The sequence below is a fragment of the Salvia hispanica genome, chromosome 2 (assembly GCF_029641045.1).
Source record: "Salvia hispanica isolate PSC_SH4W2 chromosome 2, Shi_PSC_v1, whole genome shotgun sequence".
Classification (NCBI taxonomy): Eukaryota; Viridiplantae; Streptophyta; class Magnoliopsida; order Lamiales; family Lamiaceae; genus Salvia; species Salvia hispanica.
In genome coordinates this window covers 11,608,153-11,750,220 of record NC_142693.1, presented here as the reverse complement: position 1 = coordinate 11,750,220, position 142,068 = coordinate 11,608,153, and the positions used below count along the sequence as shown (strand labels likewise).

General features: G+C 36.8%; 13 protein-coding genes, 1 long non-coding RNA gene, 1 other non-coding gene and 1 pseudogene across 19 annotated transcripts in view; 9 read left to right on the top strand and 7 right to left on the bottom strand.

Moving 5' to 3' along the window:
* The window catches only part of LOC125201954 (WAT1-related protein At5g64700-like), a 3,121-nt gene extending 3,066 nt beyond the window's left edge, over positions 1-55 (top strand). The window contains exon 7 of the mRNA XM_048100259.2: positions 1-55. This exon is cut by the window's left edge and continues 326 nt beyond it. The gene's annotated coding sequence lies outside the window, so the exon portion shown is untranslated.
* Positions 56-333: 278 nt separating this feature from the next.
* On the top strand, positions 334-3,144 carry LOC125201955 (uncharacterized). Its single transcript, XM_048100261.2, has 2 exons — positions 334-508; positions 2,170-3,144. The coding sequence occupies exons 1-2, from the start codon at positions 398-400 to the stop codon at positions 3,004-3,006; spliced, it is 948 nt and encodes a 315-aa protein (XP_047956218.1). The 5' UTR covers positions 334-397; the 3' UTR covers positions 3,007-3,144.
* Positions 3,145-4,510: 1,366 nt separating this feature from the next.
* On the bottom strand, positions 4,511-9,341 carry LOC125201446 (kinesin-like protein KIN-7E). The gene is made up of 13 exons (XM_048099558.2): positions 8,926-9,341; positions 8,400-8,489; positions 8,198-8,298; positions 8,007-8,120; positions 7,843-7,924; positions 7,701-7,768; positions 7,511-7,573; positions 7,283-7,407; positions 6,869-7,205; positions 6,569-6,670; positions 5,615-6,478; positions 5,206-5,525; positions 4,511-4,977 (listed from the first exon to the last, which is right to left on the bottom strand). The coding sequence occupies exons 1-13, from the start codon at positions 9,131-9,133 to the stop codon at positions 4,662-4,664; spliced, it is 2,790 nt and encodes a 929-aa protein (XP_047955515.1). The 5' UTR covers positions 9,134-9,341; the 3' UTR covers positions 4,511-4,661.
* A 10,246-nt stretch (positions 9,342-19,587) lies between these two features.
* On the top strand, positions 19,588-21,697 carry LOC125206765 (B-box zinc finger protein 19-like). 2 transcript variants are annotated; one of them, XM_048105997.2, is made up of 6 exons: positions 19,588-19,801; positions 19,906-19,999; positions 20,714-20,810; positions 20,887-21,002; positions 21,076-21,306; positions 21,401-21,697. In XM_048105997.2, the coding sequence occupies exons 2-6, from the start codon at positions 19,907-19,909 to the stop codon at positions 21,404-21,406; spliced, it is 543 nt and encodes a 180-aa protein (XP_047961954.1). In that variant the 5' UTR covers positions 19,588-19,801; position 19,906; the 3' UTR covers positions 21,407-21,697. The 2 variants fall into 2 exon arrangements, with proteins under 2 accessions (XP_047961954.1, XP_047961949.1); XM_048105992.2 differs by lacking the exon at positions 19,588-19,801 and having other exon boundaries at positions 19,824-19,999.
* A 4,627-nt stretch (positions 21,698-26,324) lies between these two features.
* LOC125202831 (putative serine protease EDA2) lies at positions 26,325-29,039 on the top strand. 2 transcript variants are annotated; one of them, XM_048101305.2, is made up of 10 exons: positions 26,325-26,640; positions 26,720-27,055; positions 27,155-27,271; positions 27,507-27,560; positions 27,633-27,704; positions 27,844-28,049; positions 28,151-28,248; positions 28,324-28,398; positions 28,584-28,667; positions 28,781-29,039. In XM_048101305.2, exons 2-10 carry the CDS (start codon positions 26,804-26,806, stop codon positions 28,894-28,896), a joined length of 1,074 nt encoding a protein of 357 aa, XP_047957262.1. In that variant the 5' UTR covers positions 26,325-26,640; positions 26,720-26,803; the 3' UTR covers positions 28,897-29,039. The 2 variants fall into 2 exon arrangements, with proteins under 2 accessions (XP_047957262.1, XP_047957261.1); XM_048101304.2 differs by having other exon boundaries at positions 26,706-27,055.
* Positions 29,040-30,465: 1,426 nt separating this feature from the next.
* LOC125202208 (PHAF1 protein At3g51130-like) lies at positions 30,466-36,787 on the bottom strand. 2 transcript variants are annotated; one of them, XM_048100573.2, is made up of 15 exons: positions 36,298-36,787; positions 36,047-36,129; positions 35,646-35,720; positions 35,482-35,549; positions 35,298-35,403; positions 35,177-35,237; positions 34,930-35,096; positions 33,315-33,377; positions 31,783-31,830; positions 31,551-31,664; positions 31,370-31,469; positions 31,207-31,286; positions 30,960-31,064; positions 30,814-30,887; positions 30,466-30,622 (listed from the first exon to the last, which is right to left on the bottom strand). In XM_048100573.2, the coding sequence occupies exons 1-14, from the start codon at positions 36,389-36,391 to the stop codon at positions 30,840-30,842; spliced, it is 1,212 nt and encodes a 403-aa protein (XP_047956530.1). In that variant the 5' UTR covers positions 36,392-36,787; the 3' UTR covers positions 30,466-30,622; positions 30,814-30,839. The 2 variants fall into 2 exon arrangements, with proteins under 2 accessions (XP_047956530.1, XP_047956531.1); XM_048100574.2 differs by having other exon boundaries at positions 30,825-30,887.
* A 1,569-nt stretch (positions 36,788-38,356) lies between these two features.
* Positions 38,357-45,611, top strand: LOC125214268 (zinc finger CCCH domain-containing protein 44-like). The gene is made up of 10 exons (XM_048115214.2): positions 38,357-38,862; positions 39,099-39,178; positions 39,512-39,699; positions 40,204-41,317; positions 41,431-41,558; positions 41,906-41,965; positions 42,048-42,098; positions 42,304-42,374; positions 42,736-42,890; positions 43,093-45,611. The coding sequence occupies exons 1-10, from the start codon at positions 38,567-38,569 to the stop codon at positions 45,363-45,365; spliced, it is 4,416 nt and encodes a 1,471-aa protein (XP_047971171.1). The 5' UTR covers positions 38,357-38,566; the 3' UTR covers positions 45,366-45,611.
* Positions 45,612-53,281: 7,670 nt separating this feature from the next.
* On the bottom strand, positions 53,282-61,249 carry LOC125206710 (zinc finger CCCH domain-containing protein 44-like). Of its 2 annotated transcripts, XM_089064395.1 has the most exons (11): positions 60,724-61,249; positions 60,408-60,487; positions 59,410-59,597; positions 57,980-59,120; positions 57,729-57,856; positions 56,914-56,973; positions 56,785-56,835; positions 56,488-56,558; positions 55,952-56,106; positions 55,839-55,910; positions 53,282-55,754 (listed from the first exon to the last, which is right to left on the bottom strand). In XM_089064395.1, exons 1-11 carry the CDS (start codon positions 61,017-61,019, stop codon positions 53,479-53,481), a joined length of 4,518 nt encoding a protein of 1,505 aa, XP_088920521.1. In that variant the 5' UTR covers positions 61,020-61,249; the 3' UTR covers positions 53,282-53,478. The 2 variants fall into 2 exon arrangements, with proteins under 2 accessions (XP_088920521.1, XP_047961909.1); XM_048105952.2 differs by lacking the exon at positions 55,839-55,910 and having other exon boundaries at positions 60,724-61,248.
* Positions 61,250-70,292: 9,043 nt separating this feature from the next.
* On the top strand, positions 70,293-78,592 carry LOC125221859 (zinc finger CCCH domain-containing protein 44-like). Its single transcript, XM_048124168.2, has 11 exons — positions 70,293-70,818; positions 71,000-71,079; positions 71,363-71,550; positions 72,743-73,973; positions 74,090-74,217; positions 74,516-74,575; positions 74,657-74,707; positions 74,836-74,906; positions 75,091-75,245; positions 75,344-75,412; positions 76,182-78,592. The coding sequence occupies exons 1-11, from the start codon at positions 70,532-70,534 to the stop codon at positions 78,311-78,313; spliced, it is 4,452 nt and encodes a 1,483-aa protein (XP_047980125.1). The 5' UTR covers positions 70,293-70,531; the 3' UTR covers positions 78,314-78,592.
* A 13,608-nt stretch (positions 78,593-92,200) lies between these two features.
* On the bottom strand, positions 92,201-98,171 carry LOC148931573 (uncharacterized). The gene is made up of 2 exons (XR_016135924.1): positions 95,598-98,171; positions 92,201-94,073 (listed from the first exon to the last, which is right to left on the bottom strand). It is a non-coding gene; the product is annotated as an uncharacterized LOC148931573 (long non-coding RNA).
* Positions 98,172-101,709: 3,538 nt separating this feature from the next.
* Positions 101,710-104,496, top strand: LOC125212509 (uncharacterized). Its single transcript, XM_048112705.2, has 5 exons — positions 101,710-101,997; positions 102,393-102,562; positions 102,957-102,993; positions 103,443-103,518; positions 103,972-104,496. The coding sequence occupies exons 1-5, from the start codon at positions 101,805-101,807 to the stop codon at positions 104,090-104,092; spliced, it is 597 nt and encodes a 198-aa protein (XP_047968662.1). The 5' UTR covers positions 101,710-101,804; the 3' UTR covers positions 104,093-104,496.
* Positions 104,497-105,295: 799 nt separating this feature from the next.
* LOC125205137 (uncharacterized) lies at positions 105,296-107,931 on the top strand. The gene is made up of 7 exons (XM_048103958.2): positions 105,296-105,758; positions 106,059-106,190; positions 106,277-106,336; positions 106,831-106,907; positions 107,004-107,060; positions 107,408-107,474; positions 107,565-107,931. The coding sequence occupies exons 1-7, from the start codon at positions 105,630-105,632 to the stop codon at positions 107,682-107,684; spliced, it is 642 nt and encodes a 213-aa protein (XP_047959915.1). The 5' UTR covers positions 105,296-105,629; the 3' UTR covers positions 107,685-107,931.
* A 934-nt stretch (positions 107,932-108,865) lies between these two features.
* Positions 108,866-108,937, top strand: TRNAP-CGG (transfer RNA proline (anticodon CGG)). The gene has a single exon. It is a non-coding gene; the product is annotated as a tRNA-Pro (tRNA).
* Positions 108,938-109,343: 406 nt separating this feature from the next.
* LOC125208079 (RNA polymerase Rpb7 N-terminal domain-containing protein) lies at positions 109,344-113,244 on the bottom strand. The gene is made up of 8 exons (XM_048107637.2): positions 113,108-113,244; positions 112,760-112,975; positions 112,599-112,694; positions 111,941-112,028; positions 110,288-110,372; positions 110,116-110,191; positions 109,945-110,031; positions 109,344-109,657 (listed from the first exon to the last, which is right to left on the bottom strand). Exons 2-8 carry the CDS (start codon positions 112,868-112,870, stop codon positions 109,613-109,615), a joined length of 588 nt encoding a protein of 195 aa, XP_047963594.1. The 5' UTR covers positions 112,871-112,975; positions 113,108-113,244; the 3' UTR covers positions 109,344-109,612.
* Positions 113,245-128,710: 15,466 nt separating this feature from the next.
* LOC125205816 (uncharacterized) lies at positions 128,711-130,269 on the bottom strand. Its single transcript, XM_048104965.2, has one exon. It carries the CDS (start codon positions 130,069-130,071, stop codon positions 128,824-128,826), a length of 1,248 nt encoding a protein of 415 aa, XP_047960922.2. The 5' UTR covers positions 130,072-130,269; the 3' UTR covers positions 128,711-128,823.
* A 2,714-nt stretch (positions 130,270-132,983) lies between these two features.
* On the bottom strand, positions 132,984-136,307 carry LOC125187173 (uncharacterized; annotated as a pseudogene).
* Positions 136,308-142,068: the final 5,761 nt, after the last annotated feature.

Genomic DNA, 142,068 nt, shown 5'->3' with positions numbered 1-142,068 from the left:
GTCAATATCAATTGTAATATTATCTTGTGCTATCAAAATTTCGTATTTTTTCTCTTGCCTTCCCCTCCCTTCCATTAATTTAGTGAGTTTTTTTATTTGTTTTAGGGATATCTCAGTTAATACAGTGGCAAAATATGTTTTATATGTGAGAATAAATAGTAGTGTAACATCTTTATAATTAGTAAATATAACATATAAAAGTGAATGAACGGTCAAATATAAGGAAAGCCTAAAAATATATAGTAGAAATGTCTGAACAAAAATGAAAGCTAGAAACAAGCAATTCCTTCTATAAAAACCACATACCCAATTTTTCCCATTTGCCGTCTCTGATCCAAGCAAACGAGACCTCTTCTCGCTCTCTCCGAAAAACTTGGTTTACAGAGAGAGTGAGAAAATGGGAGGGTGTTCATCCAGGTCAATGCTGGAGACCGTGGATCTCGAGGACGAGCTGGATCCTCTTCCGGCACCGGAGAATCAAGAGACTCCGGTCAACGTGGCTGAGAAGGTTAAACTCTACGCATTGTGTCACATGACCAATTAATATTCTTTTTCCAATATTTGATTTGTATTTTATGGGTCTTGTATTATATATTAGGGGCGATCAACTGCTAAATGGTGCATTTGAAAAATGTCAACGCAAATTTAGTTAGCATATTTATACCTTTATGTTCACATTAAAATATATATACTTTCTATGTCCGTCATTTATAGCCCTATTTTAACTCAATACGGGTTTTATGAAATTGTTTGGCTCTGTGAAGAAAAATATAGAAATGAGCTAATGGAATGTGAGTTTCACTTTTATATATTAATTTTATAATAGAATTGTGAGTGTAATGAGTTAGGTGAATGGTATGGTCCATCTACTTTAGAATGGGAAAAAGTAAATGAGATTTTAAATCACGGACATCCCAAAATGGTAAAATGAGACATTATTTCACGGGCGGATGGGGTATATCTCAACACAAAGATCTAAGTATTTTAACAAGATTTGTGTTGACGTACTAATTTAATCGTGTTGACACTTTTTATATGCAGAGTTGACAAGTTATCGGTCTAATAGGATACTAGGTTTTGCATAATTTTATACTCCCTTCGTCTCATAAAAGATGTCACATTTTCCTTTTTAGTTTGTTCATGTCACATTTACCTCTTTGGAAAAAGTTTTCTCTCACATAAGTATAAAAAATATATTTTTTCTCTCTTCATTTAACACATAAAACAAAACCTTCTAAAATCATGTGCCGTCCTAAAAGTGTGACATCTTTTGTGAGACGGAGATAGTATTAAAATAAATCCTAATTTTACATAAAAATTAGGGCCAAATAAGTACTTTTATCAAAAATAGATGGTGGAGATCTAGGATTTTTGGCTGGTATTAGTTTAATACTATAAATAAGGCGTTAAAGGGTAAAATAGTTCCATTGATAATTTGATATACATACATAATTTAAAACAAACGCACATTTTATAGGCATTATATACATTGCACTTGAATATTAAACCAAGCTACATATTTCATTACACTAAACCTGTTTGCAAATTCAAAAACACATACGATTTTTTAGTATCATGCACATTGGGCATTATGTGCATTGACATGGGATGGGATACTTCGAGAGTTTAGAAATTATATTTTCGTGCAATTCTTTTCACCTGAATGTATGCAATTGAGATTTAGTTAGAATTCTCGTAAAATTACCTTTAATTTGATATTAATTTTACGTGAAAAAATAATTTAAAATTTAAAAAATTATAGTATAAAATTCAATTATTTAGAATTATTTAAAAAAAAATTATGTATTGCCAACTATCATATTGATTCTCATTTATCATATACTCCGCATAACATAATTTAAACGGTTGACCACTCTAATCTAATGGCTCTAGTTTGACTTTAGCCTGATGTAAGAATGTGTTTTGATTAGTATTTTGATTTTGTTTGAAATCACCAGATAAAAAAGTTTTCATTTAATCTTTTATTTTGATACTTATCATAATTGATAGAAATTTATAAGGTTTCATAAAATTAATTAATTAAAAATGGGTGGTCTATAAAACTTAGTGGTTTCACTGAATACCGATATGAAATATTGTTATAGTTATCTTTCTTTCATTTGCAAACAATTATTAACAATATCGTTTTATTTTAATTTCTTCGCGTAGACCGAAGAGGAGACGTGCTCGATCGACCTGGACGTCACACCCGAACTCGATGTCGAACAGATGAAACAAGAAGAGGTGGAGGTCGAGGAAGCTCATGAAGCCGTGAACGTCACACCTGAACCTGAGCTCGAACAAGAAGAGGTGAAGGTCGAGGAAGCTCAAGAGGCTGCGAACGTCACACCCGAACTTGAGGTCGAGCAAGAAGAGGTGGAGGTCGAGGAAGCTCAAGAGGCTGCGAACGTCACACCCGAACTTGAGGTCGAGCAAGAAGAGGTGGAGGTCGAGGAAGCTCAAGAGGCTGCGAACGTCACACCCGAACTTGAGGTCGAGCAAGAAGAGGTGGAGGTCGAGGAAGCTCAAGAGGCTGCGAACGTCACACCCGAACTTGAGGTCGAGCAAGAAGAGGTGGAGGTCGAGGAAGCTCATGAGGCCGCGAACATCACACCCGAACTTGAGGTCGAACAAGAAGAGGTGAAGGTCGAAGAAGCTCATGAAGCAGAGAAGGAAACAGCAACAACCGAAACCACCGCAGAAGAGAACGAAACACCCGAGGCGGAAGCTTCTCAAGCAGAAGAAAGCCGTGAACCCGAGGAGGAGGCCGAGACCATAGAAGTCAAGGCAGATGCAGATGAGGCAACACAAGCCGAAGAGGAACAGATTGATGTTGATGAGTCCGAAACCTTCGAGGAGGTTGAGAATGACCCCGAGGAGGCCGTGGAGGAGGAGGAGCAATTGCCTGAGACTCTGCGGTCGAGGGTTAGGGGGTGGATTCAGGGTTCAATCCACCGTTTTCCTCTTCCTTCACAAATCTCTAATTTCAAAATTCCCTCTTTTTGAAGAATCATAGCTAACTAGCTATTTGCTTCTTATAGTATAAACATTTCAAGATGGTGGTGGGTTGAGCTTTTAAGCTCGTGTGCATCATGTAATTTTGTTGAAGTAACATCTTAATTAATCAATATATAGTTCTAACGAGGAATCTTGTTTTAGGTGCACATATTATATATTATACGTGAGCGTTATTCCTAATTAATTGAGCATTGATCGTGTTTAGTCTATGTTTGCATTTTTTTTTATTTACCTCATAATGTTATTGGCGTCATAAATTTTATAGCTTGTTATTGACTTATTGCCTCACCTCAATTTGGGATAGGTTACCTCAAAATATTCATAATTATGAAGTTATTAAAATTGTTAGGAATCATATTCCTATGATTCATTTTTTCATGCATACATCATTTTACTTGTCGGTTTTACTTTCTCGTGAAACAAACATGGTCTTATTGTTAAGCACAAACACTACTACATTAATTCTAATGACCATTTATATAAATTATCCACTAGATTATTTACCTTGATGAAATTTTAATAAATAAAAATACGAATGTAATCAAATGTAAACTCTATGTCATGTACAAACTCCAAGTTATAATCTAGACCGTTAGATTTCAAGATTTGATGTCAACAGTTGATATTTTTTGTTGACTATATTTGTCATCTGTTGATATCAAATTTTGAAAAATCAAACGGTCCAGATCATAATTTGAAGTTTGTAGGAAATATGTAGTTTGCATTTTATCAATAACCAATAAAAACAAGTATTTCCTTCGTCCCAGCTCAAGTGATTGATTTCTATTTTTGCCGTTGTTTTGCAAAGATGATAGTTAAAGTGGAGAGAAAATAAAGTAAGAAATAGAATAATATAGAATAGAGTCGTATCTACATTATTCTCTTACTTACTCCATTTTAATTTCTATTCAATTTAACTATTTATTATCATTTTCCTCGACGCGTGCCGAAAAACAGTTAATCACTTAAGATGTGACGGGGGGAGTATAAACTATAATCGAACACAATGAAAACATTTAATCAATAACCAATAAAAATAAGTACTCCTCTATAGCAAGAGCAAGAAATGCAATTTTGGCCACATTTTTAGCGGCGAGGCATTGCCCGGAATAGTATCCCTAATATTCCCGCCTCTGTAGCTTTAAAAGTTTTAAGTAGGAACATATTTTTGGTCCGTGCATGAACTTGTAGCATTAAAATATCTGAGTTCCATCAAAATTCGATGTAATATCATTTGAGTTATTTATTGTTTCAAACTCTTTTTTTATTAAAATACCCTTAATCCCATGAAGGCAGTTCAGTCTATTTACTAGATCAATTCAAAATCGGAATTCACTCCTTCCCTTTATTAATTTTTTTAAATATGTGTAATTTTAAATTGCTAGCGACATTTAATACTGCTATATGCGATGCATTCTTCAATGTGCAGACAATCAGTTATCTTTCGTATGCACATGAATCATGATCCTTATGTATCTTAAAAATACTAATATCACAAAAAAAGTAATTGAGCCCTAAAGAGTATAGTATAGTGTATAAGTACACAATTTACAACATTTATACAAAAATAATAGCTCGACATACATAGTTGGCCTCTTTCTATGAGTGAAAATAGTAAGATGCTAACTTTACACCAATTGTAGTCACAGGAACGATATGAGGCTCCGGCGGAAGCTGTTGTGCGATCGCCGTGGTGTGAAGTTGAGCCCGAACATCTCTTTGTGGTGCGTCTGCCCGTGTTCCGTGGAGCTCACCAGCTTCGCCACCAGGAATGCGCTGTCGCTAACGTGCTCCATGTCATCCGTCTTGGTCCATACTCGGTACGCGAGCTGCAGGCGTCTAAGCTTGGTGTCGAGGCCGATGCCCCACTTGAGAAAGAGGCTCTCCCGTTCTTGCTCCGATAGCTTCTTCGACATCCTCTTGCTCAGCATTCGCCTCTCCTCGCGAATCGCCTTCATACTGTTTGTAACATACATACCATCCGATAGTTATACATTTATACTACTTCTGTCCAAAAAAAATAGAACGACACATATTTAAATGCAAAATGGGACATACTTCATTAGAAAGAAAAAAATAACTTACTATAAATAGATAGAGACTAATTCTGGTGGACGGCCAAAATAAATGTAGCAAAACAAACCATTCCTAGTAGAAAATTGACATAAGTTGGGAAAGGGGAGTCACCTTAGAGCCAAGGTTAGACATTGCCCGTTGACGACGGTGTTCTCGCCTCGAGAGAATTTGTCCCTCAGGAACTTCATCCTCCTCATCTCAACCTCCATGTATATAGCGTCCGAAGCATCGCCCCCTTGGAAGAGCACGAAGAAGTAGCTCCGGTGTATCAACGAGACATTGCAAGCGTGCCAGAGCTCGACTATCTCTCGTTGGAGCCTCCTGAACTCAGCAGCCCAGTTCGAAAGACCTCTGCACTCGTCCACGATCGGATCCAAACCCACATCTTTAACATCCCTCTTTGGAGACTCATCATCAACTTCTTCCACACTCTGCATCATTACACAACATCTTATATATACAAAACAAGAAATCTTATGATTCTTGACAAGTTTAAGAAGAAAAAAAGCATGATATTCACCTGACACTTGGTATGTATATCTTGGGATGGATCCATCTCGATATCGAATGTGTGGTCGGGCGAACACCGAGGATCCTTCCTTGATAGATCTCGAACCAAGGGAGTAAAGCTCAATGGGGACTGTTTCTTGTCAAAATCCACATATCCTCGTTCCGATCCCAAAAAAGACGTGATCTCACTAAAATCGAGCCAAGGTGAATTCAAGTCTGCAATCCTTGCTCTGCAGCTTCTGCTCTTACTCAACTTGAAAAAGGTTGCTAAGGGTGTATCTTGATCCAGTCCTTGTGTCGCACGAGACAGGAAATCAGGTGACTGAATCGGGCTAACTTCCCTCGCTTCCTTAGATGGAGGAGACGACGAGCCTTTCTCTTCATGTTCCTTCGACTGTTCCTCCATTGCACAATCATTCTCCTTGATCCCTTCATTGTTTTCGGATGGTGATAACACGGCTTGTACGTGTTCGTATACATATGGAATCACCTCTTCTTGAGGGAATTCAGAGTCCCCTTCTAAACATATGGAATTGTTGTTTGTAGCATCAAGCTCTTCTGTCTCGATGCAACGCACTTCCTTGCATATATCCTCCTCCGACGTTCCATCACTTTGCTTCTCGATCTCCTCCCAACCTTGGTCCGAGTAACTGTCGCTGGAGTTTGAAGCTAAGATTATCGGGGATGCACTACCAAGCACCATGTTCTCGTCGAAATATGGGACTTTCACTATTTGAGCCTCTGAACTCGTCCTGCTGTGTCCCTGTGAGCATGATCTCGCATCACCATCCGAGGAATGTGGCGTCTCCTCTTCTGACATCGTACTGTCGGGTGATCTTTGTACTCGCAGATGAGGATAGTGTCCTGATCCTTCCTAGAGAACGAAATCGAGAAAGAAGTGAACAAACGACAAGGAAGGAACGAAAAAGGCAACGTTAGCAAAGTTTGGTATGAGAATTGCTACCCGTGTCACGGATGCTTCCTTTCCGATTATTTCCAACAAATCTTTCACTTGTGATTGGGCGACGTCTCTTTGCAGAATAACCTCGTTCAACTTCTCCTCAAGCTAGAAGTGAAATCATAAACACTCAGTATTATTAGTGAAACCATAAGATTCACACTATATCTATTTCAAATTTCAGACTAATATATATCTTGATTGCCTCATATGTTCAGCATGTATGTAGTGATCAACGAGATAATAGGTCACGTTGTAACGGTTAAAGACATCAAAATTGGTTGTCAACGCGAAAATGTTTAGTACCTCAGTGATTTGAAGGTCTTTCTCTCTTAGCATCGCAGAGTAATTTGGCATGGACATAGTGGATTGAGAATTTCTAAGCTCACTCTCGAGTCTTGCTATCTCCCGTTGCAAATACTTGACCAGAGCTTTGTCAGACATGACCACGTTAACTTGCGCGTTGGTGGTCACTTCCTTTGCACAGCTCGCAAACAGAAGGGTGTTTCTTGATTGCTCAACGTGGCTGCGTGCAGGGCTCATTGTGCAAATGATGGCGGTTCTAGCATTCCCCCCTAACGACGTTTGCAAGATTCGCGTCAGCTTAGAATCTCTGTAAGGAATGTGTCCGCCTCGTCCCGTGCTGCATCATAATGACACGAATCAAATGACGATAAATGAAAATTGGAAAGAGAGAAAGAAGTACGAAAGTGTGAATACCTTAGCTTGCGAATGACAGTTCCTAATGTCAGCAAACTGCGATTTATGTGACACCCTTCTTTCAATCTCGTCCCAGCTGAATTAGCTTGCGATGCTCGTTCACTTCCAGCAAGATCGACGAAATTCTATTTCACGATGAACCAAAAAAGTCCGATTTCAATGAGAAAAAAAATGCATAGCATTTGGAAACATCGGTTATTCACAACTAGTTCTCCTTTGTTTACATACCACAGCAGCTGCAAGAGCGGCGCTGTCCCTGCCTATAAACTCACGGGGCGAGCTTTCCACCGTCTGCAATAACGTAATTCGTCTCAACAAAACATCGTCTAAAATAAGAGATTTGACCACACAAGATTCATAATGTTTGTTGACATATAAGTTCAAGAAAACACGAGGAAAGTGAAGAAACGGGCATTACCAGTCGAATAATCTGGTGAGATCTGGAGCTGACTTCATTAAGGGATGTCTCTCCGATTTGTCTTTCAGCTGCAAAAGTAACAGAAGATTACACTCAACTTTGGAGTTCGTTGCAAGATTCCAAAATCGACTAAATTTCTTACCTTCGCATATAGACAGCAGCTGAATCACATGATCCCAGTCCCTTAAGGTCTCCTCTGTGAGCTTCTCGACCACCGTCCCTCTCTAGCAAAAGCAAAAATGTCGTCTGTCAGGAGATATTGAATAGATTATCGAAAAATGCAGACCCGGAAAAGGGAATATTCACCTCTGGATCATCCAAGAGCCTAAGAGGAGTGCTGTCTACACTGAGGAGGTCACGGACGGACTCATTATAGATTTCCAAAGCAGAGAACTTCAACACGAAATCTCTCTCCGGATGCTGAAACAACATAGTTAGTCGAAGAATAACACAATTCTCACCAAGAAATAACACTGCATTTGCCATTTTGGCATTACCTTCTGTATATAATCATAAATGTCAGCTATTGCATACTCGGTCACTCCAGTCATTGTGAATGTCTTCCCACTGCTCGTTTGCCCATACGCAAAAACACTTGCTACACGAAAGTTTTTTATCGTAGTTTGGTTCAGATTTGTTCTGAAAGAGAGTATACATGAAGAGGACAAGGCAGGAAAACAAAATGGGGATAAAACTCACAATTCATTCCACTAACAACTGAAATGGCAACATTCTTGGCTGCTCTTTCGTAGACTTCCCTTGTCGAGCAATCGGGCCTAAACACCCTATCTATAAAGGAAAGGGGCACAAAAACACAGCACTTCACAAAGCTATTCTCAAATAGCCACAATATAACAGTAGCATTTCAATGCAACTATTTTCAGCATAACAATTACCTACTAAAACATCATCACCAAATTTAGAACTGAAATCTATAGAGAAAGCAACTTTCCCATTTGCCATAACATATCATGATCAATATTCTTACACAACCTCACTGAATTTAAAAACATCAAAACTAACAGTACACACACAATTCTTGGAAAGTTACAAGAGGACCATAAAAATTTCATCTTTTTACAAAATGTGAACTCATACACACAAAATTCTTGGAAAATTACTAAAAAAATCATCTTTTCACAAACAAGATCAAACCCAAACACACAAAACTATATGAAATACCAAAAAACCATCTCAGAACTATCAAGAAACAGATAAAACTCACCAAATCTATAAGCAGTTGGATACATGGACCTATCAGAAGCAGATACATTAACATTCTTGTAAACAACAGTGTTATCATTGATGCAATCCCAATCTGCAACATCATGTCTCAAGATCTCCTTCCCATTCAAAGGCCTCAAACGCACCGACACATTAATCCTCTCCTCACTGCCTCTCACCAGCTCCTCTTCACCTTCAACACTCCCCATTTCCCACCCCACAACTTGTGGAAATCACACAATCACCCCCCACAAAATGGGGGGGGCAAGAAATAAGCTTTCACAAGGAAAAGAAAAGGATGGGATTTTGTTTTGGAGCAGGCCAATGATGAACATGAGCTGAAAATTTAGCAAGGAGTCAATGGGAATATACTAATCCTTCTCATCAACCATATATGATGTGGGAAACCCCTTTAGTCTCATGCATTAAATTATGGATTTATGCAATTTTTCTTTGGCAAAGGGGTTGTGTGGTCCATATCTACAGACTGTCAAATGTCTCGATTCTCATGAATGTTTCCTAAGTCATTGCCTTCAAAACTTAAAATAATGTATGGATTAGGTTGAATATATGTCATGCTTAAGGATCAAGGATTTCTTTTACCTGAAAATTCGAGTAAAAAGATTTGATTTTTCCCTTTCTTTTTTATTGGGTCTTTGTCAAGGAATGTGTGTTTTTGCAAGAAAATGTGTCCCTTCTCTCTTTACGCAAAAACCCTTCTCTTCACTATTGAAAGGGGCATTCGAGTGAGAGGCTAAAGATTGGATCTTTGAAATGTAGTTTGGTTCTTTTTCTCTTTCAGATTAGAAGTGGCAAAACCATGAAATAGACTGTTAATTTAATTTTAATTTGTGAACTTTTGTTAACGTAAGCAACGGATTATAATAATCTCATCCAACTAATCCTCAATCGAATGTTTCATACTTTCATTTCATTACGTATGTGGAGTTGACTGAGCCTCGTTTTGCAAGTAATAATACTCCATCACTCCAGTTGAATTTGCTTGGATTTTTAGAAATATACTCCGTTCGGTTTCTATTAAATATTATATATTTTCTTATTTGGGTAGTTCGTAATGAATAAATATCTCATTTCACTTATGCTATTTTTAATAAAATGATTTTATATTTTACTAACTCAATTTATTTATAATTATTACTCCATAAAATTAATGGAGTAATAAAAGTAGAGTTGATATTCCATTAACTTTTTATAGTCACTTTCTTTCATAAAATCAAACAATTTCTTAAGATTGAAACTTTTTCCAACCACTTTCTTTCACAAAATCAAATAATTTCATAAGATCCGCACTAGTAAAATATGGGCATATATTAGGGACAGAAGGATTAATAGTGGATAGAAAAAAGTTAAATGTGAATCTGATTTCTATATACTCCATTGCTATGTTATTTAAAGACATTTTGACTTAATGCAAATTTTAAGAAATTTTGATTTTATAGAAAAAATAGGTAAAAGAAGTAGTACTAATATAAGGAGTTTTAAGAAATTTTGATTTTATAGAAAAAATAGGTAAAAGAAGTAGTACTAATATAAGGAGTGTGAGTCCACTTACTAAAAATGGAAAGAAAAAAGAAATGTGAATTTCACATTCCATTAACTTTTTTCTATTACTTTCTTTCACAAAGTCAAACAATTTCTTAAGATCCGCAAGTAAAAAATGAGACATCTATTAGGTTCCGGAAGGATTAATAGAAAGTGAATAGAAAAAAGTTAAATATGAATCTCAATGTACTCCATTTTTATGATATTTAAAGATATTTTAACTTAATGAGTATTTTAAGAAATTGTTTGACTTTATAGAGAAAAAAATACAAGTAAAAGAATTACTACTAGATGTAGATTATGCTATATACTCCTTCTGTCCGCGAATAGGAATCTCGTTTTTTTATTTTAGTTCGTCCGCAAATAGGAGTCCCAATTGATTTTTATTAATGGTAGGGTTCCACATTCCACTAACTAATTCAACTCACATCTCATTTAAAACTAATACATACAAGTACGACTTATATTCCACTAATTTTTTTCCAACCATTTTTCTTAACATTTCTTAAAATCCGGAAGGAGTATAATTTTATAATTAAAATGTAAGGAGTAAAATGTAGAGGAGTGTGTAGACCACTTACCAAAATGAAAAAAAAAATGCAACTGTATCTTTAAATGGCGACGTTTAAAAATGGCAAAACACGTGAGGTTTTGGCAGACGAATGAAATGAGTTAATCAAATGTGATGTATACTTATCATTTATAATAAAGGTAAATTATGAATCATAAACGTGGACTTACCGAAATGACAAATCGAAAATCCTAATCGAAGATGGAGTGAATATATACTTACATGCAGTTGCAAAATTCATTTAAATGATACTAACTCCGTCCTTCACTATATCTGTATGCGTTTTAAGAAATATAAAGAAAAATAGATTAGAAAGAGTTAGTTGAATATATATCTTACTTTTATATATTAATATTATAATAAAATGAATTAGTAAAGTATATTAATATTATAATAAAATGAATTAATAAAATATGAGATATACTATTAAATATTAATATTATAATAAAATAAGTTAGTAATACTATATAAGATCCACCACCAATAATGTGAGAATCTAATAAAGGATAAATTAAAATGAGAAATTGAGACACGACATGTAATGGAGGCGAACGGGAGTGATAAAACTGATAAAAGAAAAAAGAGATAATGAGTTAGGATCTTGGTGTGTCGTTGGTGTGACAGGGATGTCCAAACATGATTTATGATTCAATAAAGTTTAAATTATTATTTTCTCTTCTGACTTTTTTTCACGTATATTTGCTATATTATTATTTTTTTATAATACTTTTCGAGTCTAATTTTTAATGAGCATGATGGACCATCATACCGACTTTTGGGTAAAATCGCCCTTGGGAGTATATTAGTTTATAGCTATATTTAATATTAATTTTAATCTGTTGGTATAGATCTGCTCGAAATAAATTTCAATTTCAAGAATTAATGCGGTCCTGCTTTACTTTTAAATATAGCATAGATTCAAGTTGCATTTCATGAATAATTAATTGGAATGTACACAGTGGCTATCACAATGGTTTACAAAATACATTTCATATACTATTGATGTTATATTATATAGTAGTCACTAAAAAAAAAAAAAAACTTTTAAGGACACTTTTTAATTTAATTAAAAACATTTTTTTGTTTCTAAATAGCTTATCGACATTTCAAAAAATATTCTTAGTGGGAGTGTGCCAAATATAATCAAGGATGCTTTTAAATAGCGTCGGTGAATTCATTAGAGAAGCTTTTGAAATTGCATTATGTTTAATGCGTCTCTGGATCAAGGACACATTTTTTTGTGTCTTAAATTTTATTTATTTTTCAATTTTTTGCAACGCATGTAATTGCGTCTCTAATTTACTTATTTATTGAATATATATATGTTGTAGTGAGTACTTATATGCAGGGGTGGATCTATATTGAAAGAATAAGGGGCAAATGTCCCTCATCAACATATTTTAGTTATACTATTTTATTTTTCAATTCTTTAAATTTTTCAATTTCCTTCATATATACCCTCCTCAAACTCCAAAAATTTCTTTATAGTATATATGTTTTTGTCCCTTCTGAATTCACCCCTGCTTATATGATCTGTTATAGATATAAATATGCATACTGATAAGAAATATGATTATGAAGTATACTACTATTGTATAATTTTATCAATTGACTTATAACATATCATCTTCTTTTATTATTCAAGAACCAATCCCTCCTAAGAATGACTAAGCATAATATGTTTCATACTTTTCTTAGAGGAGTAGTTTATTTATATTCAGCCAACTTTTAATAGAATAATAGTAGTACCAAATTAAGTCCAAAAAATAAAGCGCGACATTACTCATTAGTGATAATTGTCTTTGACATAAATTCTGTGCATGGTTAATTATAGGCTGCACATGGCTTCCTTATAGTTCTTTCATTATAATAATAAAACCGGCCCATGTACTTCAAATTTAATAACGAGTATCATATAATTTAATAATGATGATAAAAAAATTGGTAAAACGCCGAAAAATTACAAAATTTTATTAAATTCTGGTCAATTCTATGATTTTAAAAAATTAATCAATTCAAATTATAATTTTATATTTTCCTAACTGTCTCATTTATTTATATTTGGAGAATATTGTGTATGATTTGAAGCTGGAATCCATGATTTTGATTTTTTCAAATTTGCATCATTTACAAAAGCCATAAATTTTAGTATGAAAAATTCTAGATATAAGGTTAGGGGTGGGTAGGGACGGTATACCTTACCGAAACCACCATATCGTATACCTTACCGTAAATACGGTATGCGAAAAAGCCATACCTTTACCTTACCAAAGTTTTCGGTATACCTTATTTTCGGTATGACAAATTTCCATACTGATACCGTACCTCATTTTCGGTATACCGTACCGAAATTCGGTATACCTTACTTTTGCGGTATACCTGACTTTCAACATCAATTAAAATAGTAGAAAATTAGAGTTTTTAGAATATTATTTATATTTTATAATTTTAAAAACAAATTAAATATAATTTATTCATAATTATATTTATATTTCACAATAGATTTTATAATTTAAAAATATATAAAATATATTTTATATGTAATTGTGTTTATATTTTTGTGGTTTATACCTTAGTTTACGGTATATACCATAATTTACGGTATATATCGAATTTCGGTATGCAGCGGTATACCTCGGTATTTGAAAATTCATACTGTTACCTTACCGGAATCTTTCGGTAAGGTATCATACCATACCGAAAGTTACGGTATACCAAAAATTCGGCATTTTCGATATTTTTTCGATACGATAAGGCCGGTGTTTCGGTATTTTGGTATTTTTCCTCAGCCCTATATAAGGTTAGGCTAACATGATTTGGCTTCCCTCAAATCTAAACTAATAGAAAAATTGAGAAAAAATGTCAAATTTTACTCATTTTTCTCTTTCTGTCTCGAATACTTCTTCTCTTTCTCTTTTATACTTTACTCGTTTTTCTCTTTGTGCCTCCTACTTTACTTATTTTTTTTCTCATTTCTTCTCTTACTTTACCAATTTCTCGTTAAAATCTGTATTGTACATCCATAAGGCCTTTTTTGGTGGATGAATTATTTAATCTCATCCTGATGGTCTCCTTTGAATTTATATGATTTAATTTGATATAAATTTTTATTTATTTCATTTGTACGTGCCAAGTTTTATGATATAGTGTAAGAATTAATGAACGAATAGATATAATTTATCTCACTCTCCTCTATAATTTTTTTCTCTTTTTCTTATTTGTCATTCCTAAACCCCTCATTTAATTAACCATGTTTATTTAAATTTCTTTAATAGTAGATGTTTTATATATTTTCTATATTGTCAATTGCACACATATTATAGTACTGTAGTTTCTTTTTTCAACAATGAGAACATAGTTAATAATACTCAGAAAATTGATAATCGTTTTATTTTCTTACTACAAATATATGCATATCCTACCATTTTAGTCATAACATAATAGATTCTCATTATCTGTTTCTTTTGGATTGAGCTTGCTCTATAAAGCATAGACATCCATAAGACATTTATATACATTGAATACATCATGAATCTTTTACAATAAACGAACGAGCTTTTTCAATACTATTGCTCAAAACCAATTATTCTTGATTCACAACCAATGAAGACTAGCCATGATGCATGTGCTATGTATAACAATAGCTAACATTGTTATGGAATTAATTATCCATTAATCATATATGAATATAAAAAACAACAAAATATAATAACAATAGCTAACATTGATCATGGACTTGTTATGTTCCAAAGAAAAGCTGCTAAAAGAAAAGAGTTGTGTAGTGTGGGGACATAAATTTCTCTTCTTTGACCAAAAAATGGCTTTACCCCATGTGCATGTGCTATGTATACTCCCCAATCATCATTATATAATTCCTAATGTAATTACATGTGGCATTGATAAAAAATATAAATAATACTCTATAAGAAAATAAAATAAATAAAATAGAGTATTAAGATCATATTCTTACACATTATTTATTTCGAGCATACTTGTGGTTTTTAATACTTAAGTAATATAATGTTTTAAATGAAAATTACCAATGGGAGTACTAAGTAATTAAAATTCAATCCATCAATGATTGTGGCATACTAAAATCCAACTGCCGTGTTTGTCCACATTGTATACTGCATTTTTTTCGTATACAAAATAATTTTGGTGGAATTATTCGATGTTCACATGATTTTAAGTAAAGACAAAATTTTGATATAAGTATTAACTCTTCTGTAGACTACTTAAAATGAAAGTGATTAAATTAAACTTAAGTAAATTGGTATTAATTCGTTTTAGTTGCGTAATTTCTGTCTGTCCATATGTTAACGCAGCTTCACGTACAGGCAAGTGGAATATAATTAAATTTCAATCCCAGAAAGTAAGTACACAAATTATTTCCCGACATATATGAAATCATTGTATATTTCGATGTAATGAATTACAAAATAAGGAAATTATTATTAATAATATTACAAGTACTTTTTTATAGGCAAATAAATAAACTTAGATCACGCCACAGTGGACTATAACTCGAAATTTTTGGTCTCGGATATCAACCACTATACTATTAGCCAACTCACGCACAATTATTACAATTACTCAATCACGTGATTGGTAGTAAAAAAAATTTAACAAGTAATTTTTAAACTTTAAGAAGAAGGAAATAAGAGCAAAAGCTGTATAAAAAAGACCAAAGAAGGAAAGTGAATAATAAAGCACGAGAATTTAAAATTTCAAACTCATAAAGTCTGAAAAAGCTATGATTATAAAGTGGCTAAAATAATAATTTTATCACCGTTATTAAATAATCGTACACAGAGTCATATGTATTTGCATGGTAAAATTGGACTACATTATTAATTAGTAGATCTATAAACAGTGAAAATGGAGCTGTCATTTACTCTTTCTAACTTAATACTGTACTACATAGATAAATAAATAAAGAATGTGAGGTAGAAATTTGTAGTAGTTGATGTGATAATAGTTAATTTAATACACCTATCTAAATAGGCTGATGATTGAATGGTCGAAATTCTGTTGAAATTTATGCAAAATGACAACTATAATTTATTGTGGTCACATGACAATGTGTAAAACACTCATTGGCCCATTCCAGATTTAAATTTCATTATATATATCAGGAGTTTGTATGAATTTCCACCCTCGCCATGGTCTGAATATTAAATAAAATGATAAAATTTAATTTTTTCATCAGAAATTTAAGAAAACATTTGATCAAAGATTTATGCTAATCCACGATTAAATAAACTATGATACTAGTATATTAATAATCTAATAAAAACTCTACTAAACCATTCGGCTGTCCAATTTTTTTTATATAATTCTACACATGATAGAATGCGATGGGTTTTCTACTTGAACGGGCCTTACTCTTGCACAAGCTCAAAATATGGCCCATTGGATCATTTAATAGACTGGCCCAAGCCTTTTCTAGTGCATATTAATATTTCCCCTTCAAAGTGACATCTACATGTATACTTTCTCTGTGAGACAATTCGATAGTAACGTAGATTGTAAATACGCAATTAGTAAAATAGTAAAAAGATAAAAAAAAAAAAGTTTATTTAGATTATTGTTGCTGGAGAATAAGGTTCTTATTAAATACTCCCTTCGTTTTGCGATAGTGGATGCGTTTCTTTTAGACACACAATTTAAAGAAAGAATTGAATTAAGTGAGTTAAGTACATGTAAGAATCGAGTCCACATTCAGTCCAAAATTTAAAGATAGAGTGCAGAAGAGAAGAGATAGAAGCAAAAGGAAACTAGCTATTAGAGTTGGTTAGTTAGTTAGGAAATAGCCGTTGGAGGCTCTTGATTCTTGTTTCTTGTTGTGATTCTGTTAGTGGCAGTTACCACTATTGTATCAGATACAAGTAGCTCGATTACTTGTATTTTGTAGAGTAAGAAATCAGTCAATAAAGAGAATCACTTTCTCCAGAAATCCTCTCTTCTTTTCATCATAATTTTGTGTGTGTTCTCTGTGTGTGTGAGTGTTCATATTGTGAGTGTGTGAGACAATCAAAGAATGTAAATCTTACTTGTGTAACAGTAAATGAAGAATAAAAAGAAGGAAATTAAAAAGATAGAGAAAATAAAGTAAGAGAGAAGAAATGTGTTTACTTTTTACTAAAAATGGGAAATGACTTCACCACTATGCAACGTACCGAAATAACAAAATAACTCCACTAATAGAGGGAGTAGAATCTTTCCATGAATGGATGTTGACAAATACTTCCTTCGTGCACAAAAAATAGTCTCATTTGTGGACGGCACGAATTTATCGATGAATTGGTAAAATAAGAGAGGGAGAGAAAAATTAGATCAAGTAATAGAGAGGAGAAAAAGTGAGTAAAATATGAGAGAAAGTTTAACTCCCTCCGTCCCACTTTAGAAGTCCCGGTTGAGTTCGGCACGGGTTTTAAGAAATATAAAGGAAAGTTGGTGAAAAAAGATAGTGGAATGTGAGTATATTAGTTTTATAATAAAATGTGAGTGGAAAAAGGTGAGTGGAATGTGGAGTCTATTACCAATTATGGAATATTCCAACAGGGACTCCTAAAGTGAGACACCCAAAAGTAGTAAACCGGGACTCCTAAAATGGAATTGAGGGAGTAATTTTTATAATATGATTTTTTTGTAGACACCCACCCCAAAATAGTAAAATATGACTATTTTTCATGGACAAGGAGAGTTCATCTTCTATGAGACTAATGAAAGTGAAGATAATAGTACTATATCTATTTTTATGGAACGTGGGTGGTATTATAAATGGTTAATTGCCAATCACAAAGTTTGAATAAATTTTGATTTATTCCATATCTTTCCATATTTGAATGACAATCATGATAAATGTCCCATTTGATCAAATTTATGCTATCTTCTAGTTTCTTAAAGGTTAAAATTACATCTTTTAGTAGTTTACATCGTCACAATAATACACATTTAAGTCACCGTAACAATGCCAAAATTTTACACGTATAGCATCGAATTTTACTCCAAAAATTTATCATGGAATCACTGAGAAAATTTTGAGACTTCATAATTTATTATATTCAAATTTTAAAATGTGCAAATTCAATTAGAAGTTGATCAAGTGATTTTATAAACAATCAACCGTTTTATAAAAAACATTTATATGCTGGCTATATATTTTATTAGAGTATATGTGCATACTACTATTCTAGATTAGGTTAGACTATTATTATTATTATTATTATTATTATTATTATTATTATTATTATTATTATTATTATTATTATTATATTCATAACTTTAGTGTTTGAAGAAGGCAAAACACATCCTTAAATCCTTGTACTTTGATTGTTTATTTCAATAGATCCTTATACAATTTTTTTGTTTTAATAAGTCCTTGTACTTTTATATTTGATATATTCAAATCCTTATTTAACGAAACCGTTAACTTTTCCGTTATAAAATGACACATCATATATTAATTATTTAAAATATTCCACCTAATATCCAAAAATATAACATAACATAAAGAAAGAGGTAAAACAAGAGGAGTAGCACGCCGGCCTAGTGGTTAGAAGGAGCGGAGTTCACGGCGTCGCGGACTCTCCGAGCTGCTGACGCTAGGTATCCGATTAAACTCGACCGGCGGCGGTGGCGGAGGCATTAATTGACGGATGATTTTCTTGGCGGAGTGAAAGGCGAGGGGTTTTGGGGGTCGAGGCGATGGAGGAGGCACCAGTTGACGATCGTGGATCTGAGGGCGAGATTGGGGATGATGGTGGAGAAATCTGTGGCGGTGCCGGTGAGAGTAGAGTGGAAGGAGAAGGAGACGCAGCTGCGCTCGAATGTGTGGCCGGAGGAGACGATTACAGGATCCGCCATGAGAGCGCCGGAGAGAGGGCAGAGGAACTCGGCCGGAATTTGGACCTGCTTGAGCGCAGCGATGAGGAGGATTTGTGGTAGGAGATTTTCCAGCGCTGCTTGCCGCTCCCCATTGCTACAAAAAAATGGCGCTAACGGAGTGGGAGATTAATGCAGAGAGAGATTGAGGGAGATGGATGAAAAAGTGATCGAATTATTGTTTTACCACTTTTTTTTTTTATATTTTCCAACTAGGATATTAGGTGGAATATTTTAAATAATTATGATATGTCATATTTTTAACGGAAAAGTTAACGGTTCCGTTAAATAAGATTTGAATATATCAAATATAAAAGTACAAGGACTTATTAAAACAGAAAAATTGTATAAGGATCTACTGAAATAAACAATCAAAGTACAAGGACTTAAGGATGTGTTTTGCCTTTGAAGAACTACTATAAGTATATAATGATATGATTATAGTTTGTCTCTGCAATGACACACAACCCACATTAGGCTGAACATTTCGAATTAATTAGAGCAAGATTTTATCGAGGGCCCCCATCTTCCTCCTATGGAAAAGTTGGCAACCAATAAGAGAGAGACAAAAACCTGATCAATCAAAGGGACACAAATAAAAGGTGTGGTGAATTGGTGATCTGAGATATTCAACTAGTGGGCACGAATCAAAGTTTCACCTCCAAATCACCAACCCCACATGCTCAAAATTCCAATTTGTGGCTCAACATCTTCTGTTTCAATACATTTCTTCTTCTCTCTCTCCTCATGTCCCACCAACTTGTTTCTTAGTAGTCAATCACTGTTTGTTCCAATTGCTAGCAACTCTCCTACCAAACAATTAAACAAATTTGTCCGGCAATTCATCTGTTTTTGTGTTAGTGGGATACTATTTATCTTCATTCTTGATTTTTTTTTTTTTTTTTTTGTGTGTGTGTGTTGAGAAATTTTAATGGTTGTTGTTTGGTGGGAGTAATGAAGTATGAGGACGCTTTGTGACGTTTGTGAGGGCGCTGCTGCTGTGCTTTTCTGTGCTGCTGATGAGGCTGCTCTTTGTCGTGCCTGCGATGATAAGGCATGCTTGAATCATTTGTGTGTGTGTGTGTTTTGGACGTTTAATGTTGTAAAGGTTGAATCTTTTTTAGGTAGGGTTGCTGAATTTTGAATAATTTGTGCCTCTTTGGTGTTTTCTTGATTTTAATTTGTTGTAAAGATTGAATCTTTTTTAGTTGGGCTTGCTCAAATTTGGATGCAAAGTGCTGTTTTTGTGCTAGCTTTGGATGATTTATGTGTAATTAATGTTTTCTTGACCTAATTTAGACATGAATTTCCCAATTTGATGATGATGATATGTTAGGCCAGGAGAAATTGTTGGTTCATTTCAGATGTTGTGACTATCTGGCTCGATTTTAAAGATTCACACAAGATCCTAGATTTTAAATCGTTTTCCACATGTTAACTTATCCCTATGTTAACAATGTTATTGGATAAGGAGCTGTTTAGTTTCATTGTGTGTCTCTCTATAAATTTAGCAAATTCTTCATTGTGTGTTTGATGTCTTTTTTATTTGGCTGCTCTAATGTAGACATGAATAACCTAGGTTTTACACTCAATTAGGCCAGGAGAAGATTGTTGGTTTATTTTAGTTGTTACTATTTTCCCAGTTAATCAGCTAGCTCGATTTAATGATCTTCAACGAGATCCTCAATTACGTTGTCATATACTAGTATATATTTCTTATACATACATACATATATATGATATAGGAGATTCTTGAAAATTTATGTAGGTTCACATGTGCAACAAGCTTGCTAGTAGGCATGCAAGAGTTGGTCTAGCTAGCCCCAGCGACGTTCCACGCTGTGATATATGTGAAAATGCTCCTGGTATGCATGTGTTCCCCCTTGTACTACGCGTGATGTTTCTTGAAATTCATGCTGAGAGTCTAGCATGTTTTTTCAGCCTTCTTTTACTGTGAAGTGGATGGCAGCTCCCTCTGTTTGCAGTGTGACATGATCGTGCACGTTGGTGGTAAACGAACACATAGGAGATTCCTCTTGCTCAGACAGAGAGTTGAGGTTTGTTTGATCATACTAAAATCTATCTGTGTCGAACGAGTTGCTCTAATTAAATCTTCGTGTTGATGCATAGTTTCCGGGAGATAAGCCTGGTCTGACTGGCGAGCCCGTTGTACAAGGCGTGGACAAGAGAGATAACAACCACAACCACTCGCGGAGATTGATGGATGAAGATGATCAGCAAATTTCTCCTTCTGCAGACTTGGATGCCGGTGCTGCTGATAGAGAAGCTAAGAACGGTGCAGGAATGATTGATTTGAATATGCAGCCTCATCGTCTCCACGGCCACGCTGAAAACAATCAGGCAACCTAACCTAAACCCAAACAAAGAATGGGATTTGACTTGTATTTCAAGAATTGACAGTGAGGATTGATTTCTAAATATGGTTGCTTTGTAGGGGTGATGCTTTGAGAAGGGACTTGCATCGCTTGAGATGGGTTTGCTTTTGGATCACAGGGAAGATGAAGATGCAGCATTGTTTCTCTGAATAGGTTTGTGGAGAATGATATTCTTTGAGCAGTGAGGGTAGTTGTATAGCTAGAAGAATGTGGTCGAGCAACGAGCAACAGCAACGGTTGCTTTTGTTGCTAACTGTGTAGAACTAGCTAGCTAGCTAGCTTTGTTGGGAGCAACTTGCTCTTTGGAAACATGTCAAGTTTGAAAATTGAAACCATGGAGTATGTGTTTTTTGGCATGAGATTTGTGTTTATTGATTGCTGCAACTGTTAAGTTTCTTGCTTTGAGATTTACTAGTTTGTTTCTCTCAAAAATAGCAGAATATAGCCATATATGGGGTGTGGTTGCTAAGGTCTGATGTAGCCTCTTGCCCTGGAATAGGAGGACTTGTTCTGATCGAGGACCCCGTGCTTGACTCGAGGCCTCATCTTTAAGAGTAAAGTTGTATGAAGTCTTTGGCATTTCAAATCGGGCTAATGGCCAAAAGAATAGCAAAGTTTGGTCAAATTCTGATCAATCACACAACTTTAAAAAATGGCTAAGTAAAATATACCATAACTTTGATATTTTCTTAATTGTCCCATAGTCTATATGATTTTGGGGGGAAATTATGTATGTTTTTTGCAAAGGAAAAATATCATGCGAGTGAAACATTTGAAAAAATTAAACAACGTCACTTGATGAATTGTGTCAATTATGTCTTTAATTTTTACATATGTATGCATTATGTTGATAAATTCAGAAATGTAGCATGATAAAAAAATAAAAAAGTTATGATATAATTGGTTATTTTTTAAAAATATTCTATACACAGTAACATATTATCAAGTAAATAACTTGGCCACTAGCATAAAAAGTATGCACATGCTTAGCTTTGTTCATGGTACATGTTATAGGTTTAGATTATAACTTAACATCTAAAATCCTAAATTTAAGATTATATACACAATATACGAGCTTTGCTAGTGTGCCACGTGTAGACATAGTTATCAAAAGTGGTCCCAAGGTAGATGCTTTATTAGTGAGTTCACACCATAGAAAATGCTTACAATATGACAGCCTTTAGATTTATCAATGGGAAATTGGTCAGCAAATTATCAACTTTCAAAGTAGTATTTTCTATAGTATTTAAAAGTGATCTTAAAAATTTACTAATTTTTAGAATTATGTGGATTTCTCGTACTAAAGGTTTTTTTGTCATTCCACGTAACAAAATTTATGCCGAAAATACGAAAGTTCATGTTTTCATACCTAAAAATTTAAAATGTTCAAACTGTGACACAGTTGATTCTTATCTTAGTGTGCACCAATTTGAAGCAAAGAAGCTAAGACGATGAAGTTGGCGATAGCGATTTTAGCTTTGGTTTTGGCGGTTGGCTCTGCCAGCAGCAGCAGCTATTTGACCAAGGAAGAGCACTGGATTAATCAAACTATTGATCACTTCTCTCCCTACGTAACAACCATCTCCCTATCTCTCTCACTTCACCTCAGTTTTTGTTCAACTTCAATACTACTCAATTAGTTTTTTGGCAACATTTGTTACTAAGCTTCTTTCTTTGCAGGATCGCACCCAATTTCCTCAACGCTATTATGAATATCTTGATTATTTCCGGTCTCCTCATGCTCCAATATTTCTTATCATCTGTGGTGAATCTTCTTGCAATGGGATTACTAATGATTATTTAGGGGTAATAATGTGAATCTTCTAAATTGAAGACTCATGAACTTGCCCCGAACTTGTTCTTGTAAATAAACCCAACGAACAAACAAGATAAACCAAGAAATGGAACAAGAAAAATGGATAAAAGGATAGAGGATGGATTAGTGTTATGATTTAGGTGAAGAACAAGAAAGAAATCCCAAAGGCACTTTCACATACAAACACCTAATGGCTCCACAAACTAGCAACACAAGAACTAGCAAGCATACCTTTACAATCAACCTTAGCCCGGCAAAAGATCGAATGCAACCCGAAGGAATTTGATAAGTCTTCAAAAGAAGAAGAAGGTGAGCTCTCAAATATGGAGAAGTTGTCTCTTACAAATATTCAAAAGCTGAGAATGAAAACCCTACAAAAGAGTATTTATACTAAAACAAAAGTAATAGGGAAAATAGTCTTTAAAATCTTAAAAAATGCATTTTCGGGCAAAACGCCCGGCCCGGGCGTTTTGGGGCTTGCCCGGGCGTTTTCTCTGTGGCCGGGCATTTTTGGCAGCTCTGCGCGACTTTCGTCAAACGGCCATAACTTCCTCATTCGAGCTCCGATTGAGGCGTGTAAGGTACTCACGCGAAGCTCTTTTGACGATGAAGATAATGGTGGTCTTAGAACAGCATTTGGACATCATTTTGATAGGCAAATTCTGGTTTGAGTCAGACCATCGAATCCGGCTTGGCTCCTTGTCATATCTCCACCTTCTTTTCGGACCCCAATCAACCCATGGCCCTCGATGTCGTTGCATCCTATGATTGTGAATACCCGGATTCACATCATCCTCTCCTTCTTTGTGAAAGGATTTGTCCTCAAATCCGGTTCTTCGATTATTCTCTAGGACACCCGGATTCACATCATCCCCTCCTTCTTTTGAAGGATTTGTCCTCAAATCCCGATCAAGTTCACCTTGGGAAAGAGGTGATTCAACTTGACCTTGCGTCCATGAGTTCATCACCGGTAAGAAGTTACTCGGTGCATCCACGACTCGAGGCTCACATTCCAATCCTTCCAATTCCTGTCTCAAAATGTCATCCAAGAGAAAAGACAAGTAGTAAGAGTTAGTGAAATAAAGGTCATTCTCCTCACCAAGGGCAAAAATGATAGGGTGGTTTAGAGCCCTCCCATGGGTGATCTTAGAATCTAACAAGCAACCTTTTTTTCTCACATGCTTGTGGTTTTTCTCTCTTGAAAGTGTTGATTCACACTCACCCCCACCACTCTCTCTTGGCTTTTGCATCTCACATTTTTGCCTTTTCTCACGCTCTATTTGCTTTTGAAGCATGCTCTCATTTTCTAGCTTTTGCTCTTTCTCTCGATTCCCTCTCAAGTGCTTATTCCCATTATCAACCTCATGTGGCTTTGGTTCGTTGTCTAGACATGCCATTGAAAGTTGGGCGAGCATTTTCTCCCTGTACGGCCGTGGAAGACTCTTCATCATCATCGGCAACAAAATCCACTCTATGCTTGACATGCTCTTTAACAAAGTGGTTAACATCGCCACACTTATTTTGATACAAGCTCTTTGAAGGAGTGAAGTTAGATGACAACCACGATGAAACCTTCGTGTGATGGCTAGGATGAGATCGGTCCACCTTCTTTGGTGGGATGCTTCTTCGGCTTGTGTCATCACCATAATTTCGAGGGCTTGAGCTCTCCCTTGATTTACTTGAGACTTCCTCCCCTATTAACCACTCATGCACCTTAAGATGACCATGATCATTCATCCTCTTAGAGTTAGACTCTCCATGGAACTTTGGTACTTGTTCCCTTCTACTCCCTCTATCAAGTCCATCATCGTGATACCTTGACTTGTAGTCACTCCTATCATGTCTCTCTCGGTCACTAGGTGCTATGGAATGGTTATGCCTAACTCGATCTCTTATGAGAGATATATTCTCATGGTATGCCGTAAATCCCTCTTGCATAGAATTCATGATTCCCCGCGCATCGCGCATCTCCTTCATGATTGAGGAAAACATCTCTTTGAGGGTGTCGTTGGATGTGGACGCGATGTCGTCCCCATCCTCCCTTCTAGGCGAATTGTGCTTAGAAATCCTCGTACGTGGTGGCATTTTCGGTACCTACAAAGAAGATAAAGAGGACTAGGGACACATCCCTTTTGTTAATAACACAAACAACGCACACACCCAAGAATGGAGACTTTAGTGAGGAGCTCACTTCCCAACCCACAAAGTATGTCCCCAATTCCCCAAACTCACACCCAATGTCTCTCGGAAGGTTTAGAGATTTAGTGGCTAGATACTCTCCCTCACTTGCTCTCGATGATGTAATCCCAATGGTTGCACAAATAGCACAAACAAGATACACAACTAGGCAAGTGAAAACTAGTCCAAGAAGCCACAAGATTAGTGAAAGTAGAGAGCTAAGCCAATGGGACAAATTAACAAATACTTTGTGTGCACAATTTCAACCATCAACAATAGACCAAACAATTGATGAAATTTTGGCCTACAACTTTTAGACAATCAAATTGACATACCCAAGAACGCATATATCAATTTATAGCTAAAGCCCATGGATAGGATTTGAGATCTCTCTTTTTTTTTGACAAATTTCTAACAATTTTCACCCTTTGAGGAATTTATCCTTTTTTTTTTCTTTTTTTTTTTGCTTACAAGAACAAGAACCAATGGCTCTTGATACCAAATAATGTGAATCTTCTAGATTGAAGACTCATGAACTTGCCCCGGACTTGTTCTTGTAAATAAACCCAACGAACAAACAAGATAAACCAAGAAATGGAACAAGAAAAATGGATAAAAGGATAGAGGATGGATTAGTGTTATGATTTAGGTGAAGAACAAGAAAGAAATCCCAAAGGCACTTTCACATACAAACACCTAATGGCTCCACAAACTAGCAACACAAGAACTAGCAAGCATACCTTTACAATCAACCTTAGCTCGGCAAAAGATCGAATGCAACCCGAAGGAATTTGATAAGTCTTCAAAAGATGAAGAAGGTGAGCTCTCAAATATGGAGAAGTTGTCTCTTACAAATATTCAAAAGCTGAGAATGAAAATCCTACAAAAGAGTATTTATACTAAAACAAAAGTAATAGGGAAAATAGTCTTTAAAATCTTAAAAAATGCATTTTCGGGCAAAACGCCCGGCCCGGGCGTTTTGGGGCTTGCCCGGGCGTTTTCTCTGTGGCCGGGCATTTTTGGCAGCTCTGCGCGACTTTCGTCAAACGGCCATAACTTCCTCATTCGAGCTCCGATTGAGGCGTGTAAGGTACTCACGCGAAGCTCTTTTGACGATGAAGATAATGGTGGTCTTAGAACAGCATTTGGACATCATTTTGATAGGCAAATTCCGGTTTGAGTCAGACCATCGAATCCGGCTTGGCTCCTTGTCATATCTCCACCTTCTTTTCTTCGGACCCCAATCAACCCATGGCCCTCGATGTCGTTGCATCCTATGATTGTAAATACCCGGATTCACGTCAGGTAAGATTGAAATATATATTTCTCAGCTAAGAATCTGTTTACAACTTTTAACATATGATCAAAAGTGGAAGCTTGATAGGTTCTAGCAAACACGTTTGGAGCAGCTGTGGTTTCTCTTGAGCATCGTTAATACGGGAAGAGCTACCCTTTTGGATCATTCAGCATGGACAATCTGAGATATCTTTCGTCGAAACAAGCGCTCTTTGATTTGGCTGTTTTCAGGCAGTATTATCAGGAATCCTTAAATGCAAAGCTCAACAAATCAACACATAACCCATGGTTTGTCTTTGGCATCTCATACGCGGGAGCCCTAAGTGCGTGGTTCCGCCTCAAGTTCCCGCATCTTACCTGCGGAAGTCTTGCTAGCTCAGCCGTTGTTCTTGCTGTTTACAACTTCACAAAGTTTGATCAGCAGGTCAAGGAAAACTCATTAGATCACTTTAGTATCTGATTTGTTACTTTGCTTTAGAGTTGTATACGTTCCGTTTCTTGATCTGGCGATGTTTTTATGCAGGTTGGTGAATCCGCTGGTCCAGAATGTAAAGCTGTGTTGCAAGAAATTACCAATCTTGTCGAGCAGAGACTTGAATCTGACCAGAAGGAGCTAAAGAAATTATTTAACGCGTCCAAGGTAGAAAAAACATGTTTATCCTTCTTTACTTTTCGGGTCCTATTCCGTTATTGTTGTAAGTTTTGCCAGAAAAGATTTTGTAAGTTTATGACATACTTTGATATTGTTGCAATCTTTATTTTAACTACCTTGTTACATTTTCTGACTGATGTCAAGTTTTATTGGTTTTGTTCTAAGCTTGAGTTATTCTCGGATCGTATTATGGAGTTCAATGATGACTTGATTTGTATTACAGCTATCGGACGATGGCAACTTCTTGTATTTTCTGGCAGATGCAGCAGCCACAGCGGTACGTGAATATACAGCATTGTACAATAGAAACTTTTTGTTTACCAGTTTTAGCATGAATTGCGGTTTTCAGATTCAATATGGTGATCCAGATGAACTGTGCAATCCTCTTACTGAAGCAAAGAAAGCTGGCGAAGATTTAGTGGTAAGCCGTTCTTATTTCTTTAGTAGTACCTACAACTGATTATATTTTCCTAGAAAGCAAGTTTGCGCGGTTGTGGTTTGGTTCTCTTCTTACTCTATCGCAGAAGCACCATTTGTGCTGCTGATATTTTCTTGTTCAGGAAGCATATGCCAAATATGTGAAGGAGTATTACATAGACTATATTGGTGCCGATGTTGAGGCCTACGGGCAACAGCAGTTGAAGAAAGCCAAAATAAGCGATAGCAGTTCTGCTCGGTTGTGGTGGTTCCAAGTGTGTACAGAAGTTGCATATTTTCAAGTTGCACCAGCAAATGATAGCATCCGTTCGTCAAAAGTCGACACTAGGCAAGTCTGCACGTTTTCCTTTTCTTCCCGGTGTTTCATTAACCCAACTACCAAGATGATATAATGAATTAAATCGAGTAGCATTTTTTTTTTTTTTGCAGATACCGTTTGGATCTCTGCAAAAAGGTCTTTGGGAATAATATGCCTGGCCCTGATGTTAACGCGACAAACCTATTTTATGGAGGCAAAGATATTGCTGGTAACATCGTTTAACTGTTTCTCTTATCAAACAAGCTCATCGTGGACTGATTCGTTTTCTTTTTCATCAAATCAGGTTCAAAAATAATCTTCACGAATGGTTCACAAGACCCTTGGCGGCATGCATCTAAACAGACATCTTCACGCGGCAGTGAGTCCAAACACCGTGTTTATCTTACTCTTGTAACTTGATAACTTTTCCACACTCTATACATAATTCTCTCTATTTAAAGTATGCTTTAATAGGAAGATTTGATTCAACAATGTCGGCACTTGGCAGAGTTGTTTCACCATTGTTGTGTGCTTTATCAACACCTTTTCCTCTTCGCTTTTCAGTGCCTGCATACATCATCAAGTGTCACAACTGTGGCCATGGAGCGGACATGCGTGGCTGTCCTCAGTCTCGCTTGGTTCCCAAGGGTATGTTGTGTGGTTTAGGCTCTCGTATTTGGTCGTGCTCGTCAACTGCCATTTCACCTTTTCACACGTTTTTTCACATTCGAAAGTTCTTCCTGTCGTGTTCCGTGTTTCAGGCGATGCAAAGAACTGTTCATCCCCAGACGCGGTCAATAAAGTAAGACAGGATATCGTCACCCATATTTATCAGTGGCTATCGGAATGTCAGTTTTTGGGTGTAAGCGCCATGTAAAATATAGTGTATAAAATGAGAACTTCAGGCCATGTTAATTCTGTATGTATTAGACTTCACTAGTTATGTATAGTTATCTTTTATTGTAAGAGACATTGAAACAGAGAAGAGATAAATAAAGAGCATTCTCGCCTGTTTCATTATTTCTCAGTCCTCAGATTAATTCATACTATAAAAAGAGTTGTTAGTGTCAAACATTTGATGATACTTTTCCCATAGTCTTGATCAAGACATTCACCACACGGCTTAGTAACTGTATCACTTAACGAACAATTTCGTCTTGGCCTCCTCGGACTCGCCCTGTCCAGTGTACTTTCCGAGCTGGGCAAGCGAGTTTGACTTTGCTCTGAGGAGGAGTGCGTCTTGAGCGGCCTTCACGTTCTTAGGCCTTTCCTCTCACGTCTTCAGGCATGTGTGCATATGAGAAGGACACGTGCCACAGGTTTGGGGCCTGGTCATTGCGTTCAAGTTGCGTGTGGCCTCAACCTCGATGATCAAGGACAAACTAGGGTTCTGGTTTTTCTTGGCTCAATTTTCAAAAAAATATATACTCCCTCCGTCCCATAAAAAGAGAAACTCTTTCCATTTTCGTCTATCCCATAAAAAATACTAGCACACTTTTATTTTTGGTTACTTATTTCTCTCATTACTATACTAATTGTACAGTAATACATGTATCATCCTAAAAGTTTCTATTACTATTGGAGGGGGGGGGGGGGGGTTAGAAAGCTCATTGTACCATGATGCCGGGGACAGTCAGTCGGTGGGATTATCTTGAGGAGATTGAGAGTGGCGTCGGCTACCTTCTCCGGTTGGCCTTGTGTTTCCTTTTATTAATGAGGAATAAGTTAATTTTTTATCTGAGTTGCCTTTCATATTCTATTGATTATATTATTTACAAACAAGTGTAGTGAATCCAAGGACTAAGATAACATAAATCACTCAGTTTGTTCCTTATATAAAAGAAACTTCACAATCCACGTACATATCATTCCAATATTCTCCTTATCTTAGCTTACTAATGATATTGGTGTAGTCATAGCACTTCTATGGGGATCACAAAGTTCTTCCTTGATAATTATGATTTTGAAAGAACGATTTCTTTAAGATTGTTATTTCACAATTTTTTAAGAAGATATGAGATTTACATTTCATTAACCTTTTTTTAACTAATTTCTATTTACTTTTTCTAAAATCCATGATGGGTTAAAATGTGACAATTTTTTTTATATGAATATTTTCGATGCTCAAACGTCACCCCCACACATGGAGTGATAACTTTATCATGTGGATTATTGGAAAACAATTTCGACTTATTTCAATAATGATAATTTCCACTAACCAAAATATGAAATAGAATATAATACGTGCATCATTTTCACAACAATAGAACAGTGGTTGTTGTATATATTTGCAATAGTTTCCAAAATACTACTATTTGGCAAAGCTATATAACTAAATACAGGGAAAATAGGAACACACACTGTTTATTATAAATAATTAACAGATGATGTATTTAAAATACTAGATTCATTCTTGATCCGTCACAATCTCACTCTTAGAAAAACGAAAGAGGAAATAAGCAATTAATACCATCTTTCAGAAAGGCAACTATGTTTACACCTGCTAACCATAATATACAAGTTGAATATATGTTCAAATATTGAAAATCATGTACGAAAGTAAGGCACGCCCGATCACCGTTCCACTGTACAGCACCATGTTCCTGCAAAAATGTCACCGCGTGTTTCGACAGTGAGTTGACAAACAGCACCAGCGGCTCACAAAAAGCATTGAAGCGATCAAAGGTTCATATCGGATTGTGTTGATTCAGTCTTAAAGATGCTATTGCAGTTCAATAATAATGAACTGTAATTATTATAATACTGAAATATAAGCACTGAGGAGAAAGCTCACACAATGTACACCTGCTTGACGGAACTCTAAGACTGGAAGAGAGTTACAGTTGCAATGTAACCATTTTTCATGACCTGTTGGAACAAATAGCAGTAGACTCAAGATATGAGTTATGAATGAAACAAATGAGTGTGAAAATGTTGTACCTCGAAGGCAACATTTGGGTATCCATATACAAATGTAGATCCAAAAAGGTTGCTGGTGGACCCTTGTGTTTGGATGGCAGCTCGTCCGCTGTCACCCAGGATTTTCTGCAGAGTGATGTATCTGTTATTCCTTTGAAACTCTAGTGGAAAGACAAAAATACAGAAAGTACTTGATATTGACACTCTGCTAAAAGACTACATGTTTGACATATAGAAGTCGATGTCTAATAACTCAGATAGCAAACACCTTAACTTGCTCCCACTTTGTGCTAGGCGTAATGACACATTTAGAGGTGCTATTCACATCCTGATGAAATGACCCATCATCTGGCATTTTAAAAAAAAATAAAAACAAATGAAAAAAATACTCAGTTTAGAGTCGATAACAAGAGATAATGCAGACTACTTACATCCAGAATTATGTATCACGAAGTTGCACTTCATGTATGAATTGAAATCGGAGTGCCCAGGATAGTTGGTATGCAGAACAAACTTTTTAATTTCATAAGTCTGCAGATCCATCAAAATTGTCATATCAATGAACTCAAGCAGTCAGATTGAATGGTGTTAATGCAAGATATGAGACAAGACCTGTCCATCGAATAAAATGTCCAAGCCACGTGTAAAGTAATTGTAGAAGTAATAACCACAGAGGGTGGTTCTTGGTTTCGGATCAGGCGCAGAATGGATTACCATTTGGTCCACCTATGTAGCTCAAAATCATCAGCCCCATCTTATGAGAACCAGAAAGCCAAAGAAACTACATATTGGCAAATGACCTCATTAACTGGAAAGAGAGACAAGACTATATACTAGGCAATACCTGTTTTTGATGAATCTCACAGGGCTCCCCCAATTCAGACAACACATCCTACATATTAAATAATCATCAACTGATCTTACATGAAAATCAATTTTATTTGTTAATGATAGGAGTAAAGGCCGGAGACAGATGAGCAAGAACATAAACGAAAAAGAGAATGATGAATATAATTAATTGAACTGGAACAGAAAATAATCCTCATGAATGAGGCCAATCCTCACGCAGGAGGCTACGGTCTACAACCATCCAAATTGGTGATCTCTCCAAAGATGTCTAAACTAATAAAAGACTCCCTATTTATAGATACTAAGGTGCTGAAATAAAGGTAACAGAAATTTGAAATTGAAATGCAAGTTTGACCAAGTCTACCGCAATCCTTCAACCCTTGCAACTAAATTACTCACTCAGCTCTTCCCCTAAAATCTCTGGTTCAGTTAGTTGCTGCGATATCTCTTCTATCTAATTAGTTGGCCCAACCACTTCCCTATTTTCACTCCTACAATCCGTATTAATTGCCTCACCTTCAAAACAGCCATGTCCTCAAGGCTCAGTTAAAATTCGAAACACATCACTCTGTCCGGGGAGGTTCAAACTCATGCTTTCGGATAGTTGTCATAGCATTGAACCAGAAAAGATTGTCAACTATATGTAGGAACCTCAGCATGACCAGATAGGAGTTGGCAATCTTTTCTAGTTCAATGCAATGACTACTACCCGAAAGCATGAGTTTGAACCTCCCCCGGACAGAGTGATGTGTTTCGAATTTGAACTGAGCCTTGAGGACAAGGCTGTTTTGAGGGTGAGGCAGTTGATACGGATTGGAGGAGTGAAAATAGGGAAGTGGTTGGGCCAACTAATTAGATAGAGGAGATATCGCAGCAGCCAACTGAACCAGAGATTTTAGGGGAAGAGTTGAGCGAGTAAATCAGTTGCAAGGGTTGAAGGATTGCGGCAGACTTAGTCAAACTTGCATTTCAATTTCAAATTTCTGTTACCTTTATTTCAGCACCTTAGTATCTATAAATAGGGAGTCTTTTATTAGTTTAGACATCTTTGGAGAGATCACCAATTTGGACGGTTGTAGACCGTGGCCTCCTGCGTGAGGATTGGCCTCATTCATCAGGATTATTTTCTGTTCCAGTTCAATTAATTATATTCATCATTCCCTTTTTCGTTTATGTTCTTGCTCATCTGTCTCCGGCCTTTACTCCTATCAGTTAATCATAACTATACCCTGTCGACCAAACAAAATGAAAATTTAGAAATAAAATATGAAAAAAGTTTATATTATAATTAGCAATAACATCATACCTCTGCACTTATTTAAATTAAAGGCATCTCTCAGTTAGCTCAATTAACTTAATTTATTGTCAAAGTTCCAGAAATATTAAAAGCTAAAAAAAACATACTGGGGAAAATGCACAGCTTTCATTAAAAGATAAAAGGCATGAACAGGAACATGTATAGTAGCAAATAATAGAGCAGATTCAAACAATAGCAGTATAAGCAAATTCCATGCCTAGTTTCGGTACCTGAGGGGATGCACCAAAAGATATATGCTGACCACCAACTGTAAACCACAATTCTTCCCCTAACTGTTCAACAAAGATGACAGAAAAGGTCAATAATGTGATAAAGTGTGTTACAAATTTCATTTCTAATTGCATGGGAGTGGGACACATGTGGTCCGACACTGGTATTTAAGATGTCAACAATACATAGAAAGATGTGAAAACGAGTGGATTTGTGCAGGACTCGATAGACAATAGCCCTACAGAAAATGCAGGTTTGTGAGTTCAACAAGTACTATCAGCCATAGAATAAAGCAGAAGATGTCAAGCATTAAGGTTCTAGGCACTGTTTGATTTGTTTTTTGTTTTTTTGGGGGTGGGGGGGAAGCATGGCCTATAAAGATAGAAATCACCATAATGATGAATCATAAAGCCACCATCCACTGAATGAAATGATCAGGTTGTGCAAATCCACATTTTCATCCACAGTTGGCTGCTAAGCAATGCTGTATTGTACCATTTGAGTATACCTTTCATGAATACCATATTGAAGTAGCAATCAATTCAAGCGGTCGTAAAACCAATCATTACACAATTTTGGGACAGGAAAAGATGCAGTATATATGGTTTTAGCGGGGACAATACACCAGATGTCACCATGAAGCAACATATATTGTGATAGGAATCGTGGTTTAGTATTTACAAATATTGATTACTGCATTATATTTAATTAGTTATTTTTTTCAGTAAGGAGTCAGTAGTTTTTTAGAGATAGCATTTATCTACTAGAGTTAGAGTTGGAATAGGAGTCTTCATCTGATACGGAATGGCGGGTCTATAAACGGGAAACCGCCAAGTCATGTGGCCAACGAATTTGGAGGGAGTAGAGGAGGAGTAGCAGCGGTCAAAGTGGGGCACAATTCTCTCAGCTAATAGTTAGTTTGTTGCGGATTCTTTATTTGTAATTTGAATTTAGTTTGTTAGTTTGTTGCAGAAATTTCTCATTGTAAGCCTATATATTCAATCTCCACAATGAGAAATTTCAGCAACAAACTAACAAACTAAATTCAAATTACAAATAAAGAATCTGCAATAAACTAACTATCAGCTGAGAGAATTGTGCCCCACTTTGACCGCTGCTACTCCTCCTCTACTTCCTCCAAATTCGTTGGCCACATGACTTGGCGGTTTCCCCGTTTGTAGACCCGCCATTCCGTATCATCATCTGTGTAGGAGTCAGCAGTTATTACAAATAGCTCCTCAACGGAACTTACGGAAGAGCACCGGCTGGGGGATATTGGTTTAGGGACTGTATTTACCATAAGCCTAGTTAGAATACTGCTTTAAGTTCACTCTCTATTCTTTTTTATGTTCAGTTTTCAGTCTAGTTTTTCTTTTATTCCTTTGTTTCTCCATCCTCTTGCCTTTACTCTATCATATTGTCTATAGTTAACACCCTCATGACCTCACCTATGCTCCTATAATGTAAATAGCAACCATATACTAGTTTGAATATTTTAAGCAAGCCCAATTAAATCACTTTCAGGAGCAATAATTTTTCACACATAATAACTAAAAACTAAAAAGTATGGTTATAATTTTTCCACTTTAAATAAAATGAAAGGAAATATATCACCTTCACTGCAACTTCTTCCATGTAGAGGCTGCCAGCTGCTAATGGAGGAACGCATGCCTTCATCATTGAAGATCCTACACCAACCTTACGGTCTGTGGACGAATCATAAACAGAGATACGACAAGCAACTGGGGTTGTTCCGTCGGGAAATTCCAGCGGAACCTCAGCTGTTAAAGACGAAGCAAATGTGCACTAAGATCCATGAAATAAGAAAAAATTATAATATAGAAATAGGATTAACAATAACCTTCACGGTCATGACAGAACTGTGCATACTGTGAGGGCACCGGAAACACAAAGGATAATCCCTACAAAATGCAGTCATCAAAGACTGCCTTGTCATAGTAATATGTGTTGAGCTAACTTACAGGGTAAAATAGAGTGTACACGCCCAGGTCTTTATCATAAATTCCAGGATATGTTGGCCCGAAAAGAGCATATACGGCCACAAAAGTAGCTAGCGTAGACGCTCCCCTACAAGTGAAAACATGTCCCAGTCAGAACTGCAAAAACAGACAATAAAAGTTCAAAATTGGAAGCACACAAACATACCCAATCAATGAAGTGGCATACCGCACTCGAAGCCGCTTGAAATCAAAGATTTCAATAAGACGGAGGCGCTGGAATAGAGGAAATGCGGAAATAAGGATATGACAGTAGCGGACATATTTTTCAAGTAAACATTTATTCACATACCATCTTTAACGAGAAAATACCTGAGACCAAGGATCAAACCTTAGATGAAACCCATGGTCAGGGAAGCTAATAACAATGTCAAATTTCATTGGTTCCTGCACACAAAATAGAAAATAATACAAGTACATGAATAGCTTTCAAGTAAATCGTAGCTTTCTAAATTACTTACTATATATCTCATCGAGCTTGTACGGTAATATCATCCTCCTTACAGTTAGGAACTTTTAAACAATTACACACCAGCAGAAATATCAAGAGTCAAGATATGGATACACTTAACAATGCTACTTACTGCATTATATATAAAAACCTAGAGAGTGCATGCTAACAGCAAACAAAAGGACCACCATAATAACAAACTGCATCTATAATTGGCATAACCAGAAACATAAATTTATACAAAAAACCAAGGAAGACAAACCTCATCATAGGACTTGACATGAACAACATCGTAGATGTTAGGCTGCTGCTGTATCTGAGTAAAAGCTTCTGAGATCGGCATACCTATAAAATCATAAAATCAAATAGAATCTCATAAATACGTCACCTTCAACCCAATTAGCAATAATCTGTGATGACAAATCACCCCATAACCATCAATCAAAGGAACCCCAGGGTGGAAAAACAAACCCCAGTCGTTAACACAAATGCTACACATGTACTGGCGCTTACCGAGAGAGAAGGGGCCGAGTCCGCGGCCGGGCCGGAGAGTGAGGATGGTGGAAGCCATTGCAGTGCTCTCACACCTTGGCCTGTTTCTCTGCATATTCTTCCCCCTTTAATCTAAAATTGATGAATTGAATTCCGCGAATTTAGCATTTACTTAAACTAGTAGTATGAGGAACAAGGAATCTGTCGGCGATATGTTTAACAATCAACAGATATGCTTCTAAATCCCCAAAAATTCGCCATGTATCAAAAAATCTACAAGTAGACCTATTTTAAGCAAATCTTAAAATTGAATTAATACACTATTAGATCAGGTGGTTTATTAAAAAAAAAAAAGTATCCAATTCACCATCATTGTAAACAGAGAAACAAATCTGTCTGTATATGTGGCCGAAAATTAGAACTCTGTGATTCATGATCGGGAGCGGGAGAGAATGGGGGAAGTGATGGAAGAAATGGAGATGAGATGGAGTTGGGGAAGACGATTTCCCTCTACTCCCATAATTTGAAAAATGTCATACTCCCTCCGTTTCCGCGGCAACGGAGATGTTTATTTTCAGCACTTTAGAAAATATTATGTTAAGTGATAACTAAATGAAAAATAAAAGAGAAATGAAAAAAAAATTAAAAAACAAAGAGAAAATAAAATAAAAGAGAGTAAAGTGAATAAATAATTCTATTATTATAAAACATACCATAATCTATAAAAATGGCAAAATAATTTCATTATATAAGTGTATACTCCTTCCACTAGGGGAGTGATCAATTGCTAACTCATCATTTAATTGCTAACTACAACTAATTTAAGGTTATAGGATTTTAGAAAACGTATGATCTATAATTTGCCACGTGTAATTTTCGTTTTTATTAATAAAATAAAAAAAAGATTAAAAAAAACGCCAAATTAGGGTTTTAGATGAAAATGTCAATATAGTGTTTCGAAAATATCAACACAATGCTTTGAGAATGTCAACACGATGCTTTAAGAATGTTAACCCATTGCTTATATTGACATTCTACATGTATTATATTGACATATTTTATATAGTATGTTGACATTTCTGCTTTACGAAAAATTGAAAAAATTTCGATTTTTTTTTCAAATTTTGACGTCGGAACATATGCATATATGATATCGTTGGAATCCTTATAAAATATCTTTAATTTGATATATGTTATATGAATTTAAAGTTTTGGGATTTCTTTAAAAAGTTAGTTATAACTAAACATGTAGTTAATTGACATTAATACCCCTATTGATATTTTATGGAATTAATCATATGGCTTTATTGACGTTTTTTATTGATCGTATTGATATTTCTTGGTTGATGATCTAGGCCCTTAATTTGAATATCCAATGGCTATTATTTAGTTGTAGTTAGCAATTAGGTATTGAGTTAGCAATATAACACTCTCCCCTTCCATTATCGAGTACTTCACTAATTTCTTTTATGGTGTCATGCTTATCAATGTAGTATTTGTGATAATAAATTTTGCATTTCATTAACTTACTTTACTCATATTTTATTTAATTTTTTTTCACTTATTTTTTTTATCCTCCTTCATTTCTTAAAAATAGAAATCCTGTTCTTTTTGGCCGGACTTCTAAAATATAAAAACCTTTTTTTCTAAGAAAAATTTTTCCTCTCTACAAACATATTTTTTTTTATATCTTTTTATACCAGACTAACTTTCCATTAAAATTTATATTATTTTAAAAAATTTTATTTTTAAGAGATGTACTAGGATCATCACTCCAACACTATCTGATCGTCAACTATAACATTCATTAAATGTTATCCATTTTAAAAGGACCTCAAATTTGTTGTTAGAGTGGGAAAGTGTAGAAAAGGGGAGAACATTTTATTCAAACTAAGAAAATGAAGTAGAAAAAAGTAAACTAGAAAAGCCACATATATAAACCTTTGACACCTTTATTTTCCCGGCCCCACAAACGTGACGCGCGGCCGTGCATTGACTATGCTCCGTTTGATCATACACTTGTTGGGTGGAGGGTGGGGGATGGATAGGGAGAGGAAGAGGGGGCTACGCTACTCTATTTCTACTAATTTAATCATTTTCATTTTTCCAAGTTTGGTTTTAACAGCTCCAAAAAGCAAAACATTCATTCCACCCAACCTCCATCTTCAATTTGGTTTCAAATTTAATTATTTTTTTGCTTTTCTGGAACTTGATTGAATTTCATGAGAATTGATACTCATCTCGGGTGGATTGGTTGCTGGAGGAGTTGAGATTTTCTAGGGTTTTGGCTATGGAGAATATAGAGACACTGTTAGCTGCCGTCGCTCAGACCACGGGCTTCGGCGATGAGGACCCGGTGGTTTCTACTCCATCGGTTGTGCATCCTTCACCGGCGGTGGTAGTTCCAGATCTGACTGCTGCTGCTCCGGTTGTCTGTGAGAAGCGTAAGCGAGGACGGCCGCCGAAAGGGCAGCTCACGGCGAAGCCTCCACCGATTAAGAAGGTGAAAGTTGAAGTTGAAGATGAAGATGAGGATGTTTGCTTTATTTGCTTTGATGGAGGCTCTCTGGTACTCTGTGATCGAAAGTGAGTTTGTAGATGATGAGGATTAATTGCTAATTATAATTGCTGTCATCACTTTCTCATCTAGTAGACCAAGTTTTTGTAGAATGTGTGGTTGATTCCGTTGCGTCTCTGTCCCTCCATGTTTTCATATGGCAGATTAATTGTTTGTTGAATGTGTTTATGTTAGTAGAATAAGTAGTGGAGTAGTAATATAGATCCAATTTTGGGATATAATGAGTTTATGTTGTTTTCTTTAGGGGTTGTCCGAAGGCGTACCATCCAGCTTGTATCAAACGCGATGAAGCCTTTTTCAAATCAAAAGCTAAATGGAACTGCGGTAAGTCGCCTTTATTAGTTTCATTTGAAGAACTAAGAATTTCTATATACCTCTAATGTTCTGTACTGCTAACTAATTATACAATTATAACTTTTAGTTGGTCTGTGGTGTTGTGCGATTGACTGAAAAACCCTATGAACTTGCAATGACATTACATGTATGTGGCATGCATTTCTTACACGTTGAAGCCTATTTACTTTTTTGCAACATTGCATATTTTCCTCAAATTTCGCACCCCTCTCCTATTGTAATGCACACTGTTTTCCTATTTTCTGTTTTCATTCCATAAGTCTGTGTTGCTTATCTACATTGCTATGCTGCTATTTCTCACAGGGTGGCACATATGTAGTGGATGCAAGAAGACTTCGCATTATATGTGCTACACTTGCACCTATTCGTGGTGCAAGGGATGCACTAAAGATGCGGATTTCGTGAGTGTGAGAGGAAACATGGGGTTTTGCCCAACATGCATGAAAACTATCATGATGATTGAAAATAAAGACCATGCAACCAATGATTCGGTATGTTGATTTTTCTTTTGCATTTATTAAATTCTAAAAATTGTTTGGCCGAATTGTAGGTTTATTGAGTAAGTTTGTTGATGAGATTTACTTCACAGTGAGGAAGGCTTAATTATTCATTATTTTGGCATCATCGTAGATCTCTCCCTCTGTTATAAACTGATTATGATAATGAGTACTTTCGTTTTGTTCCTAGAAATCTTTTGTGGATTTTTATGTTCCAGCTTAAAAACGGACAAATGAGGAAAGTTAGCGATATTGAGGACTTCAAATTACACATAGATAGTTGTATTTAAGGTCTGCCATTTGGGGCAACATTACTTGTTGAGTCAATACTCCCGTAACATGTCTGAAAGAAGTCTTCAGATTACCGATATAAATAACTTTCTCATGATGTGAACTTATAATCTTAGAATAAAATGGAAGTTGTACCCTGGTGCGATAATTTAATTCTATCCATACTTGTACGATATGTGTTCATTCTACTGGGCTTATCTTGTGCAGATTCAAGTAGATTTTGACGACAAACTTAGCTGGGAGTATCTCTTCAAGATGTATTGGGTAGCCTTAAAAGAGAAATTATCTTTTACACTGAGTGAGCTCACTCAAGCCAAAAGCCCCTGGAAAGGTGTGGCTGCAGTGACGCGTAACCCGCGGTTAAATAATGCAGTCCCCTCTTCAGTTGGCGCAGGCGTTTCTATATCATATAGTGGTACTGGACATTTCGAGTTGAATAAGCCCCGCATCGAGATGAATTTGGTACAAAATGATGGGTTACAAACATCACTTTTGAGTAACGGCAACCATGTCAAAAAATTAAACAATGACACTGGAGAACATGGCCCAACTTACAGCAAAGAGACTGTGAAACCGAAAGTAGAGCCAGACATTAAGGAAGTTGTTTATGAGCCATGCATTAAAAAAGATCTAGATGATCCGTGCAGCGTCAAAAATACTAACAAACCGTGCATCAGCAAGAACACAAGTAGCATAGAGAAAGACAAGCTGGCGGTTGACAGTACTGAATGGGCATCTAAAGACCTCTTGGGTTTTGTTAAACACATGAAGAACGGCGACACATCTGCTTTGTCACAGTTTGATGTTCAAACACTATTGGTTGAATATGTGAAGAGAAACAATCTCTGGGACCCACATCAGAAGAGTCAAATTGTATGTGATCAAAGGCTCAAAAATATATTTGGAAAGCCATATGTTGATCAAACTGAAATGCTGAAGCTCCTTGACTTTCATTTTGTTGTAAAGGAAGATACCCAGAAAAATCGGTTCTTTCCTGCTAGAGCTGTTAGATCTGCTGCAAATAATTTGGATGCCAATAGAAAAATAAATGGGTTGCTACTGCCAGTGCCAAGTAACAGTAGAAAGCGGAAAACACGCAAGAAGAATGAAAACAGAGTAGCCCAGCTTGATCTTGATCTGAATGAATATGCTGCAATTGATGTTCATAATATCAATCTGATCTATTTGCGGCGTGATTTGATGGTGACTCTTGCTGAAAATCGTGAGAGTTTCAATGACAAGGTTATTGGATCTATTGCAAGGATCAAAATATCAGCCAATGATCAGAAACCAGAAGTGCATAGGCTTGTCCAAGTTATAGGTATAGTGCATGTACTTTTGCTTTAGCTGTTTCAATTTTCCTTTTTGCACTGCTTGCTAGGACCTTTGTCCTGACAATTATTTTGTCTTCAATATATTGTATTCATAATTCAGGTACTAGCAAGGTGGCCGAGCCCTATAAAATTGGAAACAAGACAGCAGATGTCATGCTTGAAGTTCTAAATTTGGACAGAAGAGAAGTTGTATCTATCGATTCCATTTCAAATGAAGAGTTTACTGAGGTAACAAAGGATATCTTATCAATGAGTTTCTTACAGATCTCTAATGCTTTAGTTTAATTTTAGATATTTCTGGAGGTTATTTTCATTCATGAAATGTTTGTTTTTTTACACACACACTTCAAAAGCTATGCACTGTAAAGATCATTAAACTTATTTATGAACTATATACGGAGTGTTAAAATAGAATACTTTTTTGAAAAATTATAGAAATAGCAGCCTTATGTCTGGACATGTGGTAGAATTGTGATATAGTATAGTATCAGCATATACTTATGTGGACCCCACAAAATTCTGGCCCAAGTTGACTGCACAACCATGAACGCCCGTATCTTTTTTCCTTTATTCAGGACGAATGCAAATGGCTACGTCAGAGCATTAGATGCGGTCTTGTGAAACAATTTACTGTTGTAAGTCCTCATGTTCAATTGCTTCTTAATCTGGCATATAACTGCAACACTATCATACCATTTATCTGTTTTATATTTGCAGGATGAGGTAAAAAAGAAAGCCTCTGCACTTCAATCAGTTAGAGTCAATGATGTGAGTTTGCTGGTTCTTCTTATCTGTGAATTTAAGTTTTGTGATCAGTTACCACGATATTGTTCTTCCAAAGAACCAGTTCTCTTCTTGTGCCCTTTAAAGAAGCAAGAAAAAACACTACATCTGATCCACAGCTTTTAACCTTTTCTTACGGCTAGGTTTTGTGGCTGTTGTTGGTTCTGATTTTGTAATTTTCTGAACACAGTGGCTTGAGGCGGAAATATTGCGGCTAAGTCATCTTAGAGACCAACCTGGCGGGAAGGGGATTAAGAAACAATATCCTTCATCTATTACAACTGCATTTATTATGTAAATGTAATATTATACCTCCTTAAATTATGGTGCAAAAAAATTTAGTTTTCTAGATTCAAATACCAACTTCTGGAAAATCACTGGCGTCTTCCCAATTTAAATCATTAGATGAAATTCTATCATCTGACGACTTCACCGATGTGCTGCACTTTCAATAGTTCTTGGAGCATATTGACTTAGACCTTGGGTGCTTTTTTATTCCACGTTTGTTATAGACAGTTGGCAAAATAAGATTTGAAATAATTTATTCATAATTTGTTGCTTAATAATTGTCATTTTCATATACCTTTTTATGTGTTCCATTAAGTTCCTTGACTCTCTTCACGCTTAGAAAAAATGCCGAGAGATTACTGTTGCTAAAATCACCTGAGGAGCGCCAACGCAGAATTTCTGAAGTTCTAGAGATACATGCTGATCCGACTATGAACCCAAATTATGAATCTGAAGAAGATATCAGAAGTAGTGACCACAGTAAAAAAGGTACATCACATACTCTTCGGATACTGTTTATTTATTTGCTGCACCCCACACGTTATTATATACTTTATTCTCCATTTCCTGGAACTGATTGTGAGTCCATTTTTTTTAATAAAAGATGTGACATTAAGTTGTAGAAAGGTCAACGAAATGCTCGCTCTTCCTCAATATTAATATGCAGAAATTTGCTATGCATCTTATTCAGGCAAAGAGCATTCTGTAGAGATGCAAGATAGAATCACGGAGAAAACAAATGCTAGTGCATCAAATGATTTGGAGAAACACACAAACCAGATTGATATTGGTTGCTCACCTTCTGGTGCTAGGAATGATCAAGCTATGGAAAGGTCTGGGTCGGAGACATCGACTGCAATTGCCTCCGTCGGAAACTCACAGCCTGCTGACAACATAGAAACTGAGAAACTTTGGCATTATCGTGACCCCAATAGTAAGATTCAAGGACCTTTTTCCATGATGCAGCTGCGGAGATGTAATAGTACTGGACTGTTTCCGCATGATATGCGGATATGGACCAATCACGAGCAATATGACTCGTTACTTCTAACTGATGCTTTGGATGGGAAATTGTATGCAGCACCAAATATGTCACATAAAGCCTCTTCAAGTTCAAAGGAAAACAGGCCCACTGGGGGAGTTATCCCGAGCGAGGGTGTAAATGGGACTACTAAAGATGCTAAACAAACTGAAGTTGATGGGTGTAGCAATTCGGATGTTTTGCCTGACACCGCAGCTGGACCTGTGAAAGTAGACGAGTCTAGCTCCTCTGGCTGGCCTCGATGTTGGGATTTGCTTAAAGATGGCAATCCAATTGCTGATGGTGTCCAATTACATGATCTGCTTCCTCCATCAGGCCCTGGGACGAGAGATGAACCTTTGACTGATCGAGTCCGAGAGAGTGATGAATTAAACCTTAGTTCCCAAAATGGAGAAAAGAATGCAGCTAGGCCGACTCAAAATCCTATACCCTGTGAAGGTGAACTTCGAACTAAACATAAAGATGATGACCGAACAGGCCAATCTTCCGAAGGAAATTTGAGATCCCTGAACATCAACTTGAGCTCAACCATCCCTGAACCTGCACCGGTTTTGACTTCTGTATCAACGTCGCTGGTTTCAAGTAAACAGCCTGAGAATATAGATGTCTTGGATCTTCTTAGTCCCACCTCGAAGACTCAAAACCAGCATTCAGTAGATGCAGATATTCCTGCGCATGGCACGAGTTTTCTGGAGCTGCTGAGTCCTGCACCAAGATCCAACAATGAAGATCTGGCAGCTCAGGAAACTGACACGAAGCCTGGGTGTAAAAATCATCCTATACCTAATTCTGACCCAGGCTGGATCGGTGCATCTAATCTAGGGATTGGTGGCATCCAGCTCCCAGATGTAGCTGATGAATGGTGTGGATATTCCCAGACACAGGCTGCAAGACCACCTATGCAGGAATGGGATTCTGCTGCAGGCCCACCTGAAGTCACCGGGGAAAATGCTGATGCCTCTGCACCCGAAGCCCTCCATCTTTCTCATGCTCCTCCGTCCCATACTCCATCGAATGGACCTAATTGGCTTGCTATAATGAATGAGCCAATTGAGTTTGTTGCTCTAGGTGAGGATTCAGTGTCTGATCTGTTGGCTGAAGTGGATGCTATGGAATCGCGAGGCGCTCTGCCTTCACCTACTTCAGCCATCAAGTTTGCTCGAGAATTGCTTGAAGATTGTAAAGACGATTGCTTTAGTTCAATTGAGGGTTTTAGCCCAACCCCAGAACCTCGAAAAAGTGATGCATTCAGCTCCACCAGCGATGTACATCTGACATCCCAATCCTCTGCCCCATGTAAACCGAATGGAACATCTCCAGTTGACGCCTTCGATTTTTTCCGAAGGTCGAGCGTGAATTCATCTGCAAGCAGTGAGGGTGAAACAAGCGCTGCAGTTCATTCTGGGGATCCCGGTTCGGAATTCCACCACTCTCCTGCACCGAACCAAGAGATGGTCGGTGCTGGTGCTGGACCAGCCATGGCTCCTGGGCTGGGATCCGATGCTACGGATCCCAGTTGGGGACAGATGCCAGGCAACATCAACCTAGTCACAGTGCAAGGTAATGTCAATCTCGTCCTCGGAGGGTCAGCTGCCCAGGGGATGGCGAACCTCCCATGGGGAGCGAACCAGGGCCCCAACTGGGCCAACCCAAACTCGATCCGGAGCCCTAGAAACGGGAATCAGCCATGGGACGGGCAGCGCAAGTTCGGTGGTGATAGGTTCAACTGTCCTAGAGAATGGGGGGGTTATCAAGGTAGTGATCCGGGATTCGGGGGCGGGAGGGGCAGACCGCCGTGGGGCCGTCAGCAGTACAGCAGTGGTGGATATTCGAGGCCTCTTCCAAAGGGGCAGAGGGTGTGCAAATTCTATGAGAGCGGTCGCTGCAAAAAGGGAGCTTTCTGTGATTATCTTCATCCATGATTGTCGTGAGTTTCCATGCACTGTTTTTGGTAACTTCTTGTTGTATAATTAATTGTTAAGAGTAATCTCTCTAGGCCAGATATCTTTTTTGCAAAGTTAATTGTGAGAGTAATCTCCTTATTAACTGTAGATTTGTACTTAGAGCTTCATTTAATAACAATAATATATTATTACTCTAGGATTGAAGCATTTTACTAGCATGTAATCAGTACACATCCAAGTAAATTATGTGTTATGTTTGTATCATGTTTCTGTGTCCCTATATTCTCATTCATCTGTTTTCATTTTTACAAACAATAGGAAATACAAATAAGAAGAGCCAAAATTGATATATTGTTAAAGAAAAGGTTGTCAAGGTGTTTGGTTGACTTGATAGGTTTTCATATAAATTAAAACATGCTTGGTATCCAATAATACGGCTAAATTCTATAAATAGGCCGTTACGGAAAAAAAACGCATTCTTAGAATGCGCAACACCCAGTAATAGAAGCGAAAAAAAAACCTCCTATCGATGGAAGCATTTTTCCAGAATGACCTATTTATAGAATTTAGCCCCAATAATACTACATATTTCTCCCATCTTAAGTTACTTCTACTCCCTTCCCTTCGTCCCACAATAAAAGTCATATTTTGCCATTTCGGCATATTTTATGATGAGTCATATTTCATTTTTACCATAAATGATAAGTAGGTTCCACATTCCACTAACTTTCTTTCCTTATATTTTATTATAAAACTAATATAAAAATGTTGGTTTCATATTTCACTAACTTTTTCAACCTTTTATTCTTTATATTTCTTAAAACTCGTGCTCACATCAAATGTGACTCCTATTGCGGGATGGAGAGAGTATTATACTACCTCCGTCCACAAATAATAGACAAAGTGTGAACGATACGAGTTTTAATGCTTAATTGGTAAAGTAATAGAGAGTGAGAGAAAAGATGGTAAAAGTAGTATCAATGGATTGTGATGTCCAAATTTAGAATGATGTGTATGGTTAGTATTTGTTTAAAAGTCTTCATATTTAGAATTGGCCTAATTTTGATGGACGACCTAAAATGGTAAAATTAGTCTATTTTTTATGGACGGAGGTAGTACATCGTATCAAGTTGGTGATACATGGGTGAATCATATCCCTGCAGACTTGTCAGAAGTGTGGCTTGACTTATGGGACATCATGAGCTGCTTCACCATCTCAACACCATTGCAACATCATTTTTTTATCATTGTTCTTTGATCAAGATCGACATTAAATTCCTGATCTATTTCTTGTCGCAATTCTTTCCACAATTCTTGGTGGAATTTTTGGCGCAATTCTACGCACAATTCCTCTCGCACAGAAGGATCTACGTTGGTTGGGGCTGAGCATTCATTCCTAACGTTCATGCCGAACTACCACCCATGAACATTCTTTTCTTTTTTTTTGCGAGCTTACCTTCAATCCGGTGATGTGTTCGAGAAGACTACCCCTTGTGCATTTGTGTATATTATACCTTGCCCAAGGCAGTGTTGAGAAACATGCTGAAGCGTAGTACGAGTGGCTATCGCTTCGAATACATCGGGAGGCAAAATCCCATACTGACAAGATGAAAACGCATGAAGAAATAAATTGTCATGCGATAGCAATAAAGAACCTGTGACGATGATATTGGACTTTGCGAATGTAGTTGCATCCATGTAAGTTGTAACCCTATTACTCTGGGTTGAACACAATTTCCACTCCATATTGCCTGGTTGCATGCTGATAAGGCTAATTTCATGCATCGGTATGCGCAAAAAAATGTTATAATTTGTTGGGTCTAACACGTTTCCTAAGCCAGGTGTGTGAAGAAAAGCGCTAGATCAAGGAAGTAAGGAAGGAGATGGTCTAGCGAGAGAAAGGAGTGAAAATGAGCAGAATTTACAAAGAAAAGTGGCGTGACAGAGGAGTCTACAGCTGAGGGCAACAAAGTCATTATCAATACCTCGCTGGGCCCACCTAAAATGCCTATATATAGAGAAGAGCATGCAACGCAGAAGAGGGAGTTTTTTAATCTTCTTAGCTCATACATTTACACACACACTTGGGAAAAATTCTGGGATAATCGTGATAGGGGGGGGTACTTTCTAAAGATCTCGAGTTTGGTAACGCCGTCCTAGTGAGGGCGAAGATACAATTGTTTTACTTTCAGCTGTTTTTCTTGCTAGTTTCCACCGTCGAACTTCACTTTTGGGAGTCGACTTTGATGTTGATGATGTTTAACTGCTTATCGCTCATGGATCTGAGTTTAGCTGTTTAATTTCAAGTCATTTTGCTTAGATCTCTCTGCTGTTAGCGTAATTCTTAAAATTGCTATGTCGATCTCTGCTTATTTCGTTATTGAGGTGTTTGATGTGGAATTTGGTGACAGATCTGTGGTTGATTGAGTGTTCGGAGCTTAAATTTGTAAATCTGACGTGATGGAGAATTTCTTCTGTTTGGAGTCCGTGTCGGACGCTTGGATCCGGAGTGGATTTAGCGTCTGAAGTTGGTTTTGGCGTGTGAAAGAAACAGTAGTTGATAGACTTGTTTAATTTCCTTTGTTTTCTATTTCACTTCGTCTAGGTATGCAGATCTGTTAAGTTCTTTGTTATTTATGCTTAGATTTGATTTCAAGTTAGTAGCCCTGTTTTTGATTTGCTTATGTGTTTTCTCAAGAAGTTTTATGCAAATTTGGTTGTAGAAGACGATGTCACTGTCAGTTAGTACGAGAGTTAGTTATTCTGCCACTTTTCAGTCGTACTCTGCTTTTTCTTAGATGTGGTCCCACCGTAGAATTATCTCCTAGGTCTAGCTGTTAGGTTAAGTTTCTTTCTAATATTCCCAAGTCAAGTTAATTTTAATTTTCCTCAACCCAAGAAAATGCGTGGCAGCAGCCAACACCAAAAATACTCCCAAATCCTTGATTACGAGTCTTACGCATCCTTCTCTGTGGGATCGATCCCTACTTCCCTATACTAGGTTTAGTAAAGTAGTTGAGGGTTTTTGAAGCGTGGAAGTACTTGTGTGTCCGACGACCGGGATTCCGCACAACCTACGAGTTCCTAGACCAAGTGATCTAGTGGACTTGCTGGATCTGGGGAACCTGCCTTATTTGAATATCGCAACACTGCACACACACTACACTTGTACTATCACATCCCGAGTTCCTAGAAATGTAAAGGAAAGTTGGTGAAAAAAGATAGTGGAATATGAGTCCTACTTTTTTATATTAATTTTATATTAAAATGTGAGTGGAAAAAGGTTAGTGGAATGTGGGGCCTAATACCATTTATGGAATATTTCAACCGGGACTCCTAAGAGCATCCGCAATGGTGCTTAGGCCAGCCATAGGCCAGCCATTCTCTCCCCTGCCACGTCAGCAACACTAAAAAAACCACCTGCCACGTCAGATTTAGGCCAGCCATAGGCCAGCCGCAATAAAAACAATTCAAAATATACTACATTTACGGAATTAAAATTGCGATATACGGAATTAAATTTACGACACATATACGGGAAAAAGAATCCATTCCATTAAAAAAAAAGTACAAAGATTTAAAAAAAAAAGTACATGATTTTTTTTTTTTAAAAAAGGGCTTCAACACACGAGCCCCGCCACTCTCTACTCCTCATCGCCGTCGCCGTCGTCCTCGTCGTCGCCGCCACCGTCGCCGCCGCCGCTGCCGCCACCCGTGGTATCTGAGCCCACGTCGGAACCCCCCAGCCGTGACCTCGCGATCTCTAAATCAGCACGCATGCTCTCGAGCATCTCGTAAAGAAACCTCTTCTCCGTGGGGTCAGTGGCGTTCTTCCACTCTCGGAAGACCTGTAACATCTGAGCCCACGTTTGGTTACGCGAATGGAGAGTGTACTCGAGTTGGGCGGTTGGGAGGGCGGAGGACTGGACCTCGCGGGGCGATAGGGGGGATCCGCCCCTCGCAGCCCGCTACGCCCGCTTCTGTCCAACCGGGCGGGGGCGACCAGTAAATGAAGGAGGGGATGGAAACTCCTCAGCATCCGGGGGGAGGTCGTAGGATCCGCCGCTGCTGCCGCTGTAGTCGCCGCTATAGTTAAGTCGTTGCTTCTTCGGCCACCCAGCGTCGCACCCCGCCCGGAACTTCTCGGAGTCCTTCAACAACAAGAAGCACTCCCAGAAGGTGAACTCCTTATACTTCCCCTCCAAGGGGAACTGACTCGCGGCGATCCTCCGGGCGTCGTCCTCAGTCTGCCCACTTCTGAGCTGACGGAGGGCGTTGGCGTACAAATTCGCAAAACGGCCCACCGCGGCCCTGGTGCGCTCCCACCCCTTCCGGACCTCCTCGTTGCTGAAGTCCTTCCCGTGCGGGCAGTGGCTCTTATAGGCAGCTCTGATCTTCGCCCACATGTTGACGACCCGCTGGTTGTTCGCAACCAGTGGATCGTCGCACACCTCCAACCACCCCTTGGCCACCCCGGCGTACTCATCCTCCGTCCACTTCCTCCGGCCAGTGGCAGCGGGCTGCGATGACTCGCCGACCGCCTTGCCCTTCCCCTTCCCCCTCGTCTTCTTCTTCGGCGCGGCCGGCGTCGCTGGAACGGGAGTATCATCGTTCCCGAGATCGATCCCCATATCATGCAATGACAGAAGGTCATCGCCAGAGAATTGCGTCTCCACCGGGGTCGACGTGTGAGACGAAGCCGTCAAAAAATCAAGCGAGGGCCGATATACCGCGTCCCCTCCCGGTGACCCCTGCACCCCCCGGCATCCCGGGATGCATACCGTGCGGCATCCCCCCTGCCACATCATCCCCATCATCTGCTGCAGCATCATCTGCTGTTGCATCTGGGGCATACCCCCCCCCCCCCCCCACCCGGGTGCTGACTGCCCGCCGCTCCCCTGCCCGCCGCCCGGCATCCCCCACGGCATTCCCCCCTGGTTCCCCCCCATCGCCCCCCCGGCGCACCCGCCATCATCCCCATCATCTGATTCCAAGGGATGTTAAACCCCGGGCCCATCTGCCCCCATCCAGATCCCACGGGTACTGTGGGAGTCTGAGATCCGCTCGTCGTCGAACTAGACTCGTTGTTGTGATCCATCGCTCGATGATGCTCTTGTACAGAAAGTTAGAGAGAGAGAAAACTCGTTAAAACAAGTGGTGCAAATGAAAATGAAACGAAAATCGCGTTTATATATGATTTTTTAAAAAAAAAATTGAAAATCGGCGCTGGCCGATCGCTGGCCGATCGGGCCTCCACAATGGCGGCTAGCCGATCGGCTAGCGCTTCGGCCAGCGACGAGCGATCGGCCAGCCCACGCCGATCCGCTCGCCGAAATCGCCCTCGCCGATTGCAATGGTTCGGCTAGCCGATCGGCTAGCGCGACGAATCGGCTAGCCGGTCGCTAGCCGACCATTGCGGATGCTCTAAAGTGGAACACCCAAAAATGGTAAACCGGAACTCCTAAAGTGAGACGGAGGGAGTATTATATTAAGTATTTACCGAAATATGACAACGAATCAATGGGCCATTATATTATTAGAATTTGTGTAATTATATAAATATTGTTGACAGTCCAAAAATGTTTAATTTAAATGCATGATCTTTAACGAATTCAAGTCCAGCAATCAAACCAGTATTTTATGTACCCAAAAGTCAGATATACTGCTTAGAGAAGGGATTGGTAAGATAGTAGTATCAATTTATATTGGTTATATTAATATACATATAAAGATATTTAAAAAAAAAAGAAATTAGAAAATAGACACCAAATCTCTTCATTTTCGACACCTTGGTGACATTTGGAAGTATTTAAATTATGCCATGACACCATCCTCATGTAATTTAATAAACCAAGTAAAAAATAAAAAATAAATAAAAAGTGTAATTTCAACTTGGTTTTCCAAAGTGAGGAAAAGAAAAAAAAAATGGGGTGAAAATTTCCTTATCCTCCGAAGTTCATTCTCGGCTAGTCGGCTTCTCCCCCTTCTCATCGGAATACAACGTCTCTGGCCACCCTACGCCGCTACAAATACCTCCACTCTCGACATTACATCTTCCTATTCCATTCATCCATTACTTTTCTCTTAAAGATTTCTCCATCATAGTCAACATAAAGCTTAGGAATCTCACGTTATTATTTAAAAAGATTTCTTAATAAAGGTAAAAATAAGCTTCTCCTCTGTCTGTCTCTATTACTTTGTAAGCATGAATTGATGAGTTATGTTATGATAGTTCCTCGCCTAGGTTGAATGATTGAAGGTGCCGAGAATTTTGGGGATGGGTTGAAACTCATTTATCCTAATTGATTTTTGTACTTTAAATTCATGCATGTGTAGGGAAGATTTTTATTATTATTGCATGTCTGTATTCTCACATTGCATATTGAATCTAAACTTTTCTTTAAGTGAATTTAGTTCTACTTTTTGTTAAAAAGAAGATGTTAAAGAAAGATCAAGAAGTAAAACATAGAATCAAATGCAAAATTTGGAAGGGTTAGAATTGGAGAAGGTATTTGGCCCATTAAAATTAAAATCAAAATTAAAAATACACATAAAGGCTCAATATCTACTTCAGCCTTTTTAAATACACATACAATCTAAACCTTCAACCCAACTCTTTGTGTCGCCTCCTCCTTCTCATTGAATCTCTCTCTTCCCTGCAATATAGAAAACCACGATGACGATGATCAAAGGAAGGTTAAGCCGGTTAACCAAACACCATAGATTTAGTGATCCTTCGAATCTCAGAACAACAACCAAAAATTACATTGTCCACTTAATTCGTATGAATGACCAACTACACGTAAGACGTGAAAATTTTTAGTAAAATTCAAGATATGTGAAATGTTATAAACTGAACTATGCACTTATATTGCTTCAGTCTCCACTTTCAGATTTATAAACTCAACTATGCACTTATACTGCAGGGACGACACAACATCCGGTTACATATTTCTTCACTCTCTTCTCACTTCTTCTTCTGCTCTTCTATTTCCCCTTAAATGTTAAAATTATCAGAATTTTCAACATTAATAGTAAGATGGTAGAAAGAGGTGAAGATGAATTTGTATCATTGCAATTGGTATTTAAAGATCAATTTGCATCACTAATTCCCCCTAAAATCTTTCAGTTACTTTGAGTTTGAGATTGATTTTTTGGTTCTATTTGCAAACTGATTTGATTTATGTGATTGATTGATAATATAATCAGCTTTAGTACCAAGAGATACACTATTAACTCTTGATTTAAACATATAAAGGCAGTTAATTTGAAGGTAATTGTTTTACCACTTGGTCACAAAGGTAGCTGCACTCTTTGAAGACTCTTTCGAGAGTTGGCACAAGCTTTTTGTTGTAGAAATTTAACCTTTCCGATGTTTACTATATGTTTCAAGATGGTTTCTAATATTTTAACATATGATTGGAAGAAATTTAAAGTGGGCGCCAAAATGAGAGAGCCAAAAACTGTGGCTTTATATATTTAAAGATATTGTCACACGGCTCTTGCTTTATGACAAGTCAACAGGGCATGAGTTCACGTTCTCATCATCTTTGGTAAAATCAAGTCCACCGCGAAGACATTCATAAACCGCTCTATGAGATCTTCATCCGAGGCGCTGCAAACGCAAATAGTATCAATAAATATGCAGCGTTGTTGTAAGCGACATTTTTCGGTAACACATTGTGTAACACACGCCATAGGATTTCACAAACTTTGAGGGTAATGTGATGCAACATTATATCTAGACTTCACTGTGTAAATGCCGCATTTATCAAAGTGCCAAACATCCTGGGATGGTCCGGAGATAGGGATTAGATAGAATGGTAGGACTGCCACGTTCACTGAATACTGTACAAACTTTATCCAACTCCCACTGTGTTTGAGCCGTCCAAGTAAGTCGACAAAGCTAAATTCCGAAGGGATAAAGTTTGCCATACATGAATCTTAGAGTAGCAATATATTATATTATTGTTAAAATGAAGCCCTAAGTACAAATCTACAGCTAATTAAGGAGATTACTCTCACAATTAACTGTGTACAAAAAAGATATCCGAGCCTAGAGAGAGATTACTCCAACAATCAATTATACAACAAAAAAGTTACTAAAACGAAGTGTAGGAGAACACAACAATCATGGATGAAGATAATCACAGAAAGCTCCTTTTTTGCAGCGACCGCTCTCGTAGAATTTGCACACTCTCTGCCCCTTTGGAAGAGGCCTCGAATATCCACCACTGCTGTACTGCTGACGGCCCCACGGTGGCCTGCCCCTCCCGCCCCCGAATCCCGGATCACTACCTTGATAACCCCCCCATTCTCTAGGACAGTTGAACCTCTCACCACCGAACGTGCGCTGCCCGTCCCATGGCTGACTTCCGTTTCTAGGGCTCCTGATCGAGTTTGGGTTGGCCCAATGGGGGCCCTGGTTCGTTCCCCAAGGGAGGTTCGCCATCCCTTGGGCAGTGGGTCCTCTGAGGACGAGATTGACATTACCTTGCACTGTGACTAGGTTGATGTTGCCCGGCATCTGTCCCCAACTGGGATCCGTAGCATCGGATCCCAGCCCAGGAGCCATGGCTGCTCCAGCACCAGTACCGACCATCTCTTGGTTCGGTGCAGGAGAGTGGTGGAATTCCGAACCGGGATCCCCAGAATGAGCTGCAGCGCTTGTTTCACCCTCACTGCTTGCAGATGAATTCACGCTCGACCTTCGGAAAAAATCGAAGGCGTCAACTGGAGATGTTCCATTCGGTTTACATGGGGCAGAGGATTGGGATGTCAGATGTACATCGCTGGTGGAGCTGAATGCATCACTTTTTCGAGGTTCTGGGGTTGGGCTAAAACCCTCAATTGAACTAAAGCAATCGTCTTTACAATCTTCAAGCAATTCCCGAGCAAACTTGATGGCTGAAGTAGGCGAAGGCAGAACGCCTCGTGATTCCATAGCATCCACTTCAGCCAACAGATCAGACACTGAATCCTCACCTAGAGCAACAAACTCAATTGGTTCATTCATTATAGCAAGCCAATTAGGTCCATTCGATGGAGTATGGGACGGAGGAGCATGAGAAAGATGGAGGGCTTCGGGTGCAGAGGCATCAGCATTTTCCCCGGTGACTTCAGGTGGCCCTGCAGCAGAATCCCATTCCTGCATAGGTGGTCTTGCAGCCTGTGTCTGGGAATATCCACACCATTCATCAGCTACATCTGGGAGCTGGATGCCACCAATCCCTAGATTAGATGCACCAATCCAGCCGGGGCCAGAATTAGGCATAGGAAGATTTTTACACCCAGGCTTCGTGTCAGTTTCCTGAGCTGCCAGATCTTCATTGTTGGATCTTGGTGCAGGACTCAGCAGCTCCAGAAAACTCGTGCCATGCGCAGGAATATCTGCATCTACTGAATGCTGGTTTTGAGTCTTCGAGGTGGGACTAAGAAGATCCAAGACATCTATATTCTCAGGCTGTTTACTTGAAACCAGCGACGTTGATACAGAAGTCAAAACCGGCGCAGGTTCAGGGATGGTTGAGCTCAAGTTGATGTTCAGGGATCTCAAATTTCCATCGGAAGATTGACCACTTCTGTCATCATCTTTAGGTTGAGATCGAAGTTCATCTTCACTGGGCATAGGATTTTGAGTCGGCCCAACAGCATTCTTTTCTCCATTTTGTGAACTAAGATTTAATTCATCACTCTCTTGGCCTTGATCTGTCAAAGGTTCATCTCTTGTCTCAGGTTTTGATGGAGGAAGCAGATCACATAATTGGACATTATCAGCAATTGGATTACCATCTTTAAGCAAATCCCAACATCGAGGCCACCCAGAGGAGCAAGACTCATCTGCTTTCACGGGTCTAGCAACGTTGTCGGGCAAACCATCTGAATTACTACACCCAGCATTTTCTGTTTGTTTAGCATCTTTAGTAGTTCCATTTGTACCCTCGCTTGGGACAGCTCCCCCAGTGGGCCCGTTTTCCTGTGAATTTGAAGAGGCTTTATGTGACATGTCTGGTGCTGCATATAATTTCCCATCCAAAGCATCAGTTAGAAGTAACGAGTCATATTGCTCGTGATTGGTCCATATCCGCATATCATGTGGAAACAGTCCAGTACTATTACATTTCCGCAGCTGCATCATGGAAAAAGGTCCTTGAATCTTACTATTAGGGTCACGATAATGCCAAAGTTTCTCAGTTTCTATGTTGTCAGCAGGCTGTGAGTTTCCGATGGAGGCAATTGCAGTCGATGTCTCCAACCCAGACCTTTCCATGGCTTGATCATTCCCAGCACCAGAAGGTGAGCAACCAATATCAATCTGGTTTGTATGTTTCTCCAGATCATATGATGCACTATCATTTGTTTTCTCCGTGATTCTATCTTGCACCTCTACAGAATGCTCTTCTTTGCCTGAATAAGATGTATAGCAAATTTCTTCATATTAAATTGAGGAAGAGCAAGCATTTCATTGATATATATACAACTGAATGTCACCTCTTTTATTAGAAGAAATGGACTCATAATCAGTTCTGGGAAATGTAGAATAGTTTGACCCAGCATATTCATCTTCATAGATAAACTGCACCGGAGAGTATTGTTGGATGTACCTTTTTTACTGTGGTCACTACTTCTGATATCTTCTTCTGATTCATAATTTGGATTCATTGTCGGATCAGCATGTATCTCTGGGACTTCAGAAATTCTGCGTTGGCGCTCCTCAGGTGATTTTAGCAACAGTAATCTTTCAGCATTTTTTCTAAGCGTGATGAGAGTCAAGGAACTTAATGAAACACATAAAAAAGTATATGAAGATGAAGATGAAGATGAAGATGACGATGTTATTTAGCTAGAAATAATGAATAAATTATTATAAATCTTATTTTGTCAACTATCTATACCAAATGTGGGATAAAAAAGCCCCAAAAGTTTAACTCAATATTCTCCCAGAAATATTGGAAGTGCAGGACAGAGACATGATGATAAAATTCATCTAATGATTTAAACAGGGAAGACATCAGTGATTTTCCAGAAGTTTGGGTATTTGAATCTTGAAAACCAAATGTTTTTGCACAAGAATTTAAGAAAGTATTAATGCAATAATTACATTTATATAATAAATACAGTAGTAATAGATGGAGGATATTCTTTCTTAATCCCCTTCCCGTCAGCTCGGTCTCTAAGATGACTTAGCCGCAATATTTCCGCCTCAAGCCACTGTGTTCAGAAAATTACAAAATCAGAACCAACAACAGCCACAATAATTAAGAGTAACAAAAAGGAAATAACTTAAAAACTATGGATTAGATGTAGTGTTCATTCTTGCTCCTTTAAAGGCACAAGAAGAAAAATGGTGCTTTGGAAATTGGAAGAACAATATTGTGGTAACTGGTAACCGATCACAAAACTTAAACTCGCAGATAAGAAGAACCAGCACACTCACATCATTAACTCTAACTGATTGGAGTGCAGAGGCTTTCTTTTTTACCTCGTCCTGCAAAAATAAAACAGATAAATGGTATGATAACGTTGCAGTCATACACCAGATTAAGAAGCGAACATGAGGACTTACAACAGTAAATTGTTTCACAAGACCGCATCTAATGCTCTGACGTAGCCATTTGCACTCGTCCTGAATAAAAGAAAAGTTTATAGCACTCATACACAACTTTTGAGGAAAAAAATATGTGCGTTCATGGCTGTGCAATCAACTTTCTTGCTAGCAAATGTATCTTCCTGACTGATGCAAGAGTCCACATAAGTATATGTTGATACTATATATCACAATCCTACCACATGTTCACACATAAGTCTGCAATTTCTATAATTTTTAAAAAAATTAAATTTGAACATATATATATATTTCATAAATAAGTTTAATGATCTATCAATGCATAACTTTTGAAGGGACTACACAGAAGAAAGAATCTCGATCTTACACTCAATATTATTAGAACATTAAACAAGCAATAAGGTGTTTCTTTCATAACGAACTAAATACACCCGAGAGCATCACGATGAACAAAGAACACATAAATGTATAGCAGATACGGAAACTGAGATTGGTAAATAATAATACTCCCCCCGTCCCTTGTTAATTGAGTCATTGTTCCATCTCGGGAAGTTCCAAGATAATGGGATCATTTCTAATTTTTTTTCCAAAAAGTAATACTCTCTCCTACTTTGATCACCCTCCACTTAACACACTAAACATCTTTTTTTTAATCTTTGTGCCGAAAAGAAACAACTCTAAGGAAAGGAGGGAGTATATGTGTGTGTGAAATAAACAAACATTTCATGAATGAACATAACCTCAAGAAATATATGAAATCAAACTAAAGCTCAGAGATTAGGAAAAAAAACGACTGATAAGATATCCTTTGTTACCTCAGTAAACTCTTCATTTGAAATGGAATCGATAGATACAACTTCTCTTCTGTCTAAATTTAACACTTCAAGCATGACATCTGCTGTCTTGTTGCCAATTTTATAAGGCTCGGCCACCTTGCTAGTACCTGAATTATCAATATAACATATTGAAGAAAAAATTAATGTCAGGACAAACAAGTTCTAGCAAGCAGTGCAGAGAAACAAATAGGAACAGCTAAAGCAAGAGGCAGTAAGTACATGCACTATACCTATAACTTGGACAAGCCTATGAACTTCTGGCTTCTGATCATTGGGTGATATTTTGATCCTTGCAATAGATCCAATAACCTTGTCATTGAAACTCTCACGATTTTCAGCAAGAGTCACCATTAAATTACGCCGCAAATAGATCAGACTGATATTATGAACATCAATTGCAGCATATTCATTCAGATTAAGCTGGGCTTCTCTTTTTTCAATCTTCTTGCGTGTTTTCCGCTTTCTTCTGTTACTTGGCACTGGCTCTGGCGACCCATTTATTTTTCCATTAGCATCCAAATTACTTGCAGCAGATCTAACAGCTCTTGCAGGAAAGAACGGATTTTTCTGAGTATCTTCCTTTACAACAAAATGAAATTCAAGAAGCTTCAACATTTCAGTTTGATCAACATATGGCTTTCCAAATATATTTTTGAGCCTTTGATCGCATAAAATTTGACTCTTCTGATGTGGGTCCCAGAGATTGTTTCTCTTCACATATTCAACCAATAATGTTTGGACATCAAACTGTGATAAAGAAGATGTGTCGCCGTTCTTCATGTGTTTAACAAAATCCAAGAGGTCTTTAGATGCCCATTCAGTACTGTCAACCGCCAGCTTGTCTATCTCTATGCTGTTAGTGTTCTTGCCAATGCCCGGATTGTTAGTATTTTTGACGATGCATGGATCATCTAGATCTTTTTTAATGCATAGCTCATGAACAACTTCCTTAACGTCTGGCTTGTCATTGGTTTTGGCAATGCTCGTCTCATCAGCGACTTTCTGTTTTACAGTCTCATTGCTGTAAATTGGGCCATGTTCTCCATTGCCATTGTTTAGTTTCTTGACATGGTGGCCGTTACTCAACAGTGATGTTCTTAACACATCATTTTGTACCAAATTTATCTCCACATGGGGCTTATTCAACTCGAAATGTCCAGTACCCCCATGTGACAAAGAAACACCTGCGCCAACTGAAGAGGGAACTGCATTATTTAACCGCGGCTTACGCGTCACTGCAGCCACACCTTTCCAGGGACTTTTAGCTTGAGTGAGCTCACTCAGTGTAAGAGATAATTTCTCTTTTAAGATTACCCAATACATCTTGAAGAGATACTCCCAGCTAAGTTTGTCGTCAAAATCTACTTGAATCTGCACGAGATAAGCCCAGTAGAATGAACACAAGTATGCATATAATGGAATTAAAAATCGACAAAAGATTTCTAGGTACAAAAAGAAAGTAATCATGATCATAATCAGTTTATACAAGAGAAATCTCTATGACAAAGATTAATAGATTGTTGATGCCAAAATAATGAATAACGAAGCCTTCCTCACTATGAAGCATATCTCATCAACAAACTTACTCAATAAACCTGCAATTTAGCTACGCAATTATTAGAATTTAATTTAATGAAAGCAGAAGAAAATATCAACATACTGAATCATTCGTTGCTTGATCTTTATTTTCAATCATCATGATAGTTTTCATGCATGTTGAGCAAAACCCCATGTTTCCTCTCACACTCACAAAATCCGCATCTTTAGTACATCCCTTACACAACGAATATGTGCAAGTGTAGCACATATAATGAGGAGTCTTCCTGCATCCACTACATATGTGCCACCCTGGAAGAAATAAAAGCAAAGCAACGGACTTAATGAATGAAAGAATAAAAGCTAAAACCAACAGGCTACTTCAGCTTCAACCAGTGTTGTTACTTGTTAAGCGCGCGTAGCGCAAAGGGGCAATTATCTGAGGTCCATGAAGTTTGATTTAATACTCCCTCCGTCCCATGTTACTTGCACTGTTCCATTTCGGAATGTCACAGACTACTTACACTATTTCTAGTTTAAGTTAGAATTAATGTATTTAATTAATATGTTAGTTTAAGTTAAGAGCTCCTTTATTAAGTGATGTCTCATTACACTTAAAATTCTAATTTAATTATACTAAAAAATCAATCCCAAATTTACGGCCTAAAATGAAAAGTGCGAGTAACATGGGACGGAGGGAGAATCATTTAAGCTACTACTTTTTTTTTACTGTTTCAAACTTTTTTTTGGCAAAAATACCCTCAAGCCCAGGAAGGATATTTCAGTCTATTTACTCTCTCTTCTCTCTTCTTCATTAAAACATTGAGAGAACATTTTTTGGTCCACGAACTTTGCCAAAATATTTTTGGTCTGAGCTTTAATTCCTTGAGAAAGTGGGATTTCTGCAGTGAGATTGTTTTTGGAGAGATCAAGGGAGTTAAAAGAGGTGATGTTTCCAATTATATGTGGGAAATGCATGCCACATACAATATCATTGCAAGTTCATAGGTCTGTTAGTCAATCGCACAACACCACAAACCAACTAAAAGTTATAATGCAGTGCAGAACATTAGAACTACATTGAAATTCTTAGTTCTTCAAATGAAACTAAAGCCAACTTACCACAGTTCCATTTAGCTTTTGATTTGAAAAAGGCTTCGTCGCGTTTGATACAAGCTGGATGGTACGCCTTCGGACAACCCCTAAAGAAAACAACATAAACTCATTATATCCCAAAATTGGATCTATATTACTACTCCACTACTTATTCTACTAACATAAACACATTCAACAAACAATTAATCTGCCATATGAAAACATGGAGGGACAGAGACGCAACGGAATCAACCACACATTCTACAAAAACTTGGTCTACTAGATGAGAAAGTGATGACAGCAATTATAATTAGCAATTAATCCTCATCATCTACAAACTCACTTTCGATCACAGAGTACCAGAGAGCCTCCATCAAAGCAAATAAAGCAAACATCCTCATCTTCATCTTCAACTTCAACTTTCACCTTCTTAATCGGTGGAGGCTTCGCCGTGAGCTGCCCTTTCGGCGGCCGTCCTCGCTTACGCTTCTCACAGACAACCGGAGCAGCAGCAGTCAGATCTGGAACTACCACCGCCGGTGAAGGATGCACAACCGATGGAGTAGAAACCACCGGGTCCTCATCGCCGAAGCCCGTGGTCTGAGCGACGGCAGCTAACAGTGTCTCTATATTCTCCATAGCCAAAACCCTAGAAAATCTCAACTCCTCCAGCAACCAATCCACCCAAGACGACCATCAATTCTCATCAAATTCAAACCCGTTCCAGAAAAGTAAAAAGAAAATTAAATTAGTTTGAATCAAAATTGAAGATGGAGATGGGAGGAATGAATCTTTTCTCCTTGGAAAACATGAATACGAGTAAATTAGTGGAATTTGAGTAGCGTGCCCACCTCCCCCACCCACCACCCAGCAAGTGTATGATGAAATGGAGCAGAGTCAAAGCACGGCCGCGCGTCACGTTGGTGGGGCCGGAATAGAATTGGTGTCAATAGTATACAAAAATATGGATTCATTGCTTAATTATGATTTCCTAAATTGTATGAATATATTTACAATCCTAATGAATAACTGGTCATATATAACTAAAATAATTTCATTGCTTAATTATGATTTCCTAAATTGTATGAATATATTTACAATCCTAATGAATAACTGGTCATATATAACTAAAATAATTTCATAACTCAATTCTAGTTTATATCTTATCTAGAAAACTGAACATCACCTTTATAGAGTCCTATTATAATGCTTTTAGCAACCCTAATCCAAAATCAAGACTAAATCTCCACCCTTGGATTTTAAAATGAGTGGATGAGATTAAAGCTCACAAAATCTCAATAAATAGTAGACAAAATATCAACAAAAGGGTAATATCGTCATTATGTTATCATATGACAATTTTCGTGAGTGTTTTTTTATATCAACATTGTGTATTACAAATATCAACACAAGGACAAGAAAATATCAACACATTTTTATTGAGATTGGACATGCATAATATTGAGGTTTTGCCTACAATATATTGAGATTTTTTGTTGCATTTGTTGAAAATAGCTGTTTATCAACATGTACGAAAATTGAAATATAATTTATCATATTTCATCACCCGAACATCGTCGGAACATATGCAATTGAGATCTCGTTGGAATTCTTATTAAATTATTTTTAATTTGATATATTTTTTGCGAAAAAATAATTTAAATTGAGAGAGTTACGTAAATTTAAAGATTTGAGATGATTTTAAGGAGAGAGAAAGTAGTTAGTTATAATTACTACATATAGGATTTGACATTAATACCCTTTTAATTTAATTAATAATTATTTAAATTTAAAATATATTACACTTGGCATTATATTAACCACAAGATCTCCTAATCTAATGGTTGAAAATTGGTCTCAATTTGGGATTAGTAATTAGTTAGCAATTGATTACATCCCCACCTCTATATATAAAATATTGTACTAGTAATATGGAGTACTTTTTTATAACTATGATAATTATTTATTTTCTCTCGGCCAAATACTTCCTCAGTTTTATAAAAAAAATGTAGTACTTTTCTTCGTTTTAGAATGTTAAATTTTTTTGTCTCATAGGGTCGCCCACATTTTTTATTAAGGTATCGTTCGATTGGCATGATTAACTAATTATCAAACTATGAATTAATTGTGAGATTATTTTAATTAAAAAAAGGTGGTTATGACTTATTATTATATGGTTATTCCTCTAAAATTAAACTGTGATTCAATCTCATAAACTAAACATAATATAAATTCAATCAGGAGATATAATCTATCAAACCGAACATGCCTCATCTCCAAGAAGGAAAAATAAATGAGTTATATCATCTATTTATCGTCTCAAAAAGTGAAATATACGCACTTCCAAAGGGAAAAAAAATATAGAAAGATAAATTATATTTTAAAATAAAATAATTGTACAAAATGCATTATAAAATATAAAATGTTATACTTTCTCAAATACCTTACCTTTGGAAAATGATTTTTCATAAGAAGAAGGCAAATATGGTAGTTATAAGGTCATCCCGCATCCATGTCTCTTATCCGTCTCTTAACCGTCTCATCTCTTCAATATTCATGGGCCTCACTGTACTTTTCACCTCATCTCTTAACTAAGAGATAATACACGCATCCCTCCATCTCTTAACCATCTCATCCTTTAACTATTCATTCAATTTCATTTTTAATTTTTATTTCCAACAAATTCAATTAATAAAAACACACTTCATTAAAAAAATAAAAATTACAATTTAAAGGCCTTAAAATAAAAAAAATACATAATTAAAATCCTAAAAAAATTAAAAATACAATAATTAAAATACTCTAAATTAAATTATAAAAACTATTCCACCGGCGAATCATCCCCCGAAGTCGGCGGTGTACCCAAGTTAGATCGAGTCTGAATACCAAGTTGAGCTTTCAAATGCGCAATTCCGTCCATATGGGCTTCAAATTGGGGAGGACTCATTTTTGAAGTGTCAGCCATCGTGGCGACCAGGTACATGAACATTAGGGTGTTCGAGCCCGAGCCCGAGCCCGCCTAGCTTGATTCGCCGCGGCCCCTCCCCCTCCCTCTCGCCGCCTTCGTCGTCTTGGTCCCTTGCGGCTGACGCCGTGAACTGGAAGAAAACCCCCCTGCATCCTCGGTTGATGTGCCCTCTTGTGAGGTGTTTCCTTCGCCGCCATCACTAGACGAGTAGTGGCCACGCGCCGTGTGCTTCGTGCGTTTTGAGCTCGAGTCCGACTCGACACCTCCAGCCCACCTTTCAAGGTGGTGGACGTGCGACCAACTTCGACATACTTGAAATCTTTACCGAGTCGTCTTTGAAGACCCGCAACGCCGCTCTCAGAATGTCAGCTCCGCTTTGGTAATTCGCCTCTTCTGCCCTGTATATCGCGCAAAAAATTTGGACATCTTTATCGCATCGGTCCCAGTGACTGCGGAGCATCTTCACGTTGCGGGCAAAGGTCTTCTTCGGCCTTCGTGCGTTGTAAACTTCGGTGACTTTTTTCCAGAAACACAAGTGGGTTTGTTGATTCCCGACGACGGGATTGTACGAGACGCTGATCCAAGCGTCGTACAGTGCCAACGTCTCCTTTTCGTTGTATGGATGACGCCCGTCGTCCCCCACAACCACGTGCTGGTCGCCCTCTTCCTCCTCGACATTGACGTTGATCCTGTCGGAGCCTCCACCTATTGCCCAGTCGGGCAAAGTGCGTTCAGGCGGCAAAAAATTCTCCAGAATTTGGGATAATCCTGGCGATTGCCGGGGAGGGACGATAGTATGCATCCACATCAAAATGTGGTGTTTGGTACGCCGGCGGAGTCGTCGAGGCTTGGGTGCCCGGCGACGAACCGGGAGTACCCAAAAAGTTGTACATGCTCGCCCAATCGTCGAACGAGTTCAAGTTTAACCCGCCAGAGCGCCGTCTGCCGCCGCCGCTGGAGTTTCCATCGCGGACATTTTTTCAACAATTGAAGAGAAAGGAATGGATGAGTGTAGTGTTTGTGTGTAAAATGGTGAATGGAGTATTTATAGAATAATAAAAAAAAAATTAAAAATCGACCGTTTGCTGCAACGGTCATTTGACCGTTTAAAAAAAAATTATTTTTTTCGAATTAAAAAAAAATTATTACGTCATAATTCCGACGCCCACTCGCGGGCCAACGAGTGGGCGTCACGCCATCGCTTAGCGCGCGCCACGTGGCCCGCGCACGTGGCTCGCCAACTCGAGGTCGGCCTCTTCCGGACGCGTCGCGCGACGAGATGTCGCGTCTCGTCTCGTTGAGACGAGACCGAGACAGCATCGAGCCGCGATGCGGATGCTCTAAAATTTTACCCCTCCATTATTGTAGAGGTAAAGATACCATCTATTCAAAATGGGAAAATATAATACATTCTCAACTATCTTTCCTATTAGAGAATGATTTTCATGAAAAAAAGGTAAATATAGTAGTTATATTACTTTACCTCTCCATTTATCTCTCCTCTTGGAGATGTTCTAATAATACTCTAATTACTTTTTCTTTCTATCTCTTTTATACGTTTCAAATTTCATGTTAAAACTCGAGTTATTCTCAAAGTCCTTTTTTTATGGGATAGATGAGATATAACTAGTTCGATCTTAATATGTATTTAATGGATAATTATATCTTTCTTTACTTATATTATGTATCAAATTCAAAGTTAATCATTCTTCCCTCCATTTCACAGTAGTACAATCTTTTCATTTTCTGTACTCGTTTTGGAACAATCATAGTAAACAATTAAAGTGAATAAAAAGTAAAGTAAGAGAGAGAATAATGTAAGACGTCTATTCTCTCTTTACTCTACTTTTCATTCACTTTAACTATTTATTAGCATTTTTTCCCAAAACGAGTGCAAAAAATGAAATGACTCTACTACTATAGAATAAAATGAGTACTAGTAGTATTATTTAGTGCAATAAGTGAAAACAGAATAAGTGACACAAATACAGTGTTTTCAATTTGAGAAATATGTTGTTTTCAATGAGACATCGGTCACACCAAAAAAATACTACTCCCTCAGTTTCAAAATAAGAGTCTTATTTTGTCATTTTGGTCTGTCCCACAATAAGAGTCTTATTTCATTTTTACCATTAGTAACTAGACCCTACATTCCACCAATTTTTTTCACTCACATTTTATTATTAAACTAATACATATAAGTGAGACTCATATTCCAATAACTTATTCAACTCACTTTTCTCTACATTTCTTAAAACTCGTGTCATAACTAAATAGGACTCTATTGCGAGACGGAGTATCACTTTAAATGACATAGGTAGGGTATAGATAAAAAAAAATCATTGTTATGTACTAAATCTGATATTATTTCAAAATGATCTTCTTTTTCCCTTTGCCATCATTCTCTTTGTTTCTTTGTTTCAATATCAAATTTAAGTTTATTAAATTAAATTTAAAATTCAGATTTTTAAATAACACCAAATTATTTTAATTAAAATTATTAATTTACGTATTCTATTATAAAAAGGTTTTGTGTGAGTTGGCTGCAGAATTTTATTTCTCTATATATAGCTGTGAGAATTTTAAATGTAATTTTATAAAATTAAATCTTATATTTAAAAAATGAAACAAAATGAAGGATTGCAAAGGGAAGAAGAAGATAATTTTAAAATAATATCAGATTTAGTACCTCATTTAAATAATATCAAATTGAAAAGGTTAAAAATGTGAAAAGACGAAATTGCCCAGCAGCCGAATAGGAAATTTTTGGGTGGGAAAATGCCAAAAGGACCGATTGGGAAGTAAACTCTTAGTTCAGGGATTATTGTAGATATTTCTAAAGTCGAGGCACTACTGGCGAGATAAATTCATAATCTAGAGATATTTTTGTAATTCACTCTTTTTATTTAGTTGTACTTTTTAATTTAATAGTAGTCAACTTTTTTTTAATTGAAAATTGAGGGAGGGGAGAGAGAGAGAGAAGAGAGAGGTTTAGATAATTTATTCGATCTCCCACAACATTTTTTTGTTGTAACCATTCAGTGGTGGTACCTGCTTTTCCACAAGCACCTCAAGTTAGGACTACGTATTTCATCATTTAAAATAAATTGTAATATTAGAATTTCAATTAAGAAATTCTCTTATTTTTTTAATTATGTAATTTTCCACAAGCACTTCAAGTTAGGATTATGTATTTCATCGTTTAAAATAAATTGTAATATTATAATTTCAATTAATATGTAATTTTCGTGAATCAAATCTATGAATTCTAGTTTTAAAATAATACTTAATCTAAAATATAAATAGAATTTATTGGAAAAATAAAAATAATAGTGGGATCACGAATAGTGAAGAAGAAATGAGATAGATAAGAGATGGAGAGTCAGAAGTAGTCTTTTAATTAAGAGACTAAATAAAAAATATTGTGGAGTCTATAAATAATGGGGGGATGAGATGAATAAAGGATGATGAGATATAGATATGGATATGGATGATTAATCTTTTTATCTTGATAAAGTAACGTAACCTTTTTCCATTCGCCCATTCTCAAACCGTGGGAAATAATTTAAATATTTTTAAGATAATGGTAATTGCAATGTTTCCATGAAAATGGTTTTATAAATTATTGACTAAATTATTAATTTGATTGTGTAAGAACATGACACATTCCAATAAATAAAACAAAGAAATAGACTGATGCCCACTCATTAAAGTTGTGATTCGAGTCACCATCTCCATTTAGTTTTTTTTAATAAATTATGGTTTTAATTTCTTCTATCAATGAAAGTTACCTTTAACTTATTTATAAATTATTGTTTTCTTATCGAATTCGGTTAATAATAGTAAGATTTTGTTTGCACAATCATGGATAGTTTAATTAATTTCGTTTACATATCATTATCAAAACAAGATGCATATTACATGTATATAATATTAAATTTTGTTTCATGATATTTGATTTAAAATACATGTTACATGTATGCATAATTTATTATCGTTTCATAGATTTGAATCAAGGTGAATATTTCATATACATTATGTAAATAAATTATTTAATTATTTCATGAATATATTTGAATTATGATGCATATTACACGTAAATAGAATTTAATTTGATGCATACCAATCATAGGGATTGATTTATTAAGGGTTATATTTATATGATTTGTTGGATTGGTTATATAGATTACATTTGTTTTCTAAATTAGAAAACCTAATCTTATTATAATCCTAATAGATAGAAAGTAAGAATGTCTAAGCATAACAAAATTTAAATTTCATAACTAATTATAGTTACAGATAAAAAATAATAGAAAATTACATATTAATCCCTATAAGTGGACTCATAAGAGAATTTTAAGTAGGAGGTTGCGTTTTCTAAATTTGAGTATATATCTTATAATTTGATATGTGATGGTATCTTTTTATAGAACGATTCACACAACATCACATTGTAAGGAATCATGGCATGATTGATTAGAGGATGAGGTGTTTATTTTTCCACGTATACTATATGCACCTTATTTTTTTGAAAAATAACAAATCATTATATGATGCCACATCACTATTTAATTTACGAGAACAGCTCGGATGATAAAATTGCTACAAATGGAAAATCTAGAATATATATAAAGAGTCTTAAAATTTGAAATAAATTGATTGTTGAGTTAAAGTTAGTGCTAAATTTTATTATCAATACTTAATCCACCAAATATCAATAATAATATGTGTAATATCTGGACCCAACAAACTAATTTCAAATAGACTGACAGCCCGATACATTCGGCTCGACTGATGCCCATTTATGCAAGCAAGGGAAAGTGTCATTCAAATCATAATTTTTAGTTTACTTTTCTTAAATCTCATTTTCAAAATATTGCTAATTAAATTGTAATTTTACTTAAATTTGCAATTGTCCACACGAGTAATTTTTAATTAAATTGGTGTTTGACATAGGAGTCGAAATTTTCAATGAAAAAACTTTAATTCGCAACTCCGAAGCGAAATCATGAGTTCGTTCTACATTAAATTCACATAAGTGTTAAATAAGCGCCACATAATGGCTGGAGAGATTAGTTAATTATATAGGATAACTGCTAATTGTAGTAATATTATGGTTTAATTCATTGATATTGAAAGTTAATGAGATTAATCATAAGTCAACTGAAAATTACTCACTTTGTCGTACTCAACGTGAAGGAATTATGTTGATGCGAACTTGGCGTGTTATTATCTTGATGGGAGACGAAGTACAACTGAGTATGGATTTACTTATAGTGGTACTGCTATTTCATGAACTTCTAAGTTGCAGAAGACTTCGTTTTATCTAAAACAAAGTAAGGAGATGGCGTGGTTGCAAAGTTTCTTAGATGAACTTGAAAAGGAGAACAACAATATAAGTAATTTACAATGATAGTCAAAGTATTATTTTAATTCTTGCCAAATAATCCAATGTTTCATTCTAAAAGAAAGCACGTGGAGTTGAAGTATCACTACATTTGACACTTATTGGAAATGAAAATCCTGCAACTTGAGAAGATACTTGGAAGTAAGAATCCAACAAACACATTCACTAAGAGGGTGACCTTAGAGAAATTGAAGTTATGCATAGCTTCGAATAGCCTAAGAACTTGGAGTGGAGATAAGATGATGCTAAGCGGATGTGGGGAGAAGATCACAAGGATATGATTGTTTGGGAGTCGTCAGTATTCAAGTGGGAGATTGTTCGTAATGGAGCTTGAATATCTCCTACCATATTTTAGTGTGAAATTAGGGTTTTACTCATAAATGGAGATGCGCTCTTTCATTGTAAAAACAACATGAAATTATATACTGAATCTTCTAGTTTAACATCGTCCTCACATCGTATTGAACTAGGTAAAAAATTCTTGTGTTCTTCTCTTTTGTATTTGTTATTATCTATGTTTATTTCCCAACACGAATGTGGAGATGAACCAGACACCAAGTAGAAGTCATCCAGGCAAAAGGCGGTGAAGCACAAGGGGAGCAAAAGGCGACAACCGCATCTTCAACTGCCTTGACTAAGAATGTATGTGTAATGACGGTGGAAATGAAACGAATCAATAACACTGACTTCCTAGTCGTGCATTAAACAATAATGATTAGAATTATAATAATAAAAAATAAATGTAAATAGTTTTAAGTACTTAAAATTTAAGTGATTTTGCATGTATAGAGATGCATAAAATAGAGATAAGCACTCAGACAATTAAGTGTTACTTTAAAAAATCGGGCTATAGATGCCCTAAGTCACCACTTGCGTAAGTGTATGGACTTGTGAATTTTTACCAGCGAAAATACTGTGATTGACAAGTTTAAATTTGTTAATTTTGACATAGATAATCATAATTACAAACGTAATCATTCCCATTATCTAAAATGGAAGTTAAATTAAGAAATACTAAATTGAATTCACTATTTATATCATATGCCATTGCACTATATGACTATATGAAAAATATTTATAATTTTGAAGGATATGAATCAAATAATTGTTCTTATTTGAGGTCTAAATAACAATTATTTGAAAATCGAGTGAAATAAAAAAAATGTGGTTAGCCTACAAATCTCATTTAATCACATAAATTTAAAATATATTCAATTCCTATTGAATACAACACAATCAAACAAACTTTTTATAAGATTCTAACATTATAATTCCAGCTAATACTAGTAAAAAATAGTAAACACATTTTATCTCTAATTTAGTTTTTAAAAAGTGTAAATGGAGATATGAGTAAAGAGAATAAAAAAATAAAAAAAGGTCAATAGAAAGAGACGGCAAATGTCCATTTCCAGTCCTTGACGCTTTGCCGTAGTTTGACTCGCCGCTACAGTAAATTGGTGGTGGAGGAGGTGGACCCTACACATGAATTCATTCCACTCCTATCATCATATTATGAAGTTTGGCTTCCTCAATTTACTGCTGCAATAAATAACTACTAAAAACAGCAATCCAAATTTCAATATTCATCCCTGTCTCACCAGCCCAGCTCCACCGTCCATCTCTCTAAATTCTAATTCTCTCTCTCTCTTCTTTTGAGTATATAATCTGCTGGCTTCTGATTTTGCATGATTGTGCCTGATCGATGATTGTGGAGCTCGCGATTTGGTAGTGTATAAATTTGGGGATTCTTCACCGCGTGTTTGTTTTTTTTACGAAATGGAGAATATTGAGACTTTGCTAGCTGCTGTAGCAGCTCAGCAAGGGTTTTGCGACGACGATGACGACGATGAGGTGGGGAATTCCGCTGCATCGGCGCCGAGTCGACCGGTTCCGGCTCCGGGGCGGGCGATCGGCGGGGGGAAGCGGAGGAGAGGGCGCCCGCCCAAGCCACAGCACGCGGCGAAGCCTCCTCCGCCGCCTAAGCGGCGGAAGGTTGAGGATGAGGAAGACGATGTGTGCTTTATCTGTTTGAATGGTGGTTCTTTGGTGCTCTGCGATCGCAAGTGAGTTTATTTAGATGTGATGAATAAACTGTTTTCTTCTGATAATTTTGTTGAACAAATTTCTGCTGAGTTTGTGTTAATGTATGTTTGGAGTTAGGGCGTGGAATGTGTGTTTTGTTGCTTTAATTAGATCGTTGGATTCTCTGGCAATTTATGGCTGGTTTCATATCAATGTGATTAGGGGCTGTCCAAAGGCATATCATCCGGCTTGTATTAAGCGGGACGAGGCATTTTTCCAGTCGACGGCAAAGTGGAACTGCGGTATGTTTGTTACCTCTTTTGTGAGAGCTTTAAGGAGCCTGTATAGGAGTATAATTTTTAGTAACTTCACATTCGTAAAGATCGAAAATGTTGTCGAATACCCTAAACCCTAACATGCAGTTGCTGCAAAATTGAGCCTTTTGGCTTAGTTTAAATGAATTAATTGATTCCGTAGATCTCACACTTGTCGACAAAGAGGTAGTATGTTGATTTTCGTTGTTTCGCGATGAGCTCTTAGTGGTATGGGGTTATTTACTTATTATTATGTTGATATTTCTTTCAGGGTGGCACATATGCAGTGTGTGTCGAAAGGCATCGTCCTATATGTGCTACACTTGCACCAATTCGTGGTGCAAGTCTTGTATTAAGAATGAAGAGTTTGTGTGTGTTAGAGGAAACAAGGGGTTTTGCTCGACATGCATCAAACCCATCATGCTGATCGAGAATAAGGACCAAGCTGCCAATGACTCGGTATGGTCTTGTTTCTTCTAATGTTTTCAAGTTTTAATGATTTCTTAATTCGAATTTCTTGCCTTCCTTGCGTAACTTTGGTGAGTAAATGTGCTTCAGTTAGGGTAAAACTGCATTATATGTTACTTCTTCATTTTCCATCCTTCTGGTCCTGTTATGATTATTATTTTCTTCTTTTATACTCCTAGTTCTTACCAATCATCAAACTAGCATTTATGAGGACTTCCGTTCGTTGATCTTTCTGGTTTACTTGTTTATAATGGTAATGTCAAAAACTAGCTTTAGATATTCTAAAGGGCAGGTATTATTTTTATTAGGACTCGATCTAGTTCTGTAGTTCTATTGCATCTTATGTCGTATGTAATATGGGAGGAACCAACTTAACCTATTGACAGCATCTTAGATGTCCAATTTAACTAGCTGTTTCTTTTATGGAAATTTATTTGGGTGAAAATAAAAGCGGAAAGCGTGGAATTATGTTTGCTTTAAACCAACTTTTATTTGTCCGGACATACTATAATGTGTATATGGCATGACGCAAAACGTTATTGACAGCGTGACATACAGAAGCCTTTTGTGTGAATCACATGGTTTTTGTGTAAAGAAAAGGCGTGACCTTTTACTCTCGTCTACCACGTGGAAGTCTTATCACATTAGTACTAATAAACAATCTTTTTGACATTAAATTAAACCTAGGGGGTGCCATAATTATGAATCTTGGTTCTGGAAATAATATAAAGTTTAAGTACATTTTGTCGTGTTGTATTTATTTGAAATAAAATTTGTCACAAAAGGATATCTGTCACAAGCCTCAAATACTAATTATTTATGGGGATTAAGCTTAAAACAGAAGACCCATTTATTGCGAATGAAAATCACATTTTCCCTTATTTAGGTTAATCTAATAACTCCCGAAAACTGATAGGAAGAGCGAATCTGACAGCAAACAATAGTGTAGTTAGCTGGAAATTGGTGACATTTGTGACCTACTTGCATGCTAAGTTATTTTGACTATTTCGAGTTAGCTGGAAGACCTTGATTCTATCTCTAATTAAAGTAGATATAATGTTCTTATTATTCTTAATGTCATTTGGATGCGATACTCAGGTGATAATTACCAATTTCTTGCACAAACACATTTATTTCAGTGATTCATGATTCTTTTTTTTCCCTACTGGGATTATCTTTGCAGATTAAAGTTGATTTTGATGACGAACTTAGCTGGGAGTATCTTTTCAAAATGTATTGGCTACTCTTAAAAGAGAAGTTATCATTAACATTTGACGAGATTAATCAAGCTAAAAACCCCTGGAAAGTTGCGGCTACAGTGGCTTTCAAGCCACAATTTGATAATGTGCTTCCTGTGTCTGTTAGTGGAGAAGTTTCTGCGTCAAATAAGACTACTCAACACTTGGAACTGAACAAGCCCTGTGTAGATATTAATTTTGTTCCGCATGATGGTTTGAGGACTTCAAGCAATGTTGACCACATAGAGAAACTACTCAGCAACGAGAAAATAAGGTCACTGTGCAACAAAGATACTTTGAAGCCAAACATGGACAAAGTCACGGTGCAACATGATGGTTTGAGGACTTCAATCAATGGTGACCACATCGAGAAACTGCACAGCAACAAGGAGGAAATGGGGTCACGGTGCAACAACAAAGATACTTTGAAGCCAAACATGGACAAAGTCACTAACCAGATGAACACTGAAAAAGCAACCGACAACTCAATCATCAAGAAAAACCTAGATAGTTTGAGCCCTGTCAAAGATACCAACATGCCATGCATCTCCCAGAACATGAACACCAGAGAGTCGGACAAGATTGCAGTTGACAGTGAATGGGCGTCCAAAGAACTCTTGGAGTTTGTTGCACACATGAAGAATGGTGATACACAAGCTATACCACAATTTGATGTTCAAACACTATTACTTGACTACATAAATAGAAACAACCTACGGGATCCCCGCTGGAAGAGTCAAATTATATGTGATCAAAGGCTAAAAAGTTTATTTGGAAAGTCACGTGTTGGTCACATTGAAATGCTGAAGCTTCTTGAATTTCATTTTCTCATGAAGGATGATTCTCTTAATAGTTCTTTCATTCCTGCTGGATCTGTTAGTTCGGCAAATGACGTGGAGAGTAATGGTAAAATGTTTGTATTGGCGATGCCGGCTAGAAGGAGAAAGCGAAAACATCGTAAAATGGGTGAAGACAAAGGACTGAAGCGTGATTTGAATGAATATGCTGCAGTTGATGTTTATAACATTAGATTGATCTATATGCGCCGCAATTTGGTGGAGAAACTTCTGGATGATCGTGAGAACTTCAATAATAAGGTTATTGGTTCTATTGTAAGGATTAGAATATCAACTAATGATCATAAGACTGAAATTCACAGGCTTGTCCAAGTTGTAGGTATGGTCTATTCATTTATCACATTCACGCTTTAGTTTCTTTCATGTAATCTTCCATACTGCTTATTTTTACCAGATTATGCTGACACCAATTATACGTTGATATCGGTGATTCAGGGACTAGTAAGGTGTCAGAGCCTTATAGAATTGGAAACAGGACAGCAGATGCCATGCTTGAAGTTTTGAATTTAGACAAAAAAGAAGTTGTCTCAATTGATGGCATCTCAAATCAAGAGTTTACTGAGGTAACCTGGGATGATTGCTTTAGAGTTTTTTTTGGGAATCTACTTTTATGGTACTAGAACTATTAGTTTCATTAGCATTATAGTATCTTTCTAGCATACTGGTTCCTTTATAAGCTCTGAAAATCATAAATTTGTAAAAATTGTAATGCATTGATCTGTTCTTTGCTCTTCCTGACGCAAGACACTTTTAAAACTAAAATATTTCCTGCTCTTCAAATTCAGATTAAGACGAATTTCCACTCTTTTTCTTTGAATGTTCCATATGACCATTAATAATCACTCCCCCCCCCCCATTCAGGAAGAATGCGGAAGGCTACGCCAAAGCATTAGATGCGGTCTTGTGAAACATTTTACTGTTGTAAGTTCTCATGTTTCTTTGCTTCTGAAATTGATCGTGAACTTCTAAACCACTGGACCACTAAAAGCTGTTTGCTTGCAGGGTGAGGTGCAAAATAAAGCTGTGGCGCTTCAGTCAGTCCGGGTCAATGATGTAAGTTTATGGTTCTTATCAGCATGAATTTGATTTAGTAATCAGGCTCCATGGTTCATGCTTTAAGAAGTACATAGAGATAATTTTATGTCTCCTTTTGTTTTGATATCCTGTTACTCTGAACTTAGTGGCTGGAAGCAGAGATATTGAAGCTAAATCATCTTAGGGATCGAGCTAGCGAGAGGGGGAATGCGAAAGAATATCCTTTGTTTATGGCTACTTCATATATACCCCATTTTGATTGTTAAATGTCATTCTATCTTCACTAATCTATGCTGCAGTTCTCAATATATCTACCCAAAATTTGGGAGTACATATTGAGTACTAGTTGTATGATAAGTTAGTACAAACAATTTTTTCTGGATTTCCTTGACAGTCTTCACGCTTCTAGAATGTGTGAAGGAATTGCAGCTTCTCAAATCCCCTGAGGAGCGAAGGCGCAGAATTGCTGAAGTTCCAGAGATACATGCTGATCCAAAAATGAATCCAAATTATGATTCTGAAGAAGATGACAGAAGTGTTGGCGATGGTAAAAAAGGTAGTAGTACATTACTGGGGTGTGGAATTCTCCTGGATAGTGGATATGCCTCGGTTTTAATAATAGTTGGTTTTTTCAATGATGGTTTAATTATGCAGATGAATATGTGAGGCCAAGCCACTTTCGATTTCCTCGAAGAGCACAAAAGACGAGCTCCAATAAGAAAGGTAACATTAAGATATAAAGGCTCCACTTCGTACATGGAATTGGAGGTGTGGAATTGGAATTGGAGCCTTCAATTCCAAATCCAGTGTTTGGTATCATAAAAATTATTGGATTTGGAATTGAATTAAATTCCAAATCCTCCAATTCCACAATTTGAATTCCAAATCAAAAGTAGTGGAATTCTTCTTGGTCTATGAAACCTGAGTAATTTTACCAATTCTGATTTTAAACTATTTCAATGAAAGATAAACATAGTTATAGTAACCAAAGAAAACAAACCAAAACAAAAGAAACCATCAAAAAATTTCCAGTTCTCATCAATTGTTACACACACACACTGCACACACTGCACACACACACTGCACTCACACACACAAACACTGCACACATTCTCACACACACAAACACTGCACACATTCTCACACACACTGCACACATTCTTACACACACTGCACATACACATTCACACACACACTGCACACATTCTCACACACACTGCACATACACATTCACACACACTGCAAGCACACATTCACACACACAGTGCACATATTCAAAATTTTAAATTCAATTCCATATCAATTATTTCATTCTGCCAAGCAAAGTATTTGGAATTGAATTCTAATTCAATTCCCTCCAATTGAATTCCAATTCCAATTCCAATTCCAATTCCATGTACCAAACGGACCCTAACATGTAGGATTAGATAGTTCAGTGGAAGTTATTTTCTTCATTGAGATTAAATCAGAAATATTTGTATTAATTATTCAGGTAAAGAAGAGCGATATACTGAGGCGAAGGAAAAAATAATAGAGAATGCTGATGCAAATAGATCAAGTAGTGGCACGAACGAGCAGGCCACGCAAAGATCTGATTTAGAGACATCTACTTCAACTGTCTGCACGGGAAACTCACCTTGTGCAGAAACTGAGAAACTGTGGCATTATCGTGATCCCAATGGTAAGATTCAAGGACCATTTTCCATGATGCAGCTTCGGAAGTGGAACACAACAGGTCTTTTTCCACCTCATATGAGGATATGGACGAATCATGAGCAATACGACTCATTACTTCTCACTGATGCACTGAGCGGGAAAGTCCATATACCATCAGATTTGTCATGTGCACGGTCTTCAGGTCTGCATGGAAACAGGCCTCCCGATGGAATTAATGTAAGGGAAGAAACGAACGGGACCAGTAGAGATGGTAATAAGCAAACAGAGGCTACTGGAGTTCTGAAGGTGGGCGACTTGAGCTCCTCTAGCCGGCCACAATGTAGGGATTTGCTCAAAGATAGTAATTCTAGTGTCGATGATGTCAAAGTGCATACTTTGCCTCGTCCGTCAAGCCCTGAAACGATACCTGCAGCTTTGACTGATCAATTCCAGGGGGAAGATGATCCCAACCAGAGTTCACAAACCGAAGAAAAGAACTCAGGTGGGCTAACTGAAAGTCCTATGACTAGAGGGCTCGAGGAGGATCGATCAGGCAAACCTTCTGAAGAGAATTTGAGACCTTTAAATATTGACTTGGGCTCAAATGATATCGAATCTGCGCCTGTGTTAGAGCCATCCAGCTCGTGTAAACCAGCTGAGGATGTAAATATCTTGTTTCTCCCAAGTCCTACGCCTGAGGTTGAAAACCAGCCGTTTGTATCTGCAGATGTCCCTGCCGAGAACTCTGGTGTTTTGGAGCTGCTAAGTCCACCAAACTCTAACAATGAAAATGAGGGAGCTGAGGCAACTCAGACCAAACCAGATGGGTTTGTAAATCTCCCCGTGTCGAACTCAGGGCCAATCTGTAACGGTAGCATCCAACTTCCAGAAGTAGCTGACGAATGGTGTGGATATTCTCCGACGCCTGCAAGACCATCAATCCAGGAATGGGATCCGGCCTCCATCTCTGTATCTCCTTCGAAACATCCCGAAGTTAAGATTGATACTTTGGACAGCATGCCACCAGATTCTGCGTCCCATCCGACGTCGAACATGCCTGACTGGCGTGCGATGATGAATGAGCCGTTCGAGTTCATTGATTTAGGGGAAAATTCGGTGTCAGACTTGTTAGCTGAAGTCGATGCAATGGAATCGCAAGGGGCATTGTGTTCACCCACTTCAGCTATCAAATTCGCTAGGGAATTTCTCTTAGATGAAAGTACAGATGATAGCTCTATTTCAATCGAGGAATTCAGCTCGGTGCTGGAACCTCAAAAAAGCAATGTCTTGAGCTCCACCAGTGACGTGAATTTGAGTCCCCAGTCATCGGAGCCGAGCAAGCAGAGCGGGACGTCTCCTGTCGACGCCTTCGATTTCTTCCGGAGGTCATGTAACTCGTCTGCAAGCAGTGAGGGGGAGACGAACGCTCCTGTCCATGGGAGCGACGCCGGTTCGGAGATTCATCCCCCGACACCAACCTACGTGAATCAAGTGATCACTGGTGCAGCCGTGGCTCCCGGGACGGGGTCCGACAAATCGGACCCTGGATGGGGTACAATGCAGGGGAACATTGGTAACATAAACCTGGTGACAGTGCAAGGCAATGTTAACCTTGTCCTCGGAGAGCCTAGCCAGGGAATGGCGAACCTTGGGTGGGGAACGAACGCTGGACCCGCATGGCCAAACTCCAGTACCAACCGCAGCCCAAGGGATGGAAGCTTGCCGTGGGACGGCCAACGGAAATATAGCGGTGAGAGGTTCAATAGTCCCAGAGAACGGGGCGGTTACCAAGGTGGTGGTGAAGGAGGGTACGGGAACGGGAGGAGTCGGCCAGCATGGGGTCGGCCACCATATGGAGGTGGCGGTGGTGGATATTCGCGGCCACTGCCGAAAGGGCAGAGGATATGTAGATTCTACGAGGGTGGTCACTGTAAAAAGGGGGCTTTCTGCGACTACCTGCATCCATGATCTGTTCACTTTCTTCAACAATTTGTTTTTTGCTTAATTTATTGTGTGGAAAATTCTCAGTTAGTTCATGTAGTTTTTTTTACAGTTCATTGCACTTCCAATAAAACTACAGTTTAACATTAGTTAGAACCTTGAATTGAGCTTCGATTGAGAGGATGCTCAAGGGTATATTTTGTTTATTTTTTGAGAATCTCATGATGTCGAGCTCAACGCTGTTTGTACGAATATATGATGATCCGAGTTTGAATTCAAACTCAAATATGATACTATTATCAAGTATCACATGAACCGTAGGTAGATATTTTCTTGTATCGAATGACAAAACAAAGGCTCAATTTTATGGTAGTTAAATTAAAATTTTAATTTTAATCATAATTTTGCACAATTTTGCAAAAAAAATGCCTCATGGAGGACATTTTTAGACTTTCATATCTAGGTACTGGATATGATATTTTATCCATCTCTCTATTGAGTATTGAATATGATATTTTCTTATATTTTGAGTCCTTGAAATGATATTTTTCATTTCACTTTTTCATTCACTTTATGTGAGGTCGTCTTTCTTTCTCTTTCTTTAAAAATTTAGAAAGTAAAAAACAAAAATAAAAAAACTATGAAATTCTTAAATAAATTAATTAGAAAAATTAAAATTATAATTAATATATTTAAGAATTTCATAATATACTATTTTATTTTAATTTTTTACTTTATAATAGTTTAAGTGAAAGTGAGAGAAAGAAGATTTGACATAAATTGATTGAAAAAGTGAAGTGAAAAATATCATTTTAGGTAATCATTAAACTATAAGAAAATATTATTGAGAGATATAGAAAAATTCGTATTTAGTACCTAGATATGAATGTCCAAAAATGTCCTCATGCCTTGGGGGCATTTTTGGTGCAAAATTGTGATGAATAGTGAAAAAGTATTATGAATGTGATTACACCTTAGTTCAGGGACTACCATGATATTTTTAAAGTTCAGGAACCGTTTGCGTTCGAAACGCGTAGTTCAGGGAGCATTTGCGTAGTTCACTCCTTTAAGAGATGTTAAGAAAAGTGGGTAGAAAAAAGTTAGTGAAATATGAGTCTCAGTTGTATATAGTAATTTTAAATGAAATGTGAGTGAAATGAGTTAGTGAAATGTGGACCCTATTATCATTGAGCTCAAACATTTCTATTATATAAGAGACTTTAAAAGAAATTGTCAATTATTTGGGAGAGAGTTCATTGGACTCCTACATTTCTAAATCTTTAAGAAATTAATTTAAGGATGATAAAGTATTAATTAAATCTAGAGATTCAACTAAAAGAAGAAAAATAAAATAATTAATCACAAGATTAATTTTTAAACACTTCAAACAACTCAAATAATATCAAACCCAAAATTAAGAGATAAAGTCCATTTCCTCACTTAGGCTCCAAAGCCCAAATTTCTCCTTTCTTCTAAAATTTTCGGTCCATGCTAGAATATTTGAGAGGTTATACCACAAAATTATTTGGCCCAAAAAGGGAGGCCCAAAACCTAAAATCAAAAGAAACCCTAATATTTTAACAAAAGAACAAAGGTCAAAATTGGTCATAAACATATAGTCAGAATACGAATTTGGTCCAAAACATTTACTTTTTGAAAATCGGGTCCAAAACATTTGAAATCGTTATCGAAGTGGTCCTAAACATTTGAAATCGTTGTCGAAGTGGTCCTTTTCGTTCAAAAACTAACGGTCAACGCCTAATTAATGATTTTTTAACTTAATTAATATACTAATGCATAATTAATTAAACAAAATTAAATATAAAAATAATAAAATGCTAAGAAATTCAAAATCGACTTTTTCTCCCTCTTTTTCCTTCTCTTCCATCTCTCCTTCGTTCTTCCTAAATCAGAATCTCTCTCTTCTTCTCTCCGGCGCTCAACGTCGTCGCGTCTTTCTCTCTCTGCTTGCTCCTCCACAAATCGTTGTCATCGCGTGTTTCTCTGCATTGCTGTTGTCTGAGATCAAAACCGTCGCCGTCCACTATTGCTGTCGCCATCAACCCCCATTTCTTTCGGTCCTCCTCATCTCTCTCTCAATTTTCTTTCTCGGCGGTCCGGCGTTGTTATCTCTCCCGACGCGGTCGCTATTGTTGGAAGATGGTTTCGCTTCCGTCGCCTCTGCCTGCTCGTTGTCAGTCGAGAGAAAGACGCGACGACGTTGAACACCAGAGAGAAGAGAGAGATTCCGATTTAGGAAGAACGAATGAGAGGTGGAAGAGAAGGAAAAAGAGGGAGAAATAGTCAATTTTAAAATTTCTAAGCATTTTATTAATTTTATATTTAATTTTATTTAATTAATTATGTATTAGTGTATTAATCAAGTTTAAAAAATCATTAATTAGGCGTTGCCCGTTAGTTTTTGACAGAAAAGGACCATTTCGATAACGATTTCAAATGTTTAGCACCGCTTCGATAACGATTTCAAATGTTTGGACCCGATTTTCAAAAAGTGAATGTTTTGCACCAAATTCATATTTTGGCTATAGGTTTAGAACCAATTTTGACTACTCTTAGCAAAATTCAAAAAGAAGAAGAAAGTGGACGCCTCTCCCAACCACGCTTTTCAGCTTCAGCTTCTTAATTTTTAATCCAATCATATTCTTATATATTCTTTCACTATCAATTACTGTTAGAATACTTGTTTGGAATTTGTAAAGATGTCTCTTTTCTTACCAAACTTATAAATTCCCTTATCAACCTAATTTTATTTTCTTGGATACTAAATTCCAGAATTGAAAACGATAATTTTGTACTAGGAGTATTTCTTTATTTACCGGGAGTTTTGTATTCAAGAAGATAATTTTAGCATCTTTATGCACATAAGCCAAACAATCATCTCATCAAAAAAGATAGTGTTTAGTTTGTCAAAATTGTAAAAAAAATGTTTTACTAAAGTAAATTAACATACATCTTTATCACACCCCTAAATTGAAATAAATATTTTATTGTGTACAAAAAAAAAAACTTTGTAGAAAAGCAATTAAATGATGATATTGCGTCAAAGAGAAGTCTCCTCAAAAACCGTATTAGATGTACCACTAACACAATCTAACATGAAATTTGTAGATGTTAAACATCATTCAAAACCTCATCGACGAAAAAGGAAAGTAAACCAGCTGTGCTTGGAGACAATTTAAAGTCTGGAGAAGAAACTCACATAGGCCAACGAGGAGGCAAAGCACCTCGATAGGGAGATAGAAAATTAAGTGTCCAAGTTAAAAGGTGCTGAGGAACAATGTCTGATCTTGGAAAAATCGAACCAGTCTTTACTGATGTTGAAGATGGGAACTCAATCTCAAGAGCTTACAGAGAAGCAGAAGGAAGTAAGGAACTGGGAAGACTATGGGCTGCTGACTCAGTGGCGTATCCAGTATTTTCAATTTGGAGGTGAAAAAATAATTACGACCACTTAAAATTTCAAAATGTGACTAATCTTTTTTGCTTTCTTTATTATGTTTTTTCAATTATTCTATTTTTTTAAAAATAAAATGTCTGTCTTTATTTTTTTTTAATCAAAAAACTTCATTTTAAATAAAAGTAAATTATTTTATATTATCACGTAAATTATACATTTGAAATACAAGTATTCATGTTTTTTCTATTTAGCAATATATTATATAGATATGAATATAATGAGGATGTTAGTTTTATAAATATGGAGTACTTTATAAAACTTATTTCAATCCAGTTATATCAAGTTAGTGGTTAAACTAATAAATTTGTTAAAAACATAATAATTAATAAAACTTAAATATGAATTGAGAACAAAATAAAATTGAATTAGAGGTGATATTAATTAAAACCAAGTTAATTTGGAGAAGAGAAATTTAAATTGAAAAATACTTTCCACTGGGCCACCGATGGATTGTATGAAAATGGGACTACATATAGTATTAAAGTAGAAAATTTTGGGGTACAGTTGTACCCCTTGTTCCAGCGTGTATACGCCGCTGGCTGCTGTACAAGAAGAACAATTGCGCTCGGGAGGAGCTCCGAGACCCAAAATCATTCTAAGGTTAAGCAGGAGAACAAGCATCTTGATTCTGCATTATCAATACAGGATATGCTGGAATGGGATTTCTAGGTTAACGGAATCAACAGAAAAATGCACTGCAGCAAGAGATCTAGTGCATGAAAAAGGAACTATATGATCTGAACATGAAGCACCATTCAACTTTGGACCAGGCACATGAAGTAGGCTTGAATCCAGAATCCTTGAGATCATCAGTGAAGAAACTTGCCAGAGGGAATGTAGCTGAAAATGGAAATTATGGAACAGCTTCTTGAGAAAACTTCGATCTTGAAGTCCTCCCGCTGAATTAGATGCTGTTAGAGGGAAGATAGAAGAGCTAGAACAATTGCAGGAAACAGACAAGAATCTAGAGAAACTCACAGAGAACAACACAGTTCGTATGATGCACACCATCAGCTTGAAGCTTTAAAGGCCAAATCAAAAATCTTGGAAGATTCACGCCAGTTTAACTACTCAGCTGGAACAAACTCAGAGAAGACTGGTAGATCTGGAGAAACTTCATGGAGAACTTATAGGAAGATGTGAGAATCTAGAATATGAGAAAGAATTAACTCTTTGCAAAGTTGAAGAGTTCAAGTGTCATTGAGATGAACAAAGCTCGACTGACTGTAATTCAATCTGATATGCATAATCTGCAAGAAGAACACAGAAGAAGAAAGACAGAACTCTATCATGCGCTTGATAGTGCCATAGCTAGTGAAATTGAGATATTTGTGTTACGCACGACTGCTCAGGTCACAAAGAATTGCAAACTTATTGAGTAGTCTAGTTTATCGGAAAAGGAGATCTCACGGCTAGAACATGACAATCTCAGCTGGCAGCAGTCTAATATCAGATTGATGTCAGATCATTTCAGTACTCTGAGGTCAGGGACCTGTCAGTTATTGAAGGTTCTCAGCATTGCTAAGGATTGTGTCTATGCGGATAACGTGGAACTAGACCAGGTTTACAACAGCCAGCTATCAAGTACACTCCAACATTTGCTGATGAAGGAAATCTGGAGCGGTATGTTGCATTCTAAGTTCTTGTCACATGGATTAAGGAAGTGGGATTACATTCAAAGAATGTCGAGGTGGAAAAGGGCAACCTAGAGCATGAGCTCAAGCTGAAGACTGAGCAAGTGTTACAGTTGCAGACTGACTCTTCTACACCCCTTGAGATGAATAAAGAGTAAACACAAAACTGAGGGAGGAAGACCGCAAAAAGGAAGCTCTGATGATCCAGATTTGAGAATTTGAACTCAAAGCTAACAGACATGCAAGAGGACTTACAAAGTGAAAACCTATAGAGTTTAGGGTTCTGAGGAGAAAAGATCTTTAAAGGAAGTATCATGCATTCCGAGGAAAAACATAATGTCTTGGAAGAGGAAAATTATGCCTTTTGTGATAAAGTGTTAGATCTTGAGAACCTATCATTGATTTTCCAAAGATTCGCAGAAGAGAAACTTAGGGTGCTAGGAGATCTTGGTGATGATCACAACAAACTTAATGTGATGATATATTTACATAGTTACATTATTGATAACGAATAATATTATAAATAAGTTAATTACTTAGATGTAAAACAGTACAATTTATAAAAAATAGATGACATAACATAAGAAAAACATAAAAATAGATAAAGAAACAAAAACAGAAGTAATAATAATAACAATAATAAGAAAAATACATAGATATAAAATAAATATAAAAAAAAAGACAGTTGGAATTGGAGTCACATAGTTTAGCCATAGATAAGCAAATGCATTCACAATATACTGCTCTTCAAGTTCCATTGAATGAAATCAAACATGATAAAAAAGGGATCATAACATTCACAAATATCCAAAATAACTATATGACCAATCTTCATGACAGAAGACTCAAATATGAATCGAAGCTCATGATTCATTCATTCATTAATCATTTAAAGAAACACTAGATGGAAACAATTAATCAAAATTTCATTACTAAGACTAAATCCTATTACTAATTTAACACAGATACTAGTAGTCTAGGTTTATTTAACGGACTATTATGAGCTTAAAACAATAAACACAAGTTTTAGCAAAGAATAGAAGGACAATTATTGGATTATGAATACTTGGTATGTTAGCTACCAAACTATGACTGATTAATAACCGCAAGTCAGTTATAACCGATTTTTAATGAGCAAACAGAATGCAATTATCACCAGAAACAAGAGAGTATATAGAAATTAGCCTTATTGGCAAAATTAAGCTACTTGGGCAATTTTCTTGATAACAAAGTTTAAGTCAAATACAATATCCAAATATGTAAATTGAACCTTGAAGAATGTCATGCATACAACCTTCACGACCTTGATAAGGTGACAAGTTTGCTAATCTGCAAATGATGTTACAATCATAAACAAATAAAATAAAATTAGATCATTACAAAATATATGGAGTATATATAGATAGAGAGAGACTAAAATTTTTTCTTACTTGATGTTGAACCAGAACTGTCACCAGACTCTTAGTATGTACGGGAACGTAAAAGTCCTTAACAGGGTCCCTCCAGATTTTGCAGTACCCACGATAACCCCAATCGAGACCATATGAATTCTGAACAATGTAGTACTTGTCGCTGCCGTCATGTCCATAACCTACAAGGGTTACGGAATGACTTTCCAAGCCCATACACACTGATGGGTGATCATATTTCAACATATCCTAGCAAGTAACAATTTTATCAATTAATAATGTTATCAAATATTAAACTGGAGTGTGAAAAGTTGAGAATTAAAAATGATGTCATACCCCATTATTACACCCCATGAATTCTAATGTTGACTTTATCACACCGGTTACCGGTCGCTTACGCAGCACTTTTTCAACATCTTCCAGACTAGCAATTTTGCAAAAGTTGTAATCTTGATTTTTTCATCCTGTACCAAAAATGTGTTGGAATATTAAAAATATAAACTTGATTTTGTAAGTATCTAGATATTATATAAAAGGTTCTTGGCCTTAAAAACCATAAACTTTCCTTGAATTCCGTTTTTTCCCACAAACTTTCAAATTTGCTTGTAAAACCATCAACTTTCGATTCGTATGCAATTTCTCACGGCGGGTCAGAGGCGGGTCTGCGGTGAACGCCGGCTTGTATACATGTCATAAATAATCCTATTTGGCATATCAAGGGATAGCTGGATCCTATTTGGCATACTTATGGTGATATGGAAATTAAATATAAAATAATATGTATAGACTAAATAATAATAAATAAATAATAAACAAATATTAAACAAATAATTACAATTAAACTAAAGAAAAGCTCCAAAACCTAGGGCTTCTTCGTATTCCATCACAAACACACTTCGTCTTTCTCAAGTAGCCGCTTTTCCCCTTTGAGATTTACGATTGGAGATTGGAGAAGAAGGTGAAAGTTGGAAGTTGGGCTCAGCAGGAACTCCATGATTGCATATAACATATTCCATATGATTCCAACCGAGTTCAAGCTTGATGTTTGTGAAGAAGACGACATCTCAAGCACCTAAGCAACACCTATAACCCTAATCCGAACACCCAAACACCCAAATTTTCAGATAAACTCATCGTGCAACCCTAATTCGAAACCAAAATACCCAAAATAAGTTAAACAAAAGCAAACGACACAAATAATCAGAAAGCAATTATCAACCAAATCAGTCCAATACACGACAAATTGAAGAATACAACTGGCTGGAGTTGAAATCTGGAAGAAAATGCTCCAATGGAGGCTTGAATCGGGTTGAAATCTAGAAGAAAATGCTCCAATGATGGTGGAAGTCGAGCTTAAATGCTCCAATAAACATGATACGTGTTTTAAATTAGGGTGTGCACAAAACAACGCCGTTGCCCAGTCATTTTTACGGCGTCCACGTTGGACAATTTCGTGCCGAAATTTAAGTGGAAATTGGGTATTCGGATCGGGTTGACAAATTGCATACGAATCGAAAGTTGATGGTTTTAAAAACAAATTTGAAAGTTTGTGAGAAAAATCGGAATTCGGGCAAAGTTTATGATTTTTAAGGTCAAAAACCCTTATATAAATATCTAGATATTATGTAGAATTATCTAGAATTGGAGATGTAAATATCTAGATATTAAATAGAATTCTCTAGAATTTTAAGGAGTAGTAGAATATCTAGATATTTTAGTAGAAATATCTAGATATTTTAGGAGAATCCTCTAGATAATAGATATTATTCAACAAATATCTAGATTTTCATCCATAAAAATCTAGAAATTTAGAATACTAAAGAATTAAGTAGAAAATTCTAGTTAGTTAACCGAACCCAAAATTTCGTCAAAAAACTAACCGGAACCGAACGAATCTCAAGTTCGGTTACTTAATAACCGACTCGGTTAGAACCAGTCGGTTATCAGTATTAACTGAACTAACTGAATTGCTTAAAACAATACACCAAATTCTTCTATTTTGACAAAGTTTTAAAGTAAATTACAATTTCTTCTATTATTAATTAAAAATATAATGATTATTAAAATTGTTTATGGTTTTAGCTTGTAACATTTCATCTATTATTATTATTATTATTATTATTATTATTATTATTATTATTCTGTTTACAAGTAATACATAAATTGTTTAGGCACTTTAAAATACTTAAACTTTACATGATCTATAATTTTAAAACTTTTCTCCAATAATAAGTGAAGGGTTATTCTATTTTCGAAATAGTAATGCTTAAGCACTTTATTGACTTTGAGATATAAATTTATAAGTATAATACTACAATTGATAGTGACACAAATTAAAATGGACTTTTTTGACATTGCAATACGAGACTTTGACAAAATTTAAATATAAATTACAATTTCTTCCATTGTGACAAAGTTTGAAAGTAAATTATAATTTCTTCTAGTATTAAATAAACATATAATTGAAATTAAAATTGAATTTAATTTGGTTATCGGTTATAACCGATGGTTACCGATAACCGGTGGTTATAACCGACAACCGAAACCGGTGGTTATAACCGATAACCAACTTGGAACAAAAACGTAAAACCGGTACCGATCCGATAACTGTAAATTTTGATTATTGGTTAACCGATAATCAACCGGTATCGATTCGGTTCTCGGTTAACCGAATAACCAAAAACCGTTTACCCACCCCTACCTATAAATATGGGTGAATTGTAACAAGTTGAACAAGTTGAGAACTTGAGAAAGTTTGAGAAATAAAAGTGTTCCTTTGTTTTCCCACATCACCAACCTCTCCTAAACCATTTCACATATATTCCACCCATTCTCCTCTCAAATATTTCATCCAAACTAAATTACTCCTCCAACATATATCATTTATATTCCAACAAAATGAATAGTTAAAAATATTAAAATTCAGACGTTTTTTTAAAGAAAGTATGCACGGTAAATTTACTTACATATTGTACTTTATGTGTCCCGACTTCAGTAGCACCATCCCACTTGTCTTTCTTACGATCATACATAATAGGTTGTGTAGGATCTGTAGGAATACAACGCCCCACCCATGAGTAAATTATTTTTGGGCATAGGCCATGTCTTTTGATATAATTAAATGTTGTTATGAAGTCACACCCAAACCCCTGAGGTGAGACTTTAAATGGACCATTAGATTCAACCAAATAAGAACGCTTGTACCAATGTATGTAGTCCATTAATTCTTGTACAGATCCTTCTTGGGAGGACCTTTTTTTGCAACCTCTTCACCGTACATCGTCGCAGTGACGACAAATCCAGTACATAAATCTAAAACAAGCATCGAAAATGATTACCGTTGTACTAATTCAAATAAAGAATTTCATTTCAAATCTTACTCGAATTTCTTTGGTCACGTACGGGAAGAATGCACTTGGGATTAGTCAACAACAGACAACTATCGGCCTATTTTATTAAAAACTAATTAATAAAAACATCATAGATGAAAAAACTAAATAAAATGTACAACGATGTATACCTCTTTGAAGAATGCAAGGTTTGGTAAATCAGGATCACTTAACACATCCACAAGTGATCCTGAGAAACATAATAGAATAGTTAGTTTATAAACATCCATAATATTTTGTTTGTATATACCGTCAAGCTTCCAAAAGTAGGATGGTACCTAATCCGTCAAATTAATAGTCAAATTTTGTTATCAAATTTATGCTTGCTGAAAGTGTTTGACAGTATACATAAACTTATAGCCTCTTGTATTGAAATTTAATGGCCTAATAACTAATGTGACTAGTTTTCATACTTCAAAGGTGCTATAACAGATGCAATGAATCTAATAAAAGGTTAGCACGAGGAATGGATCTTGTTAGAGCATTTGGTTGTGAGCTACCGAAACCTAGGTGTCCCATGAAAATGCCCAAAAAGTCAAAGGCATTAAAGGAAATACAAGCTTTAGTTACATTTCCCGTTTTTTATTTCTCCAAATAACACTAACTGCAGAACTTGAAGAAATTGCCTAACTGCATCTCAGATGAAGTTACAATTCTGCCTCTGCTCAGGTATATATGCTATTAAGGTTGCACAAATGTCTAAGCAACATTGTTCTTTTATGAATTTATGCAAAATGAATTTGTTTTCAAGTTTATTATAGTTCAAAGGCAGGAAAATTCTATGAAGTTAGGGAAGATCGCTCACTGCTCAATCATGCCCTTAAATTCTATAAAAGCTTGTGTAACTATCATGACAGTCCAGAGAGTACTAAGTTCATATCTACAACAAAAAATCCATGCATGGGTAAGTTTGACAAAAAAAGTGACTTATACCCCCTTATAAATATCATTCACCAATAGCTAACAATTTGGTGGTGAAATTGCCTATATTAAACAACCTCTTTGAAATAACAATTTGGTGGTGAAATTCCACTGAAAAAGAAACAATTTGGTTGTGAAGTTGCAACACTCTCTTTGAATGTAGTATCGAGCTTTGAGAGCATTGAGTTGGAGTGACATCTATGGAATTGTTATTTACACTAGATTTTTCAACTCCAGTTTTAAAACTGCAATTAAAAAGTTGTGTCCACCAAATTCTTCTACATTTTTATTTTTATTTTAGGAGGTTCATGATTTAATAACTCATTATCTTTTTTCCATTTTGGGTAAATGGAGTCCACACTTCACTAAATCACCATTATCTCACGTTCTGTTGAAAAGGTAAATGAGTGTAATGGTATTAACTCAAAAAGGGGAGTAGTACTATAGACACATCCATTCACTACCACATACTAGAAGAATGCAACATTTTATGTGGTGTGGCATCAGATGCTTGCGGTAAAAATCAGTATTATGTAAATGTTGTTCTTGTTTTGTTTTCTTTTGTTTCAGTTGTTTAAATTGTCCCTGGCTTTTGCAGGAGAATGAGTTTGTTATCGCGTACTATCTCTGGGATGAGCTACAATACAACCTTCTACAAGAGTTCTTCGGTCCAGATTCGCCAGCCGATGACGACATGGGGGAAGTGGTTACTCCGCCAAAGCCTAAGTGATAAATTGATTGAGGTTATCGTGGTTATGTCTGTCAAAGCTTAATCGATGAATTTATTATAGGTTGTCGCGGTAATCTTATTGATGCACATTACTGTGTTTTAGTGGATGTAGGAGTAAGAACTATGTTTTAATTTTGATTTTGGATCCACTAATGTTTTGGTGTATTATGGTATAATGCGTTTGTTTGTGTTAGCATAAGTATATGTTTTGTCTTCGTTAACTTATGTGATATTGTTATGATTGTGTTAGCCGAAGTATGTGTTTTGTCTTCGTAAACTTTTGCGTTTTTTGAGTTTTACGTTAGCGGGAGTAATCTATACACATCCATGCAAAATATATTACACAACGTAGACAATGAAGATGCCTGACTATAAAATGCTTACTATGCATGACAATGTAGAATAAAATAATCCGCATATAAAATGCCAAACCAATTAGGAGGATAGGACAACGCACCCCCATGTGGCATGTAATCATACAACCACGTCAAATCGGTCCCAAAAGGCGAGCCCAATAGTGTAGGTATGCAACCCTACTCCATCATAGTTTCCCTTAGCCTGTCTTCCCAATATCTATTTATCACCATTCGTTTTAGTAGATTTGAAGATGAAGTGCATTGAATAAGTCTACAAACTCCTAATCCCCTCAACTACTACCCGATGATGACCCATGTAATTAATTGAAGCGTAAGGGAGCACATGCAAAACCGTGTTCGGCTAGTGCCTATGAAGATTTGGACCATCTTTTTCAAATGTTGTGTTCGCAGATTGATTTGGAGTGTCCAAAGTCATGGTGTTTATTAAATGAGTGTACCAGTAAGATAGGGAAGAATATATATAGTACAAATCTGATTGTTTGCTAAGAAGCATTTGTTGACAACAGTAGTAATAAGTTCATAGGGTAATGATGTTTGTAATAGTTATAAGTCATTCACAAAATTAAATGCTTACCCTTTATATAAGCCAAATTTCAGTGGTGTCTAAATCATTCTCAACTGAAGCATGCAACACTACAACTCCCTCATGATATTGCTTAATGTACCATTGCAATCACAATATTTATACAATGGAAGTTGGTCAACCCAAGTCGATTCCGGGCTCATCGACATCATGCTACGATTAAAGGAAGAAATCGGTTGGGAAGGTGGCGATTTTCCCACACACATCATGTCGTTGTTAGCCCGGGAGTTGCATGGTCGTTGTGGCTTTACATTCACCGACGTGTCTCTAAGTCATTCGTATGTGTTTCCTTGCAGCTAGACGTAGAACATTCAACCAACTCATCTCATCCAAAGGTACTTAGTGGGGTAGAGACGAGAATTTTGTGTACGTTGCAGACATTGTATGGCTGTCGATCATGAAGGTGTGTTCATTAACGTTAGCTATCTTACTTTATTATTGTATATTGTTTTGGATTGTAATAAATGGTTAATGTTGTGCATGAAGACCAACCCTTTCGCGACAGCTTATTACTATCATGGAGAGTCTGAGTATGACTGACTATGCATTCTGTTTGGATGTGGAGACGCACGCGACACGAAAAATGTGGATGTGAAAGATGCATCATCCTCGGATGAGGATACGTCGTCCTCCGACGACGGGGATCATATGGATGTGATGTGGATGTCGATAGAACGGATGGTACAGATTTGGCTGCAATCCCAAGGGTCGGTGTGCGTCGAAAGCTCTTCGTAGACAACGATGTTAACCATTCGGTTGCCGCCTCAAGTACTGATCCAATTCCGAAAACCGTGGATCTTGGCCATGGTAGGAACACTCGTTCACTCGTTGAGGTGGTCCGCCCGAACCATAGCACAAGCGATGAGATGACCGCACTTAAAGGGTTTAAAAACCTGTCTCCATTTGGTAGTTCGTGTGCATCGAACTCTCCTTCCGGTGTCTCGCCTGAAACAGCAAAATCCAGCCAACCTAAATGACCACATGTTGAAGTTATCAACGTATTTTGTCGGTGTTTCACACCGTGTCTGTAACACCTCTTACTCGATAAAGAAATCCACCGAATAAGTGATGTCACCATTTGATATCACGATTATTCAAACAAAAACAATTTCACTGGTCTCATATCAATTCCCCATAATTTATATCAACCTTTATATGTAATCAAATCATAATAAGAAATTTATGTCTATTCACATCCTAGAATACATATCTGTAGCTACTTCAACCATTTAATAATATAATAACAGCTTATTCTTAAGGCTAATATTATCAATCCGTACCCTATAGATATAATTGTATAATTTCATCAACTTGAATAAAATAGTTATGAAAACATGACAATTACATATTATGATCATATATCCTACAACAATTTTAAGAATTTAATCACCACTCATTCAAACATGAGATGCATGAAACTTTCGGATTTCCAAACTCAATATTAAATCAATTTTGGGTCATATAAATAGACTAGGATCAAAGGTCTACCTCAACTCTGCATTATTCCGTCAATTACAATTTCGATTCACCAAAATGTTGAAAGAAATGCAGTAAGATAAGCTTGAGAATTGAAGCAGCTATGGCCGGTTTCTTCTTCCCCGGTAAAGGATTTGTGCCTTGATTTAGCACCATATTCGTGATACGTTGCTCGCTTAATCGGAAAACGGCCTTAACCTTGGAATTAAGGAGCCTACTTGCCCGTGTGTGAGATATGGAGGCCGATTCTTCTCCTTCCCCCCTTTTAGTGATGGAAACGTGTATATATATATATATGTGGCAACAATTCTTTATTTAATTATGTGGTTAGTATAAAGACAAGTGTCTAGTTATATATTACTACACATGGTTATATATTTTCCTGTAGATAATTCCATTTTAATTGACGTGACATTCAATTTGTTTTCATAATAGTACTAGAATATTATCCACCTTCTAGACCATTTTTTCTATTTGAAGAATAAGTTGAGAACTAAACAATTCCTTAACTCCACTAAAACTAATCGGCACTTTTGTGGAGTATACAAGACGTATGTATTAAAATCAACAATTTAGGAGTTTTGTTTCTAATTAATTTACATCATCAAAAATCATTTTAGTTCTCTCTTCACAATATTTCATACACTAATTTCAACTCTTAATACCAAAGACTTCCTATTTTTAAAATAAAGCTCAATCTCCATTAATAATGATCAGTTTTAATTCAAAATATGTATCTATTGGTCATAATCTAGATATTTCTTTATTGAAATAATAAATTTTATTTAAGCATATTTTGGGATGTTACAATTCTACCCCCCCTTAATAAAAATTTCGTCCTCGAAATTTAACTAAGTCAGTGAACAGCAACATATTCCGCATCAAATCTCATATTTAACATCACATTCAATAACATATGTACTATATTAATTACGTCAATAATGTCACATTAACCCACAATCATATATTGTTTTATCAAGATCACATAAGCATGATGTTATCACCTATTGGACATAATTTAGTAGCATTATCAATTCAACCATCAGAGCAAAACTTGCATATTTCAGATGTTCAGACTTGATATTAGATTTCCAAAGTCAAAACAAACATATAACTATTCTCAAAGATTCGGAGCACCTTGGAGCATTTTATAATGAGACAGTAATTCATCACATGTCAAAATTTAGCAAGGTGCAATAAATAACAGATAATTATCCCTTCACTGTGCCTAGCGATAAGCGCAGATATACTAGCTAAGCAAATGCACCAGCAAGGACAGATCGAATCCTCCCATCATACCCAAACTTTTACGTATTAAAACTCAAGCAAAACTCGCTCTCATATTCCAGATTTCAAGGTATATCAGAATTATAACCGAAATTTCACACAATATTCTACCATAACACATGTATGATCACATATACTAAATCATGCATTATCATGTGTTTATTCTCATATGTTTTCACAAACATTATTACATAATTGCACATATATGCACCAAGTGTGCTAAGCAACTGACACGAGCACTTGGACTTAGCAAAATACCCCAGCGTAAGGCCTGATCGAATCCTCCACTCACACCATGCATCATACACCATTTTCTCCAATCACACCATTATATGTATGTCGTATAACATTTCCTCCCATCACATCATATCCCGTAATATTTCTTCCAGTCACACCATACATTACTATCGTATCCTTCCATCACACCATGTCAGATAGCATTTCTTCAATCACACCATATATCAATATCATTTCCTTCCATCACACCATGTCAGATAGCATTCCTCCAATCACACCAATATCAGATATCACAATTCATGTTTGTCAATAATTACCCCATTCTATGATCCATAACAATTGTGCCCCCAAAGTTCATCATAGTACTCAAACCATAAACTGCCTTAGCATATCAATCTCAATTTGCATCACACTTATCAACCAATAACAATATATAACTTAGCAACGTAATCTCTGAATACCCATTTTCATGTTTATTACACCATATTCATATTCAATCAGATTATTTGCAAGTAATTACATCAGTGGCATATTATAAAAAAAATTCGTTGACCTATGCATACCATTAACTTAAGTAAAATGAAAAAGAGTTTGAACGCATGATACCCTATACCTCATAATGTTCAAAAGTCTTGATTCACTATTCCTTTCAGCCATGCACCACTTTCCTTTCTTCAACTAATATTTGTAGTTTGTTCACCTTTATATCATCACACGCATATTCCACATCAATTTTTATCAACAAGACTAGGTATTATGATAACTAAAATTCTTTAGAACAACTACGTTTGCCTCACAAATATATGTAATTAGCCCCCCGCAAAAGAAGATTTCCAACCAAAAAAAAAAAAAAAGAAAAGAATAACCTTTAATTAGCAAAAATAATTTTATTTCTTCTTTCAATTTTTGGAGCTTTCAAAATTCACTGCATTACACTATCTTTAAATAATAATCTGTTTTTGCTCGGAGCAACATAGGAGTCGAGCCCTATACCACAAGAAACTCTTGATGTATAGTTTAATTTACAAAAAGGCAAATCCCAAAACTCCAAGGGATTAGGGAGTGATAAACGTTTTATTACAGCTTGCCATCTTGTGACAGATTCTGGCGACTGTTTTCCAAGAATTTTTTATAATAGCAAACGTTAAGGAAATGAGTTGAAATTCTGAAGGGGCCTTCGTAAGTGATGATAATGTCTAAAGAAAATTTTATAATAGGATTTTATCAATTTGGGGTGACCGAAACTAACCGGTACAGCCCGGCAGGACGATATAAAGTACAAGTATTTCATATTTTGAGTAATTCCCTCTAACACTTCATGCTCAACAATATATTTGTGTACTATATTATTGATCAAGCAAGACATATTTCCCCTTTCTTTCTCTTCCTAACTCACGGACACTCTTCCAAAACATTAGATCAATAATCATCTTCTCCATAGTTCTTTACAGCCCATAACATAAGCTTCAAATTCTTCTTTCTTTCTTTCGTAAGTTCTAAACAAAATCATATTTACACCTATCAATCAGCATAATTCCAAACACAATTAAATACACCAAACTCAGTTCTCTATTTCATCTCAAATTCGACTTTTATTTGCAATTCAAATTCAATTTACAGGTTAGAGACTAAATTATTGCCCAAACCAAGTAACTAGAACAAACTCACCAAAGCAAGAGTAGGTAAGTACTCAGTCCTATTCATTTCTTTCACAAGAGTTGAGATTCAACCACGTTGATTCTGAATTCAATAACAGAGGATAGCATAAGTGAGTTAGAATCAATAGTCACCTTAATTTCACAAGCTTTGGGATTGAGCATGTTGAACTTTATGCTTTAAATCCCACTTTCATGGAGATTGGAAGAGAAGGAAGATGGAGATAGGTCACATCGGACGGAGGAGGTCAGCGGCGTAGCAACGTCGTGCCGGAGAGGCAATAACAGCAACGAGTTCACATGATGGAGAGTATCTTAATTACTACTCCTCAATTATTAGCACATAGTACAAACTTCGATCTTTTAATACCTTATTTCATGCCATTAGATCTTTTAATACCTTATTTCATGCCATTTAACTATTAACATAAATTCAATTAACCTACTGACTGGTTAATCCCCAACTAATTATATTGCATTCGTTCAAGTTCTAGATTCCAATTCCATATTAAATAATATGGATGAATTTGATAGTCACATAAGTCATATATAATCACGGGACTTCATCATCTCACTCATTAACACATATATTCACATAATACTATCACATTGCATTAATCCATCCACGTATTCTTAGATACAACATCTCATATAATTATTTCATAAAACTTCATATAGCTTTAAATCATTTATAATTTCGTAAAACTTAAACCATAATTTGTCTTAACATAATAATCATATATCAACCAAAAAAAATGTGCTATGACTAGAAAGTCATATCTGATTTTCCAATTTCATATTTAACGCATAGCACCCATACTCGGTTATATTATTAATCATAGTTAAGTATATCAATAAGCATATAACCATTATAATTAACTTACATAAGAAAATAAAGTATCAATGCATAGTACCCTACTCCAGTTCACAACATATCCACTTTCATATTATTATCACTAGAATGAAATTCAAGCAATTATGGCCCCATTATGTTCACTCAAATCGTATAATACAATATATAATTTATTAAGCATATTCTAAACACATAATCACATCTATCACACATAAGAGCACATAACATAAAAATCACATAGATTATTCGGATAAGAGAATGCTACTGAAACTTGAATTATATGGATTCACCGAATCTGCAAAATCACTACATCAGTCACATATAAGAAGATATATCTCGTACTTTGATAACTCATTGTCTTCACTATATGTAAAATCTCTTTTAACATAGTTAAAATAGGTATACATTAGAATATGCATCACTTCATCGATATAGGAAATAATCTAACATATTATGTAATATGTTATTAATCACATATCGACCTCATCTTGAATTTAGGAACGCCTAAACCTAGGCTCTGATACCAAAACTTGTAACACCTCTTACTCGATAAAGAAATCCACCGAATAAGTGATGTCACCATTTGATATCACGATTATTCAAACAAAAACAATTTCACTGGTCTCATATCAATTCCCCATAATTTATATCAACCTTTATATGTAATCAAATCATAATAAGAAATTTATGTCTATTCACATCCTAGAATACATATCTTATATCAACCTTTATATGTAATCAAATCATAATAAGAAATTTATGTCTATTCACATCCTAGAATACATATCTGTAGCTACTTCAACCATTTAATAATATAATAACAGCTTATTCTTAAGGCTAATATTATCAATCCGTACCCTATAGATATAATTGTATAATTTCATCAACTTGAATAAAATAGTTATGAAAACATGACAATTACATATTATGATCATATATCCTACAACAATTTTAAGAATTTAATCACCACTCATTCAAACATGAGATGCATGAAACTTTCGGATTTCCAAACTCAATATTAAATCAATTTTGGGTCATATAAATAGACTAGGATCAAAGGTCTACCTCAACTCTGCATTATTCCGTCAATTACAATTTCGATTCACCAAAATGTTGAAAGAAATGCAGTAAGATAAGCTTGAGAATTGAAGCAGCTATGGCCGGTTTCTTCTTCCCCGGTAAAGGATTTGTGCCTTGATTTAGCACCATATTCGTGATACGTTGCTCGCTTAATCGGAAAACGGCCTTAACCTTGGAATTAAGGAGCCTACTTGCCCGTGTGTGAGATATGGAGGCCGATTCTTCTCCTTCCCCCCTTTTAGTGATGGAAACGTGTATATATATATATATGTGGCAACAATTCTTTATTTAATTATGTGGTTAGTATAAAGACAAGTGTCTAGTTATATATTACTACACATGGTTATATATTTTCCTGTAGATAATTCCATTTTAATTGACGTGTCATTCAATTTGTTTTCATAATAGTACTAGAATATTATCCACCTTCTAGACCATTTTTTCTATTTGAAGAATAAGTTGAGAACTAAACAATTCCTTAACTCCACTAAAACTAATCGGCACTTTTGTGGAGTATACAAGACGTATGTATTAAAATCAACAATTTAGGAGTTTTGTTTCTAATTAATTTACATCATCAAAAATCATTTTAGTTCTCTCTTCACAATATTTCATACACTAATTTCAACTCTTAATACCAAAGACTTCCTATTTTTAAAATAAAGCTCAATCTCCATTAATAATGATCAGTTTTAATTCAAAATATGTATCTATTGGTCATAATCTAGATATTTCTTTATTGAAATAATAAATTTTATTTAAGCATATTTTGGGATGTTACAGTGTCGCATGCAATGTTGATTTTCTTTGTAATGTAATAGGGTTTGCGGTGTACCAATGTGTGTTATTTTATCTTTTGCTTGTTTGTTATGGTCTCCGGATGTAATCCCAATGTATGGTATATCCTCGTGCAATGGTTATCATTAGGGTCGTTAAACAATCTTTTGCTTTTGCTTTGCTTTGTAATTCTGTTGTGCAAGTATTTATCAAAATGAAATTGCGGACAAATGACAATAGGCTTATTACTGTATGATCATACACAAACATACACATTAGGTTTTGGTTTCAAGAAAGAATATTGTTAAAAGTCATACATTCATTTCCAATTGTTTAAGGCGTTATTGTCAAACTTAATAATTCCACTACCGTTTGTGACTTACTTGAAAGTTTAGAAGTCTGGGATGGTTAATTGGTTCAGCTGAACATCGTCAGTTGAACTAAAACATGATTAACTCCTTAACATTGCACGCCTACTAAAGCATGCTATTAGATATCAAAATAGAAAGGAGTTGGAAGACAAAAGTCATGCACACAAGAACAAAAGCGTGTGCAGAAACACCAACCATAAAATACTTCCTAAACACAACCCCTAATATGATAATCAAACATGAACGAAGTCAAAACTACTACCAACCAACAATTCAGACACATAAAACAGTCATTCAAACATTTTCCAACAGAGACTGAAGATAGCCAAGCCGAGCTTCTGTGGGCATACCCATGAACACCTCCAACCTTTGTGGTTTATCGCCCAATATATTGCAAAGACGATACTTCTGCACTGTGGTTAATCCATCAACATCACCAAGTTTATCAAAAACCGATTGCCGCGCTTGTCCAAGATCAAAGTCGTAACCGATTTTTGCCGATAGCTCCGCCAACCTTGAATTATTCTCAGCATGTACATTCGCCAAAAAATCCATAAAAAAATTGATCAGAACTGGCCGCCTTACGCTTTTCACCAACAGATTTACTGCCAACGAGTTGCTTCTCGATGTTTCCCGAGCTCATTTGTTTGCCTAAGTTTTGGTCATCCGTTGGTTCTGTATCACCGAATAGGATAACGACGAATGTTGGTTGTGAATCACTCTCGTCGCACTCACTACCTCCACCACCATTGTCACGAAGGCGAGACGCGGCTACAGACAAATTTTCGGCTCCAGTTCCGGTTGCGCGGTCTCTGCCGAAAATGCATTTCCAAGTCTCCCATAGAGGCCACGACTTATGACGCATGAACTTGGCTTTAGGGTCCAGCTACAAGTAACAACCATATAGTTTCGTGTCAGTGCTTAAAAAATTAAAGACAAAAATTGAACAAGATTTTATACAAAATGCAGTTGACCTTAACAACATGTTCCCACCGGTCGTCGTTAATGTCTATCTTGTAATCTCCATTTGAACTGAAACCCACACCGGTTCGCTCTAATATGTTCCTCATACTTGTGTAACTTCCTTTCCATGCGGTGATTTTGGAAACGATGTGCGGTTGCCCTTTTATGTCGAAAGTTGGAAATTCTTGCCGGATACTGTCCTCGCACTTTTGAAGATAACCAGTCCGAAATCCATTGTCTGACTTCCACCCTAACGCCACAAGCTCAACCAATGTCGCCGCCAAGATCTCTTCCTCTCTATGGGACCAGATTCGTCGCGTACGGTCTCCTTTCTTATATTTCCGGGAGGATTTATCAGTAACACCTAAAAAAAAGATTTTAGCTTAACACCCAGACAGAAATGAAGTGTGAATGTTCGGACGATGGTACAGACCTGATGGACCACCACCTCCACTCTGTCCGCCGCCCATTCCTCTTACCGCCTGAGACATGTTCACCTACAGAACACATTCATACAACATCAAGTTATACGACAACATACTGAACGGAAAGTAATGAGTAGGACTTACAACCACAGTATGTGAATATCCAACTACACATCGCACTACGTGTCTACCATGTTTGAGTATTGAAACGCAGTGTCTATAAAAAGCTATAGCTTGCCGCCAACTGGTGAAGTGAAATTAATTTTTTGGAGGGATTCTCAAAATTTTTGCTTTCTTAAACCGCGTAAAACATGAGGGCAAAATTGGGAAGTGACCATGCAGGGGAGGACATTTAAGTAAATTTGTGCTTCTTTCTCACACTAACAAGAACCTTTAACAGGGTCAACAAATACCATGATTGAAATATTATGTGGTGGGCCCAGCCACATTTAATACTAGTTGGTTTTAATAAATGCGAAGTCAAAAAATGAGTACCGAACAAGCCCTAAGTGTAGTTTTATCTATTCTTTTACAAAGATGAGCTATGACTTTAAGAAAGACGGTGCTCCTTTTCGGTGAAGCTCTAATTCTCCAAGCATGCTCCTACATATGGAGAAATTGGTCAATACATTGTAATTTGTACAATGAATAGTAAATATTGTTAGAAATAGTGCCAAATAATGAATGAATAGTTCACTGATGGATATTAAAGATGTTTTTTTTATTCAAAATCATTCACAAAACAAAAAATGTTTATGAATTTCATGATTTAACCTTTGGAAAGATTGACTGAGGATTTTAGCAGTGAAAACTTTAAATGGTTTCATGTACGATGTCGGAAAAAAAGGTGTATACAAATGAGCTTCATTTCCTCCATCAACCACACACAACAAACACTTTCATACCCTCTCCCAAATTTCCCGAAATATTTACTCAAGCTTTCAATCAAGTATCATTCAAGTTCTTGTACAAGCGCGAAGGAAAAGGAGACTTACGGTCCAACCAAATTTCCTTCATTTCCTTTTCGGTAAATCTTTTATCAGAATTTCAGTTTATTCTTCAACCATGCATTTTAGACAAGCACAACTCTGTAGCATTGTTTTGTTAAAAATAGACAAGAACTTATATGAAATCAAACATGCTCAAACAATCTGAATTTTCTTTCTTCAAGTTCGAAATATAAAAAATGTCGTTTCTTGCATGAACTGAAATATAACTCGAATGAGATACACAATGGACAAAGTAATTAATGGATTAGAATATGTGTCTCGGGATAGACTTTCTTTCCAGAATCCAGCGACTAATGTTCCGAAGAGGTCCAAACCCAATGATGTCGACTCTTAGCTCTTTTCACTGGCAACGTCGTGATCTACTCGTTTCTAAAATTTTCGAACAAGAATCATGAGTATTATCGTTTCCAAAGTAAAATATACGAAAGGTTAATAACCTTACCTTATTTAAATAAATGGAGTATATAATAATTATGTGATAAGATTTATAATTATAGTAAATATATTATATTTATAAACTAATTATTAGTGATAAAGAATTGTAATCATTATAAATTTATTAAGTACATTTGTAGAGTATTTTGAATTTAAGTAAAACATTTGAATTATGTATTATTCTTTTCTATAAAATATTACTACTATTAATATAATTTGAATTATGATTTTTTTAAAGTTATGTTTTTAATAAAGTGATTTCGTATTTGTGGAAACAATAAATAGTAGAAAAGGAGGGAGTTGTACAGTAACAAATAAAATCCCCAAATTACAACACAAACATAAAATTGCAGCAAAAATTAAATAGTAAAAACAGCAGCAAAATAAAGATCGACGACGACGGAAAGAAGGCGATACCGCGCCCTAAAATGTCGGAATCGCCCAACTCCGGCGACTCAGCTGGCGCCCCTACCAATTCCAAACCCAAAATACCAAACACGGACGATGGCAGTGGCGCCAACAAGGGAAGATCCTGCAAAGGCTGCCTCTATTATTCTTCTCAATTTAAATCCGACTCCAGGAATCCTCTCTGCCTTGGCCTCTCCCGTTCCCTCCCTAATGGTATAATAGCCCTAATTTCGATGTTGATTTCCGCCTCGTCTCTTAAGCTCTTCTTTTTCGTGTGTGCTTAGTTCCGATCGATCAATGGATTCGGGATTTTCGGTTTTCACACAATCACACACTTATTCCGATATTTAATTGCAAATTACACAGTATTTGCTTTTCAGCTATGGTTTTACTAAGTTGGTGTAATGAGCTTAAGATTGTTTGCTTTAGAACAGATATTGTCTAATGAATTTAGAGAGTTTAGGAATTGTTTGTCATTGGGCTCTTTGCCTGTGTTAATTGGTTGTTGGAGAAATGGTGCAGCATATTCTTATTGATTAGTTTAAGAAGATGTGCTTAATGTTTTGGTGCATATGTTGAAGATAATGATTTCATGTTTGATTTTGTAGCTCCTCGGTATATTGTTGGGACATCTGAGATGGAAGCATCTAAAGATGGTATGATCCTCAGGGATTTTAAATACGGCTGCGTTGGTTATTCTATTTACGCCGACCAAAAGAACCGAGCATCTGATCCACAGCAGTCTGAACCGGAATTGCCAGTCTGTATGGGAATTGAGGCAAGTGTCACAGTCTGTTCATCTATTCCGGGTGTCCTAGTTGCTTCAGTTTAGCTGACTTTGATTGTAATTGATTCATGCTGCATTTACGAAATATCTGTATTCAAGAAGAATGAGTGCAGTGTATAGTAACTCCTTTTTCTTCTTCCATGATGACACCTTTTGTGTGCAATATGATTTTTCACAAAAAAAAACAATTTTATGGACTGACGATGATTGGTGATTGCAAAGGGGGCCTGGTTGAGGGAGGGGATTTGTCTGCTTATTATCTTTATGGATTTAAGCTTTTCATAGTGAAATTTATCATTAATATGTCCTGTCGTTTCTCTCCTCTATCTGTCACATCTTCAGCTTACATGTACTCAACTGAATATAGATTTTTCCTTCCTACCAGGTACTGGTGGATAGGAAAATCAAAGAATCTTTGGCTGGTAAGTGTCCTGTCTTTGTAATAAGCAAAAAGTTTGTTCAATGTGTTTTATTATCTGCATTGATTGTTAAAGTTACAAAAGCGTGAGCTGCCATACGTGACACCGTGATAAACAATTAATGGAATTCCGGTGAATCATCTTAGCGCTCATGCAGTCATTCTTGAAAGTGCTTTTACTCTACTCAGTATTCTGATATCATCACTATGGAGAAGGTTATTAGAATGCACAAACTAGGACACAATGGTACTAGATTGCACTTTGCATGAAGTCGGTCATGAAATGAAAATGACTTGCCTAGTTCCCAGATAATTAAAGTAATTATGCAGTATATATATAATATGTGTGTGTGTGTGTGTGTGAACTGAAGCTTGAAGCTTGTTTGGTTATATTATTGTCACAAACCTTCTTGAGTTAATACCAGTATAATCTGTATTTTGCTATTCTTACAGATGGAAACAAATCACCAGTACCACAGCATCGGTTGCCTCAACCAGCTAATGTTAGTCGCGATGAGTTTCTAAGCAGGCAAGTCCATCTATATTTCATTATGTGTCATGTTTGTTATATGGCTGGTTAAATTGTCAAGTAGGTTCCCATGGCGGACGGATAAGGATACGATTAGTGCTGTCTCATGTAACGAAGGGTCACTCATCAGCTATAGGTTTAGCTTAGTTAAATGGCCATTGTATGGACACCTCCTCTTACTTTGATGGGTTGCAGGTTTAGCTTTTTTCATCTGCGTATGTTTAGGGTCTTATTTCGGGTTTATTAACACTACGCAAACTTACCACCTCATGCATTCAAAAACCAACTTTGCGACTTCATGATATCACATATCCTGCAATGTCCACCAAGAATTTGGATTTAGAGAGTGTCAAATTTTTCCACTGAAACGATCAAGGGAATTTTGATCCGAAAATCATTGTATGCATTGGCATTGATATCGTCGACAGTTTCATAATTTCTTTCTTTGTGCAGGTTTACTCGAAATGCAAACCTGATTGCAAATGGGGTAGCAAAGAACATCCGTAGAGTAGGGAACCAGATAAAACAAAGCATCGATGATATTATGTACCCCTACAGAAAAAGACCAAAGTAAGCGGAGATGTCCGTCCATACAGTCTGGGAAAATGAAATGGGAGCAGGAACAACGCCTCGAGCAATAACGTACACCTGCTGTCTCTGTTCACCCCGTTCAGATTCCTTTGAGGGCAAGAGACGATATCTGCACGACTTCCAGTCATATACTCCAGTTTGCTACTTATCTGTTGCTATGTTCAATCTGAGTATTGGAGTAGCTATTTGCAGGGTGCGTTTTTAAAATCTATTTTGGCACTCGAAATTAGTCTATAATTCTTACAATAAAATCAACTGCAGAATATGTTAAATTAGCATTTGTGATATATGAAGCGTGCTTCATTGCACAAGGCTCTCTAAGGTAGTGGGTTTAAGCCTCAAGAAGGTGATATCTAAATAAAGTCTAATGATATCTAAATTTTCCTAGAGTTTTTTTTTTTTTTTCATTGTGGACTCGTAATAATCATGTATGCTTATACGCTTTTTACAAAACGTTATATATCATGCCCACACTTGATTGTCCAATTGAGTGGCTGGGGGTGCCACTCTGCTCAAACGACAACTCTCCCCGGGCTTTGCTTTTCGCCCCTAGAAGTTCACCCCTTCGCTCGCACTCGTGGATGCAAACCTAGGAGGGCCTGTTGGAAACGATTTAGCGAACCAACATAATGGTAGAATTTGAGAGAGAAAATGGAGACATAGAAAATGAATTGGTGTGAAAATTGAATGAGGAAAATAAATAGGGATGATAGCAAAAGATAAATCTGTAAGCTATATACTCTGTTAGCTAATTCGCCGCGAGGGCATTGGATGAAAGTCGCGCCCTCTTTCGCTCCAAATTGTGACACCCGTCATGACAAGCCATCTACAACATGTTTCTTACGCAACCTGTCTATCGCTTGACCGAGACTATGAATGCACAAATAATCATAATAGACCACCTGGAACACGTTTTTTAGACGGCCCCCTTCGACAGTGACCGAGACTCTGCGTTATGAATGATCTAACAATCACTATGACTTCAAAAAAAAATGTGAAGGTCCTTAAGATTTATGGTTATAGTGGAGACGAAGTAGGAAATGACATAGGTGATCTCGAGGGCCTAAAATGAAAACACAAAGTTTTTCATCAATTTTTAAGAAATGAAAAACATGGTAGAAATGTTTAACCACTTTTTCGAAGTCTTTTTCTTTTATTTTCCTCAGCGTTGCTTATAAATAATTCCAAGTCTCCAACCTTCAGCACGAAAAGGTTGTGAAACCCATCTTTCAATTCAGTTATCATTTCCTCTGCAGAAACTTCCCCTCACCTTCCATATCTCAATCACGATTTCCCTTTTCTCTATCCCTTTAACTCCGCCCCCTTTTTGTTGTTTGATCAGCAGATAAGCAAAGAGAGCCAAAAATTTGATCTTTGAGCTGATTTCAGCCGATTGTGTTGATTAGAAGCGAAACCCTTCCCGATTTTGATAAAATCTTTCATCCCATTTCGCAGTTGAAACCTTTAGAGGAGGTTTTGTTTAAAATTTTGTTCTTGATTGAAGTGCCAGTTGGATTAGAATGACCGCGTACTCGGCGGCGTGTAAGCGGGTGCTGAGATTAGGACCCGGGTTGGCCGCGACCCGACCCATTTCCGAACTTGCTAAATCCAACGGCAAACGTATCTACCTCGTCGACACTCTGGCCCTTGTAATTATTTGTTTTTTATAATAGGGTTTTTGTTATTTGGAGTTGAAATTGGTGTTTTTGTTTGATTGCTTCAATTTGTTCTTTTGATTGCCGTTTACAAACTTGTGTTTTTCTGTTTTGATATTCTTAGCTACAGTATTGCTGTTATGCTGATTTAGTTACATTAAGCCTTTTTGTGTTTTTTTTCAAGGTTTTATTTACATTTTTTTGCCCTTTTGTGTTGTGATGGTTTAGATACATTCTTTCCTTATGTGATATGATGATTTTGGTTACATTTTTGCTTGTGATGGTTTTGATTAGGTGAGGAAACTCGAGGCACAGGGGGTGGAGTCGAGGCAGGCGCAGGCAATAACCGAGGCAATGATGCAGGTGCTGAATGACAGTATGGAGAATGTCTCTGGTTCCTATGTTTCTAAGAGTGAAATGCAAAAGGTGAGCTGTTTTTGCATTTCTTTGTTTGGTGTTTGTTGGCAAAGAGGGAATTTGTAGTGTTAACTTCTTTATCTGTTTTCGAGTAGAGCGAGATGTTTCAGGAAAACAATCTGTCCATGTTCAAGACGGAAGTCAAGAGCTCACAGGTATAGCAAATGTGACTTTTGTCTCTTTAAAATTGATTCTATGTTGAGATTAGTTCTTAGTAGTGTTCGGGACTCTTTTCGTTGCTGGAGTGGGAATATATGTTATATTTTGCTAGTATATGATCAAAGCTTGTGATTGTCTTGTTATGAATTTGATTGTTAAATATGTAGAGGTCTAATATTGTGGTGGTAGTATAACCTTTTCTGTTACTAAGCTAAACTATTATATTCGAAATTGATCAATATTGTTAATTTGTTATATACTTGTCTAGTAAAGATAATATCCTATAAAAGAAAAGAGGGCATGTTTGTAGATGACCATGAAAAACAATACTACTACCATTTATAATAATAGACACTTCAAAATAGAATATTGGACCATATATTTCACTTGAAGGGAGTAAATCTTTTAACTATGTGTTTGACCACTCCAATCTCAGAGAAATGTGTATGTTAGGTGAAGACGCACGTAATTGATTTAATTCTAAATGCAGGACCACCATTTCTCCATGTTACAACATGAGATGGAAAAAATCAAGAATGATATAGAGAAGATGCGTAGTGAGTTAAGGTAATGTAGATAAATAAACTTCGTCTATGCAGGACTTTTCTTATTTTTTCTTTTTTTATTTCATTGAGATATACACTAAAAACAATTTTGGAACAGGTACGAAATCGACAAAGTCACAGCGGGGCAGCGCTTGGATCTTAATCTTGAACGGGGGTAAGTTATTTACCTATATATACGTGAGAGGGATCAAATGAGTCCCCTTCTTATCAGGAGCCCTATTTTTATTAATGCACCGAACGAATAAAGTTACTGATTCGCTGTATCATTTATTAAACTCAATATAATGAAATGTACATGGATTCAAATCTTGGAGGCATTTCATTGTTTTATTTTTTGAGTTCAATGAATTACTACAACAGATTCAGTAATTTTATACGTTGGGTGCATTATTAAAAAATGAACTCACAGATTCACGATAAGAAGAGAACTTATAACATCCATCCCCAATATAGAAGTACTTTTAGTTTTTAGCTGAAATATGCATCTGCCCTTATTTGCAGGAGGATCCGAGACGAGCTGAACAATCAAAATCAAGAAACAACCAACCTCACCACCAAACTTGATCGAGTGAGTAACTTCTACACGAAGTTGCTGAATATTGATAGTTCTTGAACTTGTATTTATGCTCGACACGTTGTCTCGGTTGTGTGATCTCAGGAAATCCATACACTGCGAGCTCAACTGGAAGCTGCAAAGTATGATGTGATCAAGTATTGCATAGGTACGCTCGCTTCTGTCTCTGCAGTTGGTCTTGCTGTACTCCGTATTCTGATGTAGCCAATGGGTGCCATTCGACTGGTTTTCGTGGGGATTTTATACTCATTTTTTATGTGTAAAATCCTTGACTAAGTAGAAAACTAGACTCATTGGTTAGGAGGATTCAAATAACAATGTACCTATTGATTGGCTTTTTTTGTTTGCAAGCTTGTAATAGTTTTCTTATTTAATTCAAGATGTTGTGTAATAATTTACTCTTTTGAAAAATCTATTATTATGTGCAACGATTGCAAATTTTTTTACTACATTTTTAATCTTTTACTCTATTACTATTTCATAGTGATCCTAAAGATGAGGTTTTTTATTTTATCAAATGAATAATGTGTGGTTAGGGCTGCACAAACAGATAGCGGGTAATACCCGATCCTGACCCGATATCAAAATTACTGATACCGGTTCGGGATTGGGTGTTTAAGGAGTGGGTTTGTTGTGTATCAAGTAGCTCGATCGAGTATACCCAAATACCTGACTACTACCTGATTTAATTAATTTGTGGCTAGTTAATGATAATATTATTAATGTGCATATTTATTTGTTTGCTGCTAGTTACTAAAATCAAATTTTAATGCCTGAATTTAATTAGTATACAAAGGTGTTATCTCAAATAATCTAAATGTAATGAGCAGATCATATAATTCATCCTGGTGGAAATTAACTTTACCAATTTCATGTCCAGATTTTATTTAAAGACAATATTACTAAATAAAGAGTTAATTAGTCAATTAAATAATGATGTTTTGTCAAATTTTGATCTATAAAATTTCAAATTGAAATAATAAATCATGAAGTTTTAATTCCTATTCTCAATTATTCCATCTATTACAAAACGTCATCTTTTAGTGATATTTAAACTGATTTATTTTCAGTAAAAGAAAAGAAATTTAATGTACCAAAAGCAATATGTTAGGGACCAAAAGGTCACAAATTTAATGTATGGGACCAAAAGAACTTTAGGACTAATGTAAGAGACTAAAATTGGACTTTAGTCTTTTCATAAAACACGTCATTTTGAACGTCATTCAAAGACACATTTTGTATACAGATGGAACAATGGAAAAAATTTGAAAATCTATGATTTAATATTATAATTTTAAACTTAGTGGGATTAATCAGAATTTGACCAAACTTCGACCTAAATATTCATTCAATTAAATGAAATCTATCTTGAAAGAATAACACGTGGGTGTTTGGTCTAGTGGTATGATTCTCGCTTCGGGTGCGAGAGGTCCCGAGTTCGATTCTCGGAACACCCCTTAATAATCCTTTTTCTTATACAACATCAATTCGTTTGATTATTATGTCTATATTAATGTTGTTTGTAATAAGTTCAAACAATTTCATCAATATATAGCCACCTTAGTCCAAATCACCATATAATTAGAAATAAATTGCCTTCAACGCCTATTTTTTTAGCAATTCAAAACTTCATATTTATGAAATGACTTGTAGTATAAGATTTTAAAGATTGATATATACTTAGAATAAGATGATTATCATAACAAAATGTGTTTGGCCCATTAAATGATTGTATAATCCTTAATGTGGGAGATGACCACAAACAAATTTTGTGGGGTTTGCATGTTTGATGTTTATCCAAAACCATATCACGTTTCTTAATAACCTTTGGAGCTTCTTCTCAAAGAATATACACATAAATCATGCACTAATAACAGCTGCATCTCTTCAGTATAAAATTTTATATGAAAATCTGAGGGTTGTATAAATTTGAAAAGAAAATTTCACCTCAAAACAAAAAATACTAGTACCTGATATCTAACACTTTCACTAAACTACCAAAAACAAAATGTCATATAATACTTGAATTGGTTAAGACAACATAACTAGCAAAGAAAAAATCCCTAATTAGTACTACCTCCTCAATCACACAATACTTCCTCAGTGAGTCCAAGTGTTTCACTCCCAAATCATCACCACCATGAAGTAGGGCCTAAACCATCCATGTCAAGAGAACCCTGCCATAAAAAAAATATATTACATCAATTTCATAAATCAAATACTCATGTTGAAGCATAACATTTTAATTCAGTTTTCTACAGAGAGGCATAGAGAATCCAACAGAAAAGGAAAGCCAAAGACGAGAAAAAGACGGGCCTCAATAAGCCCGCACAAAATGGATCAGATGTGCTTGAAATAATAGGCCATGAATTCAAGAAGAGCCAATAATGAAATGACAAATATTCTAATAGAGACTTGTATGGCAAGATTGGTATAATGAAAGAGATTTTAATGTATGACTTACGGTGACCACCATGGGGGCAAATGGCTTGACATCTTTCGGCTCTAAAGGTATAGGCGGATAGCTCACATCATGAACTATAAACCTTATCTGCAATCAAGCAAGAAAATTATGTGGTTGCATACAAGGTTGAACAATTATCAAAGTAAAGAATCGGATTGCGACCAAAATTACCTCATCCTCTGCATCCAATGTGTAATCCACTGAGTAATCCTCAGTTCTAAAATTCCAGATCCAATTAACCCTATTCCTGATACAGAAAAAGAAAAGCTATAACAAAAGCTGATGAAAGAACCTAGGCACAAGTACAATCTCTATTAAATTTAATGAAACGAGAGAAGCTCACTTGTGTCCTGGGACTGGTTCATTGCTGTTAGGAGAGAACAAAAAAGGGACAGGTACATATATATCATCGAAAAACCCAAGCGACACTGCCAAGGAAAATACAATGATTAACATGACCACCCACCATAATTTTTTGGTAACAAAATGCTCTTTGTGCATAACTTTACATGCAAATATAACATTATGTATACAACACACAACTTTTCACTACTGACCAATACTATGAAGAGGAAAAGTACAAATCACATGCCATTTTATGCATGGGTATACTAAGGGGTTTGTTCAATAAAAGTCCCAAGAATAAGAAACTATAGGTTCTCTAAGAAATAATATATCTTAGGACGTAGTACAAAGCAAATGGTGCAAAAATGACTAAGAGGTTAGAATGAACAAAAAAAATATTGAATGTCAAAACAATATTCACATTAATATAATACGGCTCATATTATGCTTGTTACAACATTCTTGAGAACTGCTTAACCTCTTCAAGAAAAATCTAAGCCTGTGATACCAATATTAGCAGTAATCCAAACCTGCATTTTCTGTCTAACATATTAATGTAACCTAGTAGGATTTTCTGTTTCGCCAACAGATGATCGGATGCAAGTTTATGTTATGATTAAGAGATGTCACTCCTTGCGGAGCTTATTTCTCTCTTGATGCAGTACTGACTAAAGCATCATAAATGATAAACAAGTGTTTCCACTTTCAAGTGTTAGCTCTGCAGGAACGAAATCATGAAATAAGTTATGAGAAAGAGAACTGAAAATGTATGTCCCTGATCTAAAGACAACTTCACCCGCAGGTGTTAGCTCTAAAGGAACAAAATCCATTACAAAACACTAGAGCTCTGAAGAGTATACAAACTTGGGTTTCTTGAGTTACCGTCCAACTATTATACCATTATATTTGATAAATTTCAATCAAACACACACTTTTGTTAGTTAGGCATTGTATTTCTTTCACCCTTTAATACTTTCCCCGTTGCTGGCTTGCTGCGTTTAGTAATTTAGTTCTTTGTGCATGATCAGATGAACACTCTGTTAGAATTCAACATTGGTGCACTCCAACAGATAGGTAAAAGGAAGAAGATGATGCAAGAGTCTTGCAATTAAACTACCAGAAACACACCACAATTTACACAGCAAAAATAACGCATGACCCTGCTTGATATAATAACCCCATGATTAAAACAGAATAAAAACAAACCAACGATGGATGCACCACTTGTGGTCCTTGGCCTCAAGCCAATACCAAATAAATTCCTAGACGAGGCTTCCCTTTTTCAACATCTAGGGTATGCATAGACATGACTAAATTCTAAAAGAATAAGGAAATCCTAAGATATACACAAGTCTAAAGATAAACACAAGGCTCAAAAGGAAAAGAAATCCTAAGATAAACATGGCTCAAAAGATATGAACAAGACTAAAGATAATCCTATAGCTAAGACTCCACGAATTCACCAATAATAAATACGACCAATTAATAAAGATAAAGACAAGAAAGCAGGGAAGCTATTGATACTCATGTATAAATATTACTCTCTCTGTAGAATTTTCATGCTTATGGAGAATCATGACAATGGTCATAGAGGCACTTATAAATGAAAACTCACTAAAAAAACCAGAACATGTAAGAAGTTGTAACTTACATCGTAAACCATCCACCGTAGATTCTTTAAGCCGAGCTGTTATGATCTCTCCCACAAACGGACGAAACATTACCAGCCTGAACTTCACCTGAATGAGACACACCAAGTTAAACTGTCACAATTCCGAAACCCACTCAACCAGTGGCAAAAATGACAATCTCTACAGTTTCACTATTTACACGAAATATGACAACACATTGAATACTTGTGAGCTATGCTAAATAAACAGAATTATACTTGTAAACCAACTATTTTGTGATGTTATATTTTGAATCAAAGAAAAGCTACTTATGGAGAGTGAATTTTGCAGCAACATTAGTACAATTCCAGATAGGTAACTCTGTCTTGGACTTCCTGCAGCCACTATTCCTGTAATCATATCAAATTTCTCAACTTCTTATTCAATTAAAAATGATGGCAGGTTGGATATGATAGATGTAGATTTAACTTCACAATATAGTTGGTTTACAAGTATACTTAATTTCTTTCCCATCATTGAAAGAAAACAACATATTGCAATCAAATTGCTAGTGAAGCAAAATGCATGATCCAATTAAAAGATGATACAATGGGAAAAAAAACAACTGAAATCGACAATCAAATAGAAGTTTAGCATTTAAATATGATAATTAAGTTGAGAAATGTGTAAAAGCTTTACCGTGTAAGTTGAAGCCCCATCACCAGGAAGTATGAAACCGCCAGTAATTGACCGAATATCGTACACACTAACACATAAGCCCTGTTTATCAATAACCTAGAAGAAATGGAGCGAGTAAGCAAATGGAGAAACATAGAGAGGAAGCAGAGAGAGAGAGAAACCTTGTCGAGGAAGATTAAGTCGAGCTGCTCTTTAATGGCTTCATCGAGGGGTCGATTGAGGAGGTGAGGGGGCAACATCAAAGTGTGCTCTATTTCACTCAGGAAAAACATTTTCTTGGTGTGGAAAATGGCTGAGTTTCACCCGGATTTTGCACACAGCTTGTGTGACTTGTTCAGGAAAAGAATCTATACATATCGTTGTGAAATTATGAAGCCCTGTTTGGTGGGAAACGATGAATTGATGGCAAAAACTATTAGAAGGATATTGGTCCAATGAAATGATAGCGTTTTGGAACAATTATAAAGCACTGAGTCTGCAAAAGAGGAAGAAGAAACGGCTGTGCTCACCCGAAAAACTGAATCTTGGAGGTGAAGAAATTTGTGTCAAACCAAATCATCAACTGGTCGGCGGAAGGGGGAAGAGGAGATTGTGGACGCGTAGTGTATTACTCTATGTTGGGCTTTTAATGTTTTTAATTTTTTAGTAATGGGTTTTTAATATACTACTCCAGTAGAATTTTAATTTAGATTGTTGCTAAATAATTTTAGATCGCCCACTTCTGTTAAATAATTTTAGGGTTTATATTTTGTGTATTGTGTTTTATGCAGTAGAACTTTATTTTATGAGAGAGGATTTTTGGTTTTCTTTATATATTTATTGTGTATTCTGTTTTATTCATTTATGAGTATTACTCCATTCGTCCCACAAAGATTGTCTCATTTTTCTATTTCCGTCTGTCCCACAAAGTTTGTCTCATTTAACTTTTTATCATTTTTGGTAGTGGACCTTATATTCCACTAACTCATTCTTACTCACACTTTATTATAAAACTAATATATAAAAGTAGAACCCACATTCCACTAACTTTTTCAACTCACTTTTCATTACATTTCTTAAAACTCGTGTCGGGTCAAAGTGAGACTATCTTTATAGAACGGAGGGAGTATATTTTTTACGTTTTGTACTTCTCTCTCCAAAGTAACACTACTCTTCATAAAATGGAAAAGCAAAATCAATCAATTAATAAATACTATCAAGTATCAACCAAGTAAAATGGAAAGAGAAAATCAATTAATCTATACTATACAGTTTGTTTTGAGCTGTTTTGAATAGTCATTTTTGTTTTCTTTGAGGAATGTAATTGTAATTTAATAAAAAAATTAATAAAATTATTAAACTATCTTTTCTCTTTTTCTCTTTTGAATCGATAATTTTGGTAAGAGAATTATATTTGTAACTATCCGAATTGTATATTTGTATTATTAATATTCCATGCATTTAACAATCTATCTATATATTATTATATATATAAAAGGCGAGTTTTGGCCTTCTTTTGATATATTTATAAGTTTTGGGCAACATCTTGAAATTTTTGTAATTGCTCAATAATGCAAATCAACATAATAATAAAATCACATAATGGTATTCAATTGAAACGTTTTATCAATTGAAATTGTATAATGGTATTCAATTGAAACGTTTTATCGACCACATAAGTGCTACTCCCTTCGTCCACCATTAGGAGCCTCATTTATGGGTGACACAGATTTTAAGAAATGTTAAGAAAAGTGAGTGGAAAAAAGTTATTGGAATATGAGTCTCACTTGTATATATTAGTTTTAAATGAAATGTGAGTGACATGAGTTGGTGGAATGTAAGACCCTATTACCATTTATAGTAAAAGTGAACCAAGACTCATATTCGCGTACGGATTAAAATGGAAAAATGAGGCTTATATTCACGGACGAGGGAGTAACATTTATGAATTGATCAATCTATCCCATAGCATGACCTTAATGAGAGATTTTTGGTTATTTAAGATAATTTTTGGTTATTTTAACATGACCTGTCTCTATCATATTTTAAGATAATTTTATTTTTTAAAAATAAAGATAATTATGATACCAGCATATAACCAATCTATCCCATAACATGACCTTAATGAGGGATTTTTGGTTATTTTAACACGACCAATCTCTATCATATCTTAAGATAATTTTATATTTTTAAAATTAAGATAATTATGATACGAGCATATAACTAATCTATCCCATAACATGACCTTAAAGAGGGATTTTTGGTTATTTTAACATAACCAATGTCTGTCATATCTTAAGATGATTTTATATTTTTAAAATTAAGATAATTATGATACAAGCATATAACAATGCAACGCATACATGTCGTAGAATTAATAATAAAATGTTATAAGGGAAATAATAAGAAAAAAAATATAAAAAGGAAAAATAACCAAAAATCCCTTATTATGAAAATGTTATAAAAATATCCCACTATAATGCTTCGTTCGGTACATGGGATTGGAGGTGTGGAATTGGAATTGGAGCCTTCAATTCCAAATCCAGTGTTTGATATCATAAAAATTCTTGGATTTGGAATTGAATTAAATTCAAAATCCTCCAATTCTACAATTTGAATTCCAATCAAAAGTATGTTGGTTTTATGGAATTACAAGAGATAACCGGGCGTAATACAACCCAAGAAGGAATACAGAAATGAACTGAAACGAAATTTACAAACGGAAATCGAAACTATAAACCGTAGAACAGGAAATAGCCGAGTCGACCAGGCGTAATACAACCCAAGAAGGAATACAGAAATGAACTGAAACGAAAATTACAAACGGAAATCGAAACTATAAACCGTAGAACAGGAAATAGCCGAGTCGAGGAGGCCTCTTTCCGCAAGACGAGATACGCCCCGGTAGTGCTCTTCGGATTGGCGTTTCGTCCCCAAAGATAAAACGGCTGCGTCTCTGGTGAAGCAGCACCGCTATCGACAGAGCTCCGGCGAACTGGATGGAGGAGAGGGCATAGCTTCGACAGAAAAAACAATGCAGAGAGAAGAGAGAGCGTATGATGCAAATGCTATGTGAATTCTAGTTTTTGGTGTCTAGAATGAGTAGCCTATTTATAGGCCCAGTCCACTGTAGGGGTCAACGTTGTCATCAATGCTAGACCGTAACGGTCGTTGGTTACGAGCCGTTACGGTCGGGCGTTACAAGCTCAGAGCTAGAGAGGTTGAATCTAGATGCTTCTAGATTCAATCATGACGTGGACTGTCACGTGTCAGCCACGTTGGCTTACCGCGTCATACTGATGAGGTGTCATCCCGCTTGGCTCGCTGACGTGCAAACGGTGGTGGTCTAAAAAGAACTAGACCCACTAGCCTTGGGTCGAGCTTAAGCACCAAGCCCACGACTAGGCCCAAAGACCAATTGCCAAGATCCAAGTCTAAGTCTAAGTCTAAGGACAAGGACAAGGACAAGGACAAGGATAAGGACACGGGCACGAGCACTGGCTCGGGCTCGCGGCACGCGGCGCGCGGCGCGCGCGTGTGCGCGCGTGTGGGCTCTTACAGCCCATCTTAGTCCACTATAATTATTACATGTAATAATCTTTCTTATTAAATACTACTTTAATAAGTTTGTAACTTCCAGTGTGGGATAATTAACTCTCTTAATTATTTCATAAGCTTCTCTCATAGCTCATTTAAGTTTGCAATTTTGCACAACTTTAATCCATTATTTCTCACTCACCGGGAATCGGATTTGAGAAAATGAATATACCACGGTCATCTACTCCGAACGTAGATCGACGCTATATCATTTAATTTCACAAAATTAAATGTCTCGTTGAAATTATAATTGGTCAATGTCCATTGACCGACATAGATTCCAACAATCCCCCACATGAGTGGAAAGCCAAATGCAAATGCATGCAGACACAAGCTCAACCCAAGAGAGGTATATAAGCATAAGGATAGGTAGCTTTTAGCTTTGAACCTTCCATAGTCAACACCATCGGATACACATGCGGCCTAGTAGTGCGATGCTTTGAACTAGTCCCCCACGGCGTGCACCGAGACAATGGTATTAACACTTAAACACCTCAACCTCATCCGTTCTCACGTTTTGTGTCCTTTGCGGCCTTGGACACCACTTTGGATTCATAAGTGTGTAATTTGAAGCGGCCACACTTCACACTTACATAGGTGATTCCTACTCGAGTATCTTTCCCTACTCGGTCTCTTTGAGAACTCAATCTCCTTGAGATCCTTAGGAATCATTAAAAGTCATAGACTTATCCTCACCACAAGGCAAGTTTTCAACACTCTATTGCTCTTTAGGGAATAGATGTAGACAAGTGTTTCACACGAACTCTCATAGCTTAGTTTTCCCATTGAACCAAGTTCTTGGGATCTCTAGTCATCATGGTTGGGTTACCACTATGACAATTCTTTAGTTTGTGGATTTCAAACCCATTCCCTCTAGCAACTTATTCATTTGATCACGGTTTAACCCTTTGGTTAGCGGATCCGTTAGATTATCTATTGACTTCACATAGTCAATTGTAATTACGCCTGTTGTGATCAAATGTCTTACGGTATTATGTCGTCGACGAATATGTCGAGACTTACCGTTATAGAAGCATTATTTTCCCTCCCGATAGCGGCTTGGCTATCACAGTGAATCAACACTGGAGGCACTGGCTTAGACCAACCTGGAATATCCTCAAGGAAGTTCTTAAGCCATTCGGCTTCTTCTCCAGCTTTATCTAAAGCTATGAATTCCGATTCCATGGTTGAACGGACTATACATGTTTGTTTCGTGGATTTCCACGAGACAACACCACCTCCAATAGTAAAGACGTATCCACTTGTTGAAAGTGAGTCTTTATTGTCGGATATCCAATTTGCATTACAGTAAATGTAGCCCATGATTATGAGTATGCTTTAGATATCTCAAAACCCTTACAAGAGCTCTCCAATGCTCTTTGCTCGGATTACTCGTGTAACGACTCAGCTTGTTCACGGCACAAGCAATGTCCGACCGAGTGCAATTAATCAAGTACATAATACACCCAATGACCCGTGCATATTCTTCTTGTGCAACGGGTTCGCCCTTGTTTTTGCTCAAGTGAACATCGAGTTCAATTGGAGTCTTAACCGGCGCGCCATCGTAGGCATTGAATTTCTTCAATATCTTTTCAACATAATGAGATTGGGTTAAGATGATTCCATCGGATGTTCTTAGAATTTTCATTCCAAGAATTACATCGGCTAGACCCATGTCTTTCATGTCAAAGTTTCTCTTGAACATGACCTTTGTCTCGTTAATCACTTGAGTGTTACTACCCATGATTAACATGTCATCAACGTAAAGACACACTATAACGTACCCGTTATCAGTGCTTTTAATATAGACACATTTGTCACACTCGTTGATTTTAAACCCATTTGATAACATTACATTATCAAATTTCAAGTGCCATTGTAACGACGCTTGCTTCAATCCATATAGGGACTTTACGAGTTTGCATACCTTTTTCTCTTGTCCAGGTACTACAAACCCTTCGGGTTGTTCCATATAGATTTCATCCTCTAATTCACCATTTAGAAACGCAGTCTTAAAATCCGTTTGATGAATCTCAAGATTGTGCAATGCAGCAATCGCGAGAAGCACTCGGATAGATGTAATCCTCGTTACAGGTGAATAGGTGTCGAAGAAGTCATGTCCTTCCTTTTGTTTAAAACCCTTTACAACCAATCGGGCTTTATACTTATCCACTGTTCCATCGACCTTAAATTTTCTTTTAAGCACCCATTTGCACCTTAAAGGTTTCGCACCTTCGGGCAAATCGACCAACACCCAAGTGTGGTTTAGCAAAATTGAATCAATTTCGCTTTGAACAGCTTCTCTCCAATGTAACCCATCTGGGCCATCGAAGGCTACTTTTATTGATGTTGGCTCTTCATCCAACATAAAAGCAATGTAGTCAGGACCAAACGTTTTTGGTGTTCTGACTTTACTACCACGTCTTAGTACTGCATCACTTGGATCAGGCCTCACTCGCTTGCGCGATTTAGGCTCTTCATTCGCGGATTTAGAACTAGTGGCTTCATCCACTGTTTTAGAACTAGTGGCCTCATCTTCAATTCTTGTCTCAGAATTGATTGGGACTTCTTCTTTGTCCTTGCAAGGAAATGTATTTTCGAGAAATACAGCATTCCTTGACTCGATTGTTGTTCCTACTGTAATAGTCGATATTTCAGACTTGTGAACAACAAATCTATATGCACTACTGTTAAGTACATATCCAATGAAGATACAATCAATCGTTTTAGGTCCAATTGTGACTTCCTTGGGCGGGGGAACCATCACCTTCGCCAAACACCCCCACACTTTGAGGTATTTGTAGGATGGTTTCCTTCCTTTCCACAACTCATAAGGAGTGATGACTTTTCCTTTGAGTGGGATTTTGTTTAGGATATAGTTGGCTGTCAAAATAGCCCCCCCCCTCCCACATATTTTGGGGTAATCCTGAACTCAGTAGCAACGCATTCATCATCTCTTTTAGAGTTCGATTTTTGCGTTCTGCTACACCATTAGATTGTGGTGAATATGGAGCTGTTGTTTGATGAATTATACCACTTGCGTTGCATAACTCTTCAAACGGGGCTACATACTCACCTCCTCTATCACTTCGAATCGCTTTGATTTTACAACCAATTCTTATAATTTTTGAACGCTTCAATTGCTTCATCTTTACTTCTTAAAAGATAAATGTAGCAATATCTTGTGTAATCATCTATAAAAGTGATAAAGTACTTTTTACCACCTCTAGTTTGCACCATCCTTAAATCACATACATCCGTGTGAATTAGTTCAAGGGGTTTCGTTTTCCATTCAACTGAGTGAAACGGTAACTTAGTCATTTTAGCCTCAAGACATATTTCACATTTGTCTTGGCTATCCACTTCAATTGCCTTTAGAAAATCTAAGTTTACTAATCTTTTCACGGCTTTTAAATTTACATATCCCAATCTACAATGCCACAAATTTGAAGACTCGGTCAAATAAGAGGAAGTAAATGCTTTATTATTATTGTTAGCCAAAGGCTTTGGAACAAGGCGCGTAGCCACACTAAGCTTGAAAAGTCCATCGGTTACATAACCTTTTCCGAGGGACTTCCCAAACTTGTACAAAGCAAACCTATCAGACACAAATACAAGTTTAAACCCCTTATTAACTAGTATTGATCCTGACACTAGGTTCTTGCGGATATCCGGGACATGCAGCACATCCTTCAAAGTGATAGTGACGCCAGACGTCATCATGAGAATCACGTTGCCAATGCCGAGGACTTCGGACGATGCTTGATTCCCATGTTGATCTTCCTCCCTTCAACAGCAGCATAGGAGGCAAACTTGCTCCTATCTGAGCAGACATGAGCCGTAGCGCCGGTGTCGATGTACCAGCCGCCCTTGTTGTCAACAATGTTGACTTGTTCAGTGACCACGGCAACGAGGTCATCTTCATTCCAGTCCTTGAACTCTTTCTCAACGACGTGGGCTGTCAGCTTCTTCTTCTTGCTGCGACAGTCTTTGGCAAAGTGACCAATTTTGCCACACTTGTAGCATTCGCCTTCAAACTTCTTTGTAGGCTGCTTTCCCTTCCCCTTGTCCTTCTGATTTGGGCGAGGGAGTTTGTTGGAGGGACCGCCCCGCTCCAACAAGTTGGCTTTGGCATCAAGTGGGCTAAAGCCCTTAGCCTTTTGATCGATCTGGCGCACATCCGCTTCAATGCGCAGCTTCACGATCAAGTCTTCAAGACTCATCTTCTTTCGCTTGTGCTTGAGGTAGTGCTTGAAGTCCTTCCAACTAGGAGGAAGCTTTTCGATGAGTATGCACCGCACAAAGTTGTCGGGAAAAATCATCCCTTCAGCCACGAGTCCGTGGATGATCATTTGGAACTCTTGAACTTGTTCCATGACTGGTCTAGAGTCGACCATTTTGTAGTCCGTGAATTTGGATACTACAACGTGTTCAGTACCTGCAGCATTATCGATACTGTACTTCTTCTCTAGGCTTTCCCACATCTCTTTGGATGTGGTTACAAGGGAGTATACATTGTACGAACTATCATCTAATGCACTTAGAATAAAATTTTTTCAAAGATAATCTCCTTTGCCCCATGCTTCATAGTCCGCCAAGATATCGAGCCTCGTCTCTTGATCACTTGGAGCGGGCAACTCGTTTTTCGTGAGGAAGTTGGCGACGCCCAATGTTGTCAAATAGAACAACATCTTTTGGTACCACCTCTTGAAGTCAGATCCTCCAAACTTAGGTGGCTTCTCGGCGGGTGGCATCATTTTAGGTGCCAAAGGTGCCGCACTTGGTCCTTGGAAGGAACCATTCATGTTGCCCCCGAAGGAGCTAACAACATGGTTGGGCATAGGGCCCCCACCATTCATGTTGGGCATAGAGCCCGTCATGGTCGTACTGGTCCCGAAGGAGCCAATATCCATGCTGAACCCGAAGGTTCCAACACTCGCATGAGACCCGAAGGCCCCAGCAGTCGCGTGAGACTCGAAGGTCCCAGCATTCGTGTGAGACCCGAAGGCCCCAACACTCGATCCATTAAAGGATCCGAAGGAACCACTAAAAGTGGAACCAACTGACCCACTCGAGGTGGATCCACCAGTGAGCCCCTGGGTATTAGTATATACCCATGGGGTTGTTGATGAAGATGGATAGAGCCCGGGAGTTGGCATCATCGTGGTGGATGCCATAGTGGAGGAAATGATGGCGGCGACGGTGGCCGGAGTGGACAGTGGTGGCAGCGGCGGTGTTGGATTCAGTCGACATCTCCAGCAAAGATGTTTAAAGTTTCGAAAGTTTTAGTTTCAGTTTATAGGTCCAAATCCCATCAAAAGCAAGTTTTATCTCGTCTTGCGATTGTTGGATTTATGGAATTACAAGAGATAACCGGGTGTAATACAACCCAAGAAGGAATACAAAAATGAACTGAAACGAAAATTACAAACGGAAATCGAAACTATAAACCGTAGAACAGGAAATAGCCGAGTCGAGGAGGCCTCTTTCTGCAAGACGAGATACGCCCTGGTAGTGCTCTTCGGATTGGCGTTTCGTCCCCAAAGATAAAACGGCAGCGTCTCTAGTGAAGCAGCACTGCTATCAACAGAGCTCCGACGAACTGGATGGAAGAGAGGGCAGAGCTTCGACAGAAAAAACAATGCAGAGAGAGGAGAGAGCGTATGATGCAGATGCTATGTGAATTCTAGTTTTTGGTGTCTAGAATGACTAGCCTATTTATAAGCTCAGTCCACTGTAGGGGTCATCGCTGTCATCAATGCTAGACGGTAACGGTCGTCGGTTACGAGCCGTTACAAGCTCAGAGCTAGAGAGGTTGAATCTAGACGCTTCTAGATTCGATCATGACGTGGACTGTCACGTGTCAGCCACGTTAGCTTACCGCGTCATACTGACGAGGTGTCATCCCGCTTGGCTCGCTGACGTGCAAACGGTGGTGGTCTAAAAAGAACAAGGACAAGGACAAGGGCACGGGCACGGGTGTGGGCGCGGGCTTGGGCTCGCGGCGCGCGCGTGTGGGCTCTTACAGCCCATCTTAGTCCACTATAATTATTACATGTAATAATCCTTCTTATCTCCCTCCGTCCCAAGGAAGATGACCCCTTTCTTGGCCGGCATGGGATTTTATGCAACTTTATTTTGTGTGTTAAATGGAGAGAGTAAAGTAAGAGAGAGGAGATAAAGTAGAGATAAAGGGGTTTCCATTTTAAGTAATGGGTCATCTTAGTTGGGACAAACCAAAAAGGAAAGTGGGTCATCTTTAATGGGACGGAGGGAGTACTAGTTTAATAAGGTTGTAACTTCCAATGTGGGATAATTAACTCTCTTAATTATTCCCTAAGCTTCTCTTATAACTTATTTAAATTTGCAATTTTTGCACAACTTTAATCCATTATTTCTCACTCACCGGGAATCGGATTTGAGAAAATGAATATACCACAGTCATCTACTCCGAACGTAGATCGACGCTATATCATTTAATTTCACCAAATTATATGTCTCGTTGAAATTATAATTGGTCAAAGTCCATTGATCGACATTGATTCCAACAAAGTAGTGGAATTCTTCTTGGTCTACGAAACCTGAGTAATTTTACCAATTCTGATTTTAAACTATTTCAATGGAAGATAAACACAACTATATTAACCAAAGAAAACAAACCAAAACAAAAGAAACCATCAAAAAATTTCCAATTGTTCTCATCAATTGTTACACACTGCACACATTCACACACACTACACACACACTGCACATTCTCACACACACTGCACATACACATCCACACACACTGCACGCACACATTCACACACACACTGCACACATTCTCGCACACACACTACACACACACATTCACACACACTGCACATACACATTCACACACATTGCACGCACACATTCACATAGACAATACACAGTGCACATTCACATACACGTTGCATATATTTCATTCACATACCCCTAATTCAATTCCATAGAATCCCAATCCCAATTTCAATTCCAATTCTAATTTCAATTCTGTGTACTAAACGGAGCTTAACCAAAAATGTTATAAGGGATTTTTGATTATTTCTTATTATTCTGTTGCAAGTCCTAACATGATGAGGGGTTGAGGGCATTCTAGTACAACTAACAACTACTTCTCACATCCGTAAAAATGAGTGATTACCTTCCAATCCATGTACAACGAATTAAAAGGATAAAAGGACTGAACTCTTTTTAATTCTATGCTTTTTCTCTTCCTCTCCACTAGCAGTTTGTGAATTATATAAAAGAATTATTGAGTGTGGCGGCTGTGAACTCTGGAGGGAGAGAAGTTTCAAGCTCAAATGTTTTTATTACTTTCTTTTTATTCAATTTGGTTGTAATTAACTGTAATTCATTAGGCCTAAATTTTTTTTATTTTATTTCTCTTATTTGTAAAGATAAGTTGGAGTATTATTTGTTTTATTGTACCTTGATATTATTCCAAACACCTAAATATAAATTAAATTATTTACGCTCGATCAAACTATAGGTACTAATAAGTCGTTCAAGATATCACAGCGATACATAATTCAACAAGAAAAGTCAATCACACAAAGCTACGGTATAAATCACACATTTTTTTGCTTAAGTGGGAGAAATCAAAAAAGCAAAAAATGACTCGTGACTACTTCAGTTCTTCACTACAGCTCAACATTAAAAGGCAGGTGTTACATTCTATCAATTTTAACAAAAAAATTCATCCTGAAATTTGCGAAAACATGTTGCATATTGTTTTAGCCAAATACGAAATATTTAGATTAAAAAATGAATGACGAGCGTCGAGCTCCTTTTATACATGACATTGACAGAAATGGAGTAGCCGAGTAGGAGATGGTTGATGTGATTCGCTCTAATTTACGACATGTATGCATTGCATTGTTGTATGCTCGTATCATAATTATCTTAATTTTAGAAACATAAAATTATCTTAAGATATGATTTACCGATTTTTTTTGTTCATGCTTATATATTTAAAAAAGGTGTAGCATAATCCAATCCCAGTTCGAGCTTATAATATTTGGAGAAGTCCCAAATTACCCTCCCCCAAGATCAACTTTCTCCTCTTTCAATTCAATTCTACTCCATTCATCCCATAAAAATATGGGTATATGATATGACACGTGAATTAAAATAGATTGGTAAAGTAAAAGGATGAGGGGAAGGGTAGTTAAAGTATTGTTAATGGATAGTGAGACCCACATTATTGTTAGTGTTTTAATGGTGGTATAAGTTATAAATAACTTGATGTAGAGGAGTAATAAATTGAGATATCCTACCATAAATAGAAATGTCCATATTTTTATTTGACGAGCAAAAATAAAAAGTGCACATACTTTTATGTGACTTTTATGTGACGGAGGAATATTAAATTCAATGTTAGAATAGAGGACTAAGGTATACACAAAATTCTTATCAATTTTTCGCAATGGCGATGGAGATTCAAGCTTTTAAAGTAGGATCATATTTCACTATTTCCACTTTTTTTTATTTAAATTCGAGCCAAGTCAAATATACTCAATTAATCGTGGAGTACATTTTTACCAAATTAATTTCAGTTACGATCAGCCGTGGGACAATTTAAAAAAATGTAATTTTGTATTTCGGTCTCAAAAATTATGAAATTAATTAGATATCAACCAAAAGGTATGATTTAAATCAATAATCCCTCAAATAAAATACTCCATCCATCTCAGGAAAGATACTCTTTCTCGCGACAGGAAGGGATTTTATATACACTTATTTTAAAGTGTTCAATGTTTAAAAGTGGGACATGAATAAATTCAAGCGAGAGAGAGAAATAATTGTTTCATGTTAAAAAGTAAGAGAGATGAATAGAGTAATTAATAAAATGTTGTTGGCCGTTTAAAAATAGGAAAACTGAATAAAGTTAAAGAGATAAAAAAAATAATCAATGATTATAATTATTTCCTAAATAAGTAAGATGTCATCTTAGTTGAAACGGAAAAAGGAAAGTGTGCCAGCTCTTCAGTTAACGTGGCTGATGGGAATAGCCTCAAATGCAATTCCATGTGTAAAGGATTGAAATGGTTTTTGCAAGGAAGATGTTCTTCTCTTATCTTTGGATGCTGTGAATGGTTCTGGGCATCCAGTGGATTTGCCAATTTGGGAGTTATTCGGTTGGATTTCAAAATTTGACTATGGATTCACCTAATTGAATAATAAAATGCACTTGTACTCATGTGAATGTAGAAATTTGTAATCTAAATTTTAGGTCATTGCTTGTTAGAATATATATCAAAAAATTGTTGTTGTTAAGTTTTCATTTTATCTTTTTGTTTGTGTGCAAATAATTAAGCTGCTAAACAGTGGTCTCGTTTAGTTTTATTTGCGTTTTTGTTCTTCTGTTATTGGTGGTAGTAATGCATTTCTTATTATTTCCACTTTGTTACGTTTTTAGAGCTGTTGGAAACCCTTTAACAGTTTAGAGTAACTTACTCATTATAATTTATATCAAGGAGACATATCTAAAACAATTGAGAAATATTTATCCACACCTCAAGTAGGAATAGAAGAAACTTCAACAACCACTAAGGAAGCTACACTGCCAGTAAACAAGTTAGTTGGAGGACTACAAATAACATATATAGATGATCGGCGGCGACAAAACATTATGCAAATGACAACGAAATTGTGAAGATCGACGTGAAAAAGATGATAGCACACTCGAAAGAATGAATATTACTTATGTTAAATTCATTTTCTCATATAAAAGCGACTCGTTTATGACATGACCAAAGGAGTACATTTATGAAATGACTTAGTATAAGTTTTTAAAGATTGCTAAATACTAGAATGAACTTGTACTTAAAATGATTATCTTGAAGAAATGTGATTGACCCATCAAATGATTCTACAATCCTTAATGTGGTGGCACATCTCAAACAGAGAATACCACAAACTACTAATTTTTGTGGGGTTTGCATGTTTGATATTTATCCAAAACCATATCATTTTTCTTAATTAATAATCTATGGAACTTATCTCAAAGAACAAATATACTAGTACTATAAATCATGATTCATGCGCTAGTAACAGGTGCAACTCATCACTATAAAAAGTTTATCTCAAAATTTGAGGTTTGCATAAATTTGAAAAGCAAAATTCATCTTGAAACAAAAAAATCCAACACTAAACTGAAATGGAAAGGACAAATAAAATCTATTCAGATATGAACACCCTGACCCATTCATTTGTTAGTAGTACTACACTAATATCACATCTACCTTATGAAGAAGAGGTCAATTATTGAGGCATGGTTATTTCCTTGAATAAAATAAAAACCCTAAAAGAAAAAGAAAAAGTGGGACCAAAATGGGGAAATATATATAGTGGAGGTGAGAGTTGTTCCCATCTGTGCAGTGAATAATAAAGTGAAAAGTTATATCACGGGAGACTCAATCTAGGCTTGTCCTTTATCATCGTCGTTATCTTACTACTTCCTCCGTCCCGGCTAAGGTGACACATTGCTTAGCCGGCACGGGATTTTAGGAGTTATTGGTTAAAGTGTTTAATTGGAGAGAGAGAAGGTGGGGATTTTAGGAGTTATTGGTTAAAGTGTTTAATTGAAGAGAAAGAAGGTGGGTGTAGGTATTAAAGTAGAGAGATGAAGATAGATGAATATTTTAATATTAGTGAGAAAAAGTGGTTGAGTGTATTAATTGAAGAGAGAAGGTTACCAAAAAAGGAAATGTGTCATCTTAGTTGGGACAAACTAAAAAGGAAAACGTGTCATCTTAAGCGGGACGGATGGAGTATTACATTTTAATCCATTTTTGTCACACATTATTTTCTCTATATATTTGCATGACTTCTATATGTATGTATATAGAGTTACTCTACATGTTTTGTTGAACGATTGTTGCCTTTTTATGTTTTATTTCATTCGAATACTGATATGGATTAGTTTTTTTAGTGTATTTCAGCTTTTTTTATTTGAATTTGAATCTGAATTTAGATATTGTGTCATATAAATCATGTTTGAGAATTAAGTTTTAGGTTTGCATTGTGTAATACTCCGTATAGTAGTAATTAAAAAAGATTGGAACAAAACAATTTAATCGCACGATCGACAAACTTGTTCAATAATTTAATTTTCACTCGAATGAAATTCAAACAGCACTAAATGGTGAGCCCACTTTTTTCATGTGCATTTCAAGCTAGAAAAGTCAAATTCTGAAATATTGTTGAACCTTTGTTATAATAACTGAATAAAAGAATTTACGAATGTAGCGTTCAATTCGTTATTACTCTCCCTCCATCCATGAATATGAGTCCTATTTTTCTATTTTAGTCCATCCCTAAAAAGGAATTTCGATTCACTTTTACAATAAATGATAATGTAGTCTCATATTCCACTAACTCATTCCACTCACATTTTATTTAAAACTAATATATATATACTGGTGGAACTCATATTTCACTAACTTTTTTTCCACCCACTTTTCTAATATTTCTTAAAATCTGTGGAAATGAGACTCATAATAACGGACTGATAGTATATAAATAAGCCATAATAAAACTTTTTGAAGATTAAATTGGTCATTAGAATAAAAGTAAGATTATTAATTCTAAAATACAATATAATTTTAACATTTTAAAGATAAAACAATATACATGTCTTTCTTTTTTTTGAAAACCTCAGTAAACAAGAGATAAATTTAGTTGTATATTTAATCATAAATAATCACGATAGCCGGACAGCCTTATGATTGATGTTAGGCCATCCGCATCCCTGTCTCTTATCCGTCTTTTAACCGTCTCATCTCTTCACTTCATTATTCATGGGTCTCACTGTACTTTTCACCCCATCTCTTAACTAAGAGACAGCACTTGCATCCTTCTATCTCTTAACCATCTCATCCCTTAACTATTCATTCAATATCATTTTTTATTTTTAATTCCAACAAATTCAATTAATAAAAACACACTTCATTAAATAAAATAAAAATTACAATTTAAAGGCCTAAAAAATTAAAAAATACATAATTAAAATCATAAAAAAACAAAAAAAAAAACACACCATTAAAAAAATTTGAGTGAGAATAGAGAGTTTTTTGTGGTGAATAATTTGTGGGAATGATTTGGTATTTATAGAAGTGATTGGAGGCTTTAAAAAAATTAAAAAATATTTACAAATTTGAAAAAAATGGCTATAAACGGCTAGTATAATTTTTGGAATTTTTTTAAATGTTTTTTTTTTAATTTTTGAATTTTTTCTGATTTAAAAAATAATTCAATTTTAACGGATATAAACGACGCCCACTCGCCGATCCGCAAGTGGGCGTCACACACGAACCATAGCTCGCCACGTCGCCAAGGCGCGTGGCGAGACGTCTCGAGGCCGGCTTCTTCGGAAGGAGACACGGGACGAGATGTCCCGTCTCGTCGAGATGAGATGGAGGCCGCATCGCCGTCTCGAAGAGACGAGATAGAGCCCGCATCGAGACGCGATGCGGATGCTCTTATGCTTGTATACAAAAATTTCCCATTCATTAAGCCATAAAGTTACACAATAATACTCATAAACGATTACACTAATGCAAACATTTAAATCTAGGAGAAAATAAATAAATAAATTTATTGTACATTGTGCAAAATAAAATTGCTAGGGACCATTAAAGGCTTTGCATTGGTGAGTTGACTTTTGTACCCCTCCCTCACAAAAGAAAAATCTAACCGGGCACCGGTACAAGCAGTTATCCCCTAACCGAACCGTTAAAGAACCCGCTTCCAAATCCAAAAACCCGCCCGGGATCGCCCCGAACAAGTAGTTCCCTCCCAACAACAGCCTCTGTAATTGGGCCGACCCGATGCCCGAGCTCAATACTTTCATAGCGTATTCGACCGGGATCGGGCCGGTTAGCTCGTTATTCTCCATAGAGAGGGCCGAGAGCCGGGGCATAAGGCCCATGAACCCGGGTAGAAACCCGCGCAACCGGTTATTACTCAAGTCAACGGATATGAGCGGGCTGGTCAGACCCGAACCGGCGGGTATTTGAACCGAGTCGAGTTGGTTAAAGGAGAGAGTTAGTTGCTCTAGATTTGGGTGACTGAACAAACTCGCTGGGACTGACCCGGTGAGTTTGTTGTGGCTGAGGTCCAGCACTTGTAAACTTGGTGCCGTGAATAGTGGAATTTCGCCTTCGATTTGGTTGTTCCGCGCGACGAGCTCCACGAGGGAGGGCGGGAGGGAGGGGGGGAGGGCGCCGGAGAGGGAATTGTCGCTGGCGTCGAGGAAATTGAGGTTTGGGAGGCGAGTTAGGTCGGGGAAGGAACCGGTGAGTTGGTTGGATTGGAACTCGAGGCGTTTTAAATTGGGGAAATTGAGAAGGGGGAGTGAATCGGTGAGGAAATTGTTGTCGAGGTAGAGTTGTTGGAGGAGGGGGAGGGAGAGGGAGGAGGGGAGGGGGCCGGAGAGGGAGTTGCGGGAGAGGGAGAGGAGGCGGAGGCGGGGGAGGAGGGAGAGGGAGGAGGGGATGGGGCCGGAGAAGTTGTTGGAGGAGAGGTCTAGGGTTTGGAGGAAGGGGAGGGAGGAGAAGGGGATGGAGGAGAGGGGGGCGGAGTAGCCGGCGGGGTCGAGGGAGAGGTCGGTGACGCGGGAGGTGGAATTGGTGGTGGTGTCGCAGCGGAGGCCGCAGGTGAATTTGTCGGAGAAGAGGGAGTCGCAGGGGTCGGCGGAGAAGTCCCAGGAGGAGAGGCAGGAGGAAGGGGGGATGGAGGAAGGGGAGATTGTACGTTTGAGCTGCTTCAGGGCTTGTACGTCTTGCCAGTGGGTGGTGGAGCTGGCGTGCATTGCGAGGGAGAGAAGAAGAGAGAGAGCGAGGAAGAGAGGGAGAGGTGATGTTGCTGCCATTTTTTTCCTTTTTCTTGGGGGAGGAGAAAGAGATGACAGAAATGGGAGTGATGATTTTTAGAGAGAGAGAGGAGCGAATGGTGATAGATTCAGATTTATAGATATGAATGTAATAATCATAGGAATTTGTTAATGTTTGATGAATGTAGTATGATGTCACTTTTCATGATTATGGAGGGCAGGACACCAAAATCCATGAAAATTCTGGATTAACTAAGCTGCAAAATAATGATAGTAGTGGAGTAATAAGCTTTTACGAGATATGGGTAGAGATATTTCCATAAAACTTAATATATCACGTCTTTACATTTGCACTGCATTTTTTAATGTTTCAAATGATTCTTCGTTTTTAGTTTTTTAAAATGGTTCATAAAAGAGTTTATTTGTAACTCTGTTTTTATGAGAATCGAGAATCATTTTGGATCAATGCATCTATACACAAAATAACACTGAGCTTCTTACTCAATCTTGATTAGTATGTTGTCCCAATGGTTTAATTCAGTTTTGTCCTCACTCCACACTATTCTATTTTTAATTAAACAAAGATAATTGTACTTATACAGTACTCCCTCCTTGTACTTATACAGTACTCCCTCGTCCTAAAATATTAGACTCCTTTTTTTTGGGCACATGAATTTAAAAAATGTTATTTTGTGGTGTAAGTGGAGTTGATAATAAAGTAATTTTTTTTTTATCATAAATAGAATGACATATGTTGGGACGCACCAAAATGGTATATGGGTCTAATATCTTGGGAATGAAGGAGTATAATACTTCTAAATTTAAAATTCAAATGAACTAAATTTAGTTTTGTTAGTTAAGTATATTAGTACTACTATTCAATAGCTATAAAAAATATGATATGGAGAATTTATGACAAATTGCCATATGATTCAAACTTGTTTCAAAATAATTATTCAATAAAAAATTCTTTTTTTCTTAGATATGTAGATATTTAATTTAAAATTTTAATATTTTCTAAAACTGTTACTCATGTAATTTATTTTAAACTAATTACTAATATTTATTAATTATTTTGGTATAAAATATTATTACAAAGTACAGTTATATGGAGTACTATATTTATCACTACCCTGCACATTATACAGTACTCAAATAGCCACGTCAACAGATATGAAATTCAATATAGCTTTCACATGAAGCAACGATAAATTATCAAACTAGGTGTGTAAGAATAAAACCAAAGTGCATGGATGTCAATATTTAAATCTTAAATAAATTAACATGCACCTTCCACACATATAGTATGTCATCCTCGATGTATTGCACCATGAATATTATAAAAATAATCAATGACCCATTTTCAGAGATAGTAATACTATAAAACAAGAGATGGGTAATACGGTATATAGATTATTAAAATTACTAGGAACAAATTTTGAATTGGTATAGACACTTCTTTTCCCAACAAAGGGAGCTCCCACCAGCACAAGATTTGGAAAAGATAATATTCTCAAGTAATAATATGCAAAGAGTTAACTAATCTAATCAATGATTAGGGATGCCTTAATCATTCTAAGATGCTAACATCTACCCTAACTAACTACAGCACTTTGCAGCTAAGCATTAGGTGATGGAAACCAATAATACCTTATTCTTATATTTCTTGAATTAACCTCTACTTTCTATTACATATTTCACCATAGCAAGCGATATAAATAAGGTCAAAATAATATACTCCAATGCGGTAACAAATTGTCACACATAAGGTCAAAATCCAAAGATTTTTTTATCTAATGATTAGCCCAACATTTAAGTAACTGCCACATATTTTTGTTAGATTTCCACCATGGACCACACCACCAAATTTATGTCTATGTAATCAGTCATCCTTACTTTACTTAGTTTTTACTTCATAAAACAAACAATTGGTGGAATCTAGGAATAATAATTGTCACATAACTAAAGAAGCAAAGAGAGCACATCAAATTCCTCTTCCGAGATGCATCCTCCAAAATATGTTGCTTCCTCACTAAAAAAGAGGAAAAAATAACTCATTCTTTTTCCTTTCTAAGAATCAGAATATATTCTTCATATTCAGCACCATAGTCCATACATGGCCATAGTTTTTAAAAAGATAGCATTTCCTGTTAGGGAGATTTTGAATATTGAACAAAAATGGATAATCTGAAAGTCATGATAAATCACTTTCAGATCAAATCAATTTCGGTGGTTCTACTAAAATATTTGATCGGATACAATTAAGAGAAATCAGAGCTTCTGTATGTTGATGTTCGAGAAATATATAGAACCAAAAGAATCGATCAGATTAAGACGAAGATGAACCAGTGCATCTGTTGGGGGAAAAATCGAAAATAACTAATTTTCAAAAGGTTCCTAAATTGCAAATTAGTCCTTTGACTTTCAGAAATTACATTTCCGGATGAATTTCTTACACAGCAACTTCGTTGGAAATAAAAAATTTCCAAGCTGATCTCGACCCCAGCTAGGGGCTCTGCCCCTTGGACCCCACTACCCGGGGGCACTGCCCCCGGACCCCCGTCCATCATAATGAATTCAAATAAGAGTGCACTTTGCACTTCCATACTTATGTATCATTATGATAATACTGATCAATCAAGTTAACCCAATTACACTAAAATATCCAACATTTCCTATGTCCTATATTCCATTTTCTTCACGTAAAAATCATGGCTAAAGCCTAAAAGTGGCAAAGAAGCGTGTAACAACCTCATTAATTCCTAAATTGCATTAAGAAAGTATACAACACAGAGACCGTGTGTGTGGAACGAGGTTAGATTTGGACGAGCTCTAAAAACGGTATATCTACACTAACATTGTGTAGAGGAGCAATTTTTTTGCTCATGATTCGTCCTCGGCCGACCAAACAGATTTGCCCGTCTTTCCTTCATTTTTCAGGCAATATTTAGTTATTTATGCAAGTTCTTCCTTGCGTAATCTTGGTTGATCTCAAACACAAAACTCATCCCCCTTACCTACAAATTTAAAAAATTTCAAGAATTATATATACAGAGCAAACTAATTGAGCTCTAAATATATACGTTTGGCAAATACAACTTGATAGATTACCTCAATCAAACAACTTGTACTAAGGCTCAACAACTGTCCACAAGCTACTGCAATGCCATTCACCAATACTGAACTCTTGCCTAAGTTTTTTAATAAGAATGATCCATCTGCCTCCATTTTGATGATAGCCTGAGTGGATCCAAATGAATGTGATAGTTAAGGTTCCTATTTATTGTAAACAACATATGTAACCCGGCCCTATAACGGTCTCACATACATGCTTATCCTAGACATGCCCCTACTACTTTCCAAAGTAAGGCCCTTAGTACCATTTTCATTCTTTACACTGTCGGAAAAACTTATCGAGCACAAAGTTGTATAACCATACCTGCCGCCTAGAGATTTTATTCAGATCACAATATCACCGGTTGATCTTACAAGTAACACCTGAAAAAAATTCATAGGCCAAAAATCAACAACTAACTTTTACCAGCGCGTAAGGCACAAAGAAATACACGTGTGTGATTAGAAAAATTACAACAATCAAGGAACAGTACTGCCAAAAGATGGTGTGCATAGTACTATAAGGCCCAAAGACAAGATAATATTGTGATCATACGACACAAAGACCAGCAGAAGATTTATACAATAAAAATATTCGCAACATGCCACTTGTTCCAGGAATTCATGGTTTCACGTGGAATATTAGATCACAGATGCCTAGTTATTGTACTTTTTATCGAGAACAGATAAATCATCAAGACTGTTATAAAATTGGAAACTTATGATTTGAATGAAGCACTTGCTCTGAATAGAGAAATACTAGTATAATTTTCAAGAATGCAGGAAAGTTAACAGGTATTAATGCATAGTTGATGCATTCCCTGTTCAGTATTTGGCCATCAAACGAAATGTTCAATCACTTTTCTTCAAATTACTACCATTATTACCCGCACTGAGTCCTCGGTGTTCAGTGTGCAGCAGATCTTACCACCACCGAGTCCAGTAAAATAAAAAATCGAAATTGACTTTGAAGGTGCATCAACCTCTAACTTGGAGGCTCTCTGTGAACAAAGGACATATTGAAGTAGGATCAGTCGACGGAACAACTTCTGTAACTATCCCAGACTCAGGTTCAGGTTTTGCTGTATCATCTTCTTGGCCATCTTAGGTAGAATGATCAGTACAGCCTGCATATTTTTCATCAACATTCTCCAACATCTCATCCTCGTTTCACCTGGATATACAGTTGAGCTAATTTCTTTATCCTCAACATCATGCTGGATTGTATCTTTAGCAATCCGGTCTACCTTCTTCTCCAATGCCATCTGAATTTGAGGGGTTGAATTGTTGTCTACCTTCAAATCCAACAGAACAACTGTGAGGTTTCTCATCCATTCAACTTTTTATGTTTTTTATATCAACCTCTCAAATATCATTTCCATCAAGTCCATAGCCTCCGGATGTGTTAGTTGCACGTGACGCCATATAAATATCTCTTATCCAAACGCGCACCATCTTGCATAACTTGTTTCTGAAAATCACTACTCTGCTCACTGAATTCATGAGTATTGGGTTAAAAAAAAACCGTAAGGCATTATATTTTCGACGGATGCTCACACATTTCCTCTTTTGCGCAACCTCCTTACTTCCTAAAGAATTGCTCTCAGATCTGTTAAATTTTGATGCTTGGTTGATACCAAATATCTCAAGTTCAATGATTTGAGCAGCAGCTTGGGCTGAAAAAGATCATAGAGAAGAGAGTGCTATCTCTCTCTCAGCTCTTGTAAGTGTATAGTACTGCACCCTTTGGCCCTGAGATAAGAAAAACAGCCCACATATTTCCAATTCAACAACACATTTAAAAAAAAGGCAGCTCACAAATAAAACTCTTCCTACCTAGAAAGATCCACCAACAGTTACAAATCATAACGCTCTTAAATGAAATAATTTCCAAATGCTATAAAGTGGTCAAAGATTGCTAATCCTAGAATCTTATGCCTTTTTCCCAACACATTATGCATAAAAGTTAAAACTGATGCAGCAAATGACCCTAGCACACACATACTTCCCCAACCAAAATAAATACAGAAACACAAAATTGAATGAACGAAAGCATCAACGCTCATAATTCGGATAAATTAAGAGTGTTGCAACAGCATGTACCAGCTCAGAATTGCAACTGATTCAATAAATTTAATTTTGAAACTACTATGTTTTATTTTAGAATGTAGTATACTAGTAGTATTTGATTCATTTTTTTATTATATTAATTGAATTTCATCATGAAATTCTCTATTAAAAATGACTAAAAGAATATAAAAAAATTGTGAGATTTCAAATCACTAATACGTTACTATTATGATTGTTGAGTATAAACTCATCCCGCATGATGGGGTGTTGAGTACAAACCTATCCCACATTGGGAGTCTGAGGATAGTACTGCGTATGTCTGTTCTCGATGTGATCTGGTTTGAGGGGGAGGTTTGTTAAGTACAAACTCATCCCACATCGAGAGTCTGAGGATAGTAAACTATTGCTTACCGTTTATTTTAAATAGCAATTAGTTTAACATACACTAGTACTTCTTGATACAAATGCTCATAAATTAATCCATCAATCTTCTCAAGATATGCTCCAAATAGTGTTTGATCTTCAATTTTAGCATAAATAAAAAAAATTGGATGGATCTAGCCACAAAAACTACACCAAGAGAATTTGATGAGGGATTAGAAAATGAAGAAGGTGTATTGAGGGAGGATCCCCTTCTTGGGACCTAAGACCTTCCACAAAAAAGATAAAGGCAACCTTAGGCTATTTTCAACAAGGCAAGCACTCCATTGGCTCTACTACCCTATACAAACACAAACCATAGGTGCATACCTCTACTTGATAGATCTCGAACGAAACAAACAACCTACAAAGTAATAATTAGATAAAATCTCACAAAGGAGATGCTCACATAGGAATCTTAGTCTTTTTCGAACACTAAGCACATCTTCACCAAGTCCGAGTGGGTGTGGTCCCTGGACAACCTGGCCCGCTTGGCCTCTTTGGTCAGCCCTGTTCTTGGCCGCTTTACACCCGGACCGGGTGAGCATGGCGCGAAGACACTTGGTTCGCTCGGAGCATCGGAAGTTGGCCATGTTCCTGCCAGAAGATTGACCCGGGCCGGTGGATTTGAGAGTGAGCCACTTGAACCGGGTGGCACCTCTAGGACCCATTCGCGAGCTTTGTTCTCGCTCTTCCTCGTCCCACAGCTTTAAGACAAAGCACGAATAGGCCTTCTAGCTTCTTATTTGACATTGACTGCATTGTTGGCCTTCCAAGCATCTTCAACGGACTTAAACTCGCTTGTTCCTCGGATCCGGCCGCCATGATCACATCACTGCTACTGCCATTGCCACTTTTACAAGACAGTTGAATCTTTCGATACCTGTTGAAAATAGTGAAACTTACGAGTGAGTTGAAGTAGTCCAAGTTCTGTTCCATTTATTTAGGATTTACGTTTCTGTGTTTTAGTTAGTGGTATTCTATTTAGCTGATTTAGTTATTAGTTAGTTAGAATTTTATGGGTTTCATTTTCTCTATTTATACTTTGTAGTTGTTGTCATTTATCTATCTCCAAATTAACAGAGCAATAAAAGATTACGGTTCTCTGTACTCTCTTGTCTTCCTCTATATTTTTTGCTTCCATATTTCTTTACATGGTATCAGAGCCTGGTTGCCCATCAGGTGTTTGATTTTATACCTCAAAGAAGATGAATGGTGGAAGTAGTGCCTCTGTAGATAAGCTTGTTGGTGACAATTACAGTTATTGGAAGTTATGTATGGAAGCTTACCTACAAGGACAGGATTTGTGGGATCTTATATCCGGTGAAGATGTACTTCCGGAAGATACACCACAAAATGGAGAAGCAAGGAGAAAGTGGAAGATCAAGTGTGGCAAAGCTTTATTTGCTTTGCGGACGTCGATCAGTAAGGATTATATAGAGCATGTTCGTAATGTGCAATCACCCAAAGAAGTGTGGGAGACACTTGACAGATTGTTCACTCAAAAGAACACGATGCGGCTCCAATTTCTGGAGAACGAACTTGCTGGGACGATTCAAAATAAGCTAACGATTTCAGAGTATTTTCTGAAAGTCAAAAGCTTGTGTTCTTAAATTTCAGAATTGGATGCAGAAGGTGCTGTTAAAGAAGCTCGATTGCGCTGCTACCTTATTCGAGGATTACGTGAAGAGTTTATGCCATTTATCTCTTCAATACAAGGGTGGGTAAATCAACCATCCATCATAGAATTGGAAAATTTGCTATCAAACCAAGAAGCATTGGTAAAGCAAATAATTGGTGGTAACAGCCAATCTTCGTCTCGTGTTGAAGAGGTTCTTTATGCAAAAGACAAAGGAAAGAATAAGTTTACAGCTAAATCTCCATCAGCTGGGGGTAACTTTTCCAAAGGTGAAGGGCATTCGAAGAAATCTGCTCCAGAATGTTATAGATGTGGAAAGCTCGGACACATTAAGCGCAATTGTCGTGTGAAAGTGAAGTGTGAACGGTGTGGGAAAACTAACCATATTCAACACAATTGTCGCACAGATTTTGCTAAAGAAGGAGTGAATGTGGCTTATGAACATGATGAGCATGAACAACCAAAGTGGGATCAATGCTTATCTATTGAAGATATATGTCAAGATAAGGTGCCAAAACCAGTTGCAGATGCTGATACGAGGGCTAATGTTTCTATAGACTACAACTATGAATGGATCATTGATTCGGGATGCTCTCACCATGCAACTGGAAATGATTCTCTACTCTCGTGTGTTCGTCCACACAATCAAAAGAAGGTTATTGTGACTGCAGATAATTCACTACACCCTGTAGTAAATGAAGGGCAATTCTGCGTTGAGAAGGATGTCTCTCTTGACGATGTTTATCACGTTCCAGGCTTGAAGAAGAATCTAGCATCAGTTTCTCAAATTGCGGATTCTGGGAGGTATGTTCTTTTTGGTCCACATGATGTAAAAATTATTTCCAACATTAAACATCTTGATGCTGATGTTCTTTTTACGGGAAAGAGAAAAGATTCGCTTTATGTATTGTCTGCAAATGAAGCATATATTGAGAAAACAAGTCAATATGCTAGTGCTACACTTTGGCATGCTCGATTAGGCCATGTTGGATTTCAGTTATTGCAGAAAATTTCTGAAAAGAAGCTTCTTGAAGGTGTCCCTCAGTTCAAGAAAATTTATCCAGATGTGGTTTGTTCCGGCTGCCAATACGGAAAATCACATCGACTCCCCTTCTCAAATTCAAAGAATAAAGCTTCCGCTGTGTTGCAGCTCCTGCATTCGGATTTGATGGGGCCTACAAAAACACCAAGTTATTGTGGCTATCGTTATACGATGATTATTGTGGATGATTTTTCTCGATTCTCATGGGTCTTCTTCTTAGAACAGAAAAGTGAGGCATTCTCCAAGTTTGTTCAATTCAAGGAGCAAGTGGAGAAAGAATTTGGGCAGAAAATTAAGTGTCTGCGCACTGATAATGGGGGTGAATTCATGTCTGATCAGTTTCTTAATTATTGCGAAGAAAATGGTATTCGACGTCAGATGACTTGTCCCGAAACTCCACAACAAAACGGAGTTGCTGAGCGTAAATTGGCACATCTTACATCCATTTGCTTATCATGGATACATGCAAAGAACCTTCCAAGAGAGTTATGGGCAGCGGCAATTCAGTCCGCGAGTTATGTTGTGAATCGGTTACCTCCGTGGCCAGGTACGGAACCATGCCCCTATGAGCTATTATACCATCATAAGCCAAATGTGAGTTTGTTTCGAGTCTTTGGTTCGATTTGTTATGTCCATGTCTCAAAGTCTAACAGAACTAAGCTTGATCCGAAGGCAAAAAGATGTATTTTTGTTGGCTATGACACTCACAGGAAAGGATGGAGGTGTATGGATCCAGAAACAAAGAAAGTTGTTGTCTCTCGTGATGTTGTGTTTGATGAAATTTCATCTGATCACATTGGTGCAAATGATAAAAGTATCATGGCTGACCTTCTGCCCGTTTGTGGCGATACTGAATCAAATGATAAGAGGAGCATCACTACTTCAGGAGAGAATGTTCAGCAATCTGAGACGATAGAGGCTGGAGCTCGAAGATCTGATAGACAGAGAAGACCACCTACTCATTTAGCTGACTATGAAGTTGAGGTAAATCTTTCATCAGTGATTTATGCCTTTCTAATGGGAGAATCTTGCGATGATGAACCAAAATCTTATGATGATGCTAAAGACGATCCTAAATGGGTAGCTGCAATGAAAGAGGAATATTTGGCTCTAATTAGGAACTGCACATGGGAACTTGTTAAGAGGCCAAAAGATATCCAACCTATTACTTGCAAATGGGTAGTCAAATTGAAGAAAAAGGCTGATGGCACAATTGATCGCTATAAAGCTCGTCTCGTTGCTCGTGGTTTTTCTCAAGAATATGGTCAGGATTATGATCAGACTTTCAGTCCCGTTGCTAAAATGGCAACAATTCGAACCATCATTTCGCTAGCTGCTTGTAAAGGATGGAGACTTTGGCAACTAGATGTGAAGAATGCATTTCTCTATGGAGACTTGGATTGAGATATTTTTATGGAGCAGCCTGCTGGATTCATTTCGAAAGAGTTTCCTGACTATGTGTGTCGTCTTAAGAAGTCCTTGTACGGCCTCACGCAAGCTTCGCGTGCTTGGTATGGTAAAATTGCTCAATATCTTGAATTTTGTGGTTATAAGTCTTCTGAAACTGATTTCAGTTTATTTATCAAGAAAACATCTTCTTCTTGTATAATGGTTCTTCTCTACGTGGATGATATGGTTATTACGGGTAATAATGATACTGAAATTGCTCGTCTTCAAGAGGCTTTGTCTGTTCGTTTTGATATGAAAAGCTTGGGAGAAGTAAGCTGTTTTCTTGGCCTAGAAGTGACAAAGTCAGATGGATTTTTTGTTTCGCAGCAAGGATATGCTTCAAATTTATTGGATCGTTTTCGTATGCGAGATTCAAAGCCAATGACTACTCCTATGGAATCATACTTGAAGTTAGCTAAAGATGAAGAGAAGTTGTTGGAAGATGCAACACTTTTTCGTCAGCTTGTTGGTAGTTTATTCTACTTATCTATCACAAGGCCTGACATTTCTTTCTCCGTCGGAGTAATATCTCAGTTTATGGGAGAGCCGCGAGAGCCTCATCTGATTGCAGCAAAGCGAATTCTTCGCTACATCAAGAATACTCTGAATTTTGGACTGCATTATAAACAAGGAACTACATTCTTATTGAGTGGTTTTGTAGATGCAGATTGGGCTGGTGATATAAATGATAGACGCTCAACAACAGGGTATTGTTTCGATACAGGATCAGCAGCAATCTCGTGGTGCAGCAAAAAGCAAAACACGGTTGCCCTATCAAGTTGCGAGGCTGAATATGTGGCAGCATCTATGGCTGTTCAAGAGTATGTTTGGCTCAAGAGGCTTGTCCAAGAAATTTTCTATGACTTGAAGTATCCGGTTCTGATACGTTGTGATAACGAAAGTGCTATTAAGCTTGCTGAAAATCCAGTGTTCCATGCTCGAACAAAACACATTGAAGTGCATCATCATTTTGTTCGGGAAAAGGTTTTGAATCAAGAGATCGATTTGCAGAAGATAAGAAGTGAAGATCAAGTTGCTGACATTTTTACGAAGGCACTTGGCCGAGCTAAACTTGAAGAATTCCGAGCTGCTCTTGGCGTTGTTGATAGTAAGTTTTCACTAAGGGGGAGTGTTGAAAATAGTGAAACTTACGAGTGAGTTGAAGTAGTCCAAGTTCTGTTCCATTTATTTAGGATTTACGTTTTTGTGTTTTAGTTAGTGGTATTCTATTTAGCTGATTTAGTTATTAGTTAGTTAGAATTTTATGGGTTTCATTTTCTCTATTTATACTTTGTAGTTGTTGTCATTTATCTATCTCCAAATTAACAGAGCAATAAAAGTTTACGGTTCTCTGTACTCTCTTGTCTTCCTCTATATTTTTTGCTTCCATATTTCTTTACAATACCAACACTGCTTTTAACGAGATAACCAAAGTTTCTATCTCTAATTTTTTTATCACACATCTCTAACTATTTTTCACCCATTAGACATATTCGTCAAATCCTCTTACTTTTTATGTCACAATTCTAGCGACATACTCCCTCCGTCCCACGAGAATATGCAATTTTGATACGATGATGGATCGTATCGTTGGGATAATAGGTCTGTTCGCGGATTGAAATCCGTCGAGCAACCAAGCGAACCCTAACTAAGGTTTATGAAAAAAAAAAGCGTAAGGAAAGCGGAAAATAAAAGATAAAAGTTTAGGGATAATTTCTCTGATATTATTGATGAATAATGATTCCCTATTTATAGATTAAGGACCCTAGGATTGGTTCGACTCTCTTTTACGTTCCGGGTAAGAACCAACGAAGAAAACCCGAAAAGGAGCTTATAATTCGCTCGACTCAACTAATTAATATCTAATTGTTTCTTAAAGAGAATATAATAATATTAAGTAAGAAAACATAAACTCCAAAATAAATATCAACTAATTACTAATACATCACATAGTCTTTGTAGCGTGCGGGCGTCCGAACTCTCCGTCGCGGTCTCGGGCTCCTCTCCACAGTTCGTCCCTGACGTTGGTTCCTTCACCCTTCGTCCCAAGCTGCTGAGTAGCTGGTTGTATCTCCTCCTCGGACCTCAGTGTGTCCTGCGTCTCCATACTCGTATCAATCCCCTCCCCGATAAGTGGCTCCTTGTCCTCAAGGAGGAATGGAAAACGCCTGCGTACCTCCTCTAATGGCTCCCAAGTGCAGGACTTCTCTCCCTCGACTGGCCACTGTACCAAGGCCTGATCCCATATCTTTACCGGTTGCATAACCGGACGTGAACCAACAAATTCCTTCAGCAATTCGGT

What these genes read in the sequence shown, in the direction of transcription:
- LOC125205137 (XM_048103958.2), top strand. Translation starts at nt 105,630, where the DNA reads ATGACCGCGTACTCGGCGGCGTGTAAGCGGGTGCTGAGATTAGGACCC. An exon ending in TCGTCGACACTCTGGCCCTT is followed by an intron (nt 105,759 to 106,058) that starts GTAATTATTTGT and finishes GGTTTTGATTAG; the next exon opens with GTGAGGAAACTCGAGGCACA. An exon ending in GATCTTAATCTTGAACGGGG is followed by an intron (nt 107,061 to 107,407) that starts GTAAGTTATTTA and finishes CCTTATTTGCAG; the next exon opens with GAGGATCCGAGACGAGCTGA.
- LOC125201446 (XM_048099558.2), bottom strand. Translation starts at nt 9,133, where the DNA reads ATGGGGAGTGTTGAAGGTGAAGAGGAGCTGGTGAGAGGCAGTGAGGAG. An exon ending in CCGCTCTTGCAGCTGCTGTG is followed by an intron (nt 7,408 to 7,510) that starts GTATGTAAACAA and finishes ATCGTGAAATAG; the next exon opens with AATTTCGTCGATCTTGCTGG. An exon ending in ATATACATACCAAGTGTCAG is followed by an intron (nt 5,526 to 5,614) that starts GTGAATATCATG and finishes GTAATGATGCAG; the next exon opens with AGTGTGGAAGAAGTTGATGA.
- LOC125206765 (XM_048105997.2), top strand. Translation starts at nt 19,907, where the DNA reads ATGAGGACGCTTTGTGACGTTTGTGAGGGCGCTGCTGCTGTGCTTTTC. An exon ending in GTCGTGCCTGCGATGATAAG is followed by an intron (nt 20,000 to 20,713) that starts GCATGCTTGAAT and finishes AAATTTATGTAG; the next exon opens with GTTCACATGTGCAACAAGCT. An exon ending in TATATGTGAAAATGCTCCTG is followed by an intron (nt 20,811 to 20,886) that starts GTATGCATGTGT and finishes ATGTTTTTTCAG; the next exon opens with CCTTCTTTTACTGTGAAGTG.
- LOC125208079 (XM_048107637.2), bottom strand. Translation starts at nt 112,870, where the DNA reads ATGTTTTTCCTGAGTGAAATAGAGCACACTTTGATGTTGCCCCCTCAC. An exon ending in CATTGGATGCAGAGGATGAG is followed by an intron (nt 110,032 to 110,115) that starts GTAATTTTGGTC and finishes GCTTGATTGCAG; the next exon opens with ATAAGGTTTATAGTTCATGA. An exon ending in TTGCCCCCATGGTGGTCACC is followed by an intron (nt 109,658 to 109,944) that starts GTAAGTCATACA and finishes TTTTTATGGCAG; the next exon opens with GGTTCTCTTGACATGGATGG.
- LOC125212509 (XM_048112705.2), top strand. Translation starts at nt 101,805, where the DNA reads ATGTCGGAATCGCCCAACTCCGGCGACTCAGCTGGCGCCCCTACCAAT. An exon ending in CTCCCGTTCCCTCCCTAATG is followed by an intron (nt 101,998 to 102,392) that starts GTATAATAGCCC and finishes TTGATTTTGTAG; the next exon opens with CTCCTCGGTATATTGTTGGG. An exon ending in AATCAAAGAATCTTTGGCTG is followed by an intron (nt 102,994 to 103,442) that starts GTAAGTGTCCTG and finishes CTATTCTTACAG; the next exon opens with ATGGAAACAAATCACCAGTA.
- LOC125205816 (XM_048104965.2), bottom strand. Translation starts at nt 130,071, where the DNA reads ATGGCAGCAACATCACCTCTCCCTCTCTTCCTCGCTCTCTCTCTTCTT.
- LOC125201955 (XM_048100261.2), top strand. Translation starts at nt 398, where the DNA reads ATGGGAGGGTGTTCATCCAGGTCAATGCTGGAGACCGTGGATCTCGAG. An exon ending in CGGTCAACGTGGCTGAGAAG is followed by an intron (nt 509 to 2,169) that starts GTTAAACTCTAC and finishes TTCTTCGCGTAG; the next exon opens with ACCGAAGAGGAGACGTGCTC.
- LOC125221859 (XM_048124168.2), top strand. Translation starts at nt 70,532, where the DNA reads ATGGAGAATATTGAGACTTTGCTAGCTGCTGTAGCAGCTCAGCAAGGG. An exon ending in ACCAAGCTGCCAATGACTCG is followed by an intron (nt 71,551 to 72,742) that starts GTATGGTCTTGT and finishes TTATCTTTGCAG; the next exon opens with ATTAAAGTTGATTTTGATGA. An exon ending in GACGAGCTCCAATAAGAAAG is followed by an intron (nt 75,413 to 76,181) that starts GTAACATTAAGA and finishes TTAATTATTCAG; the next exon opens with GTAAAGAAGAGCGATATACT.
- LOC125202208 (XM_048100573.2), bottom strand. Translation starts at nt 36,391, where the DNA reads ATGCAGAGAAACAGGCCAAGGTGTGAGAGCACTGCAATGGCTTCCACC. An exon ending in ATGTCAAGTCCTATGATGAG is followed by an intron (nt 35,721 to 36,046) that starts GTTTGTCTTCCT and finishes TTTTGTGTGCAG; the next exon opens with GAACCAATGAAATTTGACAT. An exon ending in GGTTTGATCCTTGGTCTCAG is followed by an intron (nt 35,550 to 35,645) that starts GTATTTTCTCGT and finishes CCTCTATTCCAG; the next exon opens with CGCCTCCGTCTTATTGAAAT.
- LOC125214268 (XM_048115214.2), top strand. Translation starts at nt 38,567, where the DNA reads ATGGAGAATATAGAGACACTGTTAGCTGCCGTCGCTCAGACCACGGGC. An exon ending in AAAAGCTAAATGGAACTGCG is followed by an intron (nt 39,179 to 39,511) that starts GTAAGTCGCCTT and finishes TATTTCTCACAG; the next exon opens with GGTGGCACATATGTAGTGGA. An exon ending in TAGTGACCACAGTAAAAAAG is followed by an intron (nt 42,891 to 43,092) that starts GTACATCACATA and finishes CATCTTATTCAG; the next exon opens with GCAAAGAGCATTCTGTAGAG.
- LOC125202831 (XM_048101305.2), top strand. Translation starts at nt 26,804, where the DNA reads ATGGACAATCTGAGATATCTTTCGTCGAAACAAGCGCTCTTTGATTTG. An exon ending in TCACAAAGTTTGATCAGCAG is followed by an intron (nt 27,056 to 27,154) that starts GTCAAGGAAAAC and finishes GTTTTTATGCAG; the next exon opens with GTTGGTGAATCCGCTGGTCC. An exon ending in AAGCTGGCGAAGATTTAGTG is followed by an intron (nt 27,705 to 27,843) that starts GTAAGCCGTTCT and finishes TTTCTTGTTCAG; the next exon opens with GAAGCATATGCCAAATATGT.
- LOC125206710 (XM_089064395.1), bottom strand. Translation starts at nt 61,019, where the DNA reads ATGGAGAATATAGAGACACTGTTAGCTGCCGTCGCTCAGACCACGGGC. An exon ending in CTGGTACTCTGTGATCGAAA is followed by an intron (nt 60,488 to 60,723) that starts GTGAGTTTGTAG and finishes TGTTTTCTTTAG; the next exon opens with GGGTTGTCCGAAGGCGTACC. An exon ending in TAGGCTTGTCCAAGTTATAG is followed by an intron (nt 57,857 to 57,979) that starts GTATAGTGCATG and finishes TTGATAATTCAG; the next exon opens with GTACTAGCAAGGTGGCCGAG.